The 144179-nt window shown below is 38.2% G+C and overlaps 1 protein-coding gene across 1 annotated transcript; it reads right to left on the reverse strand.

Moving 5' to 3' along the window:
- Nucleotides 1-8493: 8493 nt before the first annotated feature.
- si:ch73-335l21.1 (insulin receptor substrate 1-B) lies at nucleotides 8494-115907 on the reverse strand. Its single transcript, XM_039746970.1, has 3 exons — nucleotides 115117-115907; nucleotides 83421-86522; nucleotides 8494-13450 (listed from the first exon to the last, which is right to left on the reverse strand). Exons 1-3 carry the CDS (start codon nucleotides 115460-115462, stop codon nucleotides 13443-13445), a joined length of 3456 nt encoding a protein of 1151 aa, XP_039602904.1. The 5' UTR covers nucleotides 115463-115907; the 3' UTR covers nucleotides 8494-13442.
- Between the last annotated feature and the right edge of the window lie 28272 nt (nucleotides 115908-144179).

Below are 144179 nucleotides of genomic sequence, written 5' to 3' on the forward strand. Positions count from 1 at the left end.
GAGGACAGCCAGGTACTGCGCAAGTTAACAGCAATGGCAGCAGGCCCACGGACGAGCTGCGGAAGAGCCGAGGAGCTGTGACAGTGACATCCTTCAAGTGATCTGTGGCTCTGCGATGCCAGTCTGGACTGGGCTGGCAACATCACTTCAAAAGAGGGTCACCAAAGCAACTGCCTCATCAAAAGGGCAGGCTCACTTAGGGGCCAAAACTATCGATCTATCTGTTATATACGGTCATTCACTTCTGTCCATCTACCTAGCAATCTCTCTATCTATTATATAGTGCCTTTCATTATCTATCTGTTATATAGTGCCTTTCCTATCTATCTATCATATAGTGCCTTATATCTATCATATAGTGCCTTTCCTATCTATCTATCATATAGTGCCTTTCCTATCTATCTGTTATATAGTGCCTTTCACATCTCTCTCTCTATTATCTAAGATGTGTGTGGTGGGCGCCCACGTTGTGAGGAGTTCTCAGCACCTGTCAATGGCCATCCCCTGATGCAGATACGCAGATCCTTTTTTTCTTCTTCTTCTCCTCTCTGTGCCCATTTTTCTCCTCAATCTGACCCCTTAGCCAGACGTGCTCGTTTAACATGGCACTCAGTGTCCTCTCCAGCTGCTGGTGAGATATAAGGGGCCTGGCTGCCTGCCCCCCAGCCTGCTCCTTTGTTATCTTGGCTGCCTTACCAGTTCTCCGTGTTTTGATTCTTGGTGTCAAATGGTCGCCTTCATGCCTTCCATGTTTTGTGGCTCAGACTCTCTTTGTGGTCCCCACCACGCACAACTAACCAGAGGCTGCTCCTTAAGAGAGTGCACGTGCAGCTATTCCCCACAAGGTGGGATGAGAAGTCGGACCCCTCACCCTCCATGGCATTTCAGTTCTGTCACCTTGTGCGTAATGGCAGGTGTTTGACTTTTCCTAGCAGGCGACCTGTTCATTCATACGGCGGTCTGGTGGCCCTCCATGCAGAACATGGACCCAGAAAATCAGGACGTCATCGTTTACAAATGCACGCTGGGTAATGGGTACGAAGAGCAGGCTGCTAATAAGCCCTGATTTTTTTTTTTTTTTTGCATTGTATTTTTTATTGTGTATTGTGCTGGGTTCACTTAATATTCAATTTAATTGATATATATTGAATATGTAACATTTCATAAAACTGAAATTCTGTTCCAAGGTCAAATTTCTATGTCATCTCCCCTATAAATCAACAAACAGACAAACTGGTTAGTGACTTTCACTTGGCACAGTGTGAGGGGGCACTGCAACTGGCAGGTAGATGACAAACACAGAAGGGCAGGCTTGGAACGCAAAGTAAGTACCAACCCATCATGGCACACACTCCACCGAATCAACAAGCTAATTCAAAGGGTTATGGGGTGCACTGTGGACCCCCTGGAGGTCACAGCAAAGGAGAGAGTTTTTAAAACCAAACCGAGTGCCATTATGAACAAAACTGCACATCCTCTCTGTGACACAACACCACTGAGGACTTTCAGCCAAAAAATCAGTCAGCAGAACGGGGTCAAGAAACACAACCGGGGGGCTCCTTTATACCAACAGCAATACACCTGCAGAATGCAGCACTGGGACTCGGACCGTCAAGGAAGAAGTTTACTTTCTTTTTAATTTTTCTTCCTCTTTAGTCGTTCTGGTGTGGGTTTGGACAAAAGTGTGTGTCTATGTATTTATTTATCGTCTGTTTATTTAAAGAGCTTCCATTAAAAAGCCAAATGTCTCCCCAAGAATGAATAAAGTTCTACCTATCATATAGTGCCTTCCACATTTCTCTATCTAACCCCTTAAACTTATTCTCCACCCAAAAATATTTTTCTTACATTTTACTTGTCTCATTTGGATGTAGTGATAGATGAGAAGAAAAGGTATATAATGAAGTAAAGGAGCACAATGGCGACCTGCATCGTCCGATGGCAAATGAATGAAAAAGAACTCCCGTCTGGGTCTACTTGTGCAGGTCTCCGTTTTTTTCCTAAGACGTCATTAATACTCCTGGCGTGACCACCCTGATGTCACGTTGCTGGGTCTGGTTTTTTATTGCACTCGGAGAGGGGGGCTGAGCAGCAGAGCACCCAGTGTGGGTGGGAGTTCAGAGGAAGTGTTGCGGTTTCTTTCATTTCTGTTTTAGTGGATCTTGTCATCAGCGTGCAGGTCCAGTAGGTCTTTATTTTTGTCCTTTTGCTTGATTTCAGTGGAGCTCTCCACTTATTATGGTTCTTTGTGCCACTTGACTGTACAAGGCAGAGGTTTTATGGTTTCTCTCTCCCTCCCTTGAGACTTTTTGGCATTTTGAATGTTCACGGCCAACTCCCTATGTTTTTGGGCCCCAGCCATGGGGTAGTAGTTTGGTGGGGTTGGCTAACATGGGGTTAGACTACACCTGGGTGGGATAGTGAAGGAGCCTGGCTTGCTTTGGGGCTCAGACTCTTACACTCCTAATCACAAAGGTGGTACTGTAGCCAATGGCAGAAGATTCTTCACAGGAGTGAAGTGAAGTGCATCCTTTGTCAAGCCCTAACTGAATTTTCATAAGACACTAAATACGCAGACACCATTAGAGCTTGTCCAGATCTCGGTGATGCCCGATGCCAGGGAGGACACTTACATTTTGGAACTGTACATTCATGTGACATACTAGTAACTCACTTTTTTCTTTTGTGAGTCAAACCTTTCTAATCTTTTTACTTTAACATGGGCTGTGTGTGTGTTTTGTTTGTACCTCCTCACTAGTAACAGCCTTGGTAGTTATTCACATCAGCAGCTGCAGTCAAGGGCTTGGCTGGTGCCACTGATAACATCCATCTTGGTGGTGACTACGATATGGTCAAATAAGAAGAAACGCACAATTTCTTTGTGTTCCGGATGTAGTAGTTCGCTCCTGGACTGGTTTACGACACGCTAAAGGCCATGTCTGTGTCTGTGTCTGTGTGTGTGTCTGTCTCTCTCTCTCTCTGTCTGTGTGTGTGTCTGTCTCTCTCTCTCTCTGTCTGTGTGTGTGTCTGTCTCTCTCTCTCTCTGTCTCTCTCTCTGTCTGTGTGTGTGTCTCTCTCTCTCTCTCTCTCTCTCTCTCTCTCTCTCTCTCTCTCTGCGTTTGTCTGCAGACTTTGCACTCATGCGAGATGGGGTTCGTCTCCATCACTATGCAGGTCCTAATAGTTTTCATAGTAACAAAGTGTAATCTCAGTATTCAGTGAGCAAAGGGGCTCCGATGGGACCCTCCTATTACCCCCGTGGTAGTTCACTAATTGTAGGAGTCCTGTAACAGACTGGCAACTAATTCTGTTGCCATGCCCCTCACTTGAATTACAGGGGATTGGGGGGGTTTGGTCATTGTTTATTTAGGAACAATACGAGGACTCAGGATCAAAATGGCCAATCAGAGTAATTCAAGAGGGCATCCTGGTACGATTTACTAAGCACGATTAAAAGAAGCCTCATCTTTTTTTCACTCCTTAGCCTTAACCCCCCAAGCATCTCTCAGGCTTGGAATTCAATGTAAAGATGGTTAAGCCCGAGCATCTCTCAGGTTAAGCGGCCGTGTTCAGCCCACAATACATACACAACAGTATCCTGCTGCCATCGACTGGATAAAATGACCGAATGCTGCAAACAAATCCTGAATTATGCGATTTGCCACTCTATGGTAACTCATTAATATTCATGAGTGGGGTAGAACCATCAAACAAAAAGCACAATGGCGCATAAACGAAAAGCCGCAGAGGCAGTTTTAGAACAAACTGAACTATGAGTTGAGTGAAGTGATAAATGATGGCAATGTGAAGTTGTCCTCAGACATTGACTCAGACTGTGAAGCCGATGCTCTGTGTGACCGAAGCGCTGCGTGTTAAAACGACAGCGGAAGGACATGAAAGATGTTAGCCACCGATTACAATAAAGCAATGATCAATGTTCGTGGCCGGGGACATGGCAGCCTACAAAAACACAAGGGGAGCACTGACTGTGCAGATCGGCCACCGACATTCAACCATCTCATGAGGCAGCAAGAGAAACGCGCAAGAAAACTGCGCAAAGAAACGCTCTACTGTCACAACTGCAATACCGGGCCGTGCGTTGGCGACTGTCACACAAACGACTTCTACTGAGTGGACACTAGGCAGACCACCTCTAGTGCATTTATGTTGATGCGTTACTATTTACACGCCCCCGTTACAAGTAATGTTTTTTCTTACTTAACGCAATGTAGCAATCTAGAGTGAAGTATTTTGTATTTACAAGGGGGCACAGACCCCGCCCTCTTGCCAATCATAAGCATTCTAGCACTCTTTGTAAAATGACACATACCCTGTACAAGGCGCTATATACGCTAATCGTGAACACCAGCCCAGACCTTTAAGTACATTAATGTCAAAAGAGCTCCAAACAATCCAGCACAAGGGTAGTCAGCTTGGCCACCTGGAAAGTGCCTTTATGGAGCTCCTCAGCTCGGCCTCCCTTGGAAATCCAATGGCACAGCATTCTGGGGAACGTGAAATGTCCAGTGACTATAACAGAACGTATTCAGCTCAATGCAAGTATTCAACACATCACTGAATCCAAGTGGACTTCTTTTGTTTTTCTTTACCACTGATCAACAGAAAAAGACTTCAACGTCAAAGTGAGGACAGATCCCTGCACGGTGGTCCAAGTTAATTACAAATATAAAATACAAAAATGACTGACCTTGTAAGTATTCCGTTGGACTCCGACTCGGCCATTCACATTGCTGTTTTTCAGCCATTCCTGTGCCGCTTGGGCTTTATGCAGACTTCATCAGGTCTTCCTCCAACATTCATTTTATCCTCACAAGGCTCCCAAGTCCTGCTGCTGAGAAGCATCCTCACATTTTAATGCTGCCACAGCCACTGGGATTAATGTATTTAGAATAATGCATCGTGTTCGAACATGGCATGAAGTCGAGGACCTTCTGCCTGCCGACTACAGACCCGGTTCAGATATGCTGCATGTTGTTCTCTTTGCCAGTCTCCCATAACGATGGGACTGCTGAAGCCCCCGACCACAATCATTGTCTGCACAGTCTATCCAGTCTGGGCCACTGTAGCTTGTAAGTCCATCACAGGTCTTTTGGTGGTCTCTTTCACCATCACTCAAGTTTGTGTGGCTGGCCTCCTCTTGCAGATTTACAGCTGTGACACACTTTCAATTCCTTAATGGCTGATTTAACCAAATGTTTTTTTTTTCCTCCATCCTTTATTTGCTCTTTTCATGAAGTTGCTTGGAGTGTTCATTGTGTCTTTATTGTGTAGGTTAGTCCATCATACTGACCCCACCACATTCAGCGGCCTTTAAACTACAAGCAACTTAAACCCCAGACAGGCGACTTCCAAAATCCAACTGGCTGCACCACTCCTAGTAATGGAGGTGAATACTTAATGATCTCAATAATGTTGTGTTTGATATTTGTAATTCATTTAATTTGGCTTTGTCTTTTTTTGATCAACAGTAAAAGGTTCAAAAGAATCTAAACCGACTGTGATTCAAAGTTGTAACAACAGTAAAATGTGAAAACTTCCAAGGAGGATAAATACTTTTTATAGGCACTATAATTAATTCCAGTCACACTAGGACCACACTGGACAACTTGTTCACATCCGGAAATGCCCTAAAGGCACTGCAGGCTGCATGTCAAAAATAACGCTTAGGGACACTAGACAAGGACCGCATTTGTACTTTGGTCAGATGGGACAAGAGATCTGCTGTAGAAAAAAAAAAAAAAAGTACGGACAGGCCAGTCTTTTGCTGAGTAAGCCCCACAGATTTTGGACAGACTGACCGATGCACGAGGAAAACAAACAAAAAAAAAAAAAACACAACAAAGTCTACTTCAGATGCTTGCTTGGCCTAAAAGGAGCAGAAAGCGAGACGGCGTGAAATAAAAGCAGCAACAGCCTGTGAAGCGCCTTAACTCGACTAGCTCAGGTGTTTACTCGGCTTTAACAAGTTTCACTTACTGGAGTCCGCAGCATGAAGATCTTTTGGGTTTCACTTCAGCGCCGGTTTTCTTTTCAGGTGTCATTACCTTCAGACAGACTTTCTTTATTCTTGTTCACGGCACAACAGATGGCTGGCCTTTCTGCGGTTTCCCCGACAGAAAAAGTCGAATGCATGCAGTAAATAGTCCAGGTGTCCCAGTAAGTTGGTCTTGTCATATTGATACAAAAACAATAATCGATTTTGTAAACAGTCAATAATGTTTCTAATGTCCTACACAGGTGATGATACTTTACCTGGGTGTTCGACAGGATAAATAAAGTTGTGATCGAATAAGTCAACTTTCACAATTGGTGTCTTCAGTTCGCCAAAAATTTTTACTAAAAGAAATGGTGATGCAACACAGTGGTACAAACTCATTTTGTAAAGTGTTCCAGCCATCACATTTTGGAATGATGGGATACTTTTATGGTTTTCAATTAGATACAGGCCTAAGGAAGGGTTGTGGAGAGAGAATCTGCTTTCAGCGTTCATTGCATTTTACATACTGCCACAACTTTTCAGGACTTGTTCTACAAACAAATTCTTCAAAGTACATAAATCTAGCACTGTGATCCTGTAGTTAGGATTCTGCTTGGAAATCATAAAAAGTGGCGTGTTAGCATATAACATGGCACTGTTGCTTCACAATGATTCAATTCCTGGACTAGTGGTTTATGCATCGTGAACGTCTTTCTATATTTACAAATTTAGACTGAAATTCTAACAGGTTAATTGTCAGCTCTCCTTTTAAAATTGCTGATTGTGTGCATCGACCCTGTGAAAAAAAATGTAACTCATACAGGAGTGGAATTTGCTAAGGGGGTTATTGTCAGTGGGGTCGATTTTGGGCCCAGCGATACTGGACACATTGTACAAAAGAGTAGGATGCAAGTAATTCCCCTATTGTTTTTCTTATTTCAGGTCCAAATATTAAACCTTCAGTGGTGAGCATTATAAATAATGAAAACAAAAGACTTTTTGTCAAGCGTTTTTAATGTTGAACAAAAATATTCCCAGCAAGCAGTCCTTTGCAATTTACAGCATTATTATTAAACATCACATATTAGCTATATTTAGACATACTGTACTTACATTTTATATATTTTTAATCAAAGAAGAAAATTAAACCATAAGAAACAGCACCAACATGAAATAGAGGTCAACAAATTTGTCACTTCTTGTGTTGTTGTGAATTATTGTACCGTAACAAGTGCATAAGTGCATTCAAGACCATACAAAGCAGAACCTCGTTCCTCCTCACAGCAGTCTCCCCACGGTCAGAGCAGCTGGACTGCAAGTTTGGTAGAATTTAAAAAAGGAGAGAGTACCCCATGGGAAAGTGAGAGAATCCAAATTGGAATTTCATCTAAAAGCTCTATGTGGACAACCAAAATCCTCTTAATTTCATTTATGCTTCCTAGTTTACGTTTTGAAATAATCCTACACCATCAAAAAAAAAAAAAAAATTAAACATGACTCAAAATCAAAATAAGTATTTTGAGCAGGTTTCGTTTTTCCAAAAGTTATTTTTCATAATAATGAAATACACAAGTCTCATTCTTAGCTAATTTGGAAATGCCTTAAAATAGTTTTGCGATTTCAGAAATATTTTAAAGAAAGGATTAAGTTCACACAATATTTCTCATCCAAACAGGATTACCAAAATAATATGTGCTGTAAAAGTGATCACCATGATCAACACAAGTTTCATATTGGTTATTTTAGTACAGTAAATTAAAAGAAACCAACAACAATCTTCATGAAGGAGAAACTGACACCCTTCCATTGCATACAATTATTCAATCAAATCAGCCAGTAAAGACATACTGCAACAATGCACACAGGACATTTAAACACTTTCCAGGTTTTCTTTGGAGAAAACATTTGCTTGTAAATAGGTAACTTTATTAATAACTGAAGAACACATTTGAATATGTGAGAAATTTGTGATGATCTCAAGCTTTATGCACCATCAGCCACAGATGATAAAGACAAACAAATCTCAAAATATCCTTCCCATAAAATAGAGAGACACTGTTCATTGAATTACTCAAATTAAAAAGAATCCTCTTCATCTCCCTTTGTTACAGCATTTTGACAAATGTCCTTACAATTAGCCAATAAAAAGCATAATTTTCCAAAGTTTATTCTCCTAGAATAATTGAATGAACATGTCACTTTTACATAAGTCAAAACACATATTACACATGGTTTGATTTAGGAGCATAACCCATATTTCAAGGCCATATTCACAACTGTGTTTCTTTTAATATTAACCAACAAAAACTTGGGACTGAAGGTCATTTTCCTTTTAAGATGTCAGCATCTGAAAAAAATGTTTAAGGGGCATTTTCGGGGAAAAAAAAATGTATATATACACATACATATATATATATATATGTGTGTGTGTATATATATATATATATATATATATATATATATATATATATATATATATATATATATATACACACACACACACACATATACCAATACTTTTTTTTATTTAAACAAGCTTATAAAAGATTCACCAAAGAAAAACCTCCACATGCTTCATTCATACCAGAATGACAGTGAAGCGTTGCTGTTTTTAGTTTTCTGTATTTTCGAGCTTATTCACTTTAAATATCAGCACTAGGCTATTACATGGATTCTCTGTACTTGTCAGTAGTTTGATCTGAACAGCCCACATGTAAATGCAGCAATGCTCTAACATGTACTTTTTTCCCCCCCTAAGTGTGAGAAGAAATCTAGAATTCATGGAGAACGAGACTGCTAAAAGAAGAAGCTGGAGACAAACAAAAAGATGGTCAACAAACAAATTTAGAATCCCTCCACCCACCCAGAGGGGTACAGAGGGCAAAAGGCAAACATGTGATTCTTTGTTTCAACTTCCCAGATAGTACATATTTTGAAGTATTGACAAAACACACTGTTGTTTTCATATACTAATATTTACATCAAAAACAGCCAAAGCAAAATGGCACATTAAGTGAGCAGCAAGGGGATCACGCTTTTGAACAGCAGTGACTTTCCTTTATGAGGGTTGTCAAGAAGCAAAAGAAGCAAGAGACACTGGAGATGTTTAAACCAGCAAGTCAGAGAGAGGGAAGTGAGAAATAAATAATCAAGGATGTGAAAACCTTTCATGTTTCTGCAAATACTGATAGAATATTATTTGCATTCCCATTTGCTTCATCTACTTTATTTCTTTATGATAAAGCCATTAACAATAGGTGTTTTAACATTATATATAGTCAAAATTCTACATCAGTATCACTAACAAACAACTGCAAGTGGACATACAAAATGATATTAGGAAATGGCATATTAACCAGAAAATGGAAAGAACCCTTAGCTATTGCTCTTCACATTTGCTAGTAATTAGCACAGAGAAGAAAGCGGATAGCCTTTCATAAAACTGACATTCTGCTTACACCAATAAGAGGTACAAAAAGCCAATGAATGAAACTACAAGGCAGTTTGGCCCATTGTCAGTGACAATACTGTGATTTTTACTACTAATAAATGGGGGTTTGGTACTGAAAAGTATACAAGTTAATATGTGTTAAAAAAACCACACATCTGCCTGTTGTCTACCAAAGTGGTCAAGTCTACAGGATTTGTTTTAGCTTTGTTAACAAGCAAACATGAGAGGAAGGATTGTTTTTATCCTCCTACACATCTCACTTTTTGGAAGAAGTGCAACCCTTTTATATGGAAAATTCAAACTATGCTTGTGTTTGGGGGAAAAAAAAAATCTAATATAAAGTTTAAAATCAGTGACTTTTTTTTTATTGAATACCTTGTACCAGTTCAAAAGTGGAATGGAACGTAAAATTACCAGCCAAGTAAGTGCTTACTTATTCTGTAATTCACTTTAATACTAGGCATACTCCATCTTCTCAATGAAAGCAAAATTATATAGGTGTTCTGTTAGTAAACATAAGGGACAAAAACGACAAAAAGAAAAGAATGATAGTTAAGTGTTTTTAAAGTTGTTGTAAGTAATACCAACTTGGTGAATATGGACATTTAGTCAAACTTTGCTTCACATTATTAGTCAAGTCCCTGAGGACCTCAAACATGAATTCACACAGACGGAAAAAAAAAACCAAAAAAAAAAAAAAAACCCACAAAGTTTGCAAAACATCAATAGATGAATAATATCCAAAGAGATTTAATATACCAAGACAGATTACACTATAATGCAGATTAATTTCACAAAATAAAATTGCACATTACTAGCTGCCAAATGCATTCACCATTTGGTATGACTAGCTGGACTAAAATGGCTACTATATCCTACTACTGCAGGGTATCGCAGCACTCCAGAAGGTGCTTGAATGAGTGAATTGGATGGCTGCTAAACATTAATCATCTTCATCTCCCAATCTATTGTTTTTTTTAAAAGCATCTTTCTGTAGCAATTAATTACACATATCAAGTCAGCCAAGTGTACACAACATACTGAACTTCTCATTTGCATACAAGATGTTTCCTGCTCATTAGAAACTTTGATTTAAAACTACATGTTCTGACTAAAACAAATTTTAAAAATGTAAACACGACAAAGCATACAAAATAGTGTGCATGCCAACTTTGAATTAATTAAGCCAACTACCTTGCTCTTTAAAATTATTCTATTAAAAATACACAGTGGAGACTTCTGCTGAAACGAGAGTCTAAATTTTAGACCATCTATCCCAACCTTTAAAGACTCTAACATCATTATTATTATTTAGGAAAAATCTAATTTTTGATAATACATTATTAATTTACTTTCTTAATAAATAGAAATTAAAAATAGATATATTAAGGCACATGTGTGTAATAGTTCCACTTTGAGAAACTCAAAACCATTTCTGAAATGTTTCCCTATCCTAATTGTAGGGTAGAAAGCCACACTTGCCAGTGCGCCATGTGTGTCAAGAATATGTCCCCATTTCGAATGAAATTTAGCAGCCGTCATTCCAAACTGGCCTGTGATCAAAATGCCAGTGGATAAACAAATTAAAGCCACATGAGCTTCAGCTTGCTCCCATTTCCATTTTTCAGAGAACACTAATCTCTATGGTGGAAAAACATGACAAACAATACACCAAAAAAACTGCTTGAGTACATTTGCTGACTGGCATTAAGCAAGACAATTTGGCAAACAGAAAACTTAACATATTAACAGCAGGCTAAATGACAAGAGTATGATATATTAACAGCCAAACCAGAGCAAAGATACCTGTTGATTTCACTGTAGTTGACTAAAGTTGGGAAATCCAAAAACTAGTAAAGCAGCAATAAGTTAATGAAAAAAACAGGCACTACTGGATAAAGACAATTGCTCCTGATAAAATGAGTACAACATGGTTTAGGACAAAAAAAGTTGTAACACTAATAATAGCACAAGTGGTTGTGATGGCTAGATGTATTATAAGACCCCTGTAAGGTATTATTCTGTTTACGACACAGTGCAAGAGAAGAACTTTCATTAGAGTTGAAAGTTAAATTACAAGTGACAGCATCTGGCTCATTTCAAAAAAACGTTCGCTAAACGGATCTTAAACTATTTTTTTGTTTGTTTTTCTTCAATAAAGGCAACTTTAACAAATAAGGAATGAAATTTCATTAAAGAGCTACAACCTAAACACTGGAATTTGCAGTTTACCAGTACGCCGAGGCCAAAACCCCTACCACAACACAAGGACTATGTAGTGTTTATTTAGTATATTTTGCTCTCTGGAGAGTTAATCGGTTTCCCCTCAAAAGGTGAGGCAAAATTCTTCATTATTATGTATATTTTTTTGGATTAGAGTTTAGGGGGTAACGACAGGTGTATGCCTAAACAAAATAGTAAAAACGACAAAATTTGAAATGGGGAGATTCTTCTCAAAAAAAGTTTCATCCTTTAAAATGAGACTTTGGAGAGTGGCTTTATTTCCTGATTCTTTTTTGATTAATAAAGTGTTTAAATTCACACTCCACCAAACAGAAGTTCAAAAAATGTCACCATGTGCTTAATACAAGACGGCATGATGACACAGAAAAGTAGTAATATGGTAATCTGCAGGGAAGAAGACACAAGCTACAGAAACTGTAGTACTGACTTAATCTATTTAAGAATGTGTTGTTAACAGAGTTTTGTACTTTATTTACTGCAGACTCACTGCATTAATTTCCAATGATTTATGTGACCTGCTAAAATTTAACTATATCACACATAAAGATCAGTGTTTAAAAGCTGCGGCTTCAGCCAGAAATTAAAAGAAAAAAAAAAAATCAAGGAAATGATTACTTTAATCAAGACTGGTAGATGATAATCAACAGCTGAGCAGGATGAAAACAAGCAGGCATTAAAGATCTCCCTGACCAGGATTATGACCTCAAACAACTGCTTAAAATGTAGGCATGATCTTTTTTTCTCTAAAATGTGTATCCCTTGCGTGGTATTGTAATATTTTATTTTTGTGTATATCAGGACTGCTGTCCAGATGCCAAAGTGGAAACTGCTTCCACATTACACCTACTGTATCTCTGAAGTGCTACTTTGTATCGATTTCCAAAAATGGTTACCAAGGTTAGCAGCCAGTATCTTACATAAGTCGGATACCTCAAAATTGGAAAAGTTCTAAAAAAATGGCACAAGTCCAACACTTCAAGATATTACTTGTGTGTTAATGAGTTAAAAGATTTTACAATGTAATTTGTGATGTCAAAAGGTGAAACATCACATATCTCCTTTAATATTGTTAAGTTCCCTTTGTAAAATGTGGAATAAGCCACAGGTAGCTGCTTATCATTTCCAGTGCCTTTCATTTGTATAGTTTTGTAAAGAGATAATTAATCAAAAAGTGTTTATGGATAGGGCATTTTCAATCAAAATGAATCCATATCCTCAAGAAATTATGAGCATCCAGGCACTGTATGATTTGGAAAAAAAAGGCTTTTCTCCTTTATAAAATATGGAAATAAGGCTTTAACTTATTTTTTAGCTTTTTTCCCTTTTCGCATAAATGGATGGACTTTGTAATCTACATTGAAAAGTGGTGACTGAAATATGTCCATAGTCACCAAAATAAGAGGCACTTATGTTTAAAAAAAAAAAAAAAAGGATTTTTTTTCCATAAAAAAAGAAAATTTTAAATAAAGATGAATTCAGGCAATGTCTCTCGCTATAGATGAAAGTTCATTTATTTAGTTTCCCAAATGAAATGGCCATATTCAGTATTTTGAATGCATTCTTATATTTTTTTTCCCATAATTTTAGCAATCTTTATGAAGCAATAAAGAGAAGGGTATTTGAAATTAATGAGTGGTGACCCATAGCTTCTGGAGTCTAACTGCTCCACTCACTGCCACAGTGGTAGATCAGGAACAACAATTGAATCCAGCTGTGTCCCAGAATCCGGTAAGTGAATGTTGAAGGGTTTCAGCAGTCTGAAATGGAAAAAAAAAAAACAAAAAAACAATGTGATCCTTAAAAATCAAAGACAAGTCATACAGTTTATGTTTCAGATGTGTGCAAAAAATTAGCACATAGAGAGAGAGAGAGAGAGATATATACAGTTATCAACACTGGTCATAGAATTTAGATATTGAAATGAAGTTTCAACACAGAGTGCATCTATTGGTAGTAATGTTGAGCCCTCCAGGTCTCGATTTTTATACAAGGTTTCTCTCACTCAGAAAATTTAATAATGACTCCATGATTTTTTTTTCCTTGGTTTCCTTGCTTAAAACAAAAAACTTGAAACCTACCTTAGGGGCTGTATACATATTTTGGAAAGAAAGAAGAAATAAATGTTAACAGGACATAGTAAACAATTGTTAAAGTAGGTCCATCTTACTGCTTAAAATGAATGAGAAAGATATCAGCAAGCTGTTTACCACAGCTAAACTGACACTTATGTTCAAGCACATACTACTTACTGTTCTGCAATTATTTTGAGGAACAAGGCTGACACTGATGCAACTACTAGTGTTGCTGCGACACAGTTTTTTAACTTGTTATTGTGGCTAGACAGCTTTCTGCATGAATTTGCAATCTTATTCGCATGGGTTTCTGCTGTTAACTTGTTTTTGCCACCAGACACCTGGCTGTGAAGTATAATGAAGTATGTGCTCAGTCAAATAAGCACTGTGACACTGCTGTGGTTGCAAGCCATTGTTTTAAGTATGTTACAGGTAATGGTATGCCCGCTATAGGTATAGTGCCAAGTTTATGGTCAAATGCCCATGAGTCCGCTACAGTATATTCAGTATACAGTGCCCTTTCCAAATTTGGGACAAAGACATTTTTCTCGAGTTACCCCTCTGTTCCACAGCTTAAAATTACAAAACAAACAATTCAGGGTATTTGCATATATTTCAGTCACATCATGTAGAAATGACAACACTTTTTATATATGGTTTCCCCTTTTCATGCCATCAGAGGTGTGCTTCATTGCTTCATAAAATACCTTAGCTTGCTTCTACCCTTGGTAGTCTGTAGACACCACTGTTCAACAGGAGGATAAGAGCTATGCCAATGAAAGTAAAAGAAGCCATTATGAGGCTAAAAAAACAAGAATAAAACCATTAGAGATGTTGGTAAAGCCTTAGGGATTTCTTAAATCAACTGACTGGAATGTCATTTAGAAGAAAGAACGTACTTCTGTGCTCAGCAATCACCAAGACAGTGATAGGCCAAGGATAACCTCCATTGCTGAAGACAGAATAATCCTCACTATGATAAAGAAAAAGAAGCAAATGCCTGTCTGACATTTCAAAAACAGTCATCAGGAGGCAGACAGAGACTGCTATCCAGAGAAGACTTCATGAGCAGAAATACAGAGGCCACGGATTAGTGTTTGTGAAAAAGTACTTAACACTAGAATTACCAGAGCCTGCGAGAAAACTTATAAATCCGGCCCACCTTAAATCTGTTTGCACCTCTCCGTCAGTGTCTTTTGTCCTGTAAATGTGCTGATTAAGACAAGCAGCCGGCGATTCCATCCCCCACCGTCGCAGAACGTTCACTAAGTTCTCCCAGCTCATGCCTTGTTAGATTATTTGGGAGTAAACTGCTGGAGTTTTAGAGTGGAAATAATAGATCGTTATTTGGAACACATGAATTTCATGTGTGTTCCGTTTCTATAGTATTCTGTGTGAACACATTGTTAAAACAGAAATTTTCATATTTTAGTAATAAATGTTACAAAATCTATATATATAATTCACTAAGCACACGCAAAACAGAGAGCCACGCCTGCCAACTCACACAGCCCCGACCGCCAACTGTAAGACCATGGGATACGCACGACAGAGCCCCGCCCGCCAACTCTAACCCTCCTCCTGCGTCCACTGTCGCTCTCAAGGCATGTGCACTGCCTGCTCATCTGCCTGCACGCAACAACTCACCAAACACAGCCTCAGTCGCTTTCGTCTGTGCTACAGTCCACATGCACCTGAGCCACATTGACTTTTCATTGTTCTTTTCGGTTCCGGCTGCTTTTCTATATATACAGTACTGTGCAAAAGTTTTAGGCAGGTGTGAAAAAATGCTGTAAACAAAGAATGCTTTCAGGAATATAAATAATGATTGTTATTTTTTATCGATTTACAAAATGCAAAGTGAGTGAACAAAAGAAAACTCTATATCAAATCAATATTTGGTGTTACTACCTTTTGCCTTCAAACCAGCATCAATTCTTATTGGTACACTTGCACAAAGTTGGGGATTTTGTAGGATTAAAGTCAGATGTATGATCAACCAATTATACCAAACAGGTGCTAATGATCATCAATGTCGCACACAGGTTGAAACAGTCATTAACTGAAACAGAAACAGCTGTGTAGGAGGCTTAAAACTGGGTGAGGCACAGCCAAACTCTGCTACCAAGGTGAGGTTGTGGAAGACAGTTTCATGTCATGGCAAGATTGAGCACAGCAACAAGACACAAGGTAGTTATACTGCATCAGCAAGGTCTCTACCAGTCAAAGATTTCAAAGCAGACTTTTATTATATATATATATATATATATATATATATATATATATATATATATATATATATATATATACACACTAATAAAAGGCAAAGCCCTCACTCACTCATCACTAATTCTCCAACTTGCTGTGTAGGTAGAAGGCTGAAATTTGGCAGGCTTATTCCTTACAGCTTACTTACAAAAGTTGGGCAGGTTTCATTTCAAATTCTACGCATAAGGGTCATAACTGGAAGCTATTTTTCCCCATATAATGTAATGGAGTCTTGAGTTGGAGATGGCCGTGGGGGGCGGGGTTTCGTGTGACATCATCACGCCTCCTACGTAAGTACGTAGAGAACAAGGAAGAACTCCAAGCACAAAACGCCATTTCACAATTGAGAAGGCAGAAAAACATTATGAAGCAAATGATGCATTCAAGCATATTCATAAGTACAGCTACTGCGGAAACAAAGCACGGCGTGAACCGTAAGTTTATATTAAATTAAGTTCATAGACAGGCTGCCACTAGCGTTTGTAATTTAGTGCCTGCCCATATAAGGCCGTCCATCAGCGGCAATCCAATACAAACACTGCCGGTAAATATTCACGGGTGAAGGACTGTGCTTATGCAGAGGAAGATGAGATGGTCAGGGTGGTGTTTGGCACAAACTCATTGAAACTGCGAGAGAAACTTTTAAGTGCCGGGTCTTAGCTGACATTACACGAGATGGCACCAATACAGCTGGGAACCTTCGATGCAAGAACACCAAGCGGCTCACGTGAACTGACGCAATGCGCAGACAAAAATAACAGTTCCAAAGAGTGCTGAACAAAAACCGAATTACACAATTGAGAAGGCAGCAAAAAAATATGAAGCGTCTTATACATAGAATCATATTCATAAGTGCAGCTACTGCGGAAACAAAGCACACGGTGGAAAAAGTGAATGTCCTGCTAAAGGAAGACAGTGTAAAAAAAAAACCGTGCATGCAGTTTGTCACATCACAGATAAAAGGAAGACGAGCTGTTTATTGATGCAGTAAGGAACTAATCGATGAATCAAACCTCTTATCTTTACAACGATTGACAAACACAGAATGTAACTTGAACACATATACATATACATATATACACACATACAGTGGAACCTCGGTTCATGAACGTCCCGGTTCACGTACAACTCGGTTCACGACCAAAAAGATCGCCAAACTTTTGCCTCGGTTCACAACCACACACTCGGTATACTGAACAAGCCAGGTTCCCTTGCCTGCCTGCAAGCTGAGCTGAAAGAGAGAGAGAGAAAGGGCGAGCGAGCACTTGCCTGCTAGGGAGGTGGAGGAGGAGATTGCTGCATGTGTTTGCCTGCCTATCTGTAGGCTGTAGTGCAAGCGAAAACATCCCCCTCCCCCCACAGACAGCCTGAGAGAGAAAGAGAGAGGCCATGCTTTTTCATTTAAGCAAAGCCGCTCCTTGTTCATTGTTTTCAATAAGACGTGCACTCTCTTTGTGCTCTACAGTATTTTGTGTGCTTTTGCAGTTAACTATGGCTTCTAAGCAAGTGGAGAGTTGTCAGAAGAAAGTTTTGAAGAAAATTGAAATCAAGTAAAGAAAGAAATTACAAAAGGTGGAAAAATGTTTACCAGTTTACTCATTTACCAATCGGAGAACCCTCGTGCTTTCAAGCAGCATAATGTAAACAAAGCCAGACTGCCAGTAATGTGGAGGGTCACAAGAACTTTCTTTTTGGAATGGCTGCATGAGGCTTTCACTCCCACCAGCTAAACAGCTAAAAGCACCAGAAACCCAAGAAATCACAAGAGAGAAAACACCTGAAGGAAAACACTTCATGCCAGAACTCGTTTCATGCAAGGTTAGTTTTCTTGGTGGTTTTTGTATTACGGATTTTTCAAAAGTTAATTTTTAGTTCATAATGCGATTTGTTGCAATGTTATTTTTCTCTTTTTTCAAATGTTCGCTTTTTTCCTTGTGCTTAAAACTCATGAAAGGTTTACAGATGGAGTTTTTCATAGCGATTAGGTGCGATGTTACATTTCTCTTTTTCAAATGTTCGCTTTTTTCCTTGTGCTTAAAACTCATTAAAAATTGTTTACATGGAGGACTTCATCGTGTGATTTGTTGCAATGTTACTTTTTTGGTTGCTTGCGAGTTGGTTTTTAAATGAAGTTCGGATTTGTGCGATGATTTTTTCTGCTGTGCTTAAAACTCATTTGAACAACATTGTTTACAGCGTTCAGGCTTTAGGTTTAATAGCGATCTCCTGCAATCTGACTTGTTTGCTTGTGAGTTGTTTTTTGCAAGCGCTTCGGAATTCTTCCTTTTTTCTGCTGTGCTTAAAACTCATTTTAAAAAAAATGCTGCGCGAGCACGTGCTACAGAGAGATTAGAGAGCACTAGCAAAGCGCAGAGAGAGCACGGGCAGCTGACAGGGAAGGGATGGGGGGAGGATAGGTGTGTGTGTGTGTGTGTGTGCGCGCTCGCGCTACACAGAGAGAGAGAGCGGTGAGCCAGCCTGCTCCTGTAGCTGAGGGAGGGAGGCAGGCAGGCAGGGAGGGAGGGGCTTTGGTGGTGTGTGTGCTACAGAGAGAGAGTGTAGCTGATCAGGGAGCCTGGGTGTTTTGTGTCAGTGTTATTCAATGTTTTTACATTAGTTTACTATTACACTGTGGATTCTATGGTGTAATTAACTATATTTGTGCTTAATCTTTACATATTTTTACATATTTACATACAGTTTGTACGGTCTGGAACGGATTAATTGTACTTACATACAATCCTATGGGGAAAACTGCTTCGGTTCACGACCAAAGTTCTGGAACGAATTATGGTCGTGAACCGAGGTTCCACTGTATCTATATATCTATATCTATATTATATATAAATATATAAACATATATATAGAGATATATATATATATATATATATATATAGAGATATATATATATATATATATATATATATATATATATATATATATATATATATATATATATATATATATATATATATATATATATATATATATATATATATATATATATATATATATATATATCTCTATATATATATCTATATATCTCTATATATATATCTCTATATATATATATATATATATATATATATATATATATATATATATATATATATATATATATATATATCTCTCTATATATATATATATATCTCTATATATATATATATATCTCTATATATATATATATATATATCTATCTATCAGCAACACTCATGACAATGACAAAACAATTACATTGTCAATCATGTTACGCTATTATTAAAATGTTTCCTTTTCTTTTACTTCTCCGCTGCCAATCGCAGGTATTTTTATATATATATATATATATATATATATATATATATATATATATATATATATATATATATATATATATATATATATATATATATATATATATATATATATATATATAATATAAATAGATAGATATGACAACAACACTCATATCAATGACAAAACAATTACATTAACAATCATCTTGCGTTATTTTTAAACTGTTTGCTTTTCTTTTTCATAACTTCTTTAACACACTACTTCTCCGATGCGAAGCGCGGGTATTCTGCTATATATATAAATAATCAACCAAGTCGCCCGACCATGGGGTATGCACGACAGAGCCCCGACCGCCCACTCTAACCATCCTTCCGCGTCATGGGAAACGCACAACAGAGCCTCGCCCCCCAACTCTCACCCTCCTCCCGTGTCTACCCTCGCTCTCGAGGCATGCGCACTGCTTGCTCATGTGCCTGTCCCCAATACGTCACCAAACACATCCTCACTCGCTTTGGTCTGTGCTACAGTCCACATGCAGCTGTGAGCCATGTTGACTGTTCATTTGCCTACCATGGTTACCGCCTCAAATGCATTTCATGAAAACACCACTTCTTTCAATGTTATACAAATTCCTGCATCAGGTAACTGTTTGTTTCTATCAGTCAGATATTTCTAGAAAAATGTCATCAACGAAACAGTTGCTCTCGAACTTCGCAACAGGGCTGTAACCTTTGTTTGCCAACATTGGGATAACTTCAGTGACGTGCTGTCCATTGTTCTTAGACACGGAAGCATAGACATACAGTCTGCTCAACAATACACGGACTGCATGAATACTTCCGGAGTTTATGGTTGCGAGTCAGAAATTGTGGCGATACCCCAAATGCTTCTAGCTACTATCTCTATTCACTTCCGAGAACGTCGTCATGCCTCTCCTCGAGTTTATAATCTGGGCCAACGTCTCTCCATATCCCTGCTCTTTAGCGGTCCTTTGGATCCTGGGTATTATGAAGTTCTCTTGCCTCTCAAATACACACGTGATAACCTTCTGATGCCATCTATTGACAATGTCGGTATGTGCACACAAAGTTCACAAACACGTGATCGCCACACTGATGTGACGTCACCTTCCCACTATCCTCTTACTAAAAAACATTTACAAACGCATTTCACACCGGAATTTCAATGCAACATTTGCTCCAAAGCCTTCACACTCCAGAAATATCTCAAAGCACATTTAAACACACACTCCACTGAACGAATGATGCAATGTGAACATTGCCAGCAGTGCTTCAAAACAACTCGCGCTCTCAAGAAGCACTTACAAGCTCATTCTACTCACACCTTCAGTTGCATATTTTGCAACGAGGACTTCACGGCTAAGATGGATCTCCTCAATCATGTGCAAATCCATTCAACACAAACATTTGTCTGCAGCCACACTGATGTGACGTCACCTTCTCACTATCTTCTTACTGAAAAACATTTACAAACGCATTTCACACCGGAATTTCAATGCAACATTTGCTCAAAAAAATTCACACTCCAGAAATATCTCAAAGCACCTTTAAACACACACTCCACTGAACAAACGCATTCCACACAGGTCTTTCAATACACTAGTTGTTCGAAAATGTTCGGACTGCAGAGATATCTCAACGCACATTTAAAACCACACTCCACTAAACAACTGTGTCTTTCAGGAAGTGTTCACACATCAATAAATAATTATGCGGCGCAGGTTGGGTAGTATAGGCATAAACTACAGAATGTGTGAAGCCTGATGTCCAAAGATCAAACAAACACTTTCACAAAGGGTTCAAGGACGATACAACAGCTTCTGTGGCATAGCGGAAAGATTTGCTGACGTGTAATCAAGGGGCCCCATGGTTCGATTCCCACTGCCGCCTATATTTGCCGTTTTCAGTGGTGAGCTGCTCTTATTGTTAATTTTATACAGTATACACATTTGGTTTGTGTCTGTAACAAATGATGTACATTTATAGTACTGTATTTGTAATTTGTTTTATTCTCTCACTTACGATTATGATACATACTACCGCCCTAGGGATCTGACACTGTTAGTTTTTATTTGAAGTAGGGAAAAACTGTAGATGTGAGTGGTGTTTTGAGGCAATGGAACTGGACATTCTCTGATTTGGAGGGATAAAAGCTGACACACAAACAGTGGTGAATCTGCCTTCTTCGTATCTCACCGTCACTTGATTTTTTTTTTAAATTCAGTTTTATTGAGCGTTCTTGCTCACGCAGAATTAGTACGCACCTTATGGTGTATGATGTCAAAAAAAATAAAAAATAAAAAAAACCAGACGTAGGTATATATGATATTTTGAAGAAATCATTACCTGAATAGTACCAATCAGAAAACATCATCGCACCAATGCAATATTATTTGAAAACAAACCGTGTCGGACCGGGTGTGAATTTACACTGGTGCTGTTACTTACAGTCAGATCCAGGAGAGGGGGCTGGTTTGAGGCTCGGGGAGGCTAATGGCGCTTTTCCACTGCATAGTACGGCACGACACGACACGGTTCAGTTCAGCTCACTTTTTGGGGGTTTTCCACTGGGAACAGTACCTGGTACCTGGTCCTTTTTTTAGTACCACCTCAGCCGAGGTTCCAAGCGCCGAACGTTACCAAAACGTGACGTGTAAACTCTACTGGTCACTGATTGGCCTGAGAAAATCGTCATTACTGCCTCACTGGCTATTCTTTTCTTTTATGTACACACACACGGAAGTTTGTGCCTCGTCTCTCCATTGCTGGACGCAGTTTGTTGCATAAGTGGATGAATGTTTCTTCAGACATTCGAAAGTTCTCCAGCCACTGAGTGTTTGTAAAACCGGGAACAATCACATCCCACCACTCTGAAGCACGGTTAAATGTCCAAACAGATGGTCTGTTGCGCCGACTTTTTTGCAAAATGTGGAAGATCTGTAATATACAGAATCAGCATTATGTAACACTGGCAGTTAAGTTCATTTTATGCTTTGCAACAGTGATAAAAGTTAGCTAGTGATGTGCTTTTTTTAGATGCTTACCCTTGCGCGTCGTCGAGCTAAAGTGTTGTCGTTGTCTGCGTGTTGTTGTAAAAGTTCCACGGTGTCACGGCAGTAGAGGCGCGCAACTATAACGACACGGGAATAATCCCGCCCACTCTAAAGCGGTACTAAACTGCAGTCGAAACGCAAACCGAGCCGAACTGAGTCGAACCAAGGTGAGCTGTACTGAACCGTACTGTGCCGTACTATGCAGTGGAAAAGCGCCTTTTGGGTGTTAGAGCGTGATCGTGATTGAGAGAATAAAACTGAAAAAAGCTAACCTTTACAAGTACCATAAGTTTATACCCATGTCCCATATATTTGTCTCTTTTTTTTCTAGGTGCTGCAAGAACCGTTTTTCCTACATTTGCATCAGGTACACACGTCGTGATTAACCAGATTAACCATATTAAATCAAAGTGCTGACAACAGCAAAATGTGGAGAAGAAAAGGAACTGCCCAAGATCTAAATCAGACCACCTCATCTGTTAAACATGGTTGCGGGGCTGCTGTAGCTTGGGCATATATGGCTTCCACAGGTACTAGCACACTTCTTAAGGTCCAGCAAATGTCTCCAAAATCACTGGACGGTGCTTTATCTTACAACAAGGTAAGGATCTCAAACATACTGTGCTAAGGCAACACAGGAGTTTAAAACTAAAAAATGGAAAATTCTTGAATGGCCAAGCCAGTCCCCTGATTTAAATTTAATTAAATTGAGTACTGTATATCCATATGCTAAAGAGAAAACAAAGGGAATACGCCACTGGAACAAACAAGGTCTGAAGATCATTAGAGGCTTGGCAGAACATGACCAGATAAGACACTTAGCATGTGGTGATATCCAAGAATTGCAGACTTCAACCAGTCTTTGCATATAAGGAATAGGTAACAAAGTACTAAATTTGACTGCTTTCATATACCTGCCATACACCAAACATTATGGAAGTCTGCAATCATGTAGAAAAGGTTTGTGATTTCTACATGGTGTGACCAAAATGTATGCAAATACCCTTAACATCTGCAGTATGCTCTTTAAATCATATCTGAACGGTTTGATTTGTAATTTTAAACTGTGGAGCAGAGGGGTAAATCAAGGAAAAAATGTGTCTTTGTCCCAAAATATTATGGAGTGCACTGTATCTACTCAGCTTGATAGAATTTATTCATTTATGTGCCTAAATAGTTTAAATTATAAAGGGTAAAAAATAAAAGCTAAAATAGAAATACTCAAAAGTTCATAACACAAAACTTAAACAAAAGATAAAATTAAATGACAAGTGAAAATACACAAATACAAAATAACTTAAATTAACTGAAATGACCTCTGTCCAGCTATGATAAATGAAATGTACAGCCAAATGCACATAATCGTAACTTCTATTTACAAGACCAATGGTACTTTAAAGATCACAAAGCTGCCTTTGTAGAACCAACAAATAATGCCTCCACCACCCAGCACTACTGGGCACTGCTCATCGAACTGTGAAAAAGCAACAGACTGTCTTTTTCTTTCCCTAAGCATTCTACATGCTCAAAATATTGTACACATCAAGAATGTTCTGAGGTCAATATTTCAGCAGTAAAAAAGCCACAGATCAAAAACCATTCAAAATTTCTGCAGTTTTTCCTCTACCTAATCTCTATAAATTAGTGTTGCACATATTTCTTAAAAAAACATAAAATTAACTTAGTATGCTTACTAAGAATATAAAGATTTGTTAAATATGTTCCTGATAGCTGCACAGAAGAAAAAGTGAATATCTAAGCAACATCAGTCTTACTCTGGTATGTATTTGATCCACAAGTCACATTTGTGCATTGAAGAGCTCTGTATGTGCACTTCCTACAATTAGAGTGAAAGGTTTGGGGTAGTCAATCAGGCAGATGGTTGAGAAGTATTTTGTCAAATACAGGCCAGAATGGTTTGTGTTTGAAACAATCCTGTATTAAACGATGCTAAGTACCTATAGAGCAGGGGTCTCCAACCATTTTTCCCCTGAGGGCTACTTTTACAAAATGAAAATGGCAGAGAGCTACTTATGTTTTCTAACGTTTATTCTCATAGTTTATTTCAACCCAAACAAACTGTAAATGTTCAGGCAAAACAAGATTATTCAAACATTTTGCATTTAAACATCACAAAAATTATTTAGTTCACCTGCAAGTGCATTTTCTATGTCTGTATGCATTTTCTAGTGTCTCTCACACTATTGAATTAAAACATTAATGCTGTCAAAACAAGACAATGCAATTCCAAATACACAGATATGACTTATTTGTCATTTTGTTCCATGTCACTGTTTCACTTTATTCACATGTCCAGTTGCATGTGTGATGTGTTTTTTACTTAGTAAGATGATTGGCACTGCATGGAGTCAACAAAAGAGGCAGGTGTATGGTGGAGTGGAGCCCCTTAGGTTCACTCTTCTGGAGTCCTTTAAATGTTCATCTGTCAGTCTTGTTCTGAACTTTGATTTCATGACATTCATGTCAGACTCACAGAGGTATGGAGACCCAAACAGAGCAGACATTTTCAGAGCTGCTTGATGATGATTCTTATAGTTATCTGGCTCTACTAAGCTCCAGAAATGCAGAGAATGCTGTTGAGACTTTAACTGCACATTATTTTGAAGGTTTACTAATACAGTAATATATAAAATCCAATGTCTCTCTGTCTATATGTCTGTCCGCTTCTCAAGAGAGAACTACTTAAATTTAGATTGTTTTTTTTCTATAATTTGCTTGAACATTCCGGTTGATTTTGCGACTTCTCTCATTTTGCTATGTATTATAGTTCGCTTGTAGTACCGATTTATTAGAGTGAAACTGGGATCTACGCAATGGGCCTATGGGGCCTTCCTCACTCACTCGCCAGCTTCGGGGCAAGATCCTCAACTCTGCTTATCTAGTGAATGAGAAAAAAACTGAATTCAACTTTGTGTGATATTTAAAATAAAAGTGCTACTTGGGTCTTGATGAGTTTGAGTCCGGATATTCTCTTAATATGCCACATTGAAAAGATAGATTGCAGTTCAGATTGTGAATCGTGATTTTGTTTTAAAAGGATTATGATTTTTTGGAAAGATCACCCACCCCTAATTTGACTAATCAAGTTTTCAAAATTTATGTAGAATTCATTAACCCTTTGGCAAGCTACTGGGAAAGGGGTTGCGAGCTACCAGTAGCTCGCAAGCAACGTGTTGGAGACCCTGCTATAGAATTTACAGCACATTTCAACTAACATTTTATTGTGTTACCTCTTCAGACTTTCATGCACTTAAGCATTTTATTCACTTACATATTTTCGTCAGATTTCATAAATTGTACTTCTGAAATTTAACAACAAAATATTACAGTTGGCTTAAACATCACCCCATTAAACACAGTTTATACTTGGCCACAATTGTAGCTAAACATCTGTTGTAAAATGCCCACAAGCATTGGACAATAGTGATCTGAAAAAATTATACCACCTTTAAAAAAAAAAAAACACTTCTAGCAACTAAGTGTTTGTGAAACATTAAAAGATAGCAATGAGATTATTATTTAAGTGCCATAATGTGTTTTGAGATACATTCCAGTAAAAGATGGTTAGGTCCTGGTTTCATTTTTCTCATAGCAGGGAATAGGTGTTTTGTCGGAAAAACAAGTTTGTACAATATTTCATTGATTTTTTCCATCATTTCATGCCTTTGAGAAGCATTCCCTAATAAAACTTCTGTTTTGATTGAGTAATGAACTATACTGGGCCTTTACCAAATGTAACAATTTCAATTTTAGGCTAAAAAGAACAATATCAATTTTATCAGACCAAACTTTGGTCTGGTAAATGTGCCAAATGGGTTCTGGAATAAATTTATGGGTACTATTCCCATACTTAAAGGATTTTTTTCCCCCCAGTAACACTTCCACAAATAGTTCAGACTTTAGCACTGTAGGACAATTTATTGTAACACAAAGTTAATATCTAAAAACCTAACGTCATTATTTAGTACCTCTAAAAATTTCAATTCTGTCAACTTTGGTAGTAGATTCAATATTTTCCTATGACATGCCCCTTTCTTCATATTCAAATGCACGACAAATTCAGAATGTAACTAAACTGAATAAAAATACATTTTATTAAAGGTCTGTCCTCGGAGACATTAAGTTGAATCAGATTAAATCCCAAGAACTATACTGGAGTGATTGAATGTCTAGTTGACACCAATCTACGTAAGTGAAGTAATCAAATCAACATACACTATGGTACATAACATGTATATGTACCTTGCACTACATTTTAGATGAATACCCTGGTCCAGAGCATACAAAATATCTACAATGGTCAGTATTAAGGGAGAGCCATTAGCCACACTGAGTCAAATTCTACACAAATGGCACTCGATGATCAAAATCTTCATAAAATGATGTGTGAAGTGAAATCAATACTCAATAAGAGACCCCTTACAAAGACATCAGATGACCCACTCACACCCAATCACGTGTTATTAATGAAGACACAACCTGAAATGCAACCTGAACTCGTTTCAGAAAACGACCAATACCCAAGAAGACGCTGGAAACTAATTAAATACATGGCTGATTTGTTTTGGAAAAGATGGACAAAAGAGTATTTGCCAATACTTCAAGAACGTCAAAAATGGCTTGCACAAAGAAGAAATTTTGAACCAGGGGACGTTGTTTTAATTGTAGATAAGGCTACACACCGTAATTCAGGGGTAATGGGTCGAGTCATCAAGACTATGCCAGACGCCAAAGGTGCAGTCAGAAGAGTTTGTGTGCAGACCAAAACCAGCACACTGGACAGACCCATGAATAAACTGTGCCTGCTTCAAGAAACAGCCAATGTTTGAAATAGGAAATTTTAAAATGCTTGTTTGCAGTGTTATTGCTAGTGATTTGAAACCAATAGTTTATGTGAAAGTAATTGGCTCATACTGAAGTATAGTAATTGTCTCCAATCCTGCATAGCCAATTAGGGGCCAGAAATGTAAGAGCCAATTTTAGAAAGTTAAAATTTTGAGTTAAACTCATATTAATGTATATAGTCATATTAATATAATAGAATATAAATTTCTTCCATAGTCATACACAATGGTGTAGTCTTTTCCCCCTATAAGTTAGTAAGAGATAGAACCTTCTTACTATAACTGGGAAACAGTGTGATAATAGATTCTGTTGTGTCTAGAACAGGCCCCAGTAAGCGGGGACTTGAAAGACCCATTTTCAACTTAGAAATGGGATACGCATACAGTTTTCTGACCGTTTTGAAATGGTTCAGAAATGTTAAGTAGTAACGATTTGAGATGTAATAAAAGATTTAAGCTTTGAACAGAACTTTTAAGATGTTTTTCTTTTTTTGCTATTTTAATTTTCTTTTTAGTGTGAACAGTTTTACTCTGAATTTTAACTAACAAACCAAATGTTTTTATACAAACAGTAGTTTCCTTTATTAAGTGCCACAAAATTCTTCTAGTGTTATGTACTCAAATAAAAGAGGTTCTTCTGCAATAAATACTGAATTTTGTGACGATGTGGGTTCTGGCTCCACACTCCCTTTGATGTTGGAAGCACTTGAACCCAACACCGTCGATAATGTTGCCGAATGAGCTAGTCAATGGAGGCAAATTACTGAGCAAGGGGAAGGTAGAAAGTGCAAAAGTGCTTTTATTTAAAACAGTCAACAAAAACAAAGTTCATAAATAGTGCAGTTCTTCAAATTCATTAAATAAATAATCCATAAAAAGAACGTGGAGTAAAACCAATAAATAGAAAAAACAATCCTTAAAAACGAGAGGTTAAAATCTTTTTAGGAAGCAGTCTTAAAACCATCAACAAATACGGTGCTCTTCTGTTAGCGTCTCACCTGCTTATCCCGTATGGGCCAAGCAGCAGGCAAGACGCTCTCTACAGCTGCCCTCCTCAAACACACGCAAGACTGGAGACCTCCCGATCCCTGGCTTCGGTTTGGCTCTCATCCCAGCCTCGAGACTTGGACTCCTTGGTCTCCAGGACGCTCACACCAAGGACTGCCACTCCAAGCCTCCCGACTTCCGCTGCCTTTCTGCGGCCTTCTGCGGCTCGTCGCTTTCACCTTGGTCACTCCCGCTACCTGCTCGCTCAGCGGGAGCGACATCAACACAAACACGTGGGTGTCGGCCTAACACCCAGCTTCCATGCAGCTGTCCACGAGCGCCATTCGCGCGACGTCCGCTTGCTCTTCGCGGCTCTCTCCCTCTCACCGACCTGCTTCCTCTCCTGCTCCCGTAACCTCCGTCCTCTCCTTTCCTTTCTCTCCGATCGTTTTTCTCTCCGAACGTTTCTTTCTTCCCGATCGTTTCTTACACTCCAATCGATTCTCTCTCCGAACGTTTCTTTCTTCCCGATCGTTTCTTTCTCTCCAATCGATTCTCTCTCTTTTTCTCCCCAACCGACTTGCGCTTCTTTTAAAAACGTGAGGGGCCATCACAGCTGCAGCATTAGCCACGGGAGCAATCACGAATGTGGGCAGTTCCTCACCTGTGCACACGGTGAGAAACGCCCACATCGACGACTGCCCCGCTGTCGCTAACAACGCCCCTCACGAAGCCGCCTCGGGTGCGATGATTATTTATTTAAAATCAATGGCCTTTTCTCCACGAGCTGTGGACCCATAACACCACAAATTTATACAAGAAACAAAAATGACTGCTGGTGATGCTGTACAGTACATGCTGTAGAAAAAAGTAATTCAAAAATCAAAAAGTGTAAAAAAAATAAGCACAAAAGCATGGGGTGGGGGGAACAGTGATTATATTTACAAGACTGTTACGAAAATGTTTCTGTAACATAAATCTCTCTACAGGACCTTTTCTCACAAACACCTGCTGGTCATAAGACAATCCTTGCTGGTCTTACATCGGTTTTATATGCTGGATGCAGACTAATTGATATATACTTGCATGCATTTAGAACTTTAAATTAACCTCCTTGAACTTTTTCCTTGGGACTTCAGCTCTTAGAACTTTTTTCAACTACAGACTTCTCTCATGCAACTGATGCATAGTAAACCAATGTTCTTCCCTTGGCAGCCAATGGAGTAATGCCATAATATCAGCATTATGGTATCCATGGGTGCATGTAGTTCAAAAGGCCTGCTCGTATCAGCATGACTAGCTGACCATACTTCAAATTGAAGCACAACTTTGTATTGCCGACTACCTGTTTCTTCCCGGAGCCTTTTCATCACATGTGCAAGGTAGGGATGCTCAGATCGATCAGCCATCAATCATAATTGGCAGATTTCCACCAAAAAAAAAATGATCGGTAAAAAGCCCAATCATAAAAACCAATATATTCAATCCCTGCCTTTCTAAGCTTTATGGTTATTTAGTTACAGTGCTCCTTTATGCAAGGTATTACAATAGAGAAGCCAGCATTTGCAGCAACCTTTCTACAGTGTAAACAGAGCAGCAAGTGGAATTTTCTTTTATCAGTGAACAAGAGGCAAATAGGTATATTAGCCTTTATGTTAAAGTGGATTAATAAACTGAAAAAATAATTAAAGTCACCCTGTGCAAATAGACAAATGGCAAGAAAAGCTATTTTAAGGAATTTAATTTTTATTTTGTCTTTAAAATTAAAATGTACACTGTTTGAGTTTGGACAGCTTGTTTAAAATACAGCATCTTACACTTTTGATTGGAAAATAAAGAGATAAATTTGAAATTGCTGCTTAGTAAACAATAGGCTTTTTTATTTTAAAGATTTGTACATATTATTTGTTTGTATATTTTGGTAAGAAGCAAGTACTACATAATTAAAATGGCAATCCAAATTACAAATGCCTAGCTAATACTGATGGAAAAAACCCTGTATAGATATAGTAAATGTATATTTTAACAGCAAAAAGCTATAGTGCAATTAATCATTTAAAATGACTAAAACGTACAAGTGCATATATATTTACATTTAAGGAGTGCAACTGCCAATATCGATTATGAGAATACATTATTTTTTGTTGTTGGAGAAATGCTAAAAACTACTTTAATTAAGCCTCATTTCAGATAGGTACATTACTGAAGAAAAAAAAAACCAATATGACAGCTTGTAATGCAAAGAATTTTATTTTCTTTTATGCCACATCGATTATGGATAATTATTTTTGTATACATTTTATTAGTTATCTATTTTATGGAAATTTATTTTAATATATTATGGTCACTGAACGATGAGCCTACAGAATTTCATTTTGTTAAGAAATGAACAGTTACCAGTGGTCTAGAGTTTAATCATATAAGTACACTTTAATATAGGACATAAGGCTTCTGCTTGTCTAATTATGCAGGAGATTAGTGTAAAACATTTTTAAAGGGATAAAGGAAAAAGGAAAAAAAACAAAAACAGAATCAGTATCGGGAATCAGCAGATCATGCAACATGAAATCGATGATTAGCATTGGCCTTAAAAAAACCTGATTAGAGTATCCCTAGTCCAAGGTATGTGAATTTTAAAATGGGCGGCGAAGTAAATCTACAGTTGTAACACAACATTAAACTATGCGATACAGCCTTTCACAGTAACACCAGTGATAACTATCTAGGAGAAGTTCAATGCTTCCATGCATAGTAACCTATAGGTGATATGTTTACTAAACACTGCTAATATTACAAAGAAAAAAGCAATATCTTGCATTTTGAGCTACCTGTATAAAAAGTTCTATATATAGAGTGATTCTAATATAGGTAGTCCACAAGTTACGGACATCCGACCTTTGACTTACAAACGGTACTGCAGCTGCGACGCATGCGCCTCAGTAACTGCCGCTCCGTCATCTTCATCCTGGGGACGCTGAAAGCGGTGGCTGGAGGGAGGCGATTTTGCTGCTTGCGCAGTGTAGTGTAGTGTAGTGTAGTGTCCCGCAGCAAGCAGTGACCTGTGGTCCATAGTCACCAGGCCCCCAGCTATCGCTCGTGTGCAGGATGGAGGCTTGATGGGGTGGTTCACTGCCCACCCACCACGCTGCCACAGCTACTGCTCCTGACTGGACGCAGGCCGGAAGGAGCTGGGGGTGGGGGAAGGATTGGGGGGTGTTCTTCACTGCCCCGTTCGTTCTCGGTGGGCAGTTGGTGATCCTGCAAGCGGTGACCCGGTTGTGCCTGAACGGGGTAGCAGGGGGTAGCATTGTAGTGTGCTTAGGGTGGCTGCCGGTTGAATAGGGGCAATGGTGTGCGATTCACTACCCACCTTTGGCCGCACCGTGTTCGTTCTCGGTGGGCGGAGGCTGCAGGCAGCATACTGTAGTAGAGGTGACTGTGTGGTGTGCAGGTGGTGAACAGCCCCTTCCCACCCCCATTCATTCTCAATAGCAAGCCTGCTTGTACTGTTACACACATAGCAGGAAGTTGTCTCTTGTCAGTACCTCAAACATGTTGACGACGGGTGCCTTCCTGCTGTGATAGCGTGTACAGTGCTGTGCAGAAGAGCTCATCTTAACCTTTTGTCTTCACCTTTCAAGAATGTCTCTGAAACACAAATCTGATGCAAGTGCTGGTGATTCAGTAAAGAATAGAAAAACCATCACCATTGAAAATAAAGTAGAAATAATAAAAAGGTCGGAGAGGTAAAACTCCATCATTCATTGGCAGAGCACTTGGTTACAGTCGGTCAACAACAGCATTTATTAAAATAATGTACCTGTTCCGACTTACATACAAATTTAACTTAAATACAAAACTACAGTTCCTATCTAATACGTAACCCGGGGACTGCCTGTATTTAAATGTTAATGACTGATTTTTATGGTACAAAGACCTGAATGTCAAATTCTTTACAGCAAAAGCAGTGGTTTACTTCTTTATAAAACCACCTTTACTGTCTGATGCAAACAGTAAGTCAAATTCTCCATACTGCCTCCTTAAGTGTCCACAATAGAGTAAGTGAGGCTGTCTAATGTAAATTGCACAAGTGAAATTAAGACTAAAAGTGTTTAGTACTTTTCAACAAAACCGCTACAATATCTTTTATAGGAGTCATTTAGAAAAATACTGAATGTACTGCAGAATACCGATTTGCGATTTACTTCTTCTCTTTAAATCTGACTTTTTTTTCCCCCTTTAACAAGTATCTGGTTGTACCAACAACATTGTACCAGAGCAAGAAAAATAAAACTCCTTGTGGGTTCTGAAAAAGTGGGTGATGTTCCTGCTCCAAAGAGATCAAGGGACTCTTGTACACTTACTGATTACCTAAATGTACATTAGGGGCAAGCAACACTTGCACCAGATGTTGCAGAGTACAACAAGGTGAAACCTGTGCTACTCTCAGCAAATCCTCTAAAGTGGTAGAAGAATGAGGGAAATACATTTCCTTTTATCCCATCTTGTAAGGTAATACCTTTGCGTTTCTGAGGAGACTGCTTGCTCAACAGCTGGTAAAGCCATTATTGCAAAAAAAAAAAAGTTGTCTCAAGCCTAAGCACAAAGATTGCAAGATCTTTCTGTAAGGAATGCATTAAAATATAAGCATTTATGACTGAGCTTTGAGTTTGCTAGACTCACACAGCCAAAAGGCTCTATTTACCCATTTGCTATACTGTGTTCCAAAATATTTTGCCCCATTTAATACTGTACAGTAAAGGGGGAACCTTATATTAAAGAGTGATCAGAATAGACTTGGCTCCTCAAATATGACTTTATTTGGTTCAGATACTATAGAAACAGTGTTTTTGGTTTACATGTATAAACTGTAAACACAAATGTAATCTGAAATTGTTTGAGCCTCATTTAAATTGTATGGCCCATACTCCTAGCAATGCACTTTATTGCAGCTTACAAGTTATTTGTAGGCTGAACTGCTCATGCCATAACTTCTCTCAGATTTTATAAATACATTCCTCTGCTCTACAGTAGATAAATTATTAGAGGAATTTTTAATAGTGTATCAGGTGTTTCCTGCATTATGTTTTTTTTGAAAGCGAAAACGTCTCTGGTAACTTCCAGTTGAATTGTTTTAATTTTTTATCAAATTTTAAAATATTGCTTAGTAATGTAGTTGTGCCTCAGAGCTTCAGAGTCATGGGTCCAAATCCTGGCTGAAACATTGAATGTGCATAACTTCCACACTGTCTCTTGTTTCTCTCCAGGGTTTCTCTTTAAGTACTCAGTTTTCCCTCACACAATCCAAAGACATACATGTCAGACTATTTCACAAATCTGAATTGGTCATGTAGAGTAACATGGGTATAAAAGGTGAATGTATTCAGTGATAAAGAATGTTTCATTCAAGGTCTGTCCCAGTTTTAAGCCCGACAATGCCATGAGTGTTTGTAAAATTGTTTATCCATTACCATATATTTTCGATCCCCTACATTCATTTATTGAAAATGCTGTATTTTGTTTGCCAAAACTTGGCTTGGCAGGCTGATAAAACACCTTTGAATTGAACAGAAACAGAAGTAGACACAATCGGACCCTCTGAGGATATTGATAAAAAGTTCCCATCCTACTAAACCCTCAGAACATAAAAACATAAAACATTTATTCCTTATCAAGTATTAAAGAGCAATTAGTGTTAGTATTTATATCTGAAACTTTAAACATTCTAAAACTGCTTGTTGCAAGAACTAAGGCAGATTTATGACTTTTCCCCCCCAAACTGACATATCATATGCTAGGAAATTTCTCTGCAGATTTCCTTATTATTATTAGTATTTAAAGCAAGCCTAGGCATCCAGAGTTAGGTTACAAGAGGGCAAAGTGTAACGTGACCTACCTCAACTATTGGCGCCAAATCATAATCCCTACAAGGAAAAGTACTGAGGCCACTCTGTATCACTGTCAGGGCGATTTAATAGCAGCTCTTTCCTAACTACTCTGTAACCTAACAAAATGTATACCACTTGAAACTGCATTGGTAAGGCACTGGAATTTTGAAGAGATCTAAGAAAGGTTATTATTTCAATGGGAACTTGTATGCAATGTTGAACCAAAACTCAGGAAACCTTCAGAGCATTTGAATTAACTTTAAATACATAGATAAACCTAATTGTGGTTAAGCTTTTTTTTTTTTTTAGGATTTTTAACAGCAGTTCAATTTTGTCAGTATTGTTGTCCTTGTTATTTTATAACTATACAAGCAAAAAATGTATCTACACACACAACCACCCACCTGCGAATGATTCATACACATTGTACACAGAAACACACACACGAATGAATGAAAGAAAGACAAACAAGGTGAGCTGGTGAGAGAGTAATAGAGTTAGAGGAACAGGCAAGGTGTGAGTCTCAGAAGGGAAAGGCAAGATAACTGAAACAGTGGAAGGATTAATTTTAGAAGTGGTACCACTGCTGCCTTGAAGAGACTGGAGTTAGCATCCCTGGTGCTCCGTTTGTGGACTTTACATGATATTCTAATGTCTTTGTGGGTTTCCTCATATAGTCTCTTCACCCTGTGATGGACTGGATGGATGGATGGATGGATGGCTGGCTGTCTTAATCACACTAATTAGTGCACATGTGCAAACCTACATCTTAGTGTTCTGGTATAAAATTAAATTAATGAAAAGTGGCTAACTCCAAAAATATAGCAGAACACCACACCAGAAAATTTACAGTTAACTAAAACTAAAATACTGGCAACTTTGAAATTGCTCTCAGTGAGTATACTATTTAAAAAAAGTAATTCAGAGGTTTCCTGAAGGAGTGTTAAGAGTTTAAAAAAGGAAATAATAACACCAATATACTTCATTTCAGTTTAAAGAATAAAGTACAGGAAAAAAGTAGTGAAGTTTGGCAGGTCAGATTTAATATCTGGGTTGCCAAACAATTAACAGAACAGATTTCCAATAATCCTGACAGGCAAACTGTACCCAATCTTATAGACTTGATTTAATAATATATATTCCTACCTTTGATAAGCATGATGATTTCCACTATGTAGCACCGTTTAAAGGGGGTATATTTCTTGAACTTAACGAGGAGGACTTCCCTTTAATTATTACATTTTCTTTTTGACACCCTAGTCTTGAATAATGACTCAACAGGATTTTAAATCTGAACAGAGGGGATGACTTTTCAAACCGGTTGTTGGATGTTAAGAATTAAAATCAACACTGCTGCCAACCCATGAAATGCCCTAAAACATACTATGCAAAAAAAAAAAAAAAAGTCACCTTGAACATTATGCTCTGTGTCTGCAGAGGCCTGGCAGGCTTCTCTTATCCTCAGCTGACCCTCCTCACATCAGTCCCCGCCTCCTGTTCAACAGTACACTCTGCCTGGAAACAGGGAGGGAATTGTGGAGGGGGTGGGGGACTGGTTTGGGGAAAGTTGCACACAGCACTGCCCAGATATGTGCTGCAAAGCAACACTGCATTGGAAGCAGGCCGAAATTACTAAGGCCACCTTGGTCAGCTTATTAGTAATGCCCTGGCTAGCTGGACAATGCATTTAAGTCACTTAGATATGTGGGTAGGTATACCAAAGAGAAGAACCATTTTATTCAGTAATAATTTAAGAGAAAATGTATTTATATTCTGACTGTTCTTCTTCTAATTAGTACGTACACTTGTTAGCTATTTAATATATATTATTTATACTGCTCCAAATTCATGTTAGTTATGAATGAGTTTCTGGTATTTTGCATACTCCATGTGCTCTTTCCACACTATATAGTTATTTCAGCACAGCTCCTAGTCTGCAACTTTTCTGGTATTACATACTGCCACAGTAAGTATCCCATTATGATCTGAAACTCACCACTACTGTAAATGGCAAAGCCTTGTATAGATGGGTTTATATTCATAATTGCCAATGAGAGACAGGGATATACGGTATGCAGTACAAACTAATGTATACTGTAATTTAGGAGAAATCTGAGGAAATATGGAAATTATATACTATGTTTCTTTATATTATGCATCATTGCCACACTATATTAAAACACTATATTCAAAAGAGTGGAACATTAGCTTCTGTTGACTGTACCACTTGAGGAAGATTAAAATGACATATGTCAAGAAATACGTACAATTAATATTACTACCACTACAACCAGATATATGATCGCCAATCATAGTTCTTAAAATTTTCCACAGTCCCAAGTCAAATGTATACCTACAAGTTTACATAACTTTATTCAGTTGTGGGGCTTTCTTATCATTTATAGCACATTAATAATTTTGATTTCAGCCAGATACTTTCTTGTTTTTTTTATTTTCTAATATACTATAAGATACTGCAGAAAGTTCTAGCTAGGAGTTGAGGTTTTAGGGAGACTGGGCTCTTTTGGCACTTCATACATTAACAAAATTGTGGCTTTGAAATTTATAGCTGGAATACTGGTCAATATTGCATGTCTGTATATGCAAATCTTGTATCCCTTTTAAATTTTTATTTCTACAAAGAGTGATCATTAGCCAACTTCTATGTTTAGAATGCTCCCATTTTACTTTAAATTAAACCTAATAATCATCAAAATTGCACAGAATCTCTACCCTCCCCATGGCTGGAACACTTACAGAATAAGAGACCCATTCTGTTCAAGTGATGCAGAATAGAATAAGGGTGTAAATGCAAAAAGTTCTTTCCTATCACAAAATGGTACCCACGTCTTCTGATAGGACATCATGCTACACTAAAATTTGGGGGCTATTTCTCCATTTTGTTTTGCTTTATTGGCGGATTTCCCTCAAGCTTACAGTAAATTTTGTTCTAAAACTACAGCCTATGAAGACTCACTGCAATATAGAGACTTTCACTGCTTAATGTTAGCAGAAAAGTATAAGCCAGTCTTTTAGTAAAAAGTACTAATGGCCCATAGCCTTATTAGACATGGTGGTGAGCAAAATCAAACCAAAGAAAAAAAGTCAATAGACTCCAAATCAGTTTTCTCTTCTTGGCTTTACAGCCATTACTTAAAAGTTCTCTATATGTATAATAAAGTATTAAGACCAACTGAAAGATGCTCCTTAACCAAAGCTTTCTGTTATGGGTAGCTAAAATATCAATTCATTCAATCTTTTTGTGAGGTAGCTGCTGCCAGTTCATGATTGTACAGAATTGTAGTCTACACTGGGCTCAAAGGCCAACACACTAACTAGGACACCAATCCACCACAGAACACACTAATGTAAACAATTGCACAACACTAATTTAGAAGTAATAAACCCAGAAGTCCTTATTTTGGACATTACATATGCACTACACCGTCACAATGATTTTCTTATCATAAAACAGACTTAAAAACCACTGAAATACTGTGATTATTAAATGATCAAGTACTTTTTCTGATACGTGATTTCTTATTTACAGGTTGACAGGAAGATAAGAACACTGGATGCAAGTCAATGATCAGTTTTTGGACAGGTCAGTACTTTGAAGTGCACACTCACTTAAACCAGGCAAATAAAAAGCTGTAAATAAATCTAACATACACGTATTTTGCATATGGAATGTAGCTAGGGAACATGGAGACAATGGTGAACATATTTAGAAGATACAAATTTCAAACAGAGTGACTTCGACAGAAATGTAATCAAGTCCTTCTGAGCTTAAGTCAATCTGTATTAACCATTGTACCACATTATTAAAATAAAATGTTTTTCTTTATTAAAATTGTCTGAAAAATGGGCAACTACATTCCTCTGTAGATGTGAAGTAAAAAGAAAAGCATGGTGTGAGGGTGTTATTGGCTGCAAAGATGTCCCCCTCTGAGAGTATTTTGTCGATTACCTCTCATAATACTCTAACACCTTGTTTTTCTTTTACAATGGGCATACAAATTACATATTTAATCAAATCCTCTTCAGCTTTTGTTAAAAATTTTGCTTTTTCATGATAGTCACAACTTCATCCTCTTTGATACGATTTTGAAAAATTTTTATCCAAACCATTCTGCATAATAGAAAAATAGTTCCTGCAGATATGAATCTTAACATTAAAGTACTTAATTTTAAGATGCAGAAACATCTTTATAAGTAAAAGCTTTATAAAAATAAACTGCACTATTATTCTAGAACTGAGGTTAGAATGAGGATAGAATGACATAGTCAAATATTTTTATTCTGAATTAAAGATATCAAGTAACAATAAAGAGTCTGAGTAATTAAACCATATTTTCATTCACACTGTTACATTATCAAATTTTTTTCAGATCGCCATCACTACACAGTTCATGCAAAATTGTCATAGCACACTGGATAGAAAAAATACCCATGACAGTTAAGTATTTCACATTAACAATATAGAGAGTATAAAAACAAAAATAACAGAAAAATGCACGTTTTTCATTCTGCATTTTTTTTCCCTTTTAGAAACAGTGTTTAGGTTATGCTTACAAAGTTGCAGATTTGCAGATCTATTTAGGGCTCCATATTACAATGTTTTACAGCTTCTATGGTGGCTTTGCATATTCCTTTACTTGGTGATAAGCAAAGCTTGTTTCGCCAGACACCATAATTAGTGGGATGTAGTTTAGCTTCTGAGACGACAGACACACACAGGCTCATTCAGTCCTACACTGGAGGTTTGCCAAGCCTGAGACTTCAGGAATTCACTTATAAAAAGTGAAAGGGGAGGCCCTATTGCTGTTTTCCTTGTTAAGACTTTACACTTAAATCTTTCCTTCTGTGTTTTTATGTCTAAAAGAAAAAGCACTTTAGCAAACCAATGTAAAGAACACAAAATGCATGGTATTAGGAGAGATTTTTAATTCAATCTTCTTTATGCTGCAGTTTCATATTCATTTCAACTATGAGAAACAGGATTGACTCATGATATTAGACATGTTTGATGATGTGGTAATAGCAAAACTAATGGATACACTGTTTATAGATGAATCCTAGTGATGCAAGGTTTTCACCACCTTTACCAAATAATTTAATGTACATGTCTACATCAGAAAATACTTGAATTGAGACCTTTGGTCTGTATTATTTATAGAGATGCGCCGATACGATATTCTGTATCGGTATCGGTCCGATCCTGACCTAAATTACTGGATCGGAAATCGGGAAGCAATAAAAAATGTAATTTGATCCTTTAAAAATTACGGAAAATAATTACCGCATGCATAACGTGATTTGGGACATGCATCACGTGATAAGAGTTTCTGTTGCGTGTGAGACTTGCCGACATGTCAGCAGTTTGGAGTTACTTCCGACTCAAAGAAGAAAAAGCCAAGACTGCCGAATGTAATTTATGCAATACAAGTGTTTCGCGGGGTGGTAGCCTTTGATGGTGGTATTTGTGTTGAGGTATATAAAATGTATCTGGACATTTTTTTGAAAGCATTAATTTTTGTTTTCTGTTTAAAAAAAGACTCAATGACTGTATCGGATTTGTGACGTATCGGCAGATATCCAAATTCACAATATCGGTATCGGACATAAAAAAGTGGTATCGTGCCATGTCTAATTATTTAAACGTTTTGGTCATTTACGAAGCTTCTGACAGCCACTGTTGTCTTCTTTTAAGATATTTTTCTACTAATACATTGCTGTTGTACTGAAACTGCATTCACGTCACATAGAAAGCAAGTTTTGTTTACGAGTTTTACATTATACAGTAAGTAAAAATGGCTTTCTTCAGAATTGTTTAAATATGTTCTCTACATAGGGATAAATTATTATACAAAGCAAAGTAAAATGTAAACCAGCATTGATGAAAATGTCACCCACATTTCAACTTAGATTGATCCTGTTTCAGCATCATTAAAAAACAAAAATTCTATTGTATAATATTTATGATGTACAAGATAATGTTAATTTGACATTTAACATATATAAAGCAGAAATAATATTTAGGCTGTCCAACCTTCTTTTGGTGTGTTATACTGTCAAACAAATAATACAGATAAAGTAGAAATGACAAATGTTTGGGATCTGGAAAACGTCATTTGGGGTGAACATGTGAATCAAGTTGAAGACCTTACTTTTGGTAGTTCTCTTTAAATCCTTTAGACATAACAAAGACAAATAACTGGTGTAGCGTGCTGAAAGGACCTAGCGAGCAAGCGTGGCCAGAGTGTTACTTCCCCCGGGACGCTACATGGCAGCCACCCTGGGTTGCAGCGGTGCCTCAGACACCTCAGACCCTGTTGGGATCCTAGGGTGCCACCAAGGAGTGCTGCATCAGGATCTGCTGAGCGCTTTTGGGCAGTCCTTTCGCCACACCCAGAAGTACTGCGGAAAACTAGGTCATCAAGCACCTCGAGCACTTCCGGGTGCAGTATAAAAGGAGCCAGAGTCAGGAGGAGGAAGACTAAGCTTGACCAGAGGAATAGAGGAGAAAGAAAGGAGAAAGAAAGGAGAGGGAGAGAGAGAGAGAGAGAAGGAAGATTTTGCAGTGCTTGTGCTGGGACTATGTTGTATTTATGGGAAATGAGGGAAGGTGTTTCCCACAAGGTAAAAAAGAAAATGTAAAAAAAAATGTATATTTATTTATATATCTATATATATATCTATATATATATATATATCTATATATATATCTATATATATATATATATATATATATATATATATATATATATATATATCTATATCTATATATATATCTATATCTATATCTATATATATATATCTCTATCTATCTATCTATATATATATCTATCTATATCTATATCTATATCTATCTCTATCTCAGTGTGTGCCTTGAACTTGTGTCCCACGTTTGTTTGTATCGGGTTGAGGCAGCGGTGCCAGCCTGGTGGTCTACACTAGTTAGTCTAAACTACTTTCTGATGGTAATGGTGAAGTTGCCAATTTTTCAGATTTTAAAACCTATCCATTTAAGCAGCTATATGAATAAATTTAAACTTTTCAATCATGGTACATTGATATGAGAGAGAGAGAGAGAGTTTAACAGCATTGATAGAACCTCATAAGATGCAGAGCCACATGTGTTTGTGTGAATAATATCTAGAGCACTACAGTGAGTAAAAAGTGGGAAGTTAAACATTTACTGAGCTACTATTTGGGAATATAAAATATGGAAAATTTTCAGTGTTACATATCTGTATTTACTATGTTAGTGAATCTTTACCAACTGAAACAATACTTTTGTAGTTATACAGTGCATGAAGTATACAGAAAGAAATGACAAAAGGTTTACTGAGATAGTCTTTGAAAGAAACATTAGAACCAGACATATGTCCCAAAAAAGACATAAATCACTTGCAGCGAGTGCAGAATGCAGCTGCTAGAATCCTAACTGGGAAAAGAAAATCCGAACACATTTCTCCAGTTTTGATGTCACTACAACTGGTTACCTGTGTCATTCAGAATTGACTTTAAAATACTGCTTATGGTTTATAATGCCTTAAATAATCGCGCTCCATCTTATATATCGGAATGTCTAACACGTTATATTCCAAATCGTAACCTTAGATCTTCAAATGAGTGTCTCCTTATAATTCCAAAAGCTAAACTTAAAAGAAGTGGTGAGGCGGCCTTCTGCTGTTGTGCACCTAAAATCTGGAATAGCCTGCCAATAGGAATTCGCCAGGCAAATACAGTAGAGCACTTTAAAACACTGCTGAAAACACTTTACTTTAACATGGCCTTCTCATAACTTCACTTTAACTTAATCCTGATACTCTATGTTCAATTCATCATAATAACTATTCATAGTGGCTCTAAAATCCGTAGTGACTCCAACTCTCTCTTCTGTTTCTTTTTCCGGTTTCTTTGTGGTGGCGGCCTGCGCCACCACCACCTACTCAAAGCATCATGATGCACCAACATTGATGGACTGAAAGCCAGAAGTCTACGTGACCATCATCATCAGGTCCTTCCATGAAAACCCTAAATACAAAGAGGACTGTTTGACTTATGTTAGGTAGATTGCCCAGAGGGGACTGGGCGGTCTCGTGGTCTGGAACCCCTACAGATTTTATTTTTTTTCTCCAGCTTTTGGAGTTTTTTTGTTTTTGTTTTTTCTGTCCACCCTGGCCATCGGACCTTACTTATTCTATGTTAATTAATGTTGACTTATGTTTATTTTTTATTGTGTCTTCTATTTTTCTATTCATTTTGTAAAGCACTTTGAGCTACATTTTTTGTATGAATATATGCTATATAAATAAATGTTGATTGATTGATGTCAATGTGCCAGTAGCCAAAAATATTCAGCCAGCGTGGGTTTTGTGATTGAATATGTAATGCTGTTTAAACAGCATAATGGATACTGCACATACTGAAAGCAAACTTTAAATTTTCAACTTTGAGCATCAAGATTTAAATATTATTGCCAATCAGTTGTGTGATTTCATGGTATCAATGAACACATTTATGAATAGCTTTTCAATGTTAATGTATAATAGTCTACACAAGAACATGAAGAAATCCCTGGATGTGTTTCAAGGGGCATGCTAGCGCAGTGTAAGGCCAGTAGCCTGTCTAATCATCAAAACTTAATTTACAAGATGGGTTACAGCAAGATATTTGAAGTAGACGTTAACCATGAATAAATCTGCACAAATTACGAATTAAAATAAGTTGGAACCCCTGTGCATTAATTCCAACATCATGTTGATCTTACATTCTGCTCGGAGTGAAAACAATGGAACAACTTGATACTAAGTAGACATACCTGATGACATTAAATGTATTAAAACATGCCCTTCTGCAAAGGATATTGCAAAAGTCTTCCAGCTAAAACATGGTCTGTGTTTAGGTACTATTTTTAAGACAATTTTGCATTTCCTTACTAAATTCAATATTTTCCCTTTTATCTCCAGTAATACAGTCAGACAGCTCAATATGCACTACTTAATTTTCATTAAATATCAACAGGAAGCCATAGCTTACAACTATAAAAAGTTTATTTGGCTATGAGGTCAGACAACCAATGTATTAAACTGATACTAAAAACATTAACTTAAAAATGGTAAGCAGTCCGTAGCATCATGCAACAAGATGTCCATCTTCAAAACAGGGATAGACTCAATAATTACAACAACAATCATAAGGGTTTATCATCAGGTTCCTTTGCTGGACATCTACATTGAACCAATCTTTCAGTCCCATCCTCATTTCACCCAACTACTGAAAAGCTCCAATCCTAAGCCACAAAATTGTGAATCCATTTCTGGCCCAAGGTCTATCCCAGGTCCAGAAAGCCACAAAGATTAATGAAATTTGCATGCAGAGTGACTTGCTAGCAGAGAACACTTTTGGGTGGGCAGCTGACAGAGAGGGTGCAAGAGAAAGTAAGAGTTTTTGTGTATGCCCTAGTTAGCAATCACAATAAGTAAATCAATTTCCAGAAAAAACGGAAAACTTGATCTGAACAAAAACACTGAATTAAAAAAAGGTTCCTTTCAAACCAAAACAAATACTTTTTGACATTTGTGTCATGTTTATTACATTGTATACAATGACATGGTCATTGTCCGTCTTTAACTTTAAGTCAGGCTATTCTCTTATGAAAAAGCGTGCACGTCAAATATTTATTATAATTTTAGTCAAAGAAAAGCGCTGCCATACAACTAGTGGTGCCAGCTTCCCATTTTCTATGGTTTTCTTGGGAGTAGGGGACAGGCACTGCAACATACCTCTTTCCAGCTGTGCTGAAAGCACACGACATTGGAAACTTGTCATACATCATCATGCAAGTGTAATGACTGAGATGCCTCCTTATAGTTGTTTTCAGATACCAACCAATACCCTAAATTTGGTTTTAACATTTCTGGTTTTTTTTCTGGATGGACATTGATTATTCTGATGCATTCCACAAATATAACATTTTAAAAACACTGTTCAACACTGATGGTTTTTCCTTTACCACAGTCATAATTAACAGCTGCAGCCACCAAACAGTGCAGGATGCAACAAATTGCCCATATGGTTAATATTCTACAGTTCTGAACTCTTAGAATTTCAGTAGCTCTGATATCATCTCTAGAATTAACTGCATATACTACACTCTGTTTGTATGTTACCACTCTGTAATGGCATGATGATAGGAAATGGTAGGAAAACACACTGAAAACAGTGTAGCTCCCAATCTGGATAATTCCCTCTTGCAATATAAATGTGATTTTTTCTTGGCAGCTGCATGTTTACTGGAAAATTAAGAAATCATTTAAATGAAGATGACTTTTTCTTACTCTGCTCTAAGTTCCTGCACCACCCTATAGTTCCAATCAATTCACATCATTATTCCAGGCATATGCTTTACAACTTTGAATTTAGAAATATCTATAAGTTCCAAGTTTGAGGTTTCAAAATTTGAGAGAAGGAAAAAAGAAATACCAGTAAGTTTAACTAATCTCTCTCATTTAAACAAATAACTGAAAAAATCTGGACTTAAAACCTGTAAATACACCACAGGCTGAAGACGGGTATAAAAAAAAAAAAGGGAGTAGCCTGTGGGCATTAACAGGTCTGAATGAAAGCCATTTAGCCTTCAAGTATGACTCTCCTTATACTGTGAACATAATACAAAACAATGACACCAAATTTACTTGACATTCCACATGAAAAAGTACAAAGAACATGGAGCACTTTAAACCTGGGAAACTGTTGTTGATCTTGTTCAACTTGTATTTTACCAATTCACTTACCTGTAAAAACAAACAAAAAAAGTCAGCCCTTGGATCTTGGATTACCCAGAGTCTCTGTATAGTTAAATTCAGGGCCTACCCACATTAAATTATCTTTTTATTGTTATGAACTACACCTGTAAAATGCTAAGGCGCTGTAACTTTAATATGTCAGATACAGAGTGCTTTTATACTATTTAAATCTTGTTGTAGGAAGGCAAAAAGTGGATGTGGTAGATTTCTTTCAACTAAACAGAAGAAGAAACACTAGATACATTTAGCAGAGACAAAATCTGTAAAAGAATCGGCTTCTTACCACAGGAGAGGATTGAAGAGTGGAACAAAAACACATACACTGTACATTCTTTCAAGAAAACTGTAGTTAATCCTTAAAAAAACATACCACACACACAACAAAAACGTTCCTAGAAATATCAGTCCTCAACATGGTCAAGAAAAACACTGCATTCTGAGAACTGCGAGTTTTGAACAGAGTTAAGATTACACATGTTCTGTAATGAAAATAAGGAGCATCACGAGTGTACCTTGTACCAAAGGACCTTAAGAACAAAGATGACCAATTTTACAAGATGCTAAAAATAGTGGACATTGGAATAAAGAGAGAAGCAGATGTACCAAATGAAAGCAAATTAAATTTCGATAATGGGCACTGACCAGCAAGACAAGATAAATTTCAGTTAGGGAATCCTAAAAAAAAAAAAAAAAAAACAAAAAAGCAGTCAGGAGACAGCAAACATTGAAATTAATTTATTCACAGTCTTTCATCCAAAATAGGATTGTGTATACTACAAGTAAGCAACTACAAGATATAGCAAGAAGTTGCATCTCTCATTGTTAGGACTTGAGGAAGGATATGAATGATGATAAAATTTGTTAAATTAAAAGAACAAACCTGCAGGATATCTGAAGTTAGGACCTTACGATTTAAGTAAAAATTGTTGCTAGTTTTTAATTTCAGCATTGAGTTGGAGTTACTTTGTTCAGCGTCTTAAAAGGAAAATTAGGATCTTGCTAAGCAACATTCTATTGCTGTATGATATGAATGCTTCAAGGAGGCTTTTTAAGGCTGACACTACGCAGTTTTCACGTTTTCTGTAACAAAAATATATATTCTCACACAATCAATTGGTATTGGCAATTTAAACACTTCTTAAATGTAAATATACTTGCACTTATACATATTAATAATTTTAAACCATTAATTGCAATACAACTTTTTGCTGTTAAAATATAAATTTACTGTATTTATAGAGGTGTTTTTTCTTCAGTGTATCAACTAGACATTCACAATTCTTGAGGTGTAATTATAAAATATGGTTAACCATTTTAATTATGAAGTACTTGTTTCTTACCAAACTTTATGCTGTATTAGATACAGCAACAAGAACAGTACATTTTTTTAAAAGCCTATTGTTTACTAAACAGCAATTTCAAATTTTTCTTTATCTTTTCTTTTTCCAGGTAAAAGCATAAGCTCCTGCATTTTAAACAAGCTTGCTGTCCAAACTCAAGAGGTGCCCGTTTCAATTTTAAGTATAAACTAAAGGTCTTAATTCCTTAAAGTAGCTTTTCTTGCCATTTGTCTAGTTGCACAGAACTTCTCAGATTACTTTTCTCCCCAGTTTATTACTCTGCTTTCTTTAACATAAAGGCTACTATGCCAATCTCCTCTCTTTCGCCTATTAAAATAACCTTCTACTCGCTGCTCTTTGTTTACACTATAGGAAGTTGGCTGCAAAAAAAAAAAAAAATAAAAAAATTAAAGTTGCTTAGAGAAGCACTAAAACGAACTTACCATAAAGCTTAGAAAACCAGGGGCTGAAAATATAGGTTTATTGTGATTGGCCTTTTTACTGATCACTAATTGTCTTTTTTTTTTTAGTGAAAATCAGCCGATTTCGAATGGTTGCCAATTGATCAGTTCATCTGTACTGCATATTTGATATATGGTATATAAAAGTGTATAATAATGTTTTTAAATTCTTACTATAATGTTAAATGCACCCAAGATGGATGTTTGAATTAAAGGTGTGTTTGTTCCACTTCTATGGAAATTAGAATCAACAGAAATTAGTCAAAGTTAAGAAGCTGCTAAACCTGAAACTAATGGAAGCTGCTTTGTCAAATGCAGATTGTAATGATTTTTGACTTTTTGAAAGTGCTAACAACTTCTTTATACACTGATTTCAAGAATCTCTACAAATGAAAAGTGAATTGTTCCCTTCAGGCAATGTAAGAAAAGGATGTTCTCAATTCAGGTGGATGTATGATAGCTTTATATTGGTTGATCAATGATATGTGGTGGTATGTGGTGATATAAGAACCATGATCTGTGCAATTATATGTGATGGTATAATAACCACCATGTTACAAGGAAACACACTGTTTATAGACTAACAGTTTACATGCTAAAAACAGGTGATGATGCAAGAAAATTACTATCAAAAAGTTATTAAAAAAATGCAAGCTGCTAGAAATTGGAAAAAAATACTGAATTTTAATCAAGTGAGAGCATGACAGAACTTTGTAATGCAGCAAGAGTTGAGGTAATTTGTGCGATTTTAACTAACACTAAACTGAGACTAAGCAGAACATACTTTTCCAGGTAGCTAAGGAATGGAAACCATTTTGTCACTTAGATGACTCAAAAACTCAACACAGAAGCTGGAGAGCTCTTTTTAGAAAAAGAAGCAATGCAAGGTTTGGGTGGTTACAAGAATTATGTATTTAATGTAATTACATAATTGCTTTCAAAAAGTAAATAGACACATACTGGATCAAATTAGCTTTGATCTAAACAAAGAACTAAATTGGTCTCTTGTTTGAAAAAGGCTGAAAAAGGAAAATTACAATCTACTGCTGAATTTCATCTAAAGTTTGGAATATGACAACCAGGTTGTTTCCACTAAAACTTTCTAAATGCAAAGTAAAAGAGGGAGTGCAGTGGTAGATGGATACAAGAACACAGATCAAGAAATGACACATACTTAAAGCAGAGTTAAAAAAACAAAAAAGCAGCATAAAATTTGTACAGAACACAAATCCTCAAGTTCTTCTCTTAACTCTTAGACTTTTCAGAATAATAAGCAAGAAAGTAAACTGGGCCAGCAGCTCAAAAATGTGTCAGTTAAGAATTCTTCTACTAGTATTACTTTAAATTAGTCAAAATTAAGAAATGTAAGAATGCCTTTATGGGTTTTCTTAAACATTTTCTACCATATACTGGATCAGATAATCAAGTGCTTCCTATCAAAACATAGCACGTGATATTAGACTACAGATTTTATTAAAAAAAAACACCAGCATCAAGGGAATTCTAAAACAGTCCTGCCCTGTAATTACCAGGACTTGATCGTAAAGGAGCGAACGTTTGGAACACTTTAATTAGATGCCACGTGAAAGCCAGTCATTATTTAGGGGAACATGTAGTTTTTCTTTGAAGGGTATTCCAAAACTGCCATTCTTGGCTCATGATTGTTGCCAAAGCAAATCTGCAACAGCCTAAAGATGCAGTTTGTGGGAGGTAGTAGGATAACAACTTGGTTATGCTGGGAACAGAAAGAAATTACTTCTGGGACAGTAAAGCTTTTGTTGCATGAATGGGGGATTAAATATCTGAATGCCTATTTTTTTTATAGAAAAAACACTTGGAGGAGAGATGGCAAACGGTTTTAAAGTAAAATCTGAATATATACAGTGACATACTAAACACGTACATGTTTATGGTCTACTGATCAAACTGAAGGGAAGAAAAAAAAAAAAAAGTCCTTAAAATTTCATGTAACATTATATGCAAAATTCCTTCCACTATTTACCAACTTACTGTACACCCAGATAAGCTTTTTTAAATTTAAACATTTTGCCTAAGAAATGTAATGTAGACCTGCAGTTTCCCATGATTTCTGCGATATGACTACTTCCAATACTACAGGATTTATAATCTGGCACATCTGAAGATTTATGGCAATTGTAAAAGGAAGGTATAGCCAGAGCTAGCAAGAAAATCATTCATCATTTGATGACAGGTCTATAAGACAAAAAGCTACAGTGCCTCTTTTATATTTTGAAATTTCAACAAAATCTTTCAGTCATGTGTTATTATTTTTAATAAAGTGTATACTACATGTTTTTTACAGATGTGGGTTATGTGGTACACTGGTGCTGAAAAAGTATCAAAAAAAATTTAAACTGTATGATACCAGCAATAAGCAATGGTTTTAAAAGACCTTATGCTCAGCTCTTCGTTCTTCCACACTCCAACATGCTGTAGACTCAGAAAGGTACAAACCCTCCCCTGTCCCTTTTGATGCAGTACAGCAAGGTTTCTTAAACTATAGGGTCCCAGACATGTTTTTGATGGTCGCCACATGACTGTGTAGTAAAATTACACAAGTTCCTTCAAGTGTGAACTCTATGCCAAGTGTCTGCTACTATTTATTGTACTTTTTACTGAGGCAGTATGTAAAACAATGCCATTGAAGCATTACAGAGAGCTTTAGTTTCTTTTGCACGAAAATATGTTTTCCTCAACTCCCACCTCACAACCTACTGAACAGTCAAGTATGAGACCACTGACAGCAAAGATGCATATAAGAAAGGGATAGAGTGGAAAAACTGACAGATGAGCTTGTGAAGTGAAGAGAAGTAGCACTAGACTGAAATATACAAAATATATAACTGACCTTTCATGCTGTCCTTTCAAAACTACTCAATTCCTTGCACTGCACACCAAGAACTTTTCACCTTTCTACATCTTACAATAAACATTTCCAGTAGCAGTAATATACCATCCATCCATCCATTATCCAACCCGCGGGTCACGGGGGGCTTTGCTGGAGCCAATTCCAGCCAACACAGGGTGCAAGGCAGGAAACAAACCCCGGGCAGGGCGCCAGCCCACCGCAAAGTAATATACCTCAGGAATCAATTCTGTTTTGAACATTATTGTTTTAAGTTCAGGCCCAAACGGTTCCCTGTGTGGATTGTGTATGTTATCCCTGCACAAGTGTTTACTCCAGGTGCTCCACTACACTCTCACAGTTCAAAGACATGCAGGTTAGTTGGAGAGGCATTGCTAAACTAGACCTAGTGTGTGTGTCTGTGTGCATCTTTGTGTGTTCACCCAGTGATAAACTGGTACCCTGTTCAGGAGTTGTTTCTGTTTTGTGCCCTGTACTTGCTGGGAATGACATTAGCAGCCCTGCAGCCTTGCTCATAATAAGCAGGTTTGGTTGGATGGAGTATTGTTTTAACAATATGCTTGTTTGCCACTTTCTCTTTTAGTAATGTTCATGGGAAAATACCCTCGAAAGGAAACAAAAACCTTTTATTGCAATATGGCCAATGCTATTTGTCCCTGTATGACTCCAAAGTCATTATTATAATTCTCCTTTAAGTCCCAATAAGGTATTGATCTTCTTTGGGTCCATAATTTAAAAAGTTAAGAACCCCTGCACAGAATTCAAGGGGAACTGCTGTTTATAGCAGAGTAGTGAGGTATACTGTACGTTCAGTGTGTGACAATCTATCCAAACCACCCACTCCTCTTTGACACACTTTAGTCTTCATGATGGCCATGGCCGTGCAACAAGTGTGTGGCACTCCAGGTAGACATACAATTATGAGACCCGTGGGGCTGTTTGGGGTAATAAGGAGTTATCTGGTATTTGCTTCAGTAATGTTTCAGTACTTGTACTGAGGTCCAAAAAGCTGGTGTTGCTATCAAACAAAACATTTTAGTATAGAACCAACACTATTATAGATATTGTCCAATTATTTTTGAAGATCCTAATGTTGTTGACCTATGCAGAAATGTGAGTTGATAGATACCAAAGCCATAGTTATTACCTATTACATCTTTCATTACCTTTTTTTTTTTTTTTTTTTAAACTTGCGTCACGCAGTTCTCATAGATTTTATAGCCAAAGATCAATGGGCTGCATCACCCTTTCCACCAGACCAAAAGGTGTTGTAATGGAGTAAACCAATGTCATGTTTGTGAAACTACATTGATATGACCTATGCTTTGAGAGAAGGTGCATTATGCATATGAAAAAGGTGGGACTGTGAGCATAAAGAATCATACATTGAGAGCAAACAAATTTTAGGTACAGTGCAGAATTAAAATACTCCATTGGTACTGAGAAGCCGAATATGTACAACGAAAATATTTCTCGGCCATTACACTGCTACCATCACTAGCCTGTACTGTTGTAAACAGAGATCAAAGGATGAACATCAAGATTTGTCATTGCAGGCATTTTCCCAGCGATTACTCTTTAAATTATGATCACTTGTCCACTGTAGCTTGTGGTGCATTTCAGCCACAGAACTGCCACTTGGTGGATCTGTTCCACTTATTGCACCATTCTGTTTAAACTATAGTTCAAGAAAATGCCAGGAGGGTAGCTGTTTCCGAGAAAACAGGATCAGTAAGTCTGGCACTAAAAATCATACCAAAGTCAAAAGTTGCATAGGTCATGTGTTTTGTTCATTCTAATGTCTGGTCAAACAACAAATTAACCAATATCAACAAGCTACAGACTCACTGAGGAGCAGCTACATGACTGGTGGTTTATAGGAACAGGCTATTTAAGTTAATGGGCAGTAATATCTAATAAAATGACGACTATCAAGTTTATTGTAATAAAAAAAAAAAAAAAAAAAAACACAACACACACAAAACAACTGTCTAAACCTTAAACGCCTCACCCATACATAATGGGAAATGAGCTAATAATTTCCAGTTGTACCTAAATGGTCATATATCCTGCTGTCTCACTTCTGATTCTCCTTGTCATTTTGCACCAAATCCTCCCCAGACCCTGGGCTAACTGTGCCCTGGCATGGAGCAGCCCTTTAATCCTTAATAGATACTCTTTACCAAGCTACCTCCATTTTAAGGAAAGGTTTGTATGCATAAAGTCTCCTAGTTAGCAGAGCTATTCCCTGTAGCAGTACCTGAAAACAATCTACTTGACATGATCCACATTTAAATGGAGTAGGTACTTATAACAACCTTGGCCCACCTGTACCCAACGTAAACTTGAAGGATTTGCCTACTACAAGACGAGCCTGCATCAGTTACAGATATGCACATTTTGGGAACTATAATTAGCAATGATGTGCACATTTTGGGAACTATCATTAGAAAACAATTTCAGGATTTTCTTTAACTTTGACTCTTGATACTGAGTCACTTGTTAAAATTTTCATAGTACTTGTTAATATGTAATAACAAGGTGGTGAAGTGTTGACAGTATTCACTATATTTCAAACAGTAGGTTAACTGTTTCTCTGTGTTAAAATTGATAATGTCTAAAATGTTAAAATTAAGGAGACTGGGGGATTGGGGACTTTAATGAAGCATAAGACAATACTCTGCACACTTAAAAAACTGGACTGTAGATGCTACAAAGCAGAAATAAAACACAAAAGATGAAAACACATTAATCAGCCTTCTACGCAAGTGTTGGAATCAGACTAAGTATATGCTTTGATAACATGCTTTTCCGTATCTCAGACAGGGCCAAATAACATGTCTTAGCCTTTGGTCAGTCAGCAGTGGATCAACAGTTTTGAAACTTTTATATACGAAATGCACTTATACAAAAAATCTACAACTGAAACCATTCTTCGACAACACACATCAGTATGACTACCCCTTTATATTAACTACACATAAAACATTTTGTAAAGCAATTGCACGATCAAAACAAATAATTTCAAAACTACTGCATCTGCTTGCAAATGAACATACTGTGCAATAGTTATGAATGGGTAGCACATGCACATACACTAGTTATGAATGGGCAGCAGCAAGTGCTGGAGAAATGTCTGGACATCAAAAGTTTTTTGTGCAGACAGAGTAATTATAGGGTCACTACTTGTCCTCTCTCCAAATATATATATAAAGGTCAACCGCAGCTTTCCCATTCACTTATGCAAATCCTAAACAACAGTCAGCCTACAAAGTGCTTATGTGTCATATGGTAAACATTCAACCACAAACAACCATGACAATAAAAATGTTTTTTCACTTTGCATTCAAATGGGTACAGAAAATTACTTTCTTAATAAAATATTTCACAAATGTTAGTATACATAGATGACCTATAAACTAGTAATGACAAATACCACCTTTGGAAACAACCACCTTCTAATCATAGTACATTCAATCTTCCTATGTTATGATCTCCGCTCTTATAAAACAGAATTCTGCTGCAATTGCTACACTTTGTATCCTGCAACTAGCCCAAGACTATCCATCTGACTGTTTTCTATTCAGTTTATCCAGAGGTTATCCCTGTGGTAAGGCAACATCAACTTACCTTTACCCTTATGAATTTTACAGGTCTGGTACCTGTTTTTAATAAAAGTTTGATTTTTAAACTTTACTATTTTACATTTTTTAAATCAAACAAACAAAAAAAGTAACAAATAAAGACAAGAGAACAGTGATAAAAAAAATTCAGTAAGTGGTACGAATAAAATGCAATATTCTGACAATATTTCTTATCCAGCATCATCAACAACAACATTTATTTATATAGCACATTTTCATACAAATAATGTAGCTCAAAATGCTTACATTTGTGTACAAGCAGATAATGCAACTCAATTACATGAGAAGAATTACATATATGGATATGTCTTTTATCAAGTACTAAACTAGTCACCAGTTATAAATCAAAATTAGGATTGCAGATTAAAATTTTAGAAGTATGGTCACATACAATTTTCAATAACTTATTATATGGGTGCTATTAGACATTAGCAAAGAAATTTGTATATAAGTGGTAATATTTAACACACTTCTGCAAGAAATGGCTGAAGAGGAGGGAGAAAGAAAAAAAAAAAACCTTAAGATGCAGAAATATATACATTGCTGAAAAATGTACAGTACTTATTACACCAATCAGCATATGGCTGAAGTTAATGTTAATAAATGATCACATGCTTATAATCTTAGCAAGCTAACCCCAATTACTGTATTCTCTGCTGAAATGATGGGAACAGCTGCAAGACCCACCCCCACTATGAACACAATTAGGTCATACAAAGCAACATAAACTGTAAGTAAGTAACATCCTGCATCAAAAAAAAAAAAAAAAAAAAAAAACAGTAGAAATTACAACATTTAACCTTTTGCCTAATTCTTCATTAGGCCAGCCAATGACCGGGAGAGGAAATTGAATACACGACTTTCTAAAGCACTTTTTATTGCCTACCAATACTGATATCTTACAACATACATTTATCAGTTTAGCAGGAAATTTAATCTAATAAAAATAAAGTATTCATTGTAAGGCTTAAATATACACACAGATAGATTATATCCTATGCAGAAGAGTCAATCCGAAGGAGATTAAAGATTGAAAAGTGATGGCAGGGGAAAGTGTAGCTAGACAGCATAGAATGGTGGTCTGTAGGAGAACGTTGGAGATCAAGAAGAGGAAGAGAGTTAGGGCAGAGCCAAGGATCAAATGGTGGAAGTTGAAAAAGGAAGACTGCAAGGTTGAGTTTAGGTAGAAAGTAAGACAGGCACCAGATGGCAATGAAGAGTCACCAGACAGCTGAGCAACTACAGCAGAAGTAATAAGGGTGACAGCAAGAAGGATGCTTGGCATGACATCTAGACAGAGGAAGGAGGAAAAGGAAACCTTGTGGTGGAATGGGGAAGTACAAGAGAGTATACAGAGGAAGAGGATGTCTAAGAAGTGGGACATTCAGAGAGATGCAGAAAGTAGACAAGAGTACAAGGAGATAAGGAGCAAGGTGAAGAGAGAAGTGGCAAAGGCTAAAGAAAAGGCGTATGATCAGCTGCATGGGAGGTTGGACACTAAGGAGGGAAAAAAGGACCTGTACCAATTGGCTAGACAGAGGGACGGAGGTGGGAAAGCAGGTTAGTGTGATAAAGGATAAAGATGGAAACATACTCACAAGCAAGGTAGGTGCACTGAGAAGATGGAAAGAGTACTTCTAGAGGCTGATGAATGAAGAGAATGAGAGAGAGAAGGTTAGATGATATGGAGTTAAGATAGGGAATCAGAAAGTGCAACAGATTAGCAAGGAGGAAGGATAACTATGATAACTAAGTATGAAGAATGGAAAGGCAGTTTGTCCAGAGGGCATACCTGTAAAAGCATGAAGGTGATTAGGTGGCAAGGCAGTGGAGTTTTTAACCAGATCATTTAATGGAATCTTGGAAAGTGAGAGGATTCCTGAGGAGTGGAGAAGTATACCAATACAGATTTTTAAGAATAAGGGGGATGTGCAGAGCTGTAGGGGGATACAGAGGGATAAAATTGATGAGTCACAGCATGAAGTTATGGGAAAGAGTAGTGGAAGCTAGGTTAAAAAGGAAGGTGATGATTAGTGAGCAGCAGTATAGTTTCATGCCTAGAAAGTGCACAACAGATGCAATGCTTGCTCTGAGGGTATTGATGAAGTAAAGGGAAGGCCAGAAGTAATTGCATTGCATCTTTGTGGACCTGGAAAAAGTATATGACAGGGTTCCCACCTTCAATGTGGAGGCGAGATTACATCAGGGATCGGCTCTAAGCCCTTGCTTATTTGCAATGGTGATGGACAGGTTGACAGACGAGATTAGATAGGAGTCCCCTTGGACTATGATGTTTGCTGGTGACATTGTGATCTGTAGCGATAGTAGGGAGCAGGTTGAGGAGACCCTGGAGAGGTGGAGATATGCTCTAGAGAGGAGAGGAATGAAGGTCAGTAGGTAGAAGATCGAATACATGTGTGTGAATGACAGGAAAGTCAGTGGAAAGGTGAGGATGTAGGGAGTAGAGTTGGCAAAGGTGGAGGAGTTTAAATACTTGGGATCAACAGTACAGAGTAATGGGGATTGCGGAAGAGAGGTGAAATAGAGAGTGCAGGGTGGAATGGGTGGAGAATAGTGTCAGGAGTAATTTGTGACAGATCGGTATCAGCAAGAGGGAAAGGAAATATCTACAGGACGGTAGTGAGACCAGCTTTGTTATAGAAGGTGGCACTGATCAGAAAGCAGGAGACAGCGCTTGAGGTGACAGAGTTAAAGATTATAAGATTTGCATTGGGTGTGATGATGATGGACAGTTGGGAGACAAAGTCAGAAAGGCGAGATTGCATTGGTTTGGACATGTGCAGAGGAGAGATGCTGGGTATATTGGGAACAGGATGTTAAAGATAAAGCTGCCAGGCAAGAGGAAAGGAGGAAGGCCTAAGGTGATGGGAGTGACAGAGCAAAATGTAGAGGACAGGAAGATATGTAACAATATGATCCACTGTAGCAACCCCTAACGGTAGCAGCCAAAGAAAAAGAAGAACTGTAAGGCTTAAATATGGAATTTCAGCAAACTAAGACTAAGAAGTCACTCCATCAGCATAACATCTATACTAATAAAAGGCAAAGCCCTCACTGACTGACTGACTCATCACTAATTCTCCAACTTCCCGTGTAGGTAGAAGGCTGAAATTTGGCAGGCTCATTCCTTACAAAAGTTGGGCAGGTTTCATTTCGAAATTCTACGCATAATAGTCATAACTAGAAGCTATTTTTCTCCTTTTACTGTAATGGAGTTGAGCTCGAAAGCCGTGGGGGGCGGAGTTTTGTGTGACATCATCACACCTCTCACGTAATCACGCATTATGTAGAAAACCAGGAAGAGCTACAAAAAACGCTGAAGAAAACATGCATTATATAATTAAGAAGGCAGCGAAACAATTAGAAGCGAGCGAGTGACATAAAACCATATTCAGTGGCTCATGTGAACTGACGCAGTGCGCAGACAAAAAGCAACAGTTCCAAAGAGTGCTGAACAAAAACCGAATTACACTGCTACGGTCAAATAGACAAACTGCACGCCGTGGTGCAATAGCAGAGGCTTTGCCTCTAGCGCTGACTTCTGAGGTTCGATTCCCGAGAGGGGATGCACTAAGTATGTACGCACGCTTCTCGATTCATTTTAGCCTCGCATCCCCTTGGTTTGAGACGTATGAAAAAATATGCGGTTAACGCAGAAAGACAGATCACCAATTGAAGCTTTATGAATAATGGATACTTTATTCGCGATCCATGATTGTTTTGGTAAAGCCATACTCAGTGTATTCATTAGATGAATGGTAAAAAAGTAAGAGCGAGGGGAGGGTAACTTATTGAGGCACACAGGCAAAACCACAATAGCACACGGGCTCGAAGTACTGTAGTGCGTGTCAACTCGATCTGAATTGCGCAATCACATTCGAAAAAATATTTCTTTTCAAGTTCTATTTAGTCCATATGTGTCAACCTCAAGGTCCACGGGCCACATCCGGCGTGTAATTATATCCAGCCCGCGACATCATTTTATATACTGTATTATTGTTATTAATGGCCCGGGGATATGAAGTGCTGATAACACGATAAACTACAGATCCCATAATGCAGCGCTTCAGCTGCCTTGCCGAACACTTACCGCGTTAATCAAGTCTAGCTTATGATGCTGCAAGTTACTGCGAAGCTAGCCCACACGATGCCAAAGAGAAAAGGTGATTCTGAACATAGAGCCTTTAAAAACCGATGGGAGGCTGAGTATATGTTTACTGACATTGCCAGTAAACCCGTGTGTCTCATTTGTGGAGCTAATGTGGCTGTAATTACAGAATTTAATCTAAGACAGCACTATGAGACAAAACATCAAGATAACTTGAAAGACCTGAATGCAATGCACAAGATACAGAAAGCAGAAGAGTTAAAGAAGAATCTGACACTTCAGCAGACGTTTTTACTCGTGCAAAAATCACAAAGTGATTTCAAGTGAAGCTACTTATGGGAGACACAAATGCACCAGTGCAACTTGCCCCACTTTCCCTTTTGCTAAGTACTCTTGAACCAAATCGGCACAACGGTGTTCCCAAATACGCACTTTGTTGATAAACTGAGCGCACTGAGTTTGCACGGCGCTTTGGTGACTTTGAAGAACAAAAAAAGAATTTTGAGTTGTTTCGCAACCCATTTGCCGTCGATGTGGAAACTGCACCTGTGCAGATTTAGATGGAGGTGATTGATCTTCAGTGTAATGGCAAGCTGAAGGGAAATTACGATACTGCACGGCCCGCACAGTTTATTCAATCCATTACCGCAGAAATGCTCCAGCTCCGTCTACATGTGGCTCGAAACTTGCGCATGTTTGGTAGCACATATCTGTGTGAGAAGCTCTTCTCAGTCACGAAGACTAACAAAACCGCACACAGGAGTCGCTTCACTGATGAGCACCTGCAGTCCATCCTGAGAATCTCCACAACACAGAACCTCACACCAAACATTAACGAACTTGTTGCCAAAAAAAGATGCCACGCGTCCAAATCTGATAAAATGACATAAGAGCAAAGACAACTGAATGATTTGATTTGTTATTGCTGAAAAGAATAAATTTTATTTATATTTCCAGGTTTTGTTATGCACCATGTTCATATTTGAATTTGTATAATTTTGACAGGATATATTTTTATGGAGAGCAAAATCTTTTGGGATATTTAAAATTTAAGTTTATTTTTTATATAAAATTACATAAGAGTAAAGAAATTTGAATGTTTGTTCTTTTAACGTTTTTCTAACTTGTATAATTTAGACAGGATATATTTTTATGGAGAGCAAAATATAAGTTATTTAAGGTTTGAGTTGATTTATTCCGGAATAATATTCTGTCGACTAAATAAAAATTCATTCTATTTAAAATTTAAATAGAACTTGAACAGATACGATAGTTCATAATATCCACGCAGACTTGCACGCAAGAGTGGGAGTCATCCATTTTAACAAGCAGTGTATTGCACCAATACGAAATAGCCTGCCCATTTAATTATTTAGGAATGGATAAATAAAGATTTTGTACAAATAATGTTTTTCATTTTTCTTCCTTCATGGATTCTGGCACACCTAGCAACAGTTGCTCGCACCCCAAAGACTGTATATATGTGTGTGTGTGTTTATGTATATATGTGTGTGTGTGTTCAAATTGTTTAATGCACTATTTCCTAAGTAAATAATAATAATACATTACTTATATAGCACCTTTCCTATGCTCAAGGCGTTTTAAAGAGTTTAAGAAAGAACAGGGTAAGCAGTATATAGCATTATACTAAACCAGAAAATAAATAAAGAAGAGTATGATAGTAAATTCAGAGAAAAACCTAGCAGACAACATAATTGATGGTCTAGAACACACACACAGATTATATGAACATCCTGACATAGAGGTAAACTGAAAGAAGGGTAATAAAGTCAAGTAAAGCTAAACGCCTTCCTAAACAGGTGAGTTTTGAGCGGTTTTTAAAAAGAATTCATGGAGTCAGCTGATCTGATTAATTTCGGAAGGTCATTCCAGAGTCTGGGCGATATACAGCTGAAGGCCCCGTCACCCATGGAGTGTAGATTAGTGTGGGACACAACAAGATTGCCAGAATCAGAAGACCTTAGTGGGCAAGCAAGCACATAATGATGGAGAAGGTCACTGATGTAGTTTGGCGCAAGGTCGTTTAAGGCTTTGTAGGTTATTAGCAGAATTTTATATTTCGATTCTGTAAGTCACGGGGAGCCAGTGAAGGCGGAGCCGAGTTTTGAATAAGCTGGAGCTGTGATATAAGATTAGAAGGGGCACCAGCCAGTAGGGAATTACAATAATCGATGCAGGATGTGATAAAAGCATGGACAAGTTTCTCAGCATTAAAAAAGGAGAGGATATAAATGGGTCTAATGCTTAAGTAGTTGAAGCCTTTCATGAGTCAGTGTTTGCCTGGGTGTCTGCTCTGCCCATTTTTAATTATTATTAGGATACAATGAAGGGAGTAAACTGCAGAGAGAAAGGGTAAAATATAATATAAATAATATAAATCAACAAAAAAGGAAGTTAAGCATTTAAATCTATAGCAAAAATGGAAATATTTCTAAATGTTTAAATGTAAAAATCATGCCTCTGTGCTTTTTTAGTGTATAACGAGAGAAAAATACCAGCTAATTAATTGAGATAAGCGTTACCAGTTGTCACTGATTATGAATCTGGTTGAAGCAAAAACCTGAAGCCATAGTGGGCCCCCAGGACTGATTTTAAGAACCCTTGCTATATACTAATTAGTCGCTGTAGTCACAAAACCAGAGCTGTTTTGTTTGAAAAAGTGCACCAATTGTGCACCTTTTTTCTTTGATTTGCGATTTTTTTTTTTCCTTCAAATAGTTTAAAATCTGGACCGAATTCAGTTTGGTTTTGAAAACCGTGTGTAAGTCAGCTTTCACGCACTTCCACTCCATTCATCCCAGGCAGCAGGAAATGTATCATACATGCACACCCCTGCCACCCCACCCCGACTCCTCCCAGAATTACACCACTTTGAATATGCAAATCAATATAAATAGCCTGTTACGTTCAGCATTTTGTGAAAAGAAAATGGCAAAAGCGCATGGGGGGAAAACACACTTCAGGGAATGCGAAATGGAGGTCCTGCTAAGTGAAGCAGAGACAAGGAAAAACTTACTATTTGGAGGCTTAAGCAGTGGAATAAGTAATAAAATGAAATTCATGGAGTGGCATAGGGTGGCAGATGCACTCAAAAGTTCAGGGATGTAACACATCAGTTACCGTACAAAGGAGAGTCGCATCCCACCATCAAAATGTCAACACCACTGGAGGAGGTAAGCGAACTCCCGGGACTCATGCTGTTTGTGCAGCAAGGTTCTGCAATTATCGGCAACACACTTGTTACTGGAATTTTACCAATGGGGGAGGGATATTCGGACATAACCGCATGTGATGGTAAGTTATAATTTCTTTTTTGCTTACCATTATCCATATTCATGTAAATAATTTCTATCCATTATCCAATCCGCTATATCCTAACTGCAGGGTCTGCTGGAGCCAATCCCAGCCAACACAGGACGCAAGGCAGGAAAAAAAACCCCGGGAAGGGCGCCAGTCCACCGCAGGGCACATGTAAATTTGCATATGTAATAAGACAAACAAGCAGGCAACAGATACGGTATTAACATTTTTTTTACATTTGCAGACAATATTACAAAAGCTGTCCCACATGTCGAAGACGTGGTTCCAGGCGATGATGGTTCTGCTGCTGTGCTGACCAAATCTTTGGGTGTTTGCTGCTCACACACCCTTGTCTTGGAAACCGATGGGCAGTAGTGGACGCAGTAAGAAATGTTGCCAATTAACTAAGGAATATAAAGGCAGTACTGCAAGATATTGACCACAAAATAAATGAATTGCTTCAAAAAAAAGTTTATAGTGTGTTAATTACATTCAATCTAAATTCTAATGCTTTCAAATGTGACTGATAACTTGGTGGTTCAGGGTCAGGTTCATCATACTGCATCTCTTCAGGAACAGGCAAGCCACGATTGTGTTTGCCACATTATGCAGTACGCTACATGCTTGCACAATGCAACACACTTTCTGTGGACTATAGAGCAGTACTCCATCAGTCTTACACAGCTTGCGGCAACAACCCTTAAACTGCCCTATAGTACGTTCTACTACCGCCCAAGCCGGATAATGGGGGTTATTATAACTTCGCTCTTGTTCACTCAGTGGGTTGGCGAGCCAGGTGAGAAGCCATGCCTTCATTGGGTACCCAATGTCACATAAGTAATTGTGTTATAGTTACATCATACAGATAACATGCAATTTTGACCAAAGGGGTAATATTAAATGTCTTTTCTTACCAAGAAAAGCCAGCCATCATGCACATCACCATTTTCAAGTTTGTTCCCAACACTATTTCTAAGAATGAATGAATTAGTTGAGCCAGGCCATCTAGTAACATTAGTGAGATGCATTTTTGCACCATAGATGATTTGCACAATTATATAGTGAAAATGCTTTCTATTTACATAAAGAAATTCATTCTGTGAAGGTGCCTTTATAACACTGTGTGTGCAGTCGACTGTTCAGATTACATTGTGTGGGGATGAGGGAGAAAAAAAAAAAGAAGAAAAAAAAAAAAAGGCATTCACACAAATTGTGCTTTGATGTTTGCCTGTTCAACCAGTGCACAGAAATCTTACATACCTGCTTAACAAGTGGATAATACCATCCCCCATACAGCTGGCATGACATGACTCAGTGATAACTGAGAAATACCCGATCAAGCCAGCTCACGATGAAAAGATCCTGTGGCTTAAAACCATAATTCCTCACAGTCTGCTTTTGTAAAACCAGCCTCAGTTCAGCACACAACTCAAAGAGGACAGCTCTTGAAAATCTAAACCGACTTAGAGGACAGTCATCATCATGTGCCAAGAAATCAGTATGATCTCTAAATACCGTTGTTTTCTAATTCGTCCATTTGCGATGTTGCCTAACAATGCTAAAGCAGACATGGTAGTTGGAATAGTTTGGCCATTCGGTGCACCACTATAATGTTACAGATTGCAATCAATCAGGTGCCTTAAATTTAGAAATGATAGGCGGTTAACTTTGGTGTATTTAATAGAACTGGTGTCCTAGGATGTGAATTTAAAAAAGAAATGGAGACCACACAGAAACAGTAGCACTGTTTGCAAAACAGAGCAGAACCTTCCGAATATAAGGTTTAAGGCTGCCGTGAGACTGTGCATGGCTTTATGCCAAGTTTACTTTTTATACATCACGATGTGAGAGTGTGGAAATGGTTGTATGCAGTATTTTTGTGCTAATGCACCTTTTATACAGGAGGCCCCTGGTGATGTTCTGCCAAGCCTCTAATGTAGCCATCTTCAGATTGTGTTTGTTTCATGGGCTTGTCTCCCTAGGTTATCTCTTCAGCATATAGAAAGCATGCTCAGGTAATTTCAATTAGTTGACTGGCTTGCACCATTCAAGAATTTTCCAATTTTTAGGTTTGAAAAAATGCCTGTGCTGCCTTACCAGTATGTTGAAAAGTGTTTCAGTACCTGTGGCAGCCATACAAGTCCAAACCACAACATCCCCACCACCATGTTTAACAGATGAGGTGCTACAGTTTGGATCTTGGGCAGTTCCTTTTTATCTCCACACTTTACTCTTGCTATCACTCTGATGCCGTTTCATCTTTGACTCATCTGTCCACAAAACATTTTCCCAGACCTCTGCTGACTCTTAGGCACATTTTCACAAACTATAATCCGGCCATCCTGTTTTTGTAGCTAACCAGTTGTTTGCGTCATGTGGTGTCCTCCCTGTATTTCTGTTCATGAAGTCTTGTGCAGATAGTCTAACACATATATATGTCCCCTTGAAGACTGTTTCTGATATGTCAGACAGGCATGTGGGACTTTCTTTACCATAGTGAGGACACTTCGGTCATCAGCAGTGCACTTCTTTCTTGGCCTACAAGTGCATTTGCAATTACTGAGCTAACCAGTGTGTTCTCTCTTTTTTAAGGATATTCCAGACAGTTGATTAAGGTAATTCTAAGGTTTTCACTGACATCTCTAATGTTTCTATTCTTGTTTTTCAGCCTCATAATGGCTTCTTTGACTTTCATGTTGAACAATGGCAACTGCAAACTCCAAAGTTAGTTCGTAGGTAGAAGCAAGCCGAGGTATCTTATGCCTACATTAATAAAGCATAATTGAGTAATCACAAACGCCTAGAACAGCATTTTTTTGGCCTTTGTATCTCAGTACCAGCACCTGCTCGACCACACACTGCGTATTTTTAGGGCTATTAGCTCTTACAGGGGAGATAGGTGGTCTAATGATTTTCACCATGAAAATGAATAGAAAATAAATTAGATTTACATTCTTTGCAAACCAAGTCAATCTTTTACATTCCATAATTTTTAAACAAATGTAATCAGACCTACCAAAGCATGACAAAAGTAGGATCTGATAAATAAAACACTAATGTTTTGCTTCTAGTTTTGGGTTTTCCTTTAATGAGGTAAGGAGGATCATTAGCTATTAACTAGGGGACCTTTAACTTCCAAGACTAGTATCTTCATTTTTTCTTCATCTTGTCTATAGATGTCTCATGAGCTGTTTTAGCAGAGATCACTTGAAGATACTATTACAGAATGCAGGATGCGTTTAGCTGAAACACCTAACACATACTATGTCTTCCCACTCAATGCAATTCAAAGCTCGCTATGCAATGGATACCACCAAAGAATACAAAAAAAACAGGTAGGCCATGTAGGAGGTCAACTTTTTTTGTTGCACAGAAACTGGTCGATCTACCGCTAGATGTAGCTGAACTCGCTGCAGCTTATCGAATCCATTGGAGAGCACTTGCTACCTAATGCGCCAAGGAGTGTGGGAGGTCCAGCATCAGTCTTGCAGAGAAACTTAGAAAAGATTTTAATTTAGACATCAATTTAGTAGAATAGCTGAGTGACATAACAAAAAGGACTCGTAGTGAAAATGAATGAATGGTTGTCTGTCTGAGACTATCCTTCACAGGGTCCTCCCTCAGGGGTATGTTTTAAAATTTCTTTTGTACATTCTTTACTCTAATTGTTGCATTAAATTTGAAAATGGGTTCATCTTAATTTGCTGATGACTCAGTAATTGTAATGACTGTAAATGTTTTTTGTTGACTGGTGTGAGGAGTTATTTCTACACCTAAATGTTATCAGTTCCTTAGTTCATTCACTCACAAGAAACAAAGACCAGGCAGTACAGATTGAAAGTTGTAAATATCTTGGGACAAGAGACTCCAAACTGTCTTGAAAAGAAAAAAAAAAATACGTCATCTGCAAAAAGTCAGAACAGCAGAAACATTTGAGTACATTCCCACTTGAGCATTGCAAAGTTCCAGCATTTGCTGTTCAAAGATTTTTCCATCTTTTTTGGGTGCTTTTTAGGCGTTTACCTGAAAAATGTTTCGCGAAAAATGCTTGAGGGGGGGAAAAGGAAAAAAAAAAAAACAGTCAAAGTACGACCAACATCATTTCCATTTTGTAGGTTTTGAGGAGCTGTGAGAATTCAAGCAACAAGATAAGAGCTGCCTGGATACTGGCATACATATTAAATGTGTTGCCGATTTTTGTCTGCTTACAGAACAATAGGACAACAAAGGTTGCATAGTATGAATTACCACACTATTTGCTCTCATTCATGGCACAAGCTTTTTGAATAATAAGGGATTAAAACATATGTATGCCTGCTTTCCTGCCTCCACATCTATTGCCAGGGTCTAGGAGTTCTTTTCTTAGCTAGATTAATTAGGGTGGGCAAGGATGATCCCAAAAGGTAAGCAATGAACAAACAGTCATAACTGGGTGACTTCTGAAGACACAACTGACAGTAGGTAGTGGACTATACTCATGGGTTTAAGTGTATTGCAACTATGAAATGTATACCTCCAAAGGTTGGTAAATGTAAGAATAGGCAAACAAATGCAGCGACAGTGGGTCTCTGAAACAGCAACTGTGCATTTAAAAAAGGGATTCACGTTTCAAGCAGAGGCTGCCCCAAAAGCCTTACCATGATCATCATGCATCCACAATAGAAGAATAATCATCATCTTAAAAATTTATCATGGCAGACTCTTAACCATTACCTGTTCTGGTAATGAGTGTCACCAACAGGAATTAACTGAATATCTGACCATTTATTTCAAATTGAAAATAATTTCTCTCATCTACAGGAAAATTGGTCAATTTATATCTGAATGTTAAATATGTTCAAATATATATTAAAGAACATTAAAAACTAAACATCTACAATCTTTCCACCCAGTTTCACATTATTCCAGATACTTCTATGAGAACTGAATTTTACTGCTTTCCCTTTAACATCGCTCTCTTTATACTCTTAGGAAATTACATACTGGTACTTAAGGTTGGTTACTGTAACAGCTACAGTCAAAGAAGCGGATACTTTTCATTCCATGTAAAAAGTGGAATACTTGTCATATTAACAGTGGAAGAAAAATAATGTGAAGAAATCAAGATTGTGTTTAATGTTGCAGAAAAAGTAGGAAAACATATCTTAAAAAAAATCTGGTGTTAGCTAGGCTGCCTCTGAACTTTACATGTGGCATATACTGCTTAGGATGCGAGTTGTAAGATAAGGGGAGGAAGGAAGGGAGAAAAAAAAAAAAAAACCAACACACCAGTCAGAATAGCATAGTATCAAAGAGCGAGATTATTAAGGAGCTACTTATAACAAAAAAAGAAACGATTTACTGAGAGAGGGTCATCATATTAGAGAAGGGTCATCAAACCTAAAATGCTGTTTGTAAATGAAATTACAGTGGTATTCCAAATGGTTTAATAAATGCAGTTTAAACTTTTTTAGTTAATAAGAACTGGGTATAAAAATACTTTACAACTATAGATAATAAATTCCTTGACCAAAATTTTGCTCTACCAACCTTAAATTGGTTACACATTCTGTGGCTATAACGGACTAATTTTATCTTCATCTTTGCAGGAGACAACTTCTCAAAATAAAGAATACAAAATATACATTTCTTAAAGGCTGTCTCATTTAACATTGCAGTAACTAGAAAACTACTTTAAACACTTCATGAACACAGCAGATATATCCTTCTTGTCAGTCTCTGGGAGAGGTCCCCATCACATTTAGAGCAACCTCTATGGCAAGGTTTGGTGTAGTATTGGGAAGCACAGGACACTGGCAGAAATTGTGTATCATTTTTAATTGCATTTGAGCATATCAGAAACTTGGCTTTGTCAATAGTCTTTCCGACACAACAAAACTTATTCAAGGACAAAAGTGTAGATGGACAAAGACCAAAGGAACAGCAGGCAGAACTGCCTTCATATCTACACAACAAACAAAACAAAGACCCTGTTGGGTAAAAGATACCATAGCTAAATTTTAATGTTCACATGCAATTAAGCAGTGTATAGCCTACTTGTCCAAACACGGATAGCATTTTTTTTCCAGTGATTCAATGTATATAAAATGTGTGAACAAAAAAGCATGCGGTGTGTTCTGAAGAAGCTTAAAATTAGGTGCAATGAACAGCACTGCAGGTCAGACCCGGCCAAGGAAAGAAGATGGACATTGAGACCTAAAGGTTTGTGAGGACAGTAACCCACTTGGAGAAAAAGTGCCATCTCCTGAAACTAACAACGGGCATATCAGGGAATTTTCTTAAAGTAACAATAACTAGTCCTTTCAAGGCATATACATCTCTGTGTCAGTCCTTCCTCATCCATAACATGGGTTGTTACATTTGTATGCAGAGGGCGAGATGACAAAATACAAAAATTTTTCTATTGATTATTGAAGGGGTCAGTTCAAACTCATGTGTGGTTATCATACTATTAACATGCTTTCTGCATAATGCTCAAATTTGTAAGATATATGCACGCATTTATCTTACAAATGTTAAACTAAAAATAACACCGAGATGACAAATTAGGAAAATAAAAGTGCTACAAAGCAATGACAATTATTCTGTGCTGCCAACAGAAAATGTTAGTGATGTGATTTAATGTATGCATTCAGATCCACAACCTAGATAAGGTAACCCTGGAGTTTCAGAATTGGGTTTCAAGTGGTCAACACTGCTGTCACAGAGGGTCTCCATTACTGTAGAGTCCTAACCTCTCTCTCTCATTTCTCCTAGGGCACGAAGTAGAAAATGGCCGACAGTGGGGTAACTCGCGTTGAAATCGTAATTGAGGAACTCCAAGCACTTGAACAGATTCAGAAACTCCTGTCCCGACGGAAATACCTGAGAAATCTGAAGGCCCGGCTGTTGGATAAACCGTCCTTGCCATCTGGAACCGGCGAAACATCAACCCCGCGTTGTGCCGACCTCACCCAGCGTCTCGTAGGAGCGGCGCGCTGCTGACCTCGGTGGATTTCAGCTATGCAGGCGGGGGTTCAAGGCCAGAGCACCTCCATCGGCACAGGCGAGCATTTTATCTCAGAACCGGTTTGACCCTCTCCGCGTCCCCATTTCGCCTTCAGCACCTGGTGATGTATTAGTGGTAGGTGATTCTATCGTTAGAAACCTTAATGTCGCATGCCCTAATGCAAAATCGTTTGTTTCTTGTTTTCCCGGTGCTCGTGTCCGAGATGTAATGAAACGTGCGCCAGCAGTCTACGAGAAACACAAGGAGAGGGCAGTTGGATCAATCGTCTTGCATGCCGGCGTAAACGATATAAGGCACCGACAATCAGAAATCCTGAAGGCTGACTTCGCAGCTTTGATTAAAGACACGAAGGAGAGGACCCCATCGGCAAAGATCTTCGTTTCGGGTCCACTACCTCTCGTCAGACGATCCAACGAGTACTACAGTCTGCTAGGGTTGAACAACTGGCTACAGGGTTTCTGCAAGAAGAAGGATGTCGGTTTCATCAACAATTGGAATCTCTTTTTGGAAAGGCGCGTCTCTTCAAGCGTGATGGCCTGCATCCGAACAGTTTCGGCGCCCGGGTCCTCTCCGAAAACATATCGAAGGTAATTCGTTTTTCTTGACTATCTATCTCTGCTCTTAACCCCTTCCGAAATAATACTGCTGTGCCAGGACATGATGAATGTTTAATAGAGTCTTCCGTTAAAGTGCACACCATTAATACTGTAATAAGCAATCTCAATGCACGTAGAAAACCTAGGAAATACGGCATAAACTCCAATAATCTAATTAAAATCACTATTTTAGAGGAACAATGTATTAAAACTATAAAAACAGATCACAGATTAAACAAAAAATACACAGAGCGGCGCTAATAATAATTTAGTTCCTATTCCAAATAACAATAACGCACATAGTACTCATCTCTGCACCTCGAAACATTAAATATGGCACTATTAAATGTTAGAGCTTTAACTAACAAAACGTTTTTTATCAACGATCTTATTAGTGATAAAAAAATAGATCTTATTGCACTAAATGAAACATGGCTGAATTCAGATGCGCGCAGTTTTAATCGAATCTGCCCCGGATTACAGTTTTACTCATGCAAACCGCCAGGGAAAAGGGGCGGATTGGCTAACATTTACTCGAGCGATTAAAATGTAAAGATGTCAGTTTTGGTAAGTTCAAGTCCTTTGAGTATCTCGCCGTTGTTATTCATGGAGATTCTCAAGTTCTAGTACTATCCGTGTATAGACCTCCTAAATATAACGCGTCGTTTTTTGAGGAATTCTCTGACTTAATGTCAATTTTAATTACTAACTATGACACACTCCTAATAGTTGGCGACTTTAATTTTCATATAGATAATCAGTGTGATCTAAAAGTAAAAGAATTTATGAACCTCCTGGATTCTTTTGATTTGAGACAACTCATAAATCAGCCTACACATAAAGCAGGTCATACATTAGACTTAGTGATTACTAAAGGACTGAAAGTTGATATAAAACAGATCATTGATATTGGTCTATCAGACCATTTTCTTCTACTTTTTAATATAGAAATAATGATAAAAACACTCATGAGAAGCATATTGTTAAAAACGCTTCTTTGATTCGCAGCAGCTTTAAAACTTACAAACATTTTAAGCAATCAGTCCGTTTATAGTGCCAGCTATAATAGCGAGGACAATGTAAATAGTAAGGTGGAAAGATTTAATTCTAAAGTGAGAGCTGCTGTTGACATAGTTGCACCTGAAAAGACAGTGAAAAAATCTTCTAGCATTGGTATACCATGGAAGACCCAAAGAGTGTCTGATTTAAAGAGAACATGCCGTAGAGCTGAGCGTCAATGGAGGAAGACTAAACTTACTATCCACCACGAAATATTAAAAGTCAAAATAACAGAATACAATAACACTGTCCGTCTTGAGAGACGCTGCTATTTCTCAAGATTATAAATAACAATGCTAGTAATCCCAGAGTCTTATTTTCAACAATTGATCGCCTACTAAACCCAGGTAGCTCAAAGGAATGCCTCCTAAGTGCTTCCAGTGAAACCTGTGAGGCTGTCGCTGTATTTTCAATCAAAAATTAATGATATTAGAAATAACATAGTATATCTCCCCAACACTAAGGATCCCCTAAACCCCAACATCCTGTTATAAACAAATTAAACTCTTTCACTAGGATAGATTTACCTGATTTAAAAAAATAATCTCTCAATTAAAACCCTCCACCTCGTCCTTGACCCGATACCAACAAGGTTTTTCAAAGAAGTATCAGGCGTGCTAATTGATAATGTTCTGACATAGTAAATTCGTCACTAGATACTGGGGTCTTCCCAGACTGTCTTAAGACTGCTGTAGTTAAACCCCTACTTAAGAAACATAATCTTGACCCTCAGCTCTTGAAAATTTTAGACCCATCTCTAACCTGCCTTCTTAAGTAAAGTTCTAGAGAAGGCAGTCATTATGCAGTTAAATGACCACCTAAATAAACATGCTATTCTTGATAAATTTCAGTCAGGTTTTAGAACAAATCACAGCACAGAAACTGCACTCGTTAAAGTAGTAAATGACTTGCGGGTAAATGCAGACAGAGGCCATTTATCTGTTCTCATCCTCTTAGATCTGAGTGCTGCATTTGACACCATTGATCACAACATTCTTAGAAATCGCCTTAGTCAATGGGTGGGCCTCTCTGGCAGTGTCTTAAATTGGTTTGAATCCTACCTGACAGGGAGAAAATATTTTGTTAGTTGTGGGAATTACAACTCAAGACACATGATATCCAATATGGTGTTCCACAAGGCTCTATCCTGGGTCCGCTGTTATTCTCAATCTACATGCTTCCGTTAGGTCAGATTATCTCAGGGCACAACGTGAGCTACCACAGCTATGCTGATGACACACAGCTGTACTTATCAATAGCACCTGATGACCCTGATTCTATTGATTCACTAACACAATGTCTGACTAGTATCTCAGAATGGATGAATAGTAATTTTCTCAAGTTAAATAAAGAGAAAACTGAAATTTTAGTGATCAGCAATAATGGATACAATGAGGCTATTAGAAATAAACTGGATACATTAGGATTAAAAGTCAAGACGGAGGTAAAAAGCTTAGGGGTGATTGTTGACTGTAATCTGAATTTTAAATCACATATTAATCAGATCATTAGGACAGCATTTTTCACTTAAGAAACATAAGTAAAGTTAGACCTCTTATATCACTGAAAGATGCTGAGAAATTAGTTCACGTTTGTTTTCAGTCGACTAGATTACTGTAATGCACTCCTCTCAGGACTACCCAAAAAGATATAAATCGTTTGCAACTAGTGCAGAATGCAGCTGCTAGAATCCTAACTAGGAAAAGAAAATCAGAACACATCACTCCAGTTTTGATGTCACTACACTGGTTACCTGTGTCATTCAGAATTGACTTTAAAATTCTGCTTATGGTTTATAAAGCCTTAAATAATCTCCCCATCTTATATATCGGAATGTCTGACACCTTATATTCCAAATCGTAACCTCAGATCCTCAAATGAGTGTCTCCTTAGAATTCCAAGAACAAAACTTAAAAGAAGTGGTGAGGCGGCCTTCTGCTGTTATGCACCTAAAATCTGGAATAGCCTGCCAATAGGAATTCGCCAGGCTGATACAGTAGAGCACTTTAAAACACTGCTGAAAACACATTACTTTAACATGGCCTTTTTATAACTTCATTTTAATCGTAATTTAACTTAATCCTGATACTCTGTATGTTCAATTCATCATAATAACTATTCATGGTGGCTCTAAAATCGGTACTGACCCCTACTCTCTTTTCTGTTTCTTTTTCCGGTTTCTTTGTGGTGGTGGCCTGCGCCACCTCCACCTACTCAAAGCTTCATGATGCTCCAACAATGATGGACGGATTAAAAGGAAGAAGTCTACGTGACCATCATCATCATCAAGCCCTTCCGTGAGAACCCTAAATCCAAAGAGGACTGTTTCATTTATGTTAGGTAGAATGCCCAGAGGGGACTGGGCGGTCTCATGGTCTGGAATCCCTACAGATTTTATTTTTCTCCAGCCGTCTGGAGTTTTTGTTTTTCTGTCCCCCCTGGCCATTGAACCTTACTCTTATTCGATGTTAATGTTGATTTATTTTTTTTTATAATTGTGTCTTTCATTTTTCTATTCTTTAATATGTAAAGCACTTTGAGCTACTGTTTGTAAGAAAATGTGCTATATAAATAAATGTTTGTTGTTGATTAACCATCAAGGAAAATAGGCACATTCTTAGGGCACTGAGGGAAAAGAGGCATCAGTGTTTTTACAAAAATCATAAATCTTTTAATCCATGTATGTTGAAATGCTAAACATATTGAAAGTTAGAAAGCAATGGAATGGAAGTTTCAAACTAAGTGCTTGAATTTCAGTGTATACAGAGGAAGAACCTGTCTACCACTGTCTAATTTCATTTATCATGCAAGTTCAGAAGTAAAAACACAAGTCTAAATATGGGTAATGTATTGTGAAGTCAAACTTTGAATGTAAGGAAAACGACACAGCAAAACAGCAGTTACCATTAGAAATGAGGTTTCAGAAATGCACTTTCAATCAACAAGGAAAAAAGCCCAAGATTTTAATTGTAACAATTACAAACAGAAAATCAAGATTTCAATTCATTATTCACCTATTTATGTCTTTGCAGGACAGTACATGCTACTCATAAACTTACATATAGAAAAACCTCTAGATAGTGCTTGCTGAGCTAAGAAAAGATTTTGCTCACAGTGACCTGAATGATTTGAAACTACAAATAAATCCCTCCACAGATACAAACCGGATTCCAAAAAAGTTGGGACACTATACAAATCGTGAATAAAAACTGAACGCAATGATGTGGAGGTGCCAACTTCTAATATTTTATTCAGAATAGAACATAAATCACGGAACAAAAGTTTAAACTGAGAAAATGTATCATTTTAAGGGAAAAATGTTGATTCAGAATTTCATGGTGTCAACAAATCCCAAAAAAGTTGGGACAAGGCCATTTTCACCACTGTGTGGCATCTCCCCTTCTTCTTACAACACTTAGACGTCTGGGGACAGAGGAGACCAGTTTCTCAAGTTTAGAAATAGGAATGCTCTCCCATTCTTGTCTAATACAGGCCTCTAACTGTTCAATCGTCTTGGGCCTTCTTTGTCGCACCTTCCTCTTTATGATGCGCCAAATGTTCTCTATAGGTGAAAGATCTGGACTGCAGACTGGCCATTTCAGTACCCGGATCCTTCTACGCAGCCATGATGTTGTGATTGATGCAGAATGTGGTCTGGCATTATCTTGTTGAAAAATGCAGGGTCTTCCCTGAAAGAGATGATGTCTGGACGGGAGCATATGTTGTTCTAGAACCTGAATATATTTTTCTGCATTGATGGTGCCTTTCCAGACATGCAAGCTGCCCATGCCACACGCACTCATGCAACCCCATACCATCAGAGATGCAGGCTTCTGAACTGAGCGTTGATAACAACTTGGGTTGTCCTTGTCCTCTTTGGTCCGGTTGACATAGCGTCCCAGATTTCCAAAAAGAACTTCAAATCGTGACTCGTCTGACCACAGAACCGTCTTCCATTTTGACACACTCCATTTTAAATGATCCCTGGCCCAGTGAAAACGCCTGAGCTTGTGGATCTTGCTTAGAAATGGCTTCTTCTTTGCACTGTAGAGTTTCAGCTGGCAACGGCGGATGGCACGGTGGATTGTGTTCACGGACAATGGTTTCTGGAAGTATTCCTGAGCCCATTCTGTAATTTCCTTTACAGTAGCATTCCTGGTTGTGGTGCAGTGTCGTTTTAAAGGACGGAGATCACGGGCATCCAGTATGGTTTTACGGCCTTGAGCTTTTGCTTTTGTGTTTGGACTGCTAAAATGCTTAAGAATGCAATTTATTACAAAGATTGAATGTGTATGGGAGAACTGGCTGGAAAAACACACCCATCTTCATGTCACCAAAACCAAGGACCTGGTCATAGAATTTAAAGGCAGACCATAGTTCCATCTAAATTCAAGGGGATGCTGCATAAAGTCAATTAGATGGAGCCCGCATACATAATAACCTAAAGTGGACATACTAAATATTAGCTATCAAAGTGGCACACCAATGCCTTTACTTCCTTAAAGACAATTGGAGTGCCCAGATGTCTCCCTTTCTGTTGACTGGCTTCACCATGCACCTGTAAAAGCTTATGCTCACTTGGCAGCACATCATTCAGGCATTATACCTGCTTATCTCAAGACTATGAATGCACCACAATAGGTGGTGCAAAGGACACATTATTAATAAACTGTTCCCTTTGGTCCCACACGTATCGAACACATTTTGCCTCAGAAAGACAAACAATATCTACTAATGTTATTTAACTCTCCCTCCATTCTGGCAAATGGTAAAAGGCCACCAGCACTCTCACCACTAAACCGAAGAACAGTTTCTATCCAAAGGTCATAGCAGACACTCGTACAGATAACAGGTTTGTTTTTTGTACAATATGTGACTCATATGTTGTTGGTATATTATATATATATATATATTTCGAAATGAAACCTGCCCAACTTTTGTAAGTAAGCTGTAAGGAATAAGCCTGCCAAATTTCAGCCTTCTACCTACACGGGAAGTTGGAGAATTAGTGATGAGTCAGTGAGGACTTTGCCTTTTATTAGAGTGTGTGTGTGTATATATATATATATATATATATATATATATATATATACATATATATACACATATATATATACATATATACATATATATATATACATATATATACATATATATACATATATATATATATATATATATATATATATATATATATATATATATATATATATATATATATATATATATATATATATACATACATACATATATATACATATATATATATATATATATATATATATATATATATATATATATATATATATATATATACATATATATATATATATATATATATATATATATATACATATATACACATATACATATATATATATATATATATACATATATATACACACACATATACACACACACACATATATACACACACACGTATACACATATATACTGTATATTTGTACTTACGGGACATTTTCACATAACAGTATTATTATTAATACTACTACTAATAATAATAATGGTCAAGGATATTAGTGTGCTTTTACCCGATATATCCAACAGTATCACTTACGATGTGATACAACAAAAACAATTTTAATACTACTACGACTAATATAAACTACAATTAATAATAATAATGCATCAAATACTACTACTTCTAACAATAATAAAGCAAAGCCTACTATTACTGAATGTACATAAACTTATTTAATGCAGTAAACATGGTCAAAATGAAACAATATTTCTTAAAAATGATCATGTGAATATATCACGTACACTTATGAATTCATCAAAATGTCATTTTGTCCTTCCAATGACAGCAGATAAGCATACGGAATTAACTGAATCAGCAATGTTAGCTGCCAATACTATGAACCAACAATTGCAGTTACTCTGACCTAGTTGCTCATTTTGTATGTCAAAGTTGCTTGCGTGGTGTTTCTCTCTGCTCGTTAATGGAAAATTAGCACAACAGGCAACTGTCGAAGACGTTAATTTGACGATTCTTGAAACAACAATACCCTCCAATATTGTCTAGCTGCAGAGCTCAACTCCGCTGGGAAAGTTCTCGCTTTATATCATATTACATATATACATACATACATAGTCAGACCCTATGCTGGTACAGTGGCTCCTGGTGCACGACAATTCCTGGCCTCATGTGGTTAGAGTATGCAGGCAGTTCCTGGAGGATGAAGGAATTGATACCATTGACTGGCCACCACACTTTCCTGACCTAAATCCAATAGAACACCACTGGGACATTATGTTTTGGTCCATCCAATGCCACCAGGTTGCACCTCAGACTGTCCAGGTGAGCTCAGTGATGCCCTGGTCCAGATCTGGGAGGAGATCCCCCACAACACCATCTGTCATCTCATTAGAAGCATGCACCGATGTTGTCAGGCATGTATACAAGAACACAGGGGCCATACAAAGTGCTGCGTACAATTTTGAGTTGCTGCAATTAAATTTTGGCAAAATGGACTAGCCTGCCACAATTTTTTCACTCTGATTTTTGGGGCGTCTTTGAATTCAGGGCTCTGTAGGTTGATCATTTTCATTTCCATCAAACGATGTGGCATCCTTTCGTTCCTAACACATTACCCAGTTTATATCAGTATAGATATCCAGGAGGATTTCTTGTGTGTGTGTTTTATATATTTATATATATATATAAATAAATATACACACACACACACATATATATACACATACACACAAATATATAAACATATATATATATATATATACACATACATACATACATACATACATATCTACATATACACACACACACTCGTATATATCTATATCTATCTAACTATATATAAAAAGTAGTCGATGTCGACCCCCTGGTGTCAATTTGAACTTTCTAGAGGTCGATAGTTTAAATAAAAAAATTTGGGGGTCGACAACAGCAAAAACAGACCCCCTTACTACTGCTATTTGTTTGCTACTTCAAAATATCTATGATTCCAATAGGTACCTAAGAAATAAAATTTAAAACAAAAAACACTTTTTTGATAAAAACACATTACATACCAAACGTGCAAACGAAAAGGTAAAATCTGTGATTAAGAGTCGCACAGAAGAATGCATGAAAATACATGTAGCACAAACATGCCTGTGCATTGTCTTATCGAACGTATCAAAGCAAGTGCAGACATGAAAAACTGTTGCATGTCCTCACTTGCTCGAGGTGGGACGAGACAACGGTATTCGATATTAGCAGAATCTGTCAGTCTTGTACGGTCATGCTTTCATAAAACACTATAAATTGGTTTATTTGATATGTCACATACTTATTTGTGATTTGAACTTTGAATATAATTATTTATTGAGGAGCAGTAATAAGAAAAAGAAAAATCGGAGGACAATTTATTCGAGTTTGAACAAAAATCTTCTGTTTCAAGTAAGTACATACTTTGCATTTCTTTTTTGGTTCAGTCATATTATCTGAAGAAATAAAAAGTTTTACTAACAAACAATTTCGACAGCCCCTGCGATTTTTTTTTTTTTTTTAATAAACACACACAGTATGGACTATTTGTACTTACTTTGAATTTACATATTTATTTCATAAATGTCAAAAATGAAAAACTCTGCTCTTATTTTTTTGAATTTTCATTAGTGCAGGTTTTGATATTAAATGTTGCACAAGATAATGCCATATTCCATAGTCCTTTTATCTTTTTCAATCATTAATTACAAGTGATTAAAATGAAAAGTTTGATATCTCGTGAAATTTAATATCAAGTACCGTACAAATCTATGTATTTGAGTAAGTAAAGTACTAGGGGGTCGATGGTTTTAAAAGTTTTTGGTAAAGGGGTCTGCAGCCAAAAAAAAGTTTTAAGTTAACAAACATCTTGATAAACTTTCAGAGAGACAGAAAACAGTGTGTAAACATTCCTAGAAATGCAGATACAATACATTTCAGAATGACCTTGCCTTGATTCCAATTAGAGGGAGCCACCCTTGTATACCAGGAAACTGAATGTGCTAAGCCCTTAACTCTATCTAATAGACAGTTGGTGTTAGAAAAACTCCTTATCACAGACACACATGCTTTAATAGTTATTGCTACTGTGGACTCCTAGGGAGCCTGCAAAAAAAAAAAAAAAAATTTCAGAGTGTCTGGTCAGAGAGAGAGAGAGAGAGAGAGAGAGAGAGAAAAAAAAAGTTTCTAAACGTAATGGCACATAGTTTATAACTATAGAGAAAAAGTATTAGCCAAAACCACATTACCAACTGATTATGTACAAAATTAAACCTTTGAGGAATATATAGAAAGTAGAGAAAAGATAATTGGAAATCTATTTTATGACTGAAGAGACTACAGATAAACAAGTAGGTGAAAAATATTGGGAAAACTTTATACCATGCGTAGTTCTTAGCAAAGCTGTAGAATGTTGCAACCAGTCTGCCCCATGCCCAATATTAATGGTTTAATGGACACATTGCAAAAGATTTAAAAAGTATACTTAGCATCTGATTTTTCAAAATTATTCAAAAGTAATAGTCGCACTGAACTCTATACTGCAAATGCTCTTCCCCAAACCTGTGCAAACCTCCACCTACTTGGAGAAGCCATGAACGGTTTACTAAAAAGACTGTGCTAATAAATGTTACATGTGAAATGCAGCTCTGCAATAGCAAATATTTTTGGGTATGTCACAACCAACTATTTCTTCAATTCTGCACCAAACATTAAACAACCTTACAATGTGTGAGGTGATATGCAGATTAATTCATTGGTCCACCATTCCACTTGAAGTAAATGTTAAAGCAAGCTGCACTGGCACAAATTGGACCATAAAGAGTCACAAGTATTGCCAAAGTATCAAAAAGATGAGGTCATCTATGCAAACTATATTGTTGTAGAGCCATCATATTACCCTGAAAATAAGCAAAGCAGGATCCGGGATTGACAGCAAAATGTCACACAGGTACATCAAGCTCAGAATTTCTGGAACCCCTGTAACATTCACATTATAGTTTACGAGACCAGGAAAGGTCAAGAAAGCAGGCGGAGATTCCCAGAGCATTGAATTATTAGAGGATTGCAGAAGATAAAGGGGAGCATGAAGATAGACAGGACATGCCACAGTGGAAGACGTTTAGGTAATACTGGAAGAGAAATGTGACTCATGACCATGAATAGTATCAATATAACTGCTACTTTGCGAGGCACTTTCTGTGGCCATAACAGTAGGAAGTTGATTCTTCTGAAAGTACGGCTGTGGAAAACTCATTGTTAAATAAACACATCCATTATCCAACTTTATTCTTCTCATTCACTATGTGTGTCTCAGTCTTTTCATCTTGGTGCTCGTTATAGTATTCTTGATGTTTTTGCTACATGGCAACAATTATGTGCACTTTTGTGTAATACCTTAATAAGTTTTCTTTATTATAATCCCCATTTTTGTAGTGAAGACATAGCTTTAGCAACAGAAAAATTACAAAGCATCATGATGATTTCAAAGGTAGTGTACTTTGTGGCCAGGGCTATAAAATCAAGGCATCATTCATTCTCAGATGTAAATTTGTACTCCGAGATGGAAGTAGCAGTAGGAAGCTTCTAAATACTTCTCATATCCTACTCTGTGTTTGCACAAATTCTTATCCTAGTCCGACTTTTAGAGAAATTCTTAATAAGTACTGCAGGGAGAAATATTTCAGTAGTCAAAACAGTCAGTAAGCCGATGGGGTCAGACCTGTTTGGCATCAGAACTGGTGTGTTGCTGAAGTGCCGTCCACTGCATGGCAGCACATTGGTCCTAAATGGAGGTGTCCCATCAGGGTAGGCGTGTGAAACTTCTCGCCTCCTTAGCATGACGACATTTCCTTTGCCGTTAGAGTAGCTTCATAAACTCTGCATTTCAGTGGCTGCACTCACTGAGGTACACTGGCCATTCCCTGGTCCAATCTCTGTAGGCGGATACACCTTTTATTGGTCTGGTCGCTCTGATGGCTGTCACACTCGGGGAGTAACTGTTGCTGTGGTAGATTGGCTCCTTCCATTGGTGTCTGATGTCACTCCTTTCAATGACTGTTTTAGGAAACTCTGGTTGCCTTGTCTGTTGCCTCAGTTTATGCTCCTAACACGGTGAGTGATGTCTCTGTGAGGGAGACATTCTATTCGCAACAATGCTTGGATGTTGATGCCTGCCCAGGATGTGACACTCCTCTCATCATGGGAAACTTAAATGCAACCACTAGCACTGCCAGGGCTGTGTATGGGGATTGTATCAGTCTCCATGGATTTGGCAACCATGGTGAAAGTGGCTCCAAGTTCCTTGACTTTGAAAAAGATCAGGGGCTGTGGACTGCTGGATCCTGGTTCCAGCAGCCTGAACCTCATCGTTGGACTTGGTATTCCAATACTGGTGGAGCAGTGAAGGAGATTGATCGCATCTTTGTGGGTGGATGCTGGAGGCTCCTACAGAACTGCAGGGTCCACAGAAGTACCCAGTTTGTGAACTCTGACCACAGATTTCTTTTTTCTTCTCTGAAAATCCAGCTAATACTTTTTGCTACTCTGAAAGTCCAGCAGTCCACTTCTTACTAGGAGACTGGACTTGGTCAGACTTTATTCGATGAACTGCTTGGATTTCAATAAAAGCTTGAAAAATAAAAGGGTGCTCAAAACCTTTGACCAGTAGTTACATCTCTCTATTATAATAAAATCTTGGGAAGAGAAACGAGACATGACTTTCTCAGAGAGAAACTTCACATCCCGCAAGACAAGACTATGCCAAGAGATTTAACCATACCCAGGGCCGGAAATAAAAGACTGAGTAGATGACAAAGTAGAATGCTGCAAAGAATTCAAAAAAGCTGGCACAATACACATGTAGAGCAGGTTAGAGATAATGGATGAACAAAAATTTGAAAGTCTCAAAAAAAAATAGTAAAGATCGCATTAGCACAAATGGAAATTATGACTCCGTGAAATAACGGAACAGCGAAGAGATTGAATATATTGTTCGGATTTAAACTGTCGTAGTGTAGTAGTGTTTCTTCACAATGAAGAGACCCTTATAGGGTCATTGCTGTCATATATAGTTGCCATAAAGGAAAATAAATAACAGTAATTTTAAGGAAAAGTAAATGCAATATGTGTAGGTCTGGATGAAAACACCAATATGTTATAATGCTAATTATTTGTATAATATTGGTGTACATTAAAATGTATTCTTAATATCAAATCAGTGGGGTTAGTCTTTCAGGTGCTTAGCCAGGTTTGACTTGTTTTCTCCTTTGGTTTGTATTAGTCAGGGCCATTGTTTACAGATCAGTTTTTCAGAATCTACAATGTTACCAAACAAGCCTTCTGTTCATGAGGTGTAGGAAATGGAAGACCCATAAAAACCCAGGGTACTACACACCTGTTATATGCTATGCTGTACTGTTATATCTTACATAACCATCCATCCATCCATTTTCTAACCCTGCTGAATCCGAATACAGGGTCACGGGGGGTCTGCTGGAGCCAATCCCAGCCAACACAGGGCACAAGGCAGGAACCAATCCTGGGCAGGGTGCCAACCCACCGCAGGACACACACAAACACACCAAGCACACACTAGGGCCAATTTAGAATCGCCAATCCACCTAACCGGCATGTCTTTGGATTGTGGGAGGAAACCGGAGCGCCTGGAGGAAACCCACGCAGACACGGGGAGAACATGCAAACTCCACGCAGGGAGGACCCGGGAAGCGAACCCGGGTCTCCTAACTGCGAGGCAGCAGCGCTACCACTGCGCCCCCGTGCTGCCCCTTACATAACCTATGCAGTGAAATTTTTACTGTCAGACGTTGGCAGCATAGTACAGAGTGGTCAAATGTGCAGACAAGAATTTCATTGTACTCTGTACACGTGTCAATAAATCAAAATACAACTTATTAGATCGCATGCCATTTTTATCACAGCAAAGCCATTGATTTTTGAAGGTGCCAAACAGTTAAAGAAGAGGGTTTGAATGAGAAATTACTGTAGTAGCTTTTACTTTTTCAAATTTATTTTAAATCATCTTTATAATATCACCAAATACCATTACTAATGCTATTTTCAACAATCTTTGTGCATCCACCTCACCCTGCTGCAGATATGTTCCATGGTCCATGCTTTTACTGAAGTTCTCTTTTCTGTTCTCCAAGTGTTAAGTGGTGCTGTAGCAACACTACTGGGATACAATTTTCATGCAGTTTTTACCTCACTTTTTGCCTGCGTGTTTATTGGGCATTCATTAGTAATTTCTCTACTTGTAGTAAGACACAGGCGAGGTCTGACTTTCACTCAGTAGTACTGAGAATTTTTTTTTTTTTTTTTTAAAAAACAAATTGGTCTTTAACATTTTCTGAATTTTGCTATCAACTTGTACCACGATATAGGTGCTATGGTTTTCTCTCACTCATTGAAGACTTAATATTTATTGTGTAAAACAGCACATTCGTCCTCCAGTGACATATACTACAAATCGGAATGAATAGGACTACAGCCAACAAAATTGTAAATGTGCAATCATAGAGTCAAATTTTTCAAATATGTTCCACATGTTCGACTGATCGCTACAACAGATTACATTTAAGTAATAAATGTTAATTACAGGCTGTCAACTGAGCTTTTTACAATCCGATTTTCACATGGCTCTGAATTTTTCACAACAAATCGGCATGGGATTTATTGCAAAACTTTATCAACTGGTAAATCATTTGGTTTTTATGTATATATGTAGCATTCATGCATTTTATAAAAAATAAAGAAACACAACTGAAACATATACAGCTAAGTGGAACAATCTCCAAGGAAAGCAACTATTTAATGCCTGCTATGTTGTAAAATGTTTGTCGTCCGTGAAGGGCAACAAGTCAGGGAATATGCCATTGTAATTAACAGGATGCAATCAGGAAAGGGTCACAAAATAGGAACAAACAAATCAGCACAGCATTAGAGTATCACTTTCAGAAAACCAAGTCTATGTTCATTCACAATGAAACACTGATGCTACGTTTACAGAAGAATTCGGCTCTGGATACTTTTAAAAGTCTTTGTTTTCAGGGGTTGAAAACAACAGGGTAATGTGGATGAAAGGCGATGATGTAAAAGTGTATTTTTAAATGAAAGCGCATTCATGTGGACAGGGTCTAACATACCTCTCCTTCTAGTTGGGCATATCAAGCAAGTTAAATTATCTTCATGACCATAAATGTAAAACATACAAGCAATGAAAGCAAAATGTCGCTTATTTAGAAGTGAATGGAAGAGGAAAGGAGCATTTTAAGTGTACCTTACATGAAATAAACGTGTTCAGCATTTATAGGACACTAAAAACAGCCTTATGACTATCTGAAGACTGTAAACATGCATTATTTTTCTGACACCATAAATTAACAGCAACATGCCATTATCACCTGCTATTCATCATGGTTGAATGCAGCCAGCAACTTTAACGCGAGACACAGATTTTCTCTCCAACGAGTAGTTCTTTCAAAAATTATAGGCTAAGAAATTAACCATGCACTTTTCACAACAGTACATCAGCCAATGCAACTGTTACATCACTAGAGTTGAAACTGGCTCTCTATGAAAGCTACTTCAGTCCCAGCAAGCCTATTTAGGCTGTGTTGTTAACTACACAATATTGTAAAATCATATAAATAAAAAAAAAAAAAGTGTATACATTACATTCTGTCATTTCAGAAAACTCAATCTTACAAAAATGTTAGCGATAGCTCTCTTATATATATATATATATATAAAATTTAAATTCTCAAACCAAGTCTCCAAATGCACCTGAATCTTAAAGCATGCATACATTTTCAAATTTGCAGAAATTAACTCCGGAATCAAGTAATCAATTATCAAACACATAAAATGTGAGAGAAAAACATGGAAAGTTCTTTTTTCAACAAAATGAACCACAACATTTACTTTCAAAATCGATCACATTTTTCATTGTTTCTCCCCCTTCCACTATACATTAGAAAACATTATACAAAGCCTTTTTCTGCTTACCTGTGCTCTCTCTTCCATTGCTCTTGAAGGATCGCAACTCCTCTGACTTATGAAAATCAATGCTGGCATAAGTGTTCAAAGTGGATGCAGTACTGCCTCCATTGCTGAGTAAAGAAGTAAACATGCGAACAGGTGGTTGTGTGGTTGCTGTACCTTCTAAAGCAGTATGAGCGATATCTTTGTTGGCCAAGTCCAAGTCTATGTAATTGAGTCCTTGCTCCCCAGAAGGAGAAGTAGAGGGTGGAGGAGAGGCAGACGCTGGAATTGAAGCAGTCGAAGGGATGTAAGATTGAGGGGTAGCAGCAAGCTCATTTGTAATGTCAAAACTTGCATTTATGCCATACGCCTCCACATCAGAACATTTTGATGACTGATCTGTAAACGGAGATGCGGTAGACTGAGTCAAATGAGTTAACAGAGGCTGTTGAACCATGGGAGCTAAAAAGGTTTCTGAACAGTGCCTCCTACGTCCCTGAGGATCTGCCCTGATCACTTTAGCTCCCTGGTCTGGATTAGGGTTTATTTTTTGGAGAGGAAATTCACAAGCAACATGGCTCAAAATTGGCAATGGTGGCTGTACGATGGCAGAGTGGTCCTCCTCAGCATACTGGGATGCCGGTGCTTCTATTGGCAACTTTGGCCCAGGACTGTAGGCCATCTCTGTGTAGTCTCCAAAGGAAGGAGAATCCAAGGGTGAAGCAGTACCACATGTTTTGTTAACTGTGCTGAATTTAGGATTAGGGTCTTCATTAATTTTGGGTCTTGAGTCACATACCAAATTCCTCTCCTCATAAACCAAGCCAGACAATGGTGCTTGATAACCATCAAAAGTCACAGGAGGGCCCAATTCCATGTTTACATATTCTGACCCAAGGTGGTCGGGCTGAATTGGGCTAGAATGAAGGCCGCTTATGCATGAAGTTGGCCTCTTCAGCACCCTGGCAGGCACTCCAACATCATCTCTAAATTCTATGCTCACATATTCACCAGGACTTTTTGGCTCAGGAAGCAAAGGAGTTACCTTGACTCTAGGCAAGGTGTTTGCTTTGGCAACATCCACAAACAGGCTGACTGGCCGAAAGCGATGGCTGCCCTTGCCAACTTGACTATGACCAGCTACTCCTTTGTAGTCCTCTTTCAGAATATTATCAGTACCAGAAACTGAGCCAGGAAAAAACCTTCCTCTGGTTGTATGTTCTTCTACTTCTCCAAGACTCTCACTACTGGCTGAGCCAGATGAAAAAGAGGATGAAGATAGCAACCTGGTAGCTGGATGCGAGCTATGTACATCTCTGTTTAGCAGTCTTGGTCTACTAAGGTAGCCATTGTTAATCTTACTATTCTCAACCTGGACCTCTTTACCAGTATCATTATCAAAATTGGCAGAACTGTGTTTATAAGACCTTGGTAGAGAATAATAAGAATAAACCATTTTAGGCACCTCTGGGAGAAGTGGTAATCCTTCAGGAGGTGTGCTGCAGGCAGAGCGACTGCTGACCGGAGACATATTCATGTAGTCACTTCCAGTTTTACTGTCCACACTACTACCCCCACCACCTGGTAGATGGTGTCCTCCCCATGTGCTTCCACGCTGATCTGGTGAACAACTGCTATTAGGAGACATCATCATGTATCCATCAGACACACGTGCATTAATCTGTTGTGGTGGTGAAACAGTGCTGTTAGGAGTCATTGACATGTAATCATCTGGTTTAGAGTTAGTATCAACTGCAGTACCTTGGCCAGAGACTGGGATAACTACACCAGGGAGCATTGACATGTACCCATTATCAACAGTCTGTTCAACATGGCCAACCATTCGGTTAGCTTCTTGGGAATCATTACCAGGAATATCTAAATAACTTCCTCCCAAAGCAACTCGTGTGAAGGATTCCCGACTTGTACTACGAGACATAACTGCGTAGTCATCCTCTATCCCCTCCTCTTCAGCAGCTGATGCAACATTAACATGCCGACGAGACAGTCCTGGAGTTACCTTTTCAAGAGACATTGGAGGAAGAGATGCCCGTTTACTCAACAACCTACGTTCAGCCTCGCCATCTCTGCTTGAAGAACGTCGCAGGATTCTTCTGGGAGGAGGTGGATGCTGCATTAGACTGTGTCCACCCCTTCTACCCATGGTGATATAGTCAGCCATCTTATCCCCAGTTAAAGTGCATGTATTAAAAAGATCAGAAGCTAAATGACCATGAAAAAGTGGAGCATCACCAGGGCTACAAGCACTTTCATCTGATGACCCATAATCACTTAGGGACCCAGAAACTGAGGCTTCACTAACACTGACTCCTCTAGCATATGCTCCACATTCAGAGCCATGGCCACTGCTTGAGGAAAGACTTGCAGGACTAGGGGCTGGTGAGGGAGCTGTACATACTGGGGTTGATTTGACATGGTTTGGCACAGTTTTGGAGGATGATTTGGCCCTTGAAGATTTTGGTCTTAAAGTGGGGGTAGTGGAACATGAATTGCTTGGACTTCCACAGCTTCCTTCTTCATGATTAGAACGACTCCCATCACTAGATGTGCGTCCCCTAGGATAGCTAATTTTAGAGACTTGTGTTGGGGAAACATTGCTAGTTGGGTTTGGAGTTTCACTTCTGGATTTGCGCGAGAACCCAACTTGGCTTGGAGGGGGATTAGGGTGGTACCTTCTTGAGGGAACAGTGATAGGGTTGGACGATGTAGAAGAGGACTGACTTTTGCTTCGTTGCCGAAACTCTTCATTTAGGGCTTTCATAGCTTCTAAAAGTGTCTCATGCATGTTTTGTGCAACAACAGAATCATCAACCTGCATCCAAAACTCACCAGGTCCTGTTACTGCAGAGCGACCCACTTCAACAAAGAAAAAATTCTCAGAGTGTCCACAACGCCGAACATTCATTAGCTGGAGAACAACAGCAGCTGCATCTGAATTGAGCTTAACAAAGTTCACAGTCTTGTCTGTGAGGCAGAGCCGGTAAATGCCCACCAGGTTTTTTGCTTGGCCAAGTCCCTTTGGCCAAACTTTAACTTGCCATACCTCCTTAAAGGCAGGTCCAGGAGTAGCTACCCCATATTCAACATTCTCCCCATGGATTTTACCTAAAAAAAAAAGAAAAAAAATAATTGACATGTAATTTAATCACACTTTATTGAAGCAGTAAATTTGAAGAGAAACAATCTAAACAAAACAGCCTATATTTACTTCAAACAAGAATTACTGCAGATACTTTACAATAGTTGCTTATTTGCAATGCAGAAAAGTCTATGATTTTAAACCATGATTAGGCAAAGATTTTTTTTTTTTAAAATGTGGGTTATTAAAATATCTAAAAATTGTACAATCATCAGAAATCCACCTCTATGGAAATACTTTGCTTTTAAAAGCCAAGCATCTACCATGTAAATTATTGATACTAGAACAAGCCTTTTGCTGATAGTTATTATATTTCATAAACAGAGATGAATAGATGAAATTCATCATATTAGAGGAACACAAAAAAAGAAAACTAATCAGATCAACAAGAAATGTCAGCATGCCAAATTCCCACAAGTCATGAAAAACACAATAAAAGAGCGGGTATAAAATTGTTTGAGTGGGGTGTGGCAAAGAGACACTGTTCGTTTTGCAGATATAAAAAAAAGCTGATCAAAAGAAGAAAATGTAATTGTAATACACTATATTGCAACAAAATATAAAGGTGGACCAGGGCATCACTGAGCTCCTGGACAGTGTGAGGTGCAACCTGGCAGCACTGGATGGACTGAAACAATGTCCCAGAGATGTTCTGTAGGATTTAGGTCCGGTGAGCATGGGACCCAGCATAATGTTCTCCACAGCTTCTCCAGACCCTTTTACGTCTGTCAGATGTGCTCAGGGTGAACCTGCTCTCATCTGCACAGGGGGCCAGTGGTGGACCAGCCAATTATGGTATTCTATGGCAAATGCCAATAGAGCTCCATGGTGCCGGGCAGTGAGCACAGGTCCCAGTAGAGGATGTCTGGCCCTCAGGCCACCCTCATGAAGTCGGTTTCTAATCGTTTGGTCAGAGACATTCACACCAGTGGCCTGCTGGAGGTCATTTTGTAGAGCTCTGGCAGTGTCACACTACTGACGTCAAGTCCTTCTTTGGCACAAGCTGATCTGACATGCTGCTTGTGTGAACGAGTTGAAAACCGTTTGTAGCGCAAGAAAGCCGCGGTGGGGACAAGTGATATAATTTGGCCAATCACAACATCAAAATCATTCTGTTGGTTTGTGGACTTTGCATAGATTCATTAGTATTGCGTATTAGAAGAATATAAAAGATCACGATCTGTACGTTCCACTTGAAAATTAGATGGTAGACATCTTTAAGATCAATCATAATCTAAAATAGTCAGATAGCGCACCCCTAGTTCAAGTAGCTTATCATCTATTAAAGCTTTAAATTCACCAATAAAAATGAAAGTGAAAACTTCAACGATAAATTGATCCTCTAAAGAATTAACTGTATTAATGTCTACATACATTATGCATTTTAACGTGAAATTTAAAAGCTGTTGCCATCTTACTCTTGACAGATGGTAAAATCTGAGCTAATGTCTATGTCACATTAGACTTTTCCAGCAATTTTCAGTTGTAGTGTAGCTTTCATTTATATAAATTTTAGCCAGTCAGAGGTGGCACCCCCATGAAGCTGATTGTCTAAAGTGACATGCCTAATGACTGAGACCAACTAGTCTGCGAATGGCTAGGATAAAATTAAACAAGTTCAATTTTCTCATTAATTGGAGGGGTGAGTTGCATATGCAGGAAAGCCAACAACCAAATAAACCAAATGAATGCTTATCCAGAAGTAAAATGCATAAATTATAGTAAAAAGGAATAATTTTAAATACCATAACAGTACAGAAAAAATTAAAGAGTAGAGACGGCTCCCAAAATCACTGTACCTATTAACCCTTTGTAAAGTAACACTCCGCTACAACTGCCATGTTATTTACTGTTGGAAAAAGGGGCAACCATGACTTGGAGCTCAGTCGGTAAACTTGACATGGGCTACAATTTTGAGTCATGTAATATGACATGGTGGAGATCAGCGACTGCAATTGGCAAATCTGAAATGCCACAGGCCCAAAAAACACATCTAGGAATATTCTAGCATAACTTAATTTAGTTGATTTCTAATTTTTCTTAATAGGATCATTTTAAATTTGTCCGAAAATCTTTTAAATACACTCGTGAACTTCCAGAAACCACCAATAGATCAGCTTCATTTTTAACTAAAAACCTACCCGTTTAAAAGTTCAGACTTAACAAATTTCACAGACAAAATGCAAATAGCAGTCATATTTAAAAAAAAAAAAAAAAATGGTTGTTACTTTTAAAGTTAATTTCCAGAGTAATGGACAGTTGTTGGTTGGCCCACGTCTTTTTTTTTTTACTTAATTATAAAAAGCTGCCCCAACAAGAACAACGCTAATTTTAAAAACTTTGATTTTTTTTTTTAATCAATGTGTAGTGTAGTGGCACAACACAAAAAATGAAAAATGCATGAAATTAAAGCTTTAGGGAGAGACGCAGAGTCACAACTTTGCACATGCCATAGGACTTCCAAATCAAGTACATCCTGTAAGTTTTGTCTGTATGCATCCTGTCTGAAATCTGCATATGAAATGTCTGCCTATAAATGTAGTACTTGCTAGCCAAAGATTAATATGCACTCTACTGTTGATTCACCAATCACAAACAGTACTCACTAGAGCCCATTAACTACGATGAGTGAAAATGACAGTTCATTGTGATGCTTATTTCATGTTACACACAAGGTCACTGAAATAAAAATGAATAAATATATAAAGGAACAAAAACATTCAATAATCCACTTTATCATATAAGGTCACATCTCATTGTGTGTTTACTTATAGTTTGCATATTTAAATTTGATCAAAATATTATTCCTTATGTTGCAATTCCTTAACCTCTACGCATTCATGAGCATACAAATAATTCTTAATACCACTGTTAAATTTTGTAGTCGAATAGAGTGAATGATGGTGTGACATTTTATCTAGATGCTTTATTTAAAAGAGTAACTTAATCTTGCTAAACAAAAGTTATGAACCAAGAAATTTAACAGGTCTATTTATATTTCGCTAATCAGTACTAGCAAAATCATATCTGATCCTAAATGGTCCAACTGAGTTATGAACTAATAAAACTAATCAATTTCACAGCGGGTCAGAATAGTTAAAGACTTGAGAGACTAAAAAATAATATAAAAATATAGCTGGAATATAATCTATTAGTTGTGACTTGCACTTGCAACAACTAAACTCATTTACTCCAAAACAAGCTAATCTGATGTATATTACTAGTCTACCAACTCAATCCCCATCATCAACCCACTGTGTGAGCCTGGATAAAAGTCAGTTAATATACCAACACTCAATGAAATATACTTTACCTTCACATTTCCTAAGTTGCCTTAAATAAGAGCTGTCCTAGACCCCCAAACAAATGTAGGCAGACCAGAAAAAACTGCACATCACAGAAAAAAAAAAATTAAACCTCATTCTGTGGGATTAGGCTCCCATCAGAGGTAGAGAAATCATTTTGTTTTGAAAGTATAAAAACTACTATAAGAAGAGTAAGTTGTGGAAAAGCAGCTGTGACAGTGCACAAGAACAAGGAGACAGAGGCTGCCAATGTACTTTGCTTTGAGAAGGTCTTTAAAAAAGGACCTTTTTTTCATTAGGCAGAACAAATACAAACCTCTGTTGTCTTCCCATGCAGAAAGCTCTGCAGTAAGTCGGAAATGTTTTTCTCGCTTGCTAACACAACCCAGATGGTTATAATTTTAAGGCAACTGCTGTGTAGAAAAAGCTGTATTGGCCTGACTGCACACGTACATCACAAAAAATGATAAATACAATAAAAAACACCAACAATCACACACATTTATATATAATATGCATTCCTGAAAGAATTTCACCCTTTTCAATGACAAATTAAAACAGAAAAAGGGTAAGGTGAAAGGGATGGAGTTTTAACTGTGCTATTGCAATTTTGATGTTTTTCTATTAATGAGAAAAAACTTTGAATTGTAGCATTTTGCAAAGAGATTATGGAAAAAAAGAATCCTACCTATGAAAAAGAAGTTACAGAACAATAGCTATATAAAAGCAACAATATTGGCTATAAAAAAAAAAAACACACTAAAAGTGATAAACACATAAGTAAAGATTTTAGTATTTTAGCAAACAGAATTACCCTTCTTTTAAATTAAACTTTAAACACAATAAGAACTTGAGTGACACTAGAATTACTTTACTCAAACCTATACATTTCCATCAAAAATGTTGATTATGTCAGAATATACCAATAACATAATGAAGCTCTAATTTATTTTCCAAAAATACAGAAAAAAATATTACTAAGGAAATTAGTAAATGCAATAAAGCATGAAATTCCTCAAAATCCAATATTTTTGAAAAACAGTACATTTTGAGGGCATTATGTTTGCCTACTATGAAATCTGGATAGCCTGTGAAACCAGTATCACTTCTTATCAACTATTTGGAACATACTGTACCAAGCATTATGAAGGGCAGAAATAATTTCTTGATTTAACCCTCTGCTCCAGTTTAAAATTACAACATTTCACCAGTGTTTAAAGCGCACACTGTAAACTTTTATTTAAGGGTATTTGCATAATTTTCAGTCAAATCACACAAAAATAAAATTTTTTCGACATGACTCCCCCATATTAGGGCACCATAATGTTTGGGATATTTAGAACTATGTTGTATTTCTCTTGTATGCAAGGGCTGCTTGAAGTCTGATGTATAGAAATCACTAGGTACTGAGCAACTTCACTGATTAAGCTCTGACAAGCTAATACTGAAGCCATCTTCTGGTCCTAGTTTGTGGTGGTGGTGGTGGGGGGGGTTGCTTGACACCTTAAGTTTTCTCTTCAACATACCAAAGGCATGCTCACTTGGCCATTCAAGAATTTTCCATATTTAACATTGATAAACTCCTGTTTTACCTTGGCAGTATGTCTGGAATCATTATATTGTTATAGGATGAAGTGCCATCCAATGAGTTTGGAGGCATCTACTGGAACTTGAGCAGATAAGAGGTTTCTGTACACCTCTGAATTCATTGTGCAGCTGCCATCAGCAGTTACATCATCATTGAAGAGAAGTGCGCCAGTACCTGTGGTAACCAAACAGGCCCAAGCCACAACAGTTCCACCACCATGTTTAACAGATGAAGGGCTATGCTATGCTCTTGCCCTCACTCTGACACAGGCTCAGCTTTGTCTTGTCCGTCCACAAGACCCATTTTCACAATTCTGCAGGCTCTTAAGTACTTTTTGCAGATTCTGTAATCTGTCGATCCTGTTTTTTGCAGCTAACTATTGGTTTGAAGACTGTTTCTGATTTGTCAGACATGCATTTAGGGGTTTTTCTTTATCATGGTAAGAATTCTGTTATTAGGTGGTCTTCCTTGGTCTACCAATCCCTTGGCGATTACTGAGCTCAGAAGTGCGTTCTTTTTTCTTAATTATATTCCCGACAGTTGATTCAGGTAATCCTATGTCTCTAATTCTTTTATGTTCATTTTTCAGCGTCATAATGGCTTTTTTGACTATTCTTGGCAGATTTCTTGACCTCCAGTTGAGTAATGGCAACTACAGACTCCAAAGGGTAAAAGCAAGCCTATGTATCTTTTGCCTGCATTGATGAAGCAATGAAACACACCTGAGGAATCACAAACACCTGTGACTCCAATTGTCCCAAACATTATGGTACCCTGACAGACCTTGTATAAAAAGTGTTGTAATTTCTGCATTGTAAGATTAAAGTGTATGCAAACACTCCTAAAGTCTGCAGTGTGCATTTTAATCATGTGTGAATCGTTTCATTTATAATTTTAAACTGTGTAAGCAGGTAAATCAAGGAAAAATGTGTGTCTTAAATATTATGGAGGGCACTGTATCTAGTATTGTATTATTGTGGGCTTTGTAAAGTGACTTGATATGAATTCTTCAAACAGCTATATTTTAAATGTACATCACACAAATTTTGATCTTCATCAATTTCATTAACTATTATGGGAGGATATCTGGAATGCAGTCCAATGACAACATGAATGCAAATAAAACCCATGCAATGTCAAGACATTAATCATCCCTTAATCTTACATCAGTAAGAATGTTAAAAACTGAGTAAGAGAAGGATATTAAATTTACATTATTCAGCTAAAAGCCCAAGAACTACTGCAGGTTTCCACAGTCAGTACTGGACACGTACAGTGGAACCTCGGGTTAAACTATGGAGGAATATTTCGGACAAAAATAAATAAATAAATAAATGCGTAAATAAATAAAAGTACTGTGAAATGTGAGCATAAATAAATGTGTCACGAAATGAGCCTAAATAAATAGATAAGTCACGAAATTTGTTTTTCATTGCTAATTTATTTCATTTTGTCTGTAAAATTACTGAGTATTTGATCCTCGTTTCACAAGTATAAAGTCAGGTGCATATTCGCAGCTACTTATTCAAACAACTGCACAGCTCTGATCAGTGGCAAAGTTGTTCAGTTCAAAATATTAGTTGGAGCTGCTTTGGGCATTCCATGTCAAAGTACCTAAACTAACACAACAGCTGTTGCAACTTACGGTATAACAAACTGGCTCATTCGCCTTGTGATCGTCTCCTCCGATACACCATATAGATCTGCAATCTGTCATACTTTTAAACCGCATAACAGAAGGTGTTCTATTGACTCAGCTGGAATGTCAAAGGATGGACGTCCAGAGCAGGGTACTGCATCACCTGAACTGGAGTGTAGTAGAGCCCGTTCCACCTGTTCTTCGATAACTTCAAAAATAGTTTAATCTATATCGGAGTCTAAAAGGGCCGCCAACATTGTAATTTCTTCCGATAAATCTTCAATTCTCTCTCTGAAATACGTAATATCTTCGGCAGAATCAATTTCATCGGCAGTAGTAAGCATTTTTCTAATTAATTCTTGTGTTATCGATTCACCAATCAGTAACTAGAGGGCGTGTTAGAGCCCACCCTCTCAACTTTGACGAGTGAAAGTGACAGTTTTATTTCAAGTCGTATTTCATGATGGTTTGCAGGAATGTTACGGACAAAAATTAAAAAAATAAGCAATGAAAAACATATTTTGTGACACATTTATCCTCTCATTTCATGACAAATTTATTTATTAAGGCTTCATTTCATGATACATTTATTTATTTATGCTCACATTTCAAAATACTTTTATTTATTTACGCATTTATTTTTGTCCGAAATAGTCCTCCATAACAAACGTCTCGGAACACGTACAAATCGGGTTACAACCAAAAAGTTTGCCAAACTTTTGCATCTGTTCACGACTACACACTCAGGTGACGAACAAGCCAGTTTCCCTTCCGGTTCATACGCACCGATGATTTCCGCACGTGTTTAGTCTCTCCCTGTACATTATACTCGATCAGACGTGCATGCATTCGCTGTGAACTGTTTGTGCTCTATTTCGTGTGCTTTTGCACAAATTTTGCAATTGACCATGGCCTCTAAGCAAGTGAAGAGTATTGGTGAGAAGAAAGGTTAGAAGAAAACTAAAATCGAAGTAAAGAAAGAAAGTATGAGTGTGGCGTTCATGTTACTGATCTTTCCGCCGAGTACAAGAAGTCAAAATCTACGGTTTTGACTATTCTAAAGCAGAAAGAGGCCATTAAAGGAGCTGATGTTGCAAAAGGAGTTACAGTGTTAACCAAGCAGAGGCCTCAAGTGCTGGAAGAGGTGGAAAAACTGTTGCTAGTGTGGTTGAACGAGAAGTAACTTGCAGGGGATAGCATAAGCGAGGTGATGTTATGTGAGAAAGCCAGGAAGATTCATGGCGATTTGCTGCAAGGTTAGTTTTCTTGATTGTTTATGGTTAGTTTTTGTATAAAGTTTTTTTCCTTTGCTTAAAACGCATTAAAAAAAAAAAAAAGTGTTTACAGCGAGCAGTTCGTAAGGCTGTAGTGTTAACTCTTGCAATGTTACTTTTCTCTGGTCAAGGTTTTTCACAGCGGTTTGTACAATCCTATGGGAGAAATTAGTTCAGGTTGCACCAGAGTTTTGGAATAAATTATGGTTGTGACCCAAGGTTCCACTGTATTAACGTAATTCTAAACTGTACCTAATAATCTAGGAAACTACACGATTACCCAGGATCACATACAATCTGCACAAGTGATACAATCAGATGCCAACTTGCCATATTTTTACTTTTTCTACTCCTACTTTTTACTACCTTAATATAGCACAATACACTCTGACTTGCACGGACTAAGTAAGTAACACATTAATAATTTTGTTTTTAATGAAATACGCAATAATATTCCTCCTGAAGGTAAACCCTGTAGTGCAATATGGTATTAAATTGGTCCCTTAAAAACAAAATGACTATTCTCACATGGCTCAAAATACAATCTAAACTCAAAAGAGCATGCACTTGTGATAGATATTTGCCATTTTCATTCACTGTCATCACAACACAGAGAAAATGAACTGCATTAAACAGGGTCTGTAACAACAAAGATCAAGACTATATTGCTGGAAGTCCAGAGAACATTGATGAACAAGGTTACAGTGGCAAGTGAGAGGTTGTGCTCCAATCAAGGGTCCTCATTTGAAAGTGTGCAGAGAATGACTCTAAATATGAAAATACAGATGCTTCCTTAAATATAACAAATTACAAAATGTCTGCATTGACAAATAAAATGTTCCTAAATTTTCCAAACAGACAAGACTCTCAGATATTCTTACATGGAAGGATATAATAAATGTCAAGAAGTTAACCATGATTAACTCAGTTAAAATGGTAAATGAACACCAGGTTTGGAGAAAAAAGAAAAAAAACTTCTAGCCAAATGAGACGGTGGTAGACTGCTATGGCCCCTTACTATTCAGAGATTTTAATATCCCCTTATTAGCAAAGTGAATGTCACATTTTAAACTATGTTGATAGTGTCAATGAGACAAACATGGGTCATTTTGTTATAGTCCACAACAAAAAAAAAAAAAAAAAAAGTTATTTTCTATTGCTTGCTCTAAAAACTCTTTCTGCATTACCATTCTACTAGCCTATATTAAAGCTATTCTCATTCTGGTTCTCAGTTTTGTTAGGATTTCACAATTGATGTTAACAGAATATATAGTATATTATGTAAAGTATTATGTTTTTTGCTTTTAAGTGATTTATTTGGGGGTATGAGTAAGCATTAGCTTACTAGTGCATGTGCACATTGAAAATACACATGTAAAAGTTTCACTTCAATTTCAGGTTTTAAACATCCAAGCCTAGTCAGTACTGAAGGTATGCTGAATAAGTTACAATTCATTACTGTATGCAGCCGTTTGTACTGTGGAGGTAGTTCTGAAACTGATGTATATGGTTTTTAAAAAACCCATCCCTATAACAACTTTTAACAGAACAGGCCATGTAGCAGAACATACTGTATTCTTGCTCTTATTTTAAAGGGTTTAATAAACCTTTTATTCCTCCCCCTTGCAAAATTCACAACTGACACTTCTATAAGTAATCTAGTAGCTCTTGCCTAGGCCCTCTTATGCAGTCAGATTCCACCAGTATTGGGATAAAAGCTGTACACAATAATACAAACAATGCTTCTTCGTTTAAGGATAATCTCGTCTGAATTACACCATTGAAGTATGCAAGCATATCATATCCTTCTTAATCACCCCTCTACTTTCTCTGGTTATTGATAGTGACATCTCTTTTTCATAAGTTTTACTTTTAAATCTCAGACACCCTTCTCTCATTATCAGTATTTTCACTTTCAATGTATTAAACGTATACAGTGGGATGCAAAAGTTTGGGCCACCTTGTTAATAGTCATTATTTTCCTGTATAAATCGTTGGTTGTTACGATAAAAAATGTCAGTTAAATATATTATATAGGAGACACACACACAGTGATATTTGAGAAATGAAATGAAGTTTATTGGATTTACAGAAAGTGTGCAATAATTGTTCAAACAAAATCAGGCAGGTGCATAAATTTGGGCACCGTTGTCATTTTATTGATTCCAAAACTTTTAGAACTAATTATTGGAACTCAAATTGGCTTGGTAAGCTCAGTGACCCCTGACCTACATACACAGGTGAATCCTATAATGAGAAAGAGTATTTAAGGGGGTCAATTGTAAGTTTCCCTCCTCCTTTAATTTTCTCTGAAGAGTAGCAACATGGGGGTCACAAAACAACTCTCAAATGACCTGAAGACAAAGATTGTTCACCATCATGGTTTAGGGAAAGGATACAGAAAGCTGTCCCAGAGATTTAAGCTGTCTGTTTCCACAGTTAGGAACATATTGAGGAAATGGAAGACCACAGGCTCAGTTCAAGTTAAGGCTCAAAGTGGCAGACCAAGAAAGATTTCGGATAGACAGAAGCGACGAATGGTGAGAACAGTCAGAGTCAACCCACAGACCAGCACCAAAGACCTACAACATCATCTTGCAGCAGATGGAGTCACTGTGCATCGCTCAACCATTCGGCGCACTTTACACAAGGAGATGCTGTAGGCGAGAGTGATGCAGAGGAAGCCTTTTCTCCGCTCACAGCACAAACAGAGCCGCTTGAGGTATGCTCAAGCACATTTGGACAAGCCAGCTTCATTTTGGAATAAGGTGCTGTGGACTGATGAAACTAAAATTGAGTTATTTGGGCATAACAAGGGGCCTTATGCATGGAGGAAAAAGAACACAGCATTCCAAGAAAAACACCTGCTACCTACCATAAAATATGGTGGTGGTTCCATCATGCTGTGGGGCTGTGTGGCCAGTGCAGGGACTGGGAATCTTGTCAAAGTTGATGGATGCATGGATTCCACTCAGTATCAGCAGATTCTGGAGACCAATGTCCAGGAATTCGTGACAAAGCTGAAGCTGCGCCGGGGCTGGATCTTTCAACAAGACAACGACCCGAAACACTGCTTAAAATCCACTAAGGCATTCATGCAGAGGAACAAGTACAACATTCTGGAATGGCCATCTCAGTCCCCAGACCTGAATATAATTGAAAATCTGTGGTGCGAGAGCTGTTTATGCTCGTAAGCCATCAAACCTGAATGAACTAGAGATGTTTTGTAAGGAGGAATGGTCCAAAATACCTTCAACCACAATCCAGACGCTCATTGGAACCTAAAGGAAGCGTTTAGAGGCTGTAATTTCTGCAAAAGGCGGATCTACTAAATATTGATTTCATTTCTTTTTTGTGGTGCCCAAATTTATACACCTGCCCGATTTTGTTTGAATAAATTATTGCACACTTTCTGTAAATCCAATAAACTTCATTTCACTTCTCAAATATCACTGTGTGTGTCTCCTATATGATATATTTAACTGACATTTTTTATCGTAACAACCAACGATTTATACAGGAAAATAATGACTATTAACAACGTTGCCCAAACTTTTGCATCCCACTGTATATCAAACTACGATTTGTCTACATGGACAAATTTGTTAGTACTGCTCCACTAAAAAAAGAACCACCCACAATTGTTTCCGAAAGAACTTGAAACTGAAAAAAGTAAATTGCCACTCATCGTTGTTTATTCTGTATAGCAAAATACCCGCACTTCGCAGCAGAGTAGTGTGTTAAAGAAGTTATGAAAAAGAAAACATTTTAAAAATAACGTAATGATTGTCAATGTAATTGTTTTGTCAGTGTTATGAGTGTTGCCGAGATATATATAGATATATATACACACACACACACACCCCTACCTACATATATATATCTACACAAATGGCATTAACAAAAATTATGGGATATTTAAAATACTTAATTGCACAACCTTTGGAGGCAATCACAGCAAATAGGCGATTCCTGGAACTCTCAATGAGATTTCTGCACCTGTCCACATGTTTGGCCCACTCTTCCAAGCAAATTGCTCCAGCTGTGTCATGTTTGATGGAGGGGCCTTGTCCAGAATGCATGTTTCAGTTCTTTCCATAGAGGTCTGACAGAATTCAAACCATGACTAAATGTAAGACCATTTCACATTAGTCCAATTTTTGTCTTAGCCATTTTTGAGTGCATTTTGCTGTGTGTTTTGGCTCATTATCCTGTTTGAGGATGCATGACCTGCAACGGAGACAGAGCTTTGACACTAGGCAGTACATTTCACTCCAGAATGTCTTAATGGTCTTGACATTTCATTGTTCCCTGCACAGGCTCAAGGCACTCCATGCCACATGCAGTAAAGCAGCCTCAAAACAAAACCAAGCCTCTTCCATGTTTCAAAGCATAATTTTTCATCTGGAGGCTGTGGCTTTTCAATGTACATTTTAGCAATTATAGTCTGGCTTTCAATTTTTTTTTCTTTCAACCGTGGAGCCCTCCTAGGTCTTCCTCCATTGAGCTCACTGTCACTTAAAGTGATGGCAGTGCATTCAAACACTCTTGGACCTTAGAGTTCAGCTTATAATCGCTTTGGAAGTTGTCCTTAGCTTTTTGTCTCACACTTCTGTCCATTCTAGGGTTATTTTTCCTCTTGCGGCGACATAAAGGGAGAATATGGACCTTAAAATTTCTTAATATTTTCAACTGTTCTCACAGGAACATCAAGCTGCTTGGAGACAGCCTTTGCCAACATGCTTGTCTATAATTTTCTTTCCCACCTCCTCAGACAACTCTTTCCTTAGTTTTATATGGTCCATATTAAGCGTAGCACAGCAGAGCTTCCAGTTAAATAGGCTGAATGTATGACTGAATGATTGGAGACGTGCGTGATGCTAATTAAAGAAAATTAGCAATTTGAAAAAAACACTAGTCCAATTATGGATCATTTCTATGGGTAAAAATGTGTGCAAGACCTATTGTAACATAGGCAATACTTTCTTTTTTCACACGCTTTACTCAATGTCATATCAAGGGTATGTAGAAATACATAAAACTGCTTTTCATGTAATCACTTTTTAGGAGACATACAGTACTTTTCAATGAGCCGTAAGGGTACCAACAAATTTGTCCACATCTGTATATACCGAAATCTGACTAATATCTACATGTAAAGGCTTTGCGGATTCTTGGGTATCCTCCATACAATAAAGTTTAAATTACCTCTGCAAACCTGATCATGTAATTGTTAATTTTGCAACAATCTGCACTAACCTTTTTTGGTTTGAGGGTAGACCTCTATAGAAATGTTATTGCTGTAATAAGATGAAAATATACTAAATGTCATAATTCAATGAAAATATTCCATAAGACAACTGCAGATTATCAAAGAAAACAAAATTCACAAAATAAATGCCAAAGATTACAATGTAAAGCTGTGATCCACAGCTCTCTGAAAGCATTACAGACCGTCTACAATATGGTCACCATGGACAAGCTTCCCATTTGTAATGGTAAGTGGAAAGAACTCAATCTCATGAACACAGCCCACAGTACTAATAATAACTCTAATCACTATGCAACTTGGACATTACTCAACACACAATGTCCGATTTCTCTAACTAGTTTTAGTAACAAGACAATTTTTCAAAAAAAGATGGAGAATTGCACAAAGTAGCCTAAAGAATACAAAGACAGCTTAAGGTACATTAGTGTTATTTTATATACCTAGAGATCTTTCCATTATTAAGGTTGTGATTTTCTGTGTCATTCTAAGGGGTTTGAAAAGATAGACAGTTAGGAGTTCTAAGAAAAAGAAAACACCACAACAGAGGTCACATTCCCATCTGCTTCCTATACAGATCTGATGTCTCAAATGCAGATGCTAAAGAATGCCCAAAATGAATATTGTTTTCAAATAAGCTATTACTGGAAGTAACTTGAAATGATTTCGGTATGCAGTCAATGAAAAACCCAACAAGGATGTTAATTTTAATTTTCAAAAGGGAAAAAAATATACTGGCACGGCTACCTTTTTTTTCTTAACACAATAAAAAAAGATTAGTATGATGTGACAATTTTTGAAAATATATAAAAACAGAAAAGGGGGAAAAAAAAAAAAAATTGACCTTAACATAGAGGTCTGAATTTAACAGGTAGAACAGTAGAAAAAAAGATGTCCAAAATACTAAGCAGATGAGGGAGAGTGACCTGTGCAGAGCAGGAAACAGATGCAAAGTATAGAGTGCCTGGACCAGATCAAGTGAGGGACGATTCAGTCCCCAACTCATTAAAAATGATTAAAATGTTGAGATGTCTGACGGATACCATGGGTAAAGGGAGCCAGGGTGGCCTCCAATATTTAAAGTTCAGAGGTACCACCTTTTAGCGGGCCCATTAACTTTTCAACTCGTATTCACGTCTGAAGGGCATTAGAAAAAACATCCAACAACAGGAGGCAGGTGCCTGAATTCAACTGAAAGAAACGGGTTAAGAGACCGGACAATGGGGAGTAGGAAGAGGTATTTCACTTCTATGAGAAATAAGGAAGACTGATCGAACTCCTGGTTGGCCTGATAAAGACATTACACTACTTGAATTTAATCATTCATTTATTCCAGAGGAGCAGGGTAACTTGATTCCCTCTCTCGCTCTCTAATAATTAAAATCATAATGGAAGAACAAACAGCTGCACACAAAGTAACTTTGAAAATATTGAAATACTGGAAATGTACCATTTTAAAAATTGCATATTTCTGTACTTTTTCAGTACCAGCATACTACGCAGCACTACTAGAGTGGCATCTAAAATGAATTTTCACTATTAAAAGTTTTAGGTAGGAAAAAACTCAGCTATTTTTTTCTTATTAGTGGCAACAGATTGGCATATGAGAAGTTAATGCTGATGCTCCATGGAGTCACTCTGTGTTGAGTATATACATTTTTTCTGTGGCCATTTTCAGGCTACTTTGGTTTATCTCCCACATTTGACAGACATGGCACCTGCAAGTGTCAGTGTAAGCAAGATGCATTTCAACCATGGATGTTCCAGGAATTTCCACACAGATCCAGGATCTTGTGGTAGAATGCAATGCTCAATAGCTGAATGTGTGTGGAGTGTGCAAGCCTTTCCTGCGTTTATGCATACAGGCTTTCTTCCCAAATCATCCTGTTTGATTACTTATTCCAAACTGTGTGAGAGTGTGTTCATGTGCAAACCCTGCAATGGACTGTTGCCCTGTTCAGGGCCGTTTCTTGTCTTGAGATGAGGGCTGCTACAGCTATGAGTTTGTTTAAACAAATTTGAAAATCCTTGTTTTGGACTGAGGGTAACTTTGCCAAAAATACACCAAAATATCTGCTGGTAAGAGTCACTTATAGTGTAAATTGCATGCTATAATTATGGATTTTTTTTTTTTATTTTGCTACATGTATTTATATGAAAAATAAAGTCTCAAATCCAGCATTGCTGGCAATTCATATCAGAGTCCCAGTTTTCAGCCTGTGACTTACAACCAGAGTTGCAGCCAACAAACCATCAATGATGCAGCAGAAGTAGCACACATCACCAAAAGCTTGGAATTAAGAGACTTTAGCCAGTAATAAGCGCTTTAGGCAGCTGTAGAAGTGGACTTGAAAAAAGTGCAGTGCAGTAAGAGAAAAGTAATGGGCGGGACTAGACAGAGAGCTAGCAAGTGCAGGCAACCCGATTACTACAAACAACCAGGTGTAGAGCACAATGGAGTGGAACAGAATGGGTTATTGATCATAAAGTTTGACAGCCAAGGAATGGATGTTTTAGAGTGGTTTCCTGTGACACTGCAACTTCATAGGAGGACAGTTTCTCTCTCGCTCTATGCTCGCTACTATATGTACACTTCAAATGGAGGATATTTTAAAAATAAATAAAAAAAAAAAAAAAAACTTTCACCAAAACAGCTCTTCTAGAAGTAATGTATAACTGCCAAAACATGCTAAATGAAAAATCACTGCAGATAAGTGGGAGAACGGGCAAAATGCCACCATGGGTGTATAAAATATGGGGTAATACTGGAACACACAAATGGAGAATCAAATATTGTACTGGTAGGCAGACTGATAAAATTTGAACATGTGGAATATACTGTGTGCTTGCAGCTGGAGTATCCTAGAAATCTTTTACCAAATAATAGCACAAACCCATTTAAAGGGTTTATTGTAGGGATCAGGAACCCTGAGAATACAAAAGGAGATGTCTTAATTGAGTTGATGGGCTGAAAAGTCAATTCTGTTGACCCTGTTGGTTTTAAGTCCTTACATGTGCTTTAATATTTTATAGCAATGCAAGAAGCACTTGTTAGTCTAATATAGAGCTTCAAATATAACAATTTGATTCACAAATGTGGTCTACAAGTTCTAACTGATCAAGGTTTAGCATTCCAGTCCCCAGGGATAGAGTTAACTTCAAAGAAAACTGAATTAAAAAAAAAATGCAGAAACAAATCCTAGGCACCCAGGCAATTTCTACCTCTAACAACCAATGATAAAATTTAAATATAGCATATTTGGGTGCCATTATGGGATGCGCAATTGCAAATAGGATGCTAACAAAACCTCAGTACAAATTTTAAAATTCACCTATACAGTATAAGGCCTCAAAATCCATGCCTTCTCTTATATGGTAGTAAAACCTGGAACAGAACACTGGTGAGGAATACCTTAGACAATTTTAATCTTAAAATCAACCAGGTCTCAAAAAAAAAAAAAAAAATGTCTTGTCAACTTAAAATGGATTGGACACACAACCAGTTAAGATCTAATGGAAATGACCAATAAGAAAGTTTGCCTTAAATTCTTTTATAAAGGTTAAGAGATTGAAATGGGGAAATCCTATAACCATCTACCTTCAGCACATCACTGCTCCAAATCATCAAAAAACTACCAAAAAACACATCCTGCTACGGTTTTCTGCAGTAGAACTAATTATCTAGTTAACAGCAGTTACCAATTGATCTTTCGTAGTTTAACCTTTCACCACATTTCCAGACTACAACTGGTTTTCTTAATCTTAGTAATGCTGTAGATTAAAATGTGTCGCCACCGAGTAAAGGCTAGTAAATTAGTAAGAAGTTGTTCGGTTTAATTTAAAATACTGTGGCAACAAACATGATCATCAAGTTGAACACATTATTCCCATTCTCATATTTCTACATTCCCATCTAATTAAAAACAAACTGACCAATGACACTCTAAAATACTGCCATAAGATAGATACCTTCCAATTTCCCCAGATAAATTTACTGAAGTCGTCAAAGGCTTAATTACAAAAGATACACCACAACTCTTTCAATGACCAAACTGTTAATATTAGAGAAACCTCACTGGCTTAGCAAAGTAAGAACACATTTTAAGATGTAGTTTACACTAAATTTCAGTAACAGAAAGCAAACATTCAAGCTGTTTGATTTTTCCACTTTTCTTTCCAGTAATTTAGATTTTAAGTCTAAAATATAAGCGTCAAATAATGCAGCTTTACTTAGATGTTTACCTATACAAAAATTTAGGACCATATTTCAAAAGTACATACTTTGACACATTTCTTTTATGAATACGTAATCCAAAAATATTAGAATGCAAACAGAGGCAGAAAAATGAATAGAATAAGCCTGTCATGGCTGTTTAGAGACGGCTTATTAAAATAACTTTATGCCTTCCAGTCTCAGCAGTATTTTAATGCTCTAAAGCTAGATTGATACACAGGTTGCAAACTACTAAAATTCAAGCAGCACCAAATGAATATAAAAATCCAGAGCTAACATTAACATTTTTATTTGCCATTTACTGCAAATTGGACGCAATGTAATTTCTAGTTACAACACCTGATAAGAGGTCCTAGAACAGGATTGCTTAGTAGAGTTAACAAAAAATGAATCAGCTTACAAATCACTCCACAAAGTCTTCAACGTATATTTTCCTCAAAATTATAACCAGGGCCTTTAATAGCTGAATGTAGTCCTTTTGAAGGCATAATGGAGTGTAGGTTCTGTACTTTGGTTTTTCTAATCCTTCAATACTGTGGTATAGGGTCGGTGTTGACACTTTCTTAGTGAGGTAATGTCTTCCACTAGAGCTCTGTAATAAGAAAACTATGTCTCAGCAAGAAGAGGTGCCACGGCATCATTACCTTATATTGTCTAGCATCCCACCTAAAACTAAAGTTATACTGGCAGAACTATGTCAGTATACTTTTGGGATTAAAACTTTGATTATCAGGGGGTTGATTATGTTAGCAGATACAAGAATGCACTAATAGCTCAATAGCTACTAAGATCTGAACATGCAGCAACTACTATATTAATAAATCATAAAACATATACAGGCTTAAGCAAGAACTCTAAAACACATTAAACTTTCAATCTGGGACTTGTTATGCCAAGTTCAATATTAAGTGTAGCGAAATTGCAGACTTGTGACCGCCAACTTTGCAATGCAACAGCTGGAAAGCAAAACTGACAGCAAACACCAGTTTGGCTGCTTGTGCTCTTGACCCAGCTGCTTGAGGACACCCAAGTTAAAATGTCCAATTATAAACTTAGAGCTCTCGAACATCTGATATTTAAAATTCTACCAGGTAAGAGTAAAACAAACTAATGCCTTGCCAAATGATTAGATAAATATATACCACCTCCACTTGTATAAAATGTGGAGAGTTGGATATCAGCTTATAATCAAGTTCAAGACAGAAGAATAAGGCACAGAACTCAATGGATAATCTATACAATTATAAACCAGGATACTGTACATAATGCATATTAATTCCAGTATAAATTGATAACAGCAGAGCTGGCAAATAAAACCAACATGTAAACAGATATAAAAAGTTTTAGAAAATCATGTTATGATTGTTTTAAATGCTTTTATAGACAGGGGAGAAAAAAAAGTTTTAAACAGATTTGAACAGAAGCCATAAAGAATAAGCCAAAATTATAAAAACACAAAAAAGACTGGCATTTCCAAATGTCAAAATTCCAAATTTGTTTTATTTCTTTGTATTCCAGAATAGCATTGCTTTTTAAACAGGTTTGCGGCTGTGTTAAACTATTCTGCAAAATCTTTATGAATTGTTCCAAGTATATTAATCAGAAAATTTTGCAACTGATCATATGAATTCAGAAAACAAACTTACAGAAAAGGACCTTGTTACTGTTATATAGAAAAGTAATGTTGATTCTTGGCTTTATCTGTCAGCTCTTTTCCTTTGAGCTACAGTACAAACTGAATTAAACTTCTATCTCCTATTGGCAGATACAGATATAAACTGTGATCCAAGACTTTCAGGTAAAGCTGACTGAAGATTTGATGCTGGGTTGATATACTAAGTCACTGAGGTACCAAAGTGTGTCTTGGCGTTATGTCAATTGGCAAAGTAAGCATTTCCATGCACTAGGTATATGTGAAAATAAGGAACCTACAAATTTTTAATAACTGTTTTATACAATTTGTGGCATACTCTGAACATGATCATTCACTAAAAAGTTAATCTAAAGAAATCTGAAATTGCAAACACCAATTCTTATCGGTTTATTCATTTCATGATTTTTAGTCCTCCATTGCATTTTAATCAAAATTTGCTTTCTAAGGCACTTTGTGGAAGTGCCTCGCCGGTAAAAATTTGATCAAATAAAGACTTAAGACTAGAGAAGTTAGGCTTGAAAATTAGCATGCATATTGGCAAGGAGGGCACATTTTACAAAGTTTTACCGTATATGTTGTACTTTATTCCATGATGTGTGTCAGGAATCATTGCAATGACAAAAATACCCAGTTCAAAAAAGGTCAGATTAAATCAATGGGAGTAAATAAAATGGAGCATAAAATATACAGCTGCAACTCAGCAACTTTTTTATATATATATGCACACCAATTACTTGAAGTTTTACAAACATCACAAAATGACAAATTTGTTAATCATACAGCAAAGTTATAAACCAAAAATACAGGCACATTTAAAAAAAGGGCTGGCCAAACATCCTAATTATGCACTAGGATCTAAAGAAGCTTAATACTGAAAGAAAAAAAAAATGACTTGAAATAGAAATTAAGACCCATAGTGCCCAAAAGGGGGAACAATTTTCAGTTTTGCGTTTGTTTTTATTTCGCCATAGCCACTGTCATTGGACCACATTTGTTTCAACTTGTGGGGTTGTTGAGGTTTATGTTCTTAATTTTGCACTTCCTCACATGTCCCTTCACTTTCTTGAGGAAGATGTTCTTCACATAATGTCCTCAGAATTATAGATGTACAAAGCCTTGAGCAAATGTTCTATAAAGCTGATAATGAACACCTGCTGAAGCAAAATGCTGCTCATTAAATTGATAAACAGACAATAAAATCCCATACTCCAAAATCAACTGGCTGCCAAACTAAATTTGCCGATTTTCACCGTCTCACACTTAGCTATTTGTAATATGGCTGATCACAAAAAAAAGTCCAGCCCCGGCTTTAAGCATTGCAAAGTATTACAGTAGCTGAGCCAGCATGTCCCACCCTTGCAGAAAACTTCCTGCAGTGTAAACAAAGAACAGCAAGTGGAAACTTTATGAGCTAGATGTGATTGGAATATAAATCTTTACATTAAAGTGGAGTAATAAACTGAAGAGAAAAAAAAAAAAAAATCCATGAATCTGAGAAGTCTTCCTGTGCAACCAAACAGCAAAGTACTTCAAAGAACTCAGACCTTTTTGTTTTGTCCTTTAAATTAAAACAGACACCGCTTAAGTTTGGACAGCAAACTTGTCTAAAATGCTGCAGCTAACACTTATTTGAAGATAGACAGATGAATTTGAAAATACCGATTAGTAAACAAGTTTGTTTTTTTGGAAAGATATGTACTGTGTTTATTACCTGTTGCTATGTGTAATACAGCACAAGTTTGGGTAAGAAGTATATAATTAAAATGGCGATCCACCATAGAAATACACATGTATAAATATTGTAAAATGTATATTTTATAGCCAAAAAGCAGCAGTGGAGTTAATGATTTATAAGGACTAAAACCCAAGAAGTACATGTATATTAGCTTTTAAGCAATGTACAATTGCCAATTAAATGAGTGTGAGAACATTTGTTTGAGAAATGGTTAATAAAAAAAAAAAAAAAAACCCACACCCCTTTGGTTAAGCCTCATTTCAGATAGATACATAACAGAAAAATTTAACAACAGTTTAATTATGAAAAGCAATTTATTTCCATTAATGGCATATGTATTGTAGATACATTTTTGTACATATTTTATTAGTTAAAAATGGTCACTGAACAATAAGCCCATAGAATTTAACTGTATTAATAAAAAACCACTTGGTCTATCATTTAATTATAAACATACAGTTTAATATGACAAGGCTTCCATTTGTCTGGTTATGCAGGAGAGTAGTATAAGTTTTTAAAGGGTTAAGAATTAAACCGACCAAAATATTGCAAATAAATCAAAAGCTCCACTTATAGCCAAAAATTAGGTGAGAGTAGTGCTGGGCAGTATGACAAATTCTCTATCACTGTATTTTTCAAAATTATACCGGTTTCACGGTATTCGACTATTTTCTTCCCCCTGCATGAGTGGATGTTAACCACATTTTACACTGCAATTACTGCAGTAGACTGGCTAAGAATAACCTTTAATGTGCACACAAGTATTAATACAGGTTTGCATGGCACCATAAAGTTTAAGGGGGTGGCACCAATGAAGAGAAGGAATCACATTGCATGACAGTTGCAGTCAAAATATAGAACCTTTTTATTGAACAAATTTTGCTAACTAATTAACATATATTTTGATAACAAGGGGGCATTTAGACTTGGTAAAATATCCAGAGGTGCTTGTCAAAAGTTGTATTGCACTGAACAGGTCTTAGAAAAGGAATAAAGAGTAATTTCTTTGTAAACCAACTACACTTTGTTAATGTTAACAATCTCTGTCCACTGACACATTAAAGCGACTTTTTAAACAACTTTACCATCAGTAAACTGCATAATATTTAAACTAATAAATAACAGTGCAACTTCCATTAATACTATTACTTCAAGCCCAGGTACATTACACAGTATTCACCAAATAAAAAAAAAAGTGAACTTGGCGATGACATCTTTACCAATTGAACCATTAATATGGCAAACTGCAGAAATATGGACCTTGCTTCAAGCTAGGCCAGCAGGAATGCACGGTGGACTGGCCGTCTTTGAGAGACAGGTGCGCAGGGGTGACCATTGCAGTAAGACACAATATAGTTTGAACCTTGTGTCATCGTGTCGGTTATCCCAGGCGAACGTTACCATGGGTGCATCAGCTACAGGAATGTGCTCAGCACCATAAGTTAGGGACCAATCAGCTGATCCCGTTACCTCACTTTCGTTTTTTTATCTCCATCTCCAGATCACTTGCATCAAAATCGGAGTCTGACAAGTCAGAGTCCGATTCAGCGATAATACGTAAAAAGTCATCCACGGATTGAATGCTCAAAGCAAAACACTTTGGCATCTCTCCACATTCCATTTTAGAAGCTTTTTGCTCTTTGTTACTCACGCACGCGCAAGGAATCTAGGTCAAATCAACAAAGCTAACTTTCCTTCTAGCAAAAGCGTATCGAAAAACATAAGATCACTGATCTCTATCAAGCGCTAGCTCCAATGAGGAATCTCGCACCGTGGTCGTTGCTAGCAACATATCGCACTGCATCACTCAGCCCACAGAAATGTTTGCTTGCAAATTTGAAAATTTATATTTTTTTCTACACAATTATATAAATTGTCTCACTTTTGACATTGTAACTTCGAAAAATCTAAGTTGAACCATCGTAGGTAGGGGACTACCTGTACTGACTGATAGAGATAACAAAATTGATTATACACACATTCATTCTACATTTCTTATTACTATGGTACGCTTTTACTATCATTACTTAAAATAAATAGTTTATTTTAATGACTATTACATACCTGTGGCTGTGTGAAGCCAGTTTCCAAAGCATGTTTGCAGCTAAGGCAACAACTTGACCTCAACAGCATTTGCAATAGTTTTGTCTACATCCGACCTTTTAAAACCAAAAAGTATCTCCAGACAAGCAATAGACATGGCTCCTTTTTTTGGCAAAAGTTCTTCTGTGTCATCATGTTCACTTCATCGTCTGCTACAGCTTCAGTTTCAGAATGTTCTCCATCCATTTTCACTGCTCAATACCCCCACTAACACCTGTTGCATGCACGTTTAGCGGTGTAGCAGTGAAAAAGTAACCCCCCTTAAACAGTTTCCCACTGCACCACATTCCGAACGTTGTTTAGGCTATTTAAACCAGTGTTGCGGTAGAAGAAAAATCCATATCATAAAAATGGTTTTCGGTGTAAACCGGTATACCTCCCAGCACTAGGAGAGAGACTACAATCATATGCTTCCAAGTTGGTCAAAACCTGCAACAAGCTTCAATTACATCTATATAACTGAAGATGCAACAGTATTGACGTTTGAAAAGTATATCAACAGTTGACCAAAAAAAATGTAAAAGTTGGAAACTCTGTGCAGACAGTCCTGACAGTATGAAGAAAAAAAAAAAATGTATGCATGCAGTTGTGAAACAAAGATCCTTTTTACTTAATTAAAAAAAGAGACATACAGAACATAATACATGCATTCTGCTACAGAACCTCCACATAACATTAAAAATGGTGGCTTTATCGCAGTGCTTTATTTACTTTTGAGTTATTTATTGTTAATCATGGTTTAAGAATTAAATACAAATATATCTATACTCAAAACGCATACACCATGCTTATGTTGGGCATTTTAGAAAACTCATTTTTCACTTGAAGACTATCAGCAGCATTCCTCCATATCATATATCATTTGTCTCTTTTCATTAGCCACTCATCACTGAGATTGTCTCACACACTAAACACATTTAATAGTGACCTTTTAATGAACTGACTGCAAGAGATGCGATACCCTTAAAATGACCATTTTTCCAGGTATTGGCAAGTAACAGCTGAAAATCAAAACATGCATACTTACAAGTGGTTTTGTAGCAACGTCTCAATATAGAGTATGTGCGGTTAAGAATGATGTAGATTATATTTGGTTGCTTTTATAAATGAAGAAAAGACATATTTATATTATATTTACATTAAAGTTTAAAATTTTACACAATCACCTGAAGCAGTGCATCCTTAGCAAAACAAATTTCCTTTATTCTCATTCAACAGCCACCACAGAGAATATCTGCTTAACATGTGGCATGAGAAAATAATTTAGGTATATGCTTACTGATCACATTTTTTGAGGGCGCAATGTCCTTAATCTTCAACTTTATTTGACCAGTTTTTTTTTTTTTTTTTTGAAAAAAGATTACATTTGTTTATTTGGTGTTACCACTTTTGCAATTCAATGGTTTATTTATACGACTGTTCAATTCAAAACAAGGCACAATTTGGCAGCACTGACTATTCAGTCCAAACTCATATTGCAAAATGCTATACCCCACTGTCCTAACTAACAGCTCATACAGTTAAGCAACAGGCATTAAAAGAGAAAAAAAAAATTTACACCAGTAACTCTACATCCAATCTTTCTGAACCAAAGATGAATCATTTTATCTTGGATGATTTAGCTGCAAAAATAAGTAGTAAACACCTTCGCTGAGCTAGAACTGTCAAAGGTGAAGCAATCCTGTGGAAATTTCCAGTTATTTCCCAAGCAGATCAGCGGACAAAGTCATATCTGTAAAACCATAGGAAAAAGTAAGACATAATACCTAACTGATGATACTATTCTAATGTAAAATGATAAAATCCAAAAGGTCAGTAGGACTTATCCTAAATCAAACATGAGGTCACCAATGGTGAACTTTGTCAAACAAGTATCAAAAGTTAGAGGCAGAAAAAGGACTAGTACGAGCACATTCAATACGCCTCCCACAGAAAACAAGAGTAAAAGAAACAAACTGCAAAGGAATAGCTTGTGTTAACACACAGTACAAAACAACAATTGTATAGTGTGCTCACATTGTCAAAATACTTTACATACATATATCTATAGTACTAGGGTGTTGTACTGTGTTAGCTAGCCATTACGAATGTGGAGATAAGCCAAGCAAAATGACACCTTTTATTGGCTAACTAAAAAGATTACAATATGCAAGCTTTTGAGGCAACTCTGGCCCCTTCAGTCAAGAAGGCCACCCAAATTGCTTTGAAAGCTTGCATATTGTAATTTTTAGTTATACATACATGTAGTAAAATTACAGAATACTGTATTTAAAATTGCATCTGCATAATAGAACTCTAAAGGCAAAGCATGATGTGCAAAAATGGGAATAATCTCATTTTCAACCAGCACACAAGACTGAACTGCAGAATGACATCTGCTTTCTTAAAATACTATTAAACACAATAGATAGAATTTGTAATTAACTCAAGTATACAAAGTTGCATAAAGAACTGCAAACACCTTAAAACTCTTAATAGTGAGGTGAAAGTATGGAAAGTGTTTATTGTCCATCCTTGACTCATTTCAGTCTTAGTTTCATTCAGATAAGTTAAAGGCATCTGCACCCTTACCACCCCTCACCTATTACTTACAGCCATCTATCTCTTAAAATAGGCAACAGAAGCACCAACTGTCTTGTCGATACCAATATTTCAGCCTGATGAGTGCACAGATCTAGGTAAACATTTTGCAAAAAGTAAAACTTAAAACACCTTTTAAATTCAAAAATAAAGTTTCTGAAAAAACAAGCACAGCTCCAAATGGCTGTAACCAAGGAGAACATAGAAAGGACCCTCTGCAAAACTATTCACTTACATAAAGTGTATTTGTCATGCAAAACCGACATAAAACTACTAAGCTGTAAACTTTAAATTTAAAATGACAAATATTTACAAGACAACACACAAACAGAAAAAAATTTGAAAAATTAGAGTAAACAAAAAAAAAAACCCCACATCATCTCTATAGAGTATATTCAAGTTGGGAACTAACTTGGGGAAAATGGCAACAACTCAGTAAAAGTGGCACAATACGGAACAACATTTTGAGAAAGGATAGCACGTTCTGATGATGATTGGCTCAGGGCAGAGAATTGCAGTATGCGAGGAAAACACACCAAAAATAAGCAATTAAAACAGATGATGCTTTACTAGGAAGATGATGAAAGAGAAAGATTCCTGAAGAAATGGGCCAAGCTTAACTTCAATATTCAGAAGGAATATTATTGAATCAAACAACTATCAGTTTAAAATAGAGGAGGATACAAGGCAGACAAGCAATACTGGAGGGAGAAGGAAAAAAAAAAAAAAAAAAAATCACCTCTACACCCAAAGAATTGTTCATGTGAATCAAGACCCATAAATAGTTTATTCTATAAGCTTCTGTAGGTATAAAGATACAGATATAAACAACTGAAACTGACAGATAGAAAAACTGTACTACAAGTTATGTAGACTTGCAATCCTCCAACCTTTACAAACTTGTTTAAATACCATACAGCAAACCTTGCAGAATAGAGGCATAAACACACAAAAGATAATATAGTCCTTAAAATTTTCTAGTTACATTACCCTTAACTAAACTGAAGACAAAATTAAATTGTTCATGACCATGAACACCACACAGGGTGGGGAAAAAAAAAAAAAAAAAAACTGCAACATTCTGCAATTTAAAAACACATTCCATTTACTCATCAGCTTAAAATAGAAAAATCAGTACAACGCACAATTAGACAACCTATAAGAAGGTAGTCATTTTTGATTCAAAACCAGGATGACTGCTAAAGTCTCATCAAGAAGATCACAAAGCTCAAAACATAGCTATGAAAGATGGCATTAACACAGCTGTATAAAGTATGGCACGTGGAAGGGATCATCAGCATACATAATGTAACATACACACACACACACCTATACACAACCATGTATCACTCAAAGCATTCCAACCAATGTATTTAGCTGCCATTACTCCTATGAATGTATACATTCCTTCAAGTTCAGACATCTAACACCGTGGCAATTAAAAACTACTCTTAACCTTTTATTCTAACCATGTAAAATTATAGTTCATTTGTTTCATATTATAACAGGTAAATAAATTGGAATTTAACCTTTAAGCAAAAAGATGTTTGAATGTATTACACGTTCTCTACAGATCTCACTTTAAGCATTTTATTTTACAAAGGTTCTTACTTAAGGACACTGCAAGCACTTCACATTCCAGAAAGCAAACTGTTAAATGCATGCCTTGGCGTCCTTTATTAACTCACTTTATGTAAGCTTTATGTAAACAAAGCAAAAACACAGTATTCATGCTAAGCTTATACGTTGAACACTGTCACAATTAATTTTACTATTTAATCTGAATGTCATCCAAAACAGACCAAGAATGTGTGTTATAACCAATATGCCAGAAAAGTTAACAGCTTGCTGCAATATCAAACTGGATAAACCAGTTAGATAATGTATAGATTTTCTTGGCTCCTACGTGCATACTATATATGATCAGTCGGTACTGTATAAAGCAAAAGGTGAGATATATAGATAGAGAATGATAGATAGCTAGAGATTGATAAAATACTGTACTCTATTTGCCATAAAAAGACAAAACTTGTCCTCTTACTGGTGTACTGTATTTTTTGCCTAGAACACAAAGTGTTGTTTCCTGTTTTGCACCCACTACTTGCAAGATTGGGACTGCTTCCCTGTGACAATGAACTGAGTAAAGGAACGGACAACACAATCAATAAGTATTGCCCATACAATATTACTGGCTGTGTGCATCTTGGCAGCTGCTGCCTTGATACTTTACCATTATGAAAAGCAGAGACAGTATTATCCTACACCCAGAGCACTATTTACAAAGGCAGAAATCAAATCTAGATAGTACACCTCAAAGAGGGACAATTTAGAGTTTATTATCCCAGTGAACTGCTTTGGGAAGCTAGTGGAAATTCAGGACCCACAGGTAAATTAGGAATACAGAAATAAAGGACAGACTCTCATTGAGCCAGTGCTATTACACGGAGGTTGTTCTCTCACACACCACAAAAGCACTTTTATAAGAGCACATTTTACATACACTTATGTAGCACAGAAATAATTTATCAGCTTCTTGCAAAGTCGACTTTGGACTACTCTGCTTTCCTTACACAAGTATATAAAAAGCTCTTCGGTATGATTAAATGCATGTCGCAACCATAAGTGTAATTTAAAACTTGTCAACTGCAATGCTAGTTTGACTTGTAAAAATGCAATGCAGCTATGCGATTCGATAAACTGACCAATCTAAATAACGGAATGGCAAAATACAAAACTGTTGTTCCAAGACCGTTGCTTTGAAGAAAACCAAACCCATTGCTATGTATACGTAAAATGCATAGGGAGGTCATACCTGCAAGCCATCATAAACCGAGTATTCATGCTCTTAAAAAGCTAACAGGGTAGCTTTGACAGACATCACAGCTGCAACCCGTGCCGTGGAGATATGTCCTGTTAAAACCGTGTAAAAATGTAAAGGGTCTATTTTCTTTTATTTCAGATAGCATTAGTAGGCGTGCATGGAGGTATGACTCTTGCACACACGTTTCCTTTTGGCAGGAACCGGTAAGGTATGCCTAACGTGCAGGACAGGTGTAGTCAGCCTACTCATCTAAACAGTGGCATAGGTGTGCATACTAGACAGACGAACAGACAGACGGACATGCACACGGACGGACTCTCGGGGCAGACAGCACAGGGCGATTCCTGGTCGCACTCACTCTGGCACTGCAGCTGCAGCATGGCCTCGTACCAGCCCTGCTGCTCGACGTCACTCTCGGCCGCGATAGAGAAGCTCTCCTCCCGGGTGTACAGCACGATCAGGTGCTTGTTCTTGGCGTCGGCCCGTTTGTTGATGTTGAAGCACGTCTCCAGGTTCAGCGCCTTCTTGGGGACGGGGGCCTTGGCACGGAATTTCTTCTCGTTCTCGTAGCACTCAAGACGGGCCGGACCCCTGTCCGAGGCCCCGCGGAGCACGAAGTAACGCTTGTGCATGGATTTCTGTTTTCTCAAATAACCACATTTTCTCACGTCCTCGTAGAACGGATCGGGGGCTTGTTGTTCCATGGTCTGCACGGTTGCTGGAGATTACCAAAAAATGGGCACGGGGAAAAAATGCTCCGGCAGGCAGTCCCGGACAAGAAGTAAAACGCCTTTTAAATGTTTACAGGGTCGCTCGTGGCAGACACGTGTGCCGCACTTTAAACCCCATCGACTTTTCTGTTTCTGAAACTGCAGCTTTCCTGCCGAAGTCCGAGTCCTGTCAGCGTGTGAGCCTTCTCGTCAATGCCATGCTCCTTAAAGCCCCTGTCGACCTCCCCACCCTTCAGGGAAGGCTCAAGAGTTGCAGCGGTTTACGCGCGTTCCCTCCGCGCGCGCAAACACACAGCCGGCTTCCACTCGCCACACCGCACCGCCGCGCGCACTGTCTGCCAAGCGTCGGCGTCTCGGGCAAAGTCAGACAGCCCGCTGCGCGCGTCCAATTCTAACTCTTCCTGGGGGGGAGGCGGGGAAAAGGCAGGAGTCGTTTCCCCGGTTTCAACACGCTTAACTTTTGGCGCTCTCCCCCTGTTTTCCGATCCAATGAACCCGTCCACGGTTAATGACTGCTAAACAGGCTGCCGCCTCCCTAATTGCTTCTGCCTGAGATTTAATTATTCGACTCACTCATTCATTCATTCCTTTCTCCGTCTTTAACTTTTGTTTTCTCATTATTCGTTACTTTGTAAGTTAGAAAGCGAGAACGTTTGGGTTGCAAATAAAGGTTTAACCGTCTAACCAGTTTCAGAACCCGCCTTTTCCATAATGGTTGACAAGGATTCGGAATAACAAGCAAGTTAAGGTAGGCACCATTCCTAGATGGGACGCCAGTTTTGCGCAAGCAACGCATTGAATATACGCTATAAGTCAAAACTCTGGACTCATCCAGAAATTTTCATTTTTTGATAGTACTAGGGTGTTGTACCATGTTAGCCATTATGAATGTGAGTTGCCTCCAAAGCTTGTATATTGTAATCCTTTTAGTCCGCCAATAAAATGTGTCATTTTGCTTGCCTTTTCTCTACATTTTTTTGAAATTGACACATTTTTCATTTTTTAAGGTATCATTATCATAAAAATATAGCCAAGTCATTACTAGTGTTTCTAATGGCATTTCCAGCCTGTAATGACTAGTTTCTTAATACACCAGATGGTGCTATTTGGACACATCATTAGTGATGAACCCAGGATCAGAGAGTGTTTGAATCAACAGAGACCCTTACCTGGGTGATCAGCCCTTCATCCACAAACATCTTGACAGTTTTTGTGCTGCTTCCATGATGTTTTTGATGTCTCTTCTTTTCTGTAATCATCTAATATCAAGGAGACTGAATGCATGATGTAGAGAATGCCCAGCAAATTCCCTGCACTCCACCTCAATGGGCCTTCCACCCAGGCCTTCTACATTCCTCTAATAGTACAAGATATTTGGCCTTCTTATGGGCCTCCACTATCCTGGCCTCCCAGTGAGCTCCATCATAATTACTTTATTAGAACATTCAGATGTTAAGGCTGGAGTGTCATTCTCACAACTTCAGCTGCTTCTTTAGGTCATTTTTCAGCTGCCAGTCACACACTGAGGTTAGCAGTCCAATTGAGGCCCTGAGCTCTACCTGTGGTTTTTCTCCTGCCTTAAGTACTAGGGTGTTGTACTGTGTTAGCCATTATGAATTAAGTTAGAAGTCAAGCAAAATGACACGTTTTATTAGCTAACTAAAAAGATTATAATATGCAAGCTTTCGAGGCAACTTGGGCCCCTTCTTCAGGCAAGATGCAACGACAATATTAGTCTTTATTGGGAGCTGATGTTTACTCTGTTGAATTCCAGTACAGATTATGTCAGCAAATGCCTTCAGCACCAGGTAATGGTGCCACCTATACCTCCCCTCTCCCAATGCTTTGGGGCTGCAGCTCAAGATATGCTTCAAGGATCCTCTTGCCAGGCACAGTCAACATACCACAGACTCTGCTAGACATCAGCATTGCAGGTTAGATTTGCTTGGAAGGACTGGATCAGATACTTGAGTCTAGCTGGTTCTGACATCCAAAGTTCTGCCCATGTTATCTTACGAGCAGTTTTATGATCCAATCTTCTTCTTAGGCATAACCACTATCCTACCACAGCATTCCTTTTCCACCTATGCATGGATCTGTCCCTGATTTTTAATGTAATATTTGCATATGACTGCAAAACCCCATTTTAACAGCCATTCCTTCAGTGTGTTAATAATAAACTCTCTTAGCTCAGTGCTTCCCAAACTTGGTCCTGGGGACTACTGTGGCTGCAGGTTTTTGTTGCAATCAGATTCATAATCAGTTACACCTGATAACATATTTAATTAGCTGGCATTTTTTCTATTCTTATTCTACATTCAGAAAAGCACAGCAGCATGATTTACATTTATAAGACATTTAGAAATATTTCTGCTTTTGCTAGAGATTTATAGATCTCTTTTGTTGGTTTTATTATATTTTGCCCTTTCTCTGTGCAGTTTTTCCCTCTTCATTGTATTTTATTAATGACATTTAAAAATGAGCAGAACAGACACGCTGGCGAAGAACACTAAATAATCAAAGGCTGCAAGTACTTTATAATCAGGCCCACTAATTAGTAGATAATGGATTAAAACAATTAGGACACGTGGAAAAGTAGAATGAAAATCAAGATGACAATATTGTTGAAAAGAAAAAAATACATTATTTCCATATAACTGCTTGGTACATTTTAATAATATATATATATGTCGAATATACACAGTATATATATATATATATATATATATATATATATATATATATATATATATATATACTGCTCAAAAAATTAAAGGAACACTTTGAAAACACATCAGATCTCAATGAGAAAAAGAAATCCTCCTGGATATCTATACTGATATAGACTGGGTAATGTGTTAGGAACGAAAGGATGCCACATCGTTTGATGGAAATGAAAATGATCAACCTACAGAGCCCTGAATTCAAAGATGCCCCAAAAATCAGAGTGAAAAAATTATGTGGCAGACTAGTCCATTTTGCCAAAACTTAATGGCAGCAACTCAAAATTGTACGCAGCACTTTGTATGGCCCCTGTGTTCTTGTATACATGCCTGACAACATCGGTGCATGCTTCTAATGAGATGACAGATGGTGTTGTGGGGGATCTCCTCCCAGATCTGGACCAGGGCATCACTGAGCTCCTGGACAGTCTGAGGTGCAACCTGGTGGCATTGGATTGACCAAAACATAATGTCCCAGTGGTGTTCTATTGGATTTAGGTCAGGAAAGTGTGGTGGCCAGTCAATGGTATCAATTCTTTCATCCTCCAGGAACTGCCTGCATACTCTCACCACATGAGGCCAGGAATTGTCGTGTACCAGGAGCCACTGTACCAGCATAGGGTCTGACAATGGGTCCAAGGATTTCATCCTGATACCTAATGGCAGCCAAGGTGCCTTTGTCAAGCCTGTAGCGGTCTGTGTGACCCTCCATGGATATGCCTCCCCAGACAATCATTAACCCACTACCAAACTGCTCATGCTGAATGATGTTACAGGCAGCATAATGTTCTCCATGGCTTCTCCAGACCCTTTCACTTCTGTCATGTGCTCAGGGTGAACCTGCTCTCATCTGTAAAAGCACAGGGCACCAGTGGTGCATCTGCCAATTCTGGTATTCTATGGCGAATGCCAATCGAGCTGCATGCTGCTGGGCAGTGAGCTCAGGGCCCATTAGAGGACATGGGGCCCTTGGGTCACCCTCATGAAGTCTTTCTGGTTGTTTGGTCAGAGACATTCACACCAGTGGCCTGCTGGAGGTCATTTTGTAGGGCTCTGGCAGTGCTCATCCTGTTCCTCCTTGCCCAAAGTAGCAGATACTGGTCCTGCTGATGGGTTATGGACCTTCTATGGCCCTCTCCAGCTCTCCTAGAGTAACTGCTTGTCTCCTAGAATCTCCTCCATGCCCTTGAGACTGTGCAGGGAGACACAGCAAACCTTCTGGCAATGACACGTATTGATGTGCCATCCTGGAGAAGTTGGACTACCTGTGCAACCTCTGTAGGGTCCAGGTATCGCCTCATGCTACCAGTAGTGACACTGACTGTAGCCAAATGCAAAACTAGTGAAGAAACAGTCAGAAAAGATGAGGAGGGAAAATGTCAGTGGCCTCCACCTGTTAAACCATTCCTGTTTTGGGGGTCATCTCATTGTTGCCCCTCTAGTGCATCTGTTGTTAATTTCATTAACACCACAGCAGCTGAAACTGATTAACAACCCCTCTGCTACTTAACTGACCAGATTAATATCCCATAAGTTTCATTGACTTTATGCTATACTCTGATTAAAAAGTGTTCCTTTAATTCTTTTGAGCAGTATATATATATATATACTGTGTATATATATATAAATAAAAGCCCAGCTCCGTGTCCAGGACTGCGTTCCTTTTGGCTGTATAGCCGCCCCGTAGAAAAGCCCCAGTCCATCCCCTCTCAGAATTCCTGCTTACCACCCTCCGGTCTTTCCCCTTTCCTTTTATTTTTCCTGTTCCCGAAAATCTTCTCAAAACAAAAGTAAAGAAATAGACAGAGCGTCACATTAATGTCTTCTCCCCTCTGCCTAATAAATAATCAATAAAATGAAATAAAAAAATCACGAAAGAAACAGAAACCACAACCTACCCTTACAGCGTCCACCGCGCTTCTGGCGTTACAGCCAAACACGTGGTGTATGCAGGTTATGAGGTGTGCCCGTACTACAACATATTATATTGTTCATATACTATTAACTATTTACAGGGATCAACTCTTTTGGGGAAGTTCATAACAAAAAAAAAATTAAATTTTATATAACATGTGCACTTGAGTATTTCGAGCCCCGCGTCTGAGTCGGATGGTTCCCCTGGTCACAAATTCATGTGTTTCACTATGCCCACTATGCCTTTCCATCTTCAGCTACCCATGTGCACTTGTATGGAGGAGACCTTACGGAACAATGCCGAAACGAAACACAACTAAACCTGCTGCTGCGAGAGAGGACACATTACAGCGTGATCACGAAGCAAAGTGGCAAAGGCGTGACAGTCGCTCGCAAGAAACGGACACTCAGCATTCACACAGATTAACTCAACGACGCATCTCTGCCGCACAACGAAAGGCAACTGAAACCCATACAGAGAGACAAGACAGATTACGCAGTGATCGCGAAAGAAAGAGGCAAAAGCGTGTCAATGAGACTCCCGACGAGAGGTCCTTACGATTGAGTCCTTCAACTGTGGTCATCCAACGCGCAGCGTAGCGCGCACCAAGTTGCTAGTATATATATATTTCTCTTCTGGTTCGTCCTGCTTCCACTTCAAAACTGGTCCCGCCCACACGCAGCCAACACAGCATTTCTCGATTCCTATTCGTCCTCTTCCAAACCCTTCCCCGCGCTGCCTGCAGCCTCCCATACACCTTGCTATTTCCGTTATACTGTGACGGTTGTTTCCTAAGCCTTTGTTTTAAAATGAACGACAGTATCTTCTCTGTCGACGGGTTTTTGTACTACGTCATCTCTATTCCGGGATCCGGCAACTGCCTGTTCCTATCAGTGGGTTCTTTCTTGACACAAATGGTTGACGAAGGCAATGCACTCTCACTACGACATAGGGCAGTAGATTTCGTTGCATCACATTGGGACAGATTTGGAGACGTTCTTCCTGTTGTTCTTTCCAACGCAAGTCGAGTTATTACAACAAGTCAGGAGTACTATCAATACATGGTAACATCTGGAGTTTATGGTGGTGAAGCTGAAATTCAAGCTCTTTCCGAGATTAGATCTTTCGACTCATTATGTGTTGTCTCCATCAAAATACCTAGTCACAACTGCGTCTTTCAAGAACTATTTCTTTCTTCTTGATTTCTGAATTCCTTTCTCACTGTTTTCCGTTCCTATTCTTACACCGCCGTATGCTACGGTGGGCATCGGTTAGTGTATATGTATATATATATATATATATATATATATATATATACCAAACTTAATTTTCTAATTTCTATATTGTTCCCGAAACACAGAAGTTGGGCAATAACTTAGTTCACTTAATTAGCCCAGGAGTCCAATTAAAAATAGAAGCTGGTTGGAACATAAACCTGCAGCCACAGTGGGTCCCCAGTACTGAGTTTGGGAAGCACTGCCTTAGCGCATACTTAATTAGTCATGAGTAAATGATAATTGGTTATTAGAGAAAGCTTTGTAAATACATTATTATTCTCTTCACTGGAGTGCAAGATACTTGCATTCTGAAGTCCATTTCTGGATTAAAAAATGGGCAAGATCAAACAGTTTTCTCAAGAAACATGTATGTCATTTTTTTTTTCTTTCGAGAATGAAGTTTATTCCTTGCAACCGATTGCCAAGAAACTGAAGATGTCATACAAAGTTAAGAGGGCAAACTGGATCTAACCAGGATAGAAAAAGAAGGGGAAAGGCCCAGATGCACAATATTTAGTGCAAGTCAACATTTATTAAACAAATTTTGTGGCATTTTTCTCATGTTTCAGCTATGCATCACTGCAGTTCCTTCAGAATTGCCATGAGCCTATAGGTTTACCCTTGAGACTTGTACCTTTCTTGCCCATACTCAGTTTTGTAGTATGTAGTGTGATTTATTGTCCAGTGATACACAGTTGGTGACACGTTTTCACCACTCTGTTTTAACTCTACTGTGCACTCTTAAAAATAAAGGAACTAAAGTGGTTCCTCAGAGCGATGCCAGAGTAGGGTAACTATTTTTGGTTCCCTAAAGAGCTATCCTTCTGGAGGTGCCAGAAAGAAACTTTCATTGAGATCCATAAAAGATTCCAAAAATAGCCATGAATATATAATAACTGATTTGTGAAATCTCAATGGGTTCCCGATTTTAAAGGACTCTTTCTGCATATAATAAAGTAGATTAAGTTATTTTTTGAGACATGTATGCCTCTAAATGTTAAAGATTCCTGTTTTGTCCACAAATTATGAAGCTAAAATAACACATTTCATATGAAAAGAATTGGTTCTTTTTCAAGCAACTGTTCTACAAAGAACCACACAAAACAGTAAAGTGCCACTTTAAGAGTGTGCATTGGGAATATTTCTACACTTTCGCTGAATGGTGCCCTGCAATGACATTTTTCCTTTTTTGAACCCATTTTTGCTTGGCTCATTAGGGCTCTGTTGTAGGCACAATAAGGTAAATTTTATTATGGACTGTAATAACTGACTGTAAGATTTCCTAGGGATAATTTAATATGTAAACTTTACTTTTTATCTTTTTAATGTGCAGTGTTGTGGCATGGTCCAAGAAGAATGTATTAAATATATATTAAATAAAAATTGAAAGACTAACTAACTTGTTAAATACACCTTCATTACATACAGGTGGGTGCCGTTCAACAATTTTTTCGGTTTCTAAAAACAAATGAGTGTGTCATAAGAAAAGAGACTATTAAGTGAATTTCAAATATGGAGTCAGCCCTTTATCTGTAGAGTTGAATTTCTTCTTTGCCTTTTTTAATTTAGTAAATAGTATAAATGCATGAAAATGCTGTGTTCTAGCACAACATAATGTGAGGAAGTGCAAATGTGGGAAATATTTTTTATAGCAACTGTATCAGTATCAATCAGTCTTTTTTTTAATAACACCATTAGCAGCATGTGGTATCATAAGTCTGTTTACTATGCAAACATGATAATGAGACTGAAACTCCATGCATCAACTGTCACACCTGGGTAATCCAGTTCAGGGCTGCTGGTGCAGCAGACTTATACTGTCATCACAGGACAAGGTAGGAAACAACCCTGACAGCATGGCAGGTGTTTCAGGGCTCATATTTTTTCAATCTTTTTCACCCCTACTATGTCCAGTTTGAGTTTGTGGAGGGCTAGGACCTATCTTTAGCACCACTTGACACAAATCAGGAATAAAGCCTAGACAGGATGCTATTCCATTGCAGGACACAAATGTGGAAGGAAAACTGGAGAAAGAAAGGAAAAACGCCTTCAGACCCTGCGAAAGTAGACACACTTCCCAAAGTGCACAGAGCTGTTAGGCTGCACTGCTAACTGATGCTCAACTCTTCTGAGGAATAAATGTTTTTTTTATTTATTTATTACAGCTTCTCCGTACTACTCCTGATTTAAATTTGTGTTTGTGGAGTTTGCACATTTTTACTCTATCTGCATGGTCCTTCCTCTAGGTTGTCTGGTTTTCTTCTCTCATTCTCAAATACATGTGGGTTAGTTTACCTGAGAAGTCTAAATTTGTCTTGTGTTGGTGTGACAGCAAATGTATGAATGACTGAGCCATGTAATGGTCTGACATCTCCATAAGATCAGTTATTTCCCTGTGACCAATGACAGCTTCCAAAATATCTTGAATTACATTAAATACGTTTCATAATATTATGTACATAAGGCATCATTCTAGCAAAAGAAAGTAAGAGATTGCTGTCACACTCAACAGAACTTCTCATGCACTTGAGCCTATGACTTCACACTGATCAGCTGCTGAATCCAACAGGCCTTCTGGCTATGTCCACCACTTTTAGTTGCATAGCTAATGCAATTTTTTGCATTCATTTGAAGTCTTTTTGCCAATCTTTTGTTGAATTTTTAAAGACTATTGACCCCCTTTCTTATTCTTTCATGATTTTCAGTTCTTTGTCTTACTTTTAATAACTTTTCAATTGGTTTATGCATTGTGCTTAGTTCTGCCTAGTTAGGCTCTGTCTCCCTCAATTCTGAATTACATTTGATAGTTCATTGAGTTCAATAATAAATAAATGGAAATATGGATTTTGGTATTTCTGTCAGCACTGCTTTGTCTAGTGATTATGTTTGTGTTTTTCTTTCTTGAATGTTCGAGGTTGATATCTGTATTTTTAACAACACCCTCTCGTCGTGTTTATATTTATTTTTCACATATCTGGTACTGAAATTTTGCATGGTTTTCTTTATAGTTCTGCATCCTCTAATGGTCAATGTTTTCATAATGGATACATTCTTTGGTAATATGAAGTAATCCATGATCACAAATGCCCTTGTATGTGAGTGCCAAAGAGGCAGTAAAGATGTATTTAAAGCTGGGTAAAGTACAAAGCAGTGTGATACATTTAAGTTCAATAAGATACCAACACTCAGCAGATATGTCACACTGGTGTCAGAAAGTCAGTCCTTTATACAGTATAAGGATTAGGATAAGAAAATTCCTGCAGCATATAACAATTTTTGGGGTTGTGGACAGTCTTTTTACATTTTACTTTCAAAGTGAGAATGCTGACTTTCTAGTGCAGTAGATAGTGAGCGTTTCAGTACATCTTCAGGATTTAGGATATAGGAAAGCATAATGTCTAAATAACCTAAGAGAATGCACTCACCATCCTCAATTCCCATGCATATGGCGAAAACTCTGTTTTTTTTCCTTGACTGCTCCTTACTCTAATTTTATAGCCATCAGCTGTCTACCTTTTTTCAGTGTCTAGTTATATACAAACTGCAACAGAAATAAATAAAAGTTGCTATTAAAAACAGCTTGCTGTTTGCTGCCCAATGTTCTGGTCTGCCAATCTAACATTGCACTGCATTGTCATGGATCACACCATTTTTCTTGGGGGTATTATAGCACACTTAGCATCCCCACCTGTTTTTATGGCATATAACCAGTTTCACTCAACATACCCTGTCCCCTGTGAGTTTGGAGGTCTGCATATTACTTCCTCGGTATGTAGATGTTCATGTTTGAAATTACTATACAGCAGACAAGCCAAGAGACATTGCGTGTCTGTCACAATTAACTGTGTCTGTTGGATTTATTACGACAGTTTCCTTGTAATTATAAAATTTTGTGATTACAGCTTGCAGGTTTACAGAAGTTATTTTGGCAATTATATAGTTATTCCTCACTTTCTAAAGAATTCTTTTTCCACCATTGAATTAAAGATTTGTAGTAACAGCTCAACTTTAAAACCCCCCTTTCATCTCATTCAATGCATTTCTTATTCAGAGCAGAGGAATGGAGACCAAGTGCCCATTCTGGCAGAATAGAATACAAGACAGGAACTGGCAGTGGACAAGGCACCAGTCTTCTGGAATAAATGTAAAATTTAAATTAAATTACGTCAAAAGATTATGTCCTATTTTGTATACGGTTTTACCTGAAAACATGCAGAAGTTAAGTAAAGCAAAATTACCACAGCAAATTCTGGCTTGAACTCAGTTTGTGAATGTTACTCCTCATTCTCAATATTAAAGGGTCAATCCTGTGAAGAAAAGCATTCCATATGGTTCAGTTTCTATTTGCTTTACACAGGAGAACTGCAGCCCACCAGAATGTGACTGCAACAAGCTTGTAACAGCTGCTCCCAATGTTAGCTACAGCAATGGTCTAGACAATAAAACTCACAGACATTAATACAAAATGAACAAATGCACCTGCAGCTCTAACCAAGGGTACGTTATGCTCAAGTAATGGGTCTTCAGCCTTGAACTGAATGCCACACAGGCATTCCATGTTTTTGACAGGCAGCTTAGAGACCCTCTAGCTAAAGGCTTCACTGTCTTTTTTAGACTAACCTATCATTTAGTTATAAGAAAGCCTGTGTCTCTGGGAATTTGAATCCAACTATTGGAGAGCCTGTGCAGTATGGTAACTGCAAAGAATCTATTGACATGCAATACTGGTATTCTTTTCATATGTTGAAGCCAATAAGAAATATGTGTCTGTATACTCTACGGTATATTATTCAAACAGTCCTTATTTTATATAGTATGTTTTAGCATTGTGTACAATCATATGCCACTTTAGGGGGCTAACAAGGATAAATAAATTCCTACATACCTAACAAATGATTAACACTTGTAACAGCATAAAACCAAATAAACCTTAAACAGAACACTACAAGAAAAATGAAAAAAAAAATACAAATGAAACAAAAACTCAAAGAGAGATTCCCAGCAGAATACTATTCAGCAACAATACAAAAGCAAAGAGAAGAGTATTCAACTTCAAAATACTAGATCTGTGAGGCAGCCACGCTAACCACTGTGCCATTCAGTGACAGTATGACACTTCATGAAAAAGCTGCTATACAGATTATACACAGCTATGGTCTGTACACTGTTAAGTTCTGTAAGCATTTTACAGGATTTTCAAATTGTCTCTAAACTTCACTGGAAATCAATTTAGAGAAGTTCTGTGGTTTTGCTTCCTTTCACAGCAATCACCATCACAAGACACTTGTACAAAGAGAAACAATGCAAATAACAACAACATTTATTTCTAGAGTACATTTACATACACAGGATGTAGTTCAAAGTGCTTCACAAGATGTCAAAGAAATAGTTACAATAAAAGGAAAATAAATTAAATCGGGTAAGAATAATAATGAAGAAATAACAAAAAAAACCTGTTGTCACTTTCATTTGCACCAAAGCAGGTGAAGCGGGTTCACAATCGCTTATGCTTCCTAACTGGACAGATTGATATCCCTGAAGCTTAGCTGACTTGGTGTTAAACTGTGATGATTAAGTGTTCCCTAATTTTTTGAGCAATATATAATTAGTATAAAAGTAGAGTCCTTATATATATCATAAGTCTCTAAAGAGGAGTACAACAATAAGGTCAGATGACCAAGAGGACTGTAAAAAAACGGAAAACTCCAGATAAGCTGGAGAAAAAACAAAATCTGTATGGGCTCTAAGGCAAAAAGGCCACACAGCACCCCCACTGGGAATTGTACCTAACATAAAAGTTCTTAAGTAGTTCTTCATTGCTTCCAGGCTTTGTCCCAGAGGATTCAATGTAGTGAGTCTTGTGCACAGCTGGAGCACCCACCTTCATTCGAGTATCACAGGCGACTGCACAGTGCCTTGATCAGGTAGTGGTGGCATTTTAAAAACTGGGAAAGAAAGCAGAGAAAATTAGAGATTAGAGAATATGTTCATTCTATGCATGTATATAGTCTATTTGGAGTACAAGTAAAATGTATCTGTAAAAAAAGTCAAATTAAAAAAGTGGGGTTTTAGGAGGAGGGCAGCATGGTGGCGCAGTGGTAGCACTGCTGCCTCGCAGTTAGGGGACCTGGGTTCGTTTCCCGGTACTTCCCTGCGTGGAGTTTGCATGTTCTCCCCGTGTCTGCGTGGGTTTCCTCCGGGCGCTCTGGTTTCCTCCCACAGTCCAAAGACATGCCGGTTAGGTGAATTGGCGATTCTAAATTGGCCCTAATGTGTGCTTGGTGTGTGGGTGTGTTTGTGTACATCCTGCGGTGGGTTGGGCACTCTGCCCAGGATTGGTTCCTGCCTTGTGCCCTGTGTTGGCTGGGATTGGCTCCAGCAGACCCCCGTGACCATGTGTTCGGATTCAGTGGGTTGGAAAATGGATGGATGGGTTTTAGGAGGTTTTTTTTTTTAAAGGATTGACAGCATTAGACTGGCATAATTCTATTGGTGACATATTCTAGAATTTTGATATATAACAGCAGAAGGCTGCCTTACCAATTCTTTTAAGCTTAGCTCTTAGATTAATAAGCAGACTACTACTAGAACAGGTACAGTAAGATTACAACTTGGATGTTATGGGGAACAGGCACTACAAAATATAGGAATGATATTGAGACATCTTTTTCTTTTTCTGGTTAAGATTTTTGCTGCTGCATTCTGAACTAATTGCAACCAAATGATGTTTCTTAGATAGTTATATATATATATATATGCAGTATACAACCACAGAAGGCAAGCAGAGAGATCCAAAACAAGGGAAAAATGACATCATCCAGTACACCCTGTAAATGACCTGTATGGCTGGTTAACCAGGATTAAATTAACACTTAGAAGTATATATCCATGAGATCACCCTTCTCATTTATTCTGTCACAAAAAGCAGAATTCTGTTGTTAAGACCCTCAAAATGACATCAAAATATTCAAGAATAGTTTGTTTATAAAATAAATACACACGAGGGGTAAATGCAGAAATACTAAAAAGCACCACGTGGTAAAATAACAAAACCTGAAGTTTTTCTATACTGATCAGTTTATTTTCTTACCCTTTTGTACCTCGTAGGGTGACTTCCTCACTTGCCTGCCTCAAAGTATTGTAAGTTTGCCCAATCTCACCTACCGTTGTGCTGTCACTCTCTCTGTAATCTGGCCACTGTTCCTGCTGCAAATTGAGCCCTAGCCTCTTAAATTTAGACTAATAGGGTCTTTTAAAAACAATGTGGTTTTCATTTCCCTGTGAATCTGTGAAATCACCTCCAGCTTAAGGGATTAACACTAATTTTGCAAAAGAGATACCAGGCTATCACTCTTGTGGTCCCTGATACCCCTGTAATTCTGACATGCTAACTACCTTAAAACAGCCCAAACTCAAAAGTGACCCATCTGCTGTCTGAACTCTTAAAGCATCAACCCTATACCTACTTTTGCAGCTTTGGGACTTGTGCTGTCTTGTTTTGGTCATAAGGTTTTTCACCTTCCACATGTTGTCTGCTGGTTGTCAGACCTCTATTACACTGGGAAAATAAATTACTCAAATCCAGGACATGTTCCCATTTTCACTTCCCTGGTTCACTTATCTAAGACTCTTCTGGTCCAGCAACAGGGTTTAACCTGTACCCCACCCCACCTCCTCCACAGGCTTGCCTGAGCCATGTTCCTTATCTGTACCACCCTTTGCTACCTTTATATTGCTTATCCATCCGGTTACCCATCAAAATACGGTTTTAATTTAATGCTGTTTAATACTGTTTTGCAGTGATGCCATTAAGAAACATTGCAGGTTCAAAAGCTTTGATTTTCTGTAATTCTGCATTCTTGATGAATTATCTTTTCTAGCCACATGTTGCTACTGGGTAGGCCATTGCTTTAACCATTACATTTCTCAATGCAACATCTTTGGTAGTCATCCAGGCTTATTCCACTCAGGAGGATATTATCTTACTATATTATTTTATCTCCATCTAAGTAGATTTATAAGTAGAGGAATGCAAAATTTCTAAAAATGTCTACTTCTGACTTATCTAAAATAATTTGACTAATCATACCAGTAAGCAAAATTTTAGCTTTCATCACATCTGACCAACATTTGATAATTATGGAACAAGGAAAAACCTGGAACAAGGAAAAATTATAGGAAGTCACTGCTCCACCATTGGTCTGGTGTGCCAGACCATGTCAGCTCACCTTCATTCTTTGTGAACAGAGGTGCAGGGCGGGTTGTCTTATGATAACCCCTTCAGTCAGATACAGTTAACTTTTATTTATGTGGTAGGTTGGTCTGTCTGATGTTTGCCTCATTCTAACTGTTCACAGTACTATGTTAGAACTGCTTCATTTCTTGCTATCTCTGTGCATACCAGTGAACTGAAAGTCCACCCTATGTTGGCTCCCAAAAGCAATTTAGTGGATGAACTACATGAATCTCCATTCCCGCTGTTGCAACCCAAAAAGTGTGTGGTCTTTGGCCAGCTAGTCATCCTGGCCAATACCACCAGGCTGCAAGAGCCCTCTCTGCAGTATGGAGGTGCCCTGAAGACCAGCAGGGAGTCATGGACTATGTAGTTTTTATACACAACCCTGCTGGATACCACAGGGGCTACAAGAGGGAGCTGCAGGGAGGACCGAAGAATCATTTGTGCCCTATAACCCGGAAGTACGTCATAGGAAGAGCGACGGGCTTCCGGGGTGAGAAGAAGGACTTGTACCTGACCCAGAAGTGATAGAGAATCACAAGGACTGGGGATTGGGAACACTTCCGGGTCAGGGCATATTAAAGGACCGTGGGAGCTCCGAGACAGCGAGCTGAGCTGGGTGGAAGGGTGGCAACGCGTCTGGGAGTGGAGGATTGTTTATTGTTATTGATTATTGGCGTGTTTATGATTCCCATGGGCTCACCATGGGAGGGGCCAAGGAGGTTGGGTGCAGTGTGAGTTGGGTGGTGGCCGAAGGCGGGGACCTTGGCGGTCTGATCCTCGGCTACAGAAACTGGCTCTTGGGACGTGGAATGTCACCTCTCTGAAGGGAAGGAGCCTGAGCTAGTGCGCGAGGTCGAGAGGTTCCGGCTAGATATAGTCGGACTCACCTCGACACACAGCTTGGACTCTGGAACCAATCTCCTTGAGAGGGGCTGGACTCTCTACCACTCTGGAGTTGCCCCCGGTGAGAGGCGCCGAGCAGGTGTGGGCATACTTATTGCCCCCGACTTGGAGCCTGTGCATTGGGGTTTACCCCGGTGGACGAGAGGGTGGCCTCCCTCCGCCTTCGGGTGGGGGAAAGGGTCCTGACTGTTGTTTGTGTGTATGCGCCAAACAGCAGTTTGGAGTATCCACCCTTTTTGGAGTCTCTGGAGGGGGTGCTAGAGGGCGTACCTTCTGGGGATTCCCTCGTTTTGCTGGGAGACTTCAATGCTCACGTGGGCAATGACAGTGAGACCTGGAAGGGTGTGATTGGGAGGAATGGCCCCCCCGATCTGAACCCGAGCGGTGTTTTGTTATTGGACTTCTGTGCTCGTCACGGATTGTCCATAACGAACACCATGCTCAAGCATAAGGGTGTTCATATGTGGACTTGGCACCAGGACACCCTAGGCCTCAGTTCAATGATCGACTTTGTGGTCGTGTCGTGGACTTGCGCCATATGTCTTGGACACTCGGGTGAAGAGAGGGGCGGAGCTGTCAACTGATCACCACCTGGTGGTGAGTTGGCTTCGATGGTGGGGGAAGATGCCGGTCAGACCTGGTAGGCCCAAACGTGTTGTGAGGGTCTGCTGGGAACGGCTGGCAGAGTCCCCTGTCAGAAGTAGCTTCAACTCCCACCTCCGGCAGAACTTCAACCACGCCCCGAGGGAGGTGGGGACATTGAGTGAATGGGCCATGTTCCGTGCCTCTATTGTTGAGGCGGCTGACCGGAGCTGTGGCGCAAGGTGGTCGGTGCCTGTGTGGCGGCAATCCCCGAACCCGTTGGTGGACACCGGTGGTGAGGGATGCCGTCAAGCTGAAGAAGGAGTCCTATAGGACTTTTTGTCCTGTGGGTCTCTGGAGGCAGCTGATAGGTACCGCAGGCCAAGCGGAATGAGGCTTCGGTTTGTTGCTGAGGCAAAAACTCGGGCATGGGAGGAGTTTGGAGAGGCCATGGAGAATGACTTTCGGACGGCTTCGAGGAGATTCTGGTCCACCGTCCGGCGTCTCAGGAGGGGGAAGCAGTGCAGTGTCAACACCGTATATGGTGGGGATGGTGCGCTGCTGACCTCGACTCGAGAGGTTGTGGGTCGGTGGGAGGAGTACTTTGAAGACCTCCTCAATCCCACTAACATGCCCTCCAATGAGGAAGCAGAGCCTGGGAACTCTGAGGTGGGCTCTCCCATCTCTGGGACTGAAGTCACCGAGGTGGTCAAAAACTCCTTGGTGGCAGGGCCCGGGGTGGATGAGATACCGGAGTTCCTTAAGGCTCTGGATGTTGTAGGACTGTCTTGGTTGACACGCCTCTGCAACATCGCATGGACATCGGGACAGTGCCTCTGGATTGGCAGACCGGGGTGGTGGTCCCCCTCTTTAAAAAGGGGGACCGGAGGGTGTGTTCCAACTATAGAGGGATCACACTCCTCAGCCTCCCTGGAAAAGTCTATTCGGGGGTTCTGGAGAGGAGGATCCGTCGGATAGTCGAACCTCGGATTCAGGAGGAACAGTGTGGTTTTCGTACTGGTCGCAGAACAGTGGACCAGCTCTTCACCCTTAGCAGAGTCCTGGAGGGTGCATGGGAGTTTGCCCAACCAGTCTACATGTGTTTTGTGGACTTGGAAAAGGCATTCGACCGTGTCCCTCGGGAATCCTGTGGGGTGCTCGGGAGTATGGGGTACCGGACCCCCTGATAAGAGCTGTTCGGTCTCTGTACAACCGGTGTCAGAGCTTGGTCCGCATTGCCGCAGTAAGTCGAGCCCGCTTCCAGTGAGAGTTGGACTCTGCCAGGGCTGCCCTTTGTCACCGATTCTGTTCATAACTTTTATGGACAGAATTTCTAGGCACAGCCAGGGTGTTGAAGGGGTCCGGTTTGGTGGACTCAGGATTGGGTCACTGCTTTTTGCAGATGATGTTGTCCTGTTTGCTTCATCAGGCCGTGATCTTCAGCTCTCTCTGGATCGGTTTGCAGCTGAGTGTGAAGCGGCTGGGATGAGAATCAGCACCTCCAAATCCTAGACCATGGTCCTCAGCTGGAAAAGGGTGGAGTGCCCTCTCAGGGTTGGGGGTGAGATCCTGAAGACCCAAGACATGCTGGAGGGACTATGTCTCCCAGCTGGCCTCGGAACGCCTTGGGATTCTCCCGGAAGAGCTGGAAGAAGTGGCCGGGGAGAGGGAAGTCTGGGCTTCTCTGCTTAAGCTGCTACCCCCGCGACCCGACCCCGGATAAGCGGAATAGGATGGATGGATTTATGGATTGATGGTGTGTTTATGAATATAGTGGAGGAGAGGGTGCTTTGTGCACTGTGGAGAATTAATAAAGTCAACATTTGGACTTTTATCTGGTGCCTGGAGTCGTGGACAAGGGTTCAAGGGAGTGATAGCGCCCCCTATCTGTCACAGTTGTCAAGGATCATTGCAAGCAATCCAAATGGATAGGGAGATTACATGAAAACAAGGATTGTACTCAAAACATGGAAGGCAAGTGTCAGAAAAGACCAAGAAAATTAATCTGAGCAACCAAAACGAAAGGGGCAAGACAAAGACTGAGAGATGAAGAGCAAAGAGTTCATAACCAGAGAATCAAACCCTAAAACAGGAGCCCACTAGTATTGAAAGGGTTTTGAATCTACTGAGAGATGTGTGATTATTGTCATATTTATTCATAGCATTGTGTAAGTCACAAGTGGGACAATGTGGTTGCATGACCAGTGTCAGTGTATTTAATGAAAATCAAGACACTAAAAATTTACTTTAAATACGTTTACTCCCCCGGGTGGAATTGAAGAGTCGCATAGTGTGGGGGAGGAACGATCTCCTCAGTCTGTCAGTGGAGCAGGACAGTGACAAAAGTCTGTCACTGAAGCTACTCCTCTGCCTGGAGATGACACTGTTCAGTGGATGCAGTGGATTATTCATGATTGACAGGAATTTGCTTAATGCCCGTCGCTCTGCCACAGATGTTAAACTGTCCAACTTTAATCCTACAATATATTATTATGATCAATGGTGTCAAATGCGGCACTCACATCTAAGAGGATGAGAACAGATAAATGGCTTCTGTCTGCATTCACCCGCAAATCATTTACTACTTTAACGAGTGCAGTTTCTGTGCTGTGATTTGTTCTAAAATCCGAGTGAAATGTATCAAGAATAGCATGTTTATTGAGGTGGTCATTTAACTGCATAATGACTGCCTTCTCCAGAATTTTACATAAGAAAGGCAGGTTAGAGATGGGTCTAAAATTTTCAAGAGCCGAGGGGTCAAGATTATGTTTCTTAAGTAGGGGTTTAACTACAGCAGTCTTAAGACTGTCTGGGAGGACCCCCGTATCTAATGACGAATTAATATGTCAAGAACATTATCAATTAGCACGCCCGATACTTCTTTGAAATAATTTGTTGGTATTGGGTCAAGGACGCAGGTGGAGGGTTTTAATTGAGATATTATTTTTTGTAATTCAGGTAAATCTATCCTAGTGAAAGAGTTTAATTTGTTTATAACGGAATGCTGGGGTTTAGGAGGATGTTAGGATGTGAGATGTGTGGAGAGACAGTTTTGTAAAGCGACTGATCTCCAGAAGTAACCGCAACATCATTTAATGAGCCTTCTAGTGTCCCAAAAGTCCCTAAACCTAACCCTAACCTTTAAACAAGTGGAACAGAGGAATATCTACTCTTGTGGGGGATTACTCTGTGACTTGATATGTATTATAACCCTGAGGCACTTAACAGCCAGCTTAGCTTGCAGGTTATGTAATATGCCACAAAAGTGCAAACACCGGGAGGAGGGAATTACTGCAAGGCAGGCAAGAAGGTCTAAAGTTAAGGCGTTGGGCTTCAAACCACAAGGTCAAGAGTTCATATTCCACCCCCTCACTCACTGATTGACTCCAGGCAGTCACTGAACCTGTCTGGGTGCCAAATGTCATAATGTATACATTACCTTGTAAAAAATGTTCAGATCCTTGCTAAATGCTGACCTTTCATTATTTTTAACATTTAAGTAAGAACTTAAAATTACTCCAAATGAAATCCACTTTATATATTTATAAACAGAAGTGTGTCAAAAGTCTAAAGCTGATGAAAATTAAATAAAAGGGGAGTATGTTGATCACCAAAGTATTCAGCACCTGTGCTCTAGAGCGCCCAAGTGATAGCTCAGGCGCAAACCTTTACATTAACAAGTCACCTAGTGAGCCAACTAGCCTTTGCCTCTGTTTCATAAAACTGAGTGTCTTGAGAAGATCGGTCGTCATGTAGTCAATTAGAAGGATACTTGTCAATTGCAATTACCCAATTACTTACTTGAAGTTGAATTTATCAGAAGGCATATATAAGGAGGAGGTTACACAACAACAAAGCTTTAGAAATCCTAGTGTATACACTAATGGTTTGCATAATGAAGTGAAACTTGTACCATAGTGTATTACAGTGCTTCCTACTGCTGTCTCATAACTCCAGAATCTTGAATCTGAATTATGTCTGATCCTGTACTCTCTTAAATGTAGAGTGATTGTGGATATGTAAGTGTGATGAACTGACACCTACTCAGGAGTCAAAAATCCAACATCTTGCAATGCTGAAAGACTGAAAAATTAATGAGTGATTTTTAAAATTATTCTAAACAAATATAAGGCTTTTTATTTATTTAATAGATTGTCAAATACACATTTTGTTTAAAAATAATGTATGCTTAAACATTAAAGCTTTCAAAATTCAGCTAGAAAAATCAATCTATATTAAAAATAGTTTTAGAGTTTTGGAAATTTACAACAGAGGCTGTTGAACATGATACTGGCAGGGAACTTTATTATCATTGGCACTTAATTGTAGGGTCACGGTGTTAATGAGTTCTGTGACCTTACATTTGTGCTGCTGTAGTCACTTCTAGCATCTCCTATGGTGGTAGATACTCGTATCAGTTTTGTTGGAGTTTCCATGTGCGTGTTAACTAAACTAGCAGCCTTCATTTAGATTAGACAAACTTTATTAATCCCACAGGAAAATTTAGATGCATACGGCAGTAGAATCATAAAAAAAGGATACAGACTTACAGGACAAATAATACAGGCAGTCAATCAATCAATAAGTCCATTGATAAGTAAATAATTAACTAAAAATAAACTTACGCAATACATCAGGTGGAAGTACTGAATTGATTGATTCAATTGCGAGCAGAAAAGACCCCACAGAGTTGCTTCTTGGTGTGGTGTGTGGAATGATTACTGTGGTGGAATGAGCCTGTGCTTCAAGTGCTTCAAGAGAGTGCCTCCTGGAAGGGATGGAGGGGATTTTTCATGAAGGCATGCAGTTTTGCCACCGTTCTTTTTTCCACAACAGCTTCCAATGTGTCCAATGTTAGCCCTATGATGGCACAGGCTTTCCTAATAAGTTTGTTCAGGCACCATTCTTTTGAGCACAAGATGCTTTCCCAGGAGACTGCAGCATAGAATATCACACTGACTACAATGGACTGATAGGACATTTCCAGCAGCTTGCAGCACACATTGAAAGACTTGAGTCTTGAGCCAGTCCAGTTTGTTGTCTATGCGGACCCTCAGGTACTTGTAGCTGTGTGCCACCTCCACGTCCCCACTGAATGGTGGCTGATCTCAGAAGCTTATTGGCAAGCCAGAAGACCACTTCCAGCTGTTTTGTCTTGCTGATGTTAAAAGTTTCAGATTGTTGTCCCTGCACCACAGGACGAAGTCCTCCACAGCCTTCCTGTCCTCTGACTCATCACCATTATTCATTTTATTATTAATTACTAGCTGTCATCTGCAACTCCACCCGCATAGTAGTGAAACAGGACAAACTTTAAAAATCAATAAAAAAGTAAAAAAAAAAAAAAAAGTAATTAATTTGTATTGAGAAGAATTTATATTGATAGCTTTCATATCTAAGGGCCTCTTGATATACAATATTTTTGGTTTTGCTATAAGGGGCGAGAATATAGCTGTAGATCTCTTTGCCAAAAATGTAAAAGGTTGGCAAGGTATCTCTGGCCAAGCGGAAGAGATACGCTCCAATGTCAAACAATGCCACTGTAGCAGAGCACGTGGCTGTGATATCTCTGCCAATGAGCAGGTATCCTCTAAAATGCACATAGCTCTGATGTCACTTTCAAAAATATCAAACGTTACTCTTTAACAATCTCTAGACGATAACGTCTACTGAACAAACAGGTATCACTAGCTAAGTGAAGGCAAAGGTACGCTGCAACACGTGGCGACAGGTAGGGAGACTCAAACAGAGGCTGGAGTATGGGTGAGGATGGCCTCGCCTAGCTCCCTACTCCTGAGGTCCCACCTCCCCTCGGCCCACAGCCTGTCTCTCAGATTCACGCAAATAAATCGGTGCAGCAACCGAACTATGATGCTTAGCATGATGAGAGAAGTCGCAAAATCAGCCGGAATGTTCAAGCAAATTAAAGAAAAAAGCCCAATCTAAATCCGTTAAATAATTCTCTCATTAAAACCGGACAGACAAACAGACAGATGTTGGATTTTATATATAGAGAGATTAATTAAATCATTATTAATATTATTTGTTCACTATCCTTTACATTGCCTATATATGGGGTGCATATCATACATCCCATGGGTCAAAGAACCTCTTCCAGTCTGTGACCAGTACAAAAGCTCTGCCTATGTTGTAATTAGTTTATTTTTCATCCCCAGCCATTTTAACTCGCAGCTGGCAAGGTGATACCCAAATGGAAGAAAGTGCCTGGCATCCACTATATACACCAAACACAAGAAAGCCTGAAGTAAAAATTGCTGCCATTATTTTGGTCAGAGCAAACAGGCAGCAAATAGAAAACCAAGAACCACAAGCATGATGTTGAGAATCCTGTAACTGTTTACAAAATTAACAAATTTAAGATAAGGAGGGTCTGGCTTCTTTAAATCCAGAAACATCAGTCTATCTTTTGCATAGTGAGTTTGCTGTATATATACAACCTGCCAAGAATTTGAAAATTTGGGTGGAAAAGTCATAATCATAGTTACTTACAGAAATGAACTCTCACCAAACATAATCCAAAAGCATTGTACCGAGAACATTACAACACAGACTTTATTGCATAAGGTCTCTAAGAAGAATGAAAGAAGAATAAAAATCTATCCATTATCTAACCAGCCTTACCCAGTTCATGGTTATAGAGAAGGAGCCTTTCCCAACAACACTTGGCACAAAGTAGTAACCATTCCTGCCTTGGGCCAGTTTACTCATATTGGTAAATTTACAGCAAAACAACAATCTTTATTTTATAAAGCACCATTCTATGCAAACACCATCAGTTTATGCAGTTACATAGCACAACTGTATATACCGGTATGCTTTTTTTAACTTTTGAAGCACAGCCAGGTTAAGTTAATTGACCAAAGTCACACATTAGATTGGAGGCGGGACTTGAATCATCAGCCTTATATTTTAAACAGTAGTTTCTTAGCAACTGTGCCACTCTTTCCATCAACTGAGAGTTGCCAATCAACCTGACAAAATGCAGGACTCAGGGGAAAACCTTTGAACTGTGACACATCAGTGTTAAACTATTCAATAATGACTACTGAGAAAAAAGGAGGCTACATTCTATACGAATGATGTTTTTAATACAAAACAATACAAACAAAACATGAATCAACCCAAGAAGTAGTAAAACAAATAAAAGAAAACAAGAGCTATTCTCCTCTGTGTTATAATATGATAAACCTTGTTATTTTTTCTGATCTTGATACATTTTTCCTGCATTTCAAATAAACCTTTCCTAAGGTTTTGAACACCAGTTGATCCAACTTCATGGTTGTCTTTATATGTGTTGATTTAACTGCTCTATCAATCCATTTTTTATCACTGATCCAGTCCAGATCACAGGGGCAGCGGTCTGAGCAAAACGCCCAGATGTCCCTTTTCCCTGCCACCGCCTCTGACTCCTCTGAGGGATACCAAGGCATTGCCAGGCCAACTGAAAGATATAATCTCACCACCTTCTCCCAGGTCTGCCCAAAGTCTCCTCCCAGTTGGACATGCCAGGAACACATTTTCAAGGGTTGCTTTCAGGAGGCATCCTATTCAGATGCCCAAAGCACCTTAACTGGCTCCTTTAAGTGTGGAGGAGCTCTACTTTAAACTCCTCCCGAATGTCTGTCCCCTCACCCAATGTGTAAGACTGAGCCCAGACACCCTCTGAAGGAAGCTCATTTCTATTGCTTCTATCCATGAACTAGCTCTTCAGGTATGTACCCAAAGCTTTTGGCAGGGTCAGATTAAGACCTTTAGAGGTCCTAAGCACTTACAAGATTTTGGTGGCCCCATATATAAGTGAGCTGCACTCCCACTGACTGAGCGAGACAGCCAACATGACCAAGACAAGAATCTGGCAGTTACCAGATTCCAATTTTGTTGTTGTATTCCCCAGATTAATATATATCATTAACCTCTACTATTACTAGTTCATTATTCTTTATTATTGTTTGTATATGTATGTAATTTTTTCATTTAATGTGGGAGCCCCTTTTTGTGGAACCTGTTTCAGCTGCACCTTTATCAGTTATGTTTCATATGATCCATGGCAAATCCGGCAATGGAACATTTCTGTGGTGCCCCTCTTTTCTTGATGCCCTAAGCATGTGCATATTTTGCTTAATGGTTAATTCAGTCCTGGCACTTGATTGATAATTTGATGGTTTGCCTTTGATTGTTATTATTTTTAATTAATGTTATCTTTTGGACCTCTCTGTAACACGATTTTGTTTTTTGTGGCCTCAGACCTTTTGTGGCACTGTTGCTATGATGCGATGGAAGTCATTCAGTGTGACATCATACTGTAAATGCAATGGTTAAAAAGTCATTGGGGATAACTTCTTCAAAGCTTTCTTGATTTATATTTAGGGTATTGACTTGCAGCTTTGATTTTTGGTGTACATTTTGGTTTAGGTATTTTCAGTTTTATGATTGTTTTGGTTCTGATCTGGCTCAAAATGTTTATCTTTTTATATTACTCCCTCATGGCCTGCCATATTCACCACACTGTGGCAGAACACATTGAGCCCTTATGAACAGGCTAACTCCCTGCTATTAGGTGGAAGGGCTGATCCATTTCCTACCTCAGTACAAAAACAGGCCATCCAGGCTCATCTTCCATACCTCTCTCAATAATACTTTGACCACTCTTCCTTCTGCCAATTGAGCATTTCATTTTACTCACATCGTCACTCCAAGTTTTCTGGTGGTCTAGCTGAAAGCGGTGTTTCAAACCCCAACCAAGGATCACTTCCAGAATGAATGGCTCTATCATATCTGAAGTTGGAATTGGACTCTGAAAACCCTGGGACTGTCCTTTTAGAGCCCCATCTAAACTCCTAGTGTTCTTGCAGATCTGAGCCACGGTTTCCATTTAAAAGGCAAGGTGGCTGTTCAGCTTAGTGTACACAAGGGTTTCACAGATATGGCATGGGGGCACACTTGCTTCCCTCTGACAATCTTGGAGAATTCTATTAAAGAAATGTATCATTCCCCCATAGCCATTTGTCCTGTATTGCCACTTTGGCCTGCACCACTTAGCACTATTTTTATTAGCACTTTGCTAACTTTCTCAGACTCTGTGGAGACCTATTTATTTATTTAATTTTTTTACATTTTTGTCTCTGATATTATGATGGTCTGTTGAAACAGGTTCTGGGAGTTTGGCAGCTGTACATTTATCTCTTTAACTGACACATCATAAGTAACAAGCAAATCAAACAGCAGCCAGTGCCAACAGAAAAAAATAAAAACAAAGTAGAAAAACAAGAAATGTTAAACATGTTTATTTAAAAACAGCACGTGGCATGAAATGAGACTCTCTGTTGCGTTTAGTGTTTTGTCGTGTTTTGTATCCACAATTAACCCACACAAACACACATACAGCAAACTTCTGCCCTGCAGCATAGTGCTCACGCGAGTCAGCACATTTTTGCTGGCTCTCCCTTTTTTTTTTTTGGGTTTCCTCATCATTTGGGGTGTGTTTAATGCTTTATAAACTATTGCAATTCCAGTGCTACAAGTTTGGGTTTATAATTTTTGAATGTGTGGAAAAAGAATGCGGCTCAGGGTGTCTGTTATACCAGAAAGTACTGTGAAGTAAGAGCTGTGTGAAAGTCTGCATTATCTGCACACATGCATTTCTGTCTCATCCTACATCAGAGATATTGATTGAGCAATCAAAAATGCAATACAGTGCATTCATTTCACCCTTTTCCTTAAAACGTCTTTTCTATTTCAAGGTGCTCCAGCCTATCTTAGCAGCAATGAGCATAAGGCAGGAATTAAGCTGGCCAAGATGCTGCTAAATCCAATTTACACCATTACTTATTTAGAGTTGACAATTAACACATACTGCCTAGGTTAGGTTATGTTGGGATCTGACAAGATTTTTAAAGAGCCAAACAGGAGAGAGAAGTGAAACAAATAAAGGTTAAAACCAGGAGATTGAAAAGTGCAGAGAAAACGAAGCCAAACAGCTAGATGAAAATCAAAGTCAGAAGAACAAAACGAAAGTCAGAAACCCAAGAGATCAATTCAAAAAGCAAGAAAATATTTGTGGGTTTAGCAAAGACTTTTTTAGTTAAAGACACAGCCAAGTGGGCAGCTATTTAAACCCATTGCTGCAATCACCAGCAGGTGAAAAAACTGAAAGTGATGCCCTCTCACTGATGAGAGAGATTACCCTGGCACCTGGAACATGGTGCGGATCATTCAAGGCACACAAGATGGTAGCTAGAAGAAATTATATTCGAAAATAAATCCGTATCGACCTGGCGTTACTCCAGAGTCTGAATTGGTCATTGTCAATGTGGGGTGCACATATTTCCCCATTGTCCACATGGGTTTTTCTTGAGATATTCTTGTTTTGCTTACACATCCCAAATGTGAGCTGTATTGATAATGATGCAAAGAAAAGTTGGTGTCTGACGCATTGTGAGATGAGTTGAGGAAGCGTACCACCTTACAGTGTTCAGAAATGGTCTCTGCATGGCTGACTTGTGCAGTTGCTCCTTTGGCTCAGGTTACAAGGACTCTGCTTCTAAGCCAGATATTGAAGGTTCGTGGCTGACCACCAGCAGTTCATCACAGTGTAAATCATTGAACTGAAATGCTTTGTGGTGTGAATCCATGGCAGTTCACTTGGAGACGAGGATGAGATTTGTACTGTGTGTGAGTGAAGTTTAGTGGGAACACTGTACAGAAATGGTGGTGGCTGACACAGAGAGCGATCCGCTGACGATCTGTGCATGGCTGACTAAAGGAGCTCTCCACTGAACTGGTCTGGGTTTATGACTGACCTTTGGAAATTCACCACAGTACAAACCATTATGGTATGAGTCCACAGCAATTCCTGAATATGTTGCTCTAACTGATGACTCTATACTGTCTTTTGATATACTGGTATCCTTATGTAAGAATAACTCTTGCCTTTCAACTGGTGATGCTTGGGAGGGAGCCAGCATGCTATGACCATCAACTAAAATAGGTAGGTTTGAAATGGTGGAACAGAAGGATAGAAGAAAGGAGAATGACCTATACGGGAGATTTGGGATGTGCGAGAGTATGCAGAGGAAACCAATATGAATACAAGTAAATGAATAAATTCCATACAGAAGGAGATTAGGTCCAGGAACTATGCCCATCTTCTTGTATATGTAGGAAAGAAGCATTAACCTCTGTGCCAGTATGCTGTGCCAATAAGAAGAAACACAAAGAGAAAAAAACGAAGAAGAAAAGCAAAAGTGGTTCACCTTGTCATTCAGTTTAGGTGGTGTACATGATCACAGATCATTTTACAAAGCAATTACGAAACTAATGCAAACCAACTCCCATAAAAACAATGGAGGAAAGGAAACACCTGCAGCTTTTTATTCTTTTAACCACTGCTTCATATAGTTTCTTTCGTATCATTCTCTGTATACCAAATGCTTTACAGATCAAATAAAAAATTTTATGAATACAAGATGAATAATAGAGATGAAACCATTGTTCAACAGGGCAGGACTTCACAAAGGGGAGGGAAATGAAGTGTCACAGGCAAAGGATGAGATTATCATTTTATGAAACCCGAGTAGGCATAAGTCTATGTCTGGATATTGGTGTCAAGCACATGGTGTAACAGAGAGGGGGCACTAGCTTGAACACTCTCCCAGGACCTCTCCAATAGTGTTAATACAACAAACAGCCAATATATGTTCAGATGGGGTTTACTAATATTATGGAACACTATAAGGAAGCAACAAGAGCATATAATCAGAGAGGTTCATATGATAGTATTTATTTTGATTTTCTGAAAGCATTTGGTAACATGTCACATGAAAGGTTTAGCATCAGACCAAAAGAAGTGGGAGTGTAGGGCACAGTGTGTAGATGAGTGCACAATTGGCTCTAACAAAGGAAGCAAAGGACAATGGTGCAAAGAACCTTATCAGGATGAGGTGAATTTTAAAAATGGTTTCACTCAGTACTTATATTTTTAATGTGTGTAAATTATCTGAATAGGAATATATATTACAAGTTGGTTAAATTTGCAGATGATACCAAGCTAGATGGAAAGGCAGATAATCTGGAATCAGTGGAGTCTTTACAGAAGGAGTTGGACAGCACACAGGATTGGGCTGATTTGTGGCAGGTGAAATTTATTGTATGTCAATGTAGTGTTTTAGATGGGGAGGTCTGAAACTTGAAAGTACGCTTGTGAGGAGGATTTAGGATTTGTGGTGGATTTGTTACTGTCGACATCAAGACAGTGTACAGAAGCCAATGTGTTAAGTTATATTTCATGATGTGTAGAGAAAATGTCAAATGGAGATGTGCGTATGATTTATAATGTGCTAGTGAGGCATCACCTGGAATATTGCATGCAGTTTTGGTCCCCAGGCTGCGAAAAAGACATAGCAGCACTAGAGAAAGTCCACAGAAGAGCAACTAGGCTGATTCCACACCTATAGGATTTGAGTTATGTGGAAAGATTAAAGGAGTACAACATTTCCAGTTTATGTACACAGTGTAAGAAATGGTGTGATTGAAGTTTTTTAAAATTACAAATGGAAGTAGTACAGTGAATCCATGCTGTTAGTTTAACTAGTTAAGTTGAATTTTGCATAAACATTAAAAAGTTTTTCTTCCCACAGAGAATAATAGATCCATCCATTTACTAACCTGCTGAATCCGAATACAGGGTCACGGGGGTCTGCTGGAGCCAATCCCAGCCAACACAGGAACCAGTCCTGGGCAGGGTGCCAACCCACCGCAGGACACACCCAAACACCAAGCACACACTAGGGCCAATTTAGAATCGCCAATCCACCTAACCTGAATGTCTTTGGACTGTGGGAGGAAACCCACGCAGACACGGGGAGAACATGCAAACTCCACGCAGGGAGGACCCGGGAAGCGAACCCGGGTCTCCTAACTGCGAGGTAGCAGCGCTACCACTGTGCCACCGTGCCGCCCAGAATAATAGATATGTGTAATAAATAACCAAGTATTGTACTGGAAAGGAGGACTTTGGGGACCTTCAAAACTA

Source organism: Polypterus senegalus, chromosome 3 (assembly GCF_016835505.1).
Source record: "Polypterus senegalus isolate Bchr_013 chromosome 3, ASM1683550v1, whole genome shotgun sequence".
In the NCBI taxonomy this organism is placed as follows: domain Eukaryota; kingdom Metazoa; phylum Chordata; class Cladistia; order Polypteriformes; family Polypteridae; genus Polypterus; species Polypterus senegalus.

What these genes read in the sequence shown, in the direction of transcription:
- si:ch73-335l21.1 (XM_039746970.1), bottom strand. Translation starts at nt 115,462, where the DNA reads ATGGAACAACAAGCCCCCGATCCGTTCTACGAGGACGTGAGAAAATGT. An exon ending in GCTGCAGCTGCAGTGCCAGA is followed by an intron (nt 86,523 to 115,116) that starts GTGAGTGCGACC and finishes TTTTTTTTTTAG; the next exon opens with GTAAAATCCATGGGGAGAAT.